The sequence below is a fragment of the Sus scrofa genome, chromosome 14, assembly GCF_054392235.1.
Source record: "Sus scrofa isolate SSC_HxYL_T2T_F1_AM1 chromosome 14, Sscrofa_HxYL_maternal_Yorkshire_Landrace_v2.0, whole genome shotgun sequence".
Classification (NCBI taxonomy): Eukaryota; Metazoa; Chordata; class Mammalia; order Artiodactyla; family Suidae; genus Sus; species Sus scrofa.
This window is the reverse complement of record NC_139396.1, coordinates 49,510,814-49,654,992: the sequence shown is the minus strand read 5'-3', so window position 1 is coordinate 49,654,992 and position 144,179 is coordinate 49,510,814. Positions and strand designations below refer to the sequence as shown.

At 49.0% G+C, this 144,179-nt stretch overlaps 1 protein-coding gene across 1 annotated transcript; it reads right to left on the bottom strand.

Annotated features, from left to right (window-relative positions):
• Positions 1 to 38,023: 38,023 nt before the first annotated feature.
• SCARB1 (scavenger receptor class B member 1) lies at positions 38,024 to 130,171 on the bottom strand (the record flags this gene model as incomplete). Its single annotated transcript, NM_213967.1, is given in 13 exon segments — positions 38,024 to 39,005; positions 43,253 to 43,381; positions 46,654 to 46,800; positions 47,685 to 47,736; positions 51,452 to 51,525; positions 58,462 to 58,580; positions 64,756 to 64,922; positions 66,738 to 66,853; positions 69,353 to 69,448; positions 72,571 to 72,774; positions 78,019 to 78,160; positions 80,714 to 80,871; positions 129,915 to 130,171. Coding segments are annotated over 12 exon segments (1,530 nt in total). The 3' UTR covers positions 38,024 to 39,005.
• Positions 130,172 to 144,179: the final 14,008 nt, after the last annotated feature.

Genomic DNA, 144,179 nt, shown 5'->3' with positions numbered 1-144,179 from the left:
ACTGATAAACACATGTATCCCCACAACACTCTAAATCAACTATACTTCAATAAATACATTTATACTTCAATAAATTTTTTACTTTAAAGAAATGAAAAAAAGAAATAATTATAAGATGAAATAGAGGTGCTAGCTAACCCTTCAGTGTAGTCATATTGCAATAAATGAATGTATCAGATCAATACATTATATACCTCAAACTTACACAAGATTATATGTCAATTATATCTCAATAAAAATGTTTAAAAAAGGAGTTCTCATTGTGGCTCCACCAGTTAAGAACCCGACACAGTGTCCATGAGGATGCAGGTTCAATCCCTGGCCTTGCTCAGTGGGTTAAGGATCCAGCATTGCTGCAAGCTGAGACATAGGTTGCAGATGCAACTCAGATCCCACATTGCTGTGGCTGTGGCGTAGGCCATAGCTCCCATTCTATCTCTAGCCTGGGAACTTCCATATGCCACAGGTACAGCCCTAAAGACAAAAAAAAAAATTTTTTTTAAAAACGTGTATCCCGGTGGATGCTCCACACACTCTTGGCAAATGAATGAAAGTATGTCTAGCGCCTGATACATGGTAGGTGTTCCACAAAGAGGTGTCGAATAAATGAATGAATCTTGATAGAAGTCAAGCTGCCTTGCTGTTCAAACATTTCCAGATCATTAACAAGATAGATGGAGATGGGGGATGGAGGAGGAGGGGATGGGTGAATGAATGAATGAATAGCAGAAGCCTTTTCTCGAGTCTGGAGTGCTCGAAGCAGAATCTATACTTCTTGTCCCAGACAGGGAGAATGTCAAGGTGACTTGGAGAGCAAACCTCCGTTTCAGAAAGGGGTGCTGGGTCTTTGTGAGCCAGGAGAGGGGGTGCAGGGGCTGGCAGGAGGAAGTCAGGTCAGCTGTGCCAGGGACAACCGGCTGTGCCAGGGACACTGTGCCCCAGGCAGGGCAGGCACCCCGCCCCACTGCCCCTGACCTTGCCTCATCCCGCAATAGAGCATCCATTGTCAGCGGGTAATTGGGTTCCGGCACATCCCCTCCCCCAGCTGCGGGTGGAAGCAAAGGGAAACACAATCTGTTTTCTATTTGTCACAGCTGCCAAGATGCCACTCCTTGCTCTGCTTCCCACCCCCTCCCCACTGAGCCACAGTCGCTATAACAGTCCTCGGCCGCCCCGGGCTGCGGGGATTAGAGCTGCTGCTCAGGCTGGCTAACCTGGGAGAATCATGACAAAAACCTAAAGGAGTTCCCTGGTGACTCAGCAGGTGAAGGATTCAGCATTGTTACTGCAGCTGCTCAGGTCGCTGCTGTGACTCAGGTTCAATCCCTGGCCCAGGGATCTTTCAAATGCCATGCGTGTGGCCCCCAAAAAAGACAAAACCGTAAAAACAGCCTAACAGGTCTCCTGGTTCATATCCTCATCTACAGGGAGCCTAAGATATTGCCCTTCCGTTGGAATCTCTCCACCCAAAGGAGAGGTTCACATCCTGGCTCCCTTTCTTTGTGGCCATGTGACCTTGGGCCAGTCACCTAACCTCTCTGGGCAAGGGTTTCTCGTTTGTAAAATAGGGATGATGCTAAGATTAGGAAAGGCTGTAGGCGGTCTTGAATGTTTTCATCCAGGCAGAGTGTTAGGCCTGCAATGTTTGGTAACTGCTACAGGTCATTGGGTTTATTGGAAGAGAGCTGGAGCTTGCATAGTTTAATGTTGTTTGCAGAGGTGACTGTCTTTGCCCCAGACCACTCTGAGATGGTCAGAGAGGGTCGTCTGTGTAAGCCCAGGATCGCCTGCTTGCTCTACCCACTTGCATCCAGAGGACCTACTGGGTGGGTGTTCCTTGGTGGCCTAGCTGTTAAAGGATCCAGCATTGTCCCTGCTGTGTCTTGGGTTCACTCCCCACCCCAAGAACTTTGTATGTTGCAGATGCAGCCAAAAAAAAAAAAAAAAAAAAAAAAAAAAAAGCAGAGGCCCTACTGAAGGTCCAGTGTGTGCCCATCTTGTGCTGATGGGAAGAAAGCAAGGCGGTACCAGGAGGGACATAAAAAGAACTGGAAGGTTTGGGGGAGTTCCCATCGTGGCTCAGTGGGTTAAGAACTCAACTAGTATCCATGAGGATGCCAGTTCGATCCCTGGCCTCGAACCCTCCATGGGTTAAGGATCTGGTGTTGCTATTGCCACAGTGGTGTTGTCACTGCAGTGGCTTCGGTTTGATCCCTGGCCCAGGAACTTCCACATGTGGAGAGCATGGCCAAAAATAAATGAAGCCAAAAGAAAGTTTTCTAAATAGAGAAGAATCAGGAAAGAAGAAAATTTGGGTAAATTAAAAAAAAGAGAAGAACTGAAAGGTTTGGGCTCTGCCCACGGAGGGCTGACAACCACCTGAGTTGGGCTAGAAGACAGCCAGGCTCTGGGGACACATCTCTGGCCCTCAAGTTCTATAGGAGTTGAAGAAACGCAGCAGGCATGGAGGGCTTCCCGGAGGAGGTGAGCCAGGTTTGAATCCTGCCTCTGCTGGGGATCTTCGGCAATGTCTTCACCTCCCTGGGCCTGGTGACCTCATCTTTTGGGAACGTCAAGAAAAACAACAGCTCAAGTCAGCCAGGCCTTTAATGGACAGGGTTAGGGCTGTTGATGTAGAAACAAAGACATCTTGAATTCAGCTTTCCGTTGGAGGAAATCCCAGCAGGGCCTTGGCCTTGATGTTCAGAGTGACTCTGCTCCTGCCCCTGGAGGTCCAGCCATAGACAGACCTGCACTGAGGTCTGGCTCTATTCCCATGTCTCTGAATACCTCAAGCAAATCACTTAAGCTTTGAGACTCAGTTTCTCCAACTGTAAAATGGGACACCATGCACCAGTATGACTGGGGGTGCTTAGCTAACAGATCTGGCACATAGAGATGTTGCTCAAAAGATCAAAGCAGGAGTTCCCGTTGTGGCGCAGTGGAAACGAATCCAACTAGGAACCATGAGGTTGCAGGTTCAATCCATGGCCTCGCTCAGTGGGTTAAGGATCCGGTGTTGCTGTGGCTGTGGCGTAGGCCGGCGGCTACAGCTCTGATTGGACCCCTAGCCTGGGAACCTCCATATGCCATGGGTGCGGCCATAGAAAAGACAAAAAGACCAAAAAAAAACAAACAAAAAAATCATCAAAGCAACTGCTCCTAATTTTTTTTATTTGTCCTTGACTGTGGCATGCAGAAGTTCCCAGGCCAGGGATCGAATCCTGGCGCCAACAGTGACAATGCCAGATCTTAACCCACTGAGCCGCCCAGGGAACACAGCAACTACTCCTAATTTCTAAGGCCAAGAAGAGGTGTCTGAAAAAGGAAAGTGACTAACAGACAGCAAAGGTCAGCTCTTGGTGGGCGTGTCAAGATCCCCCCTTCCCTTTTGGATGAATCAACTTGAACATGGCAATAATAGCCAGCCTTGGTTCTGAATGACCGCAGATGCACAAAATTGGGTTAACCATCGTCTCCTGACTCACTCCCTTTGTTGGTGGGTACCTGGCCGGGTTTTTTTGTTTTTGTTTTCTTTTTCACCGTCTAGGGATCTAATCCGAGCCATAACTATTGATCCACTGCGCCACAGCAGGAACTCCCACCTGGCATGTTTTTTATTTTATAGTTTTGTCTAGCTCTTCACCACTTTCTGTACCTTTGAACTTATTGTTCTGTAATACAATGGACACTCATGTGACACTGTTCCCAGGGCAGGGACAAGACTGTGCCTCATGCAGTTCCCCATGGGTCCCCTCTCCCCAGCCATGTAAGCACCTTTCCTTGATCTCATGAGCAACTATTTTGTCCTCACTTCAGGCCAGGCACAGCACCCAGAATTTACGTTTGTCATTTCCTTGCTTCTTCTTTTTTTGTTTTGTTTTGTTTCGGTTTTGGCTGCCCACCCCTCCCCCCACCCCCCAGTATACAAACGTTCCTGGGCTAGGGATCGACTCCATGCCCCAGCAGTGACAACACCAGGTCCTGAATTCCCATTCCCTTGCTTCTTTGCATGAAGATTACTGGGGGCATCTGTTTATGTGTGTGTCCACACTTGTGCTTCTCAGGCTTCAGTGGGCTCAGAATCACCAGGACAGCTGTGAAGATAGATTCCAGGCCCCAGCCCCAGAGTGTCTGATTCTGCAGGTCCGGAGCAAGGTCCAAGAATTGGCATTTCTAACACCTTTCGTGGGGACAGTGCCGCCACTGTTACTGGGGACCATACCTTAAGAAGCGGGGCACTGAAGATTATAGTATGGAGTTCGAGTTGTTTGCGAGCATCATAACAAGGGTGTCATGTTATGCGTAGTCTTCTGGGCTAGGTGTTTTCATTCAACCCCAGTGATTTCCTAAGCGTGAATTTGCCTCCGGCGGATGTCTGGAGACATTTCAGCTTGTCATGACTGGTTGGGTGTGGTACGTGACTGGCATCTAGTGGGTAGGCTCCAGGGACGCTGCTCACCATCTTGCGTGCCCAGGAAGCTCCCTGCAACAGAGTGACCCGTGTTCTCAACATCAACAGTCCCAGGAGAAATGGAAACATTTGTCCACGCAAACATCCACACAACGCAAACATCCACACATGCAAACATGTGTATATACTTTAGTTACGAAAAAAGAAAGAAAGAAACAGGAAGCTCCTGCTGTGGTGCAGTGGGTTAAGGATCCAGTGTTGCTGCAGCCATGGCACAGGTCACAGCTGCCGTCTGGATTCAATGCCTGGCCAGGGAACTTCCACATGCTTCGGGTAAGGCCAAAAAAACCAAATGGGAAACAACCCAAATGTCCATTGATGGATGAATAAACAGTATGTGGTCCTTTCAATGATGGAATAGGATTCAGCCATAAAGAGGAATGACATGATGCAACAGGCTACAGTGTGGATGAACCTTGAAAATCTAATGGTGAACAAGAGAACCCAGACATGAAAGGTCCCACGTTGTGTGATGCCATGGATGTGAAATGCCCAGAAAGGGCAAATCCATGGAGACAATAAGTAGATTGGTGGTTGCCAGAGGCAGGGGAGGAAGTAATGGGGTGACCGCTGATGGGTAGGGGATTGCCCTTCAGGGACGATGCAAATGTTCTAAAATTGATCAGGGTGATAAGGACACAGCTCTGTGAATAGACTAAGATCCATTGAATTGCATGATTTAAGAAGGTGAATTACATCGTATGTGAATTCTCAGCAAAACTGAGATTAAAAAAATTAAAATGAGGAGTTCCTGCCGCAGTGCAGGGGGTTAAGGATCTGGCATTGCCACAGCTGCAGTGTAAGTCATAGCTGCAGCTCAGATTCAATCCCTGGCCTGGGAACTCCATATGCCTTGGGGCAGCCAAAAAAAATTTGAAATTAAAATGAGAAAAAATTAAAATTAAAAAAGTGTCAGTTAAGAAATTCTGCCATTTACTGACACTATCTTTTACTGAGACTCAGCCCATGTGAGCCTAGAGCTGCTGCCTATTCATTTTCTCTACTGTGTAATATTCCACACCATAGTTATCCATCTTCCTGGCAAAGAGTATTTGGGTTGGTTCCACATTTTGCTGGAGCCCAGTGAATAGGGCTGCCAAGCACATTCTTGTACCCATAGTTCAGGGCACACAGGCAAGAGTTTCACTTTGGCACATACCTAAGAGAAAAATGACTAAATCACAAGGAAGAGGAATCAGCTTTACCAGCTGTCATATTAAGCACTTTCCACTCACTCCAGGCCCTGGGCTAATTATCTACCTTTTTTCTCACCCACTTTATTTATTTACTTTTTTAGGGCTGAATCCACAGCATGTGGAAATTCCCAGGCTAGGGGTCCAATCTGAGGTGTAGCTGCTGGCCTGCGCCACAGCTACAGCAACACCAGATCCGAGCCGTGTCTGCAAACTACAGCGCAGCTCACAGCAACTCCAGATCCTTAACCCACTGAGCAAGGCCAGGGATCGAACCCATGTCCTCATGGATACTAGTCAGGTTTGTTACCACTGAGCCACAATGGGAACTCGTTCTCACCCATTTTAGAGATGAGGACACTGAGGCTCAGAGAGCTGAATTAACTGGCTTGGCCCAGGACGAACAGACCAGACTGTAGCTCTCAGTTCACACATCCCACAGCTAACTCCCCCTCCAGCCTGAGTGACAGGCTTCCCCAAGCAGATACGCTGTGAGCAGCAAGGGCCAGGGTGGGGGGGGTGCTTGCCAGAAGCAGCTTTGAATAATTCACCAGCCACTTCCAGCCCAGCCTGGATATGGAGATGACAGCGGGTGACAACTTGTTTAGAAAACAGCCCATTGCTTCTGAGACATCCATATGGAAGAGCCTCAGAGGCTTCTCAGGGTGGGGCCTGCTGAACTTTCTAGAACGGCTGGCAAATCTACATCACACACCACAGTCCTCTCCTCCACCACCCTGAAGCCTCCCTCCTGCCTTGTGGCTAAAGTCCAAAAGGAGCTCACACACCGAGCAGAGCAAGATTGTGCAGCAGTGATGCCTGGGGCTGTCGGCTCATGGCAGTCCTCCCTCCAAATCCCACTTTTACCACGGGCTTGCTGTGTGACCAAGGGACAGTGACTTGACATCACTGAGCCCGACTTCTCACTTCAAAACATCAGTGCAGAAGGCATACAGCCTAGGCTCCAAATCCAGCTCTGCAAGATGTAACCGATTTTTATTTCTTTGCAATCCACATAAAGCCAAGATGAAGCCCTGACCCTCCCAAGATGACAGAAAATCTCGCCTCGATCTCATGATTGGGGCTCCTGCACACTGGTCAGATTTGGTCAGAGACCAAATCTGAGATGTCCCTCTGGCCACTGGTTCCCTCTAAGAACCCATAAGATGTTTGCAATCGAGGACCATGTGGACTTTTCTGGGGTGAAATTCTCCAGCATCCAAGTTGTGCAGGGCAGGGCATGGAGTTTGTCTGCACTAGGACCTCTTTGTTCAGGGAGCCCCTGTCCTGGAGCACGATTCAGCTTCGAGAGCCTGTCACCTGGCCTTGAGCGCTGCCATGGGGTGAGGTCACCAGGACTGCCTCCCTCCTGCCAACTCCATCATGTCTCTCTCCACTTCTTGCTCCCTCTTCAGAACCAAGTGCAATTTCTCAGCGGGTCCCGGGATGCCTCCTGTTCCGCAGGAAGAGAACTCTCACTGGGATGCGGTTGCTGGGTGACGCCCTCTCCCAGCCTCTCCTGCTTCCCTTGAGCAGGTGCCGGAATAGCTTGTACAGTTCCACACCACCTGCTTAACTTGCCTCCACTCTCTCTCCCTCCCCACTTCTGAGATCCTGGCTGTGGGTCTGGCTTGGACTCTGCTTCAACCATGCAATGAAGGACCATGTTCCAGAGGTGTGGGAACAAAAAGATGGGAAGGTCTGGTTCCCCAAACAGCTGCAGAACTTAGCCTCGGGGTATCCTTCCCTCCCTCAGACCTCCGACATCAGAGACACAAACTTCTCTCTTGTTTTAATCAATGTGGAAGGTTGTTTTGGGAGAAAAGGGGTCTTTGTTACAGCAGCTGAGCTTATACCCTGACTCATACGTACAGTTTTTATGAAAGGCTTATGATGGTTAATTTTATGTGTCAACTTGACTGGACCATGGGCTGCTCAGATATTTGGTTAAACGCTATTCTGGGTGTGTCCATGAGGATATCTGTGGATGAGATTGACATTTAAATCAGTAGACTGGGAAAAGCAGATGGCCCTCCCCAATGTGGGTGGGCCTCGTTCAATCAGTTGAAGGTTCAAATAGAACAAAAGAGTGACGAAGGGAAAATTCACTCTCTCTGCCTGATTGTCTTCAAGCTGGGATATGTGTCATCTGCATTGGTACTCAGACTTGAACTGGAGCTCACACCATCAGCTCTCCTGGGTGTCCAGCTTACAGACAGCAGATTGTGGAATTTCTCAGCTTCCATTACCACGTGAGCCAATTCCTGACAATAAATCTCTTTACGAATGGGTAGATAGAGATGATACAGAGATAGAGGTATGCAGTATCCTACTGGTCTGTCTCTAGAGCACTCAGATTATTATTTTTTATTTCATATAGCTTATTACATAAGCAAAGAGTTTTGCCTTGGAAATTGTCAGTTTTAGAGTCTGATAGAAAGTATGGAATTACTTTCTTCCATAATTTCTCCTCTTTCATGGATTTATTTATTCATTCTTATGTGTTCTTTTTCAATTTTTTTTTTTTTCTTTTTAGAGCCATACCCACAGAATATGGAGGTTCCGAGGAGAGGGGTCTAATCGAAGTTATAGCCGCCAGCCTAAACCATAGCCACAGCAACTCAGAAGCCATGTCTTCGACCTACACCACAGCTCATGGCAACGCCAGATCCTTAACCCACTGAGCGAGGCCAGGGATCGAACTGCAACCTCATGGTTCCTAGTCAGATTCGTTTCCACTGCGACGTGATGGGAACTCCTCAAAGTTGTTTATTATAGTTGATTTATAATATTCTGTCAATTGCTGCCGTACAGCAAAGTGACCCAGTTATACACACATATACAGTCTTTCTTACATTATCCTCCATCATGTTCCACCACAAGTGACTGGATAGAGTTCCCTGTGCTGTACAGCAGGATCTTATTGCTTATCTAATCCAAATGCAATAACCCTGCACTCCCAGTCCATCCCACTCCCTCCCCCTTTCCCCTTGGCAACCACAAGTCTGTTCTCCGTGTCCATGAGTTTGTTTCTTTTCTGTAGACAGGCTCATTTGTGCCACATATTAGATTCTGTATATTTGTCTTTCTGACTTACTTCACTTAGCATGAGAGTCTCTAGTTGCATCCAGGTTGCTGCAAATGGCATTGTTTTGTTCTTTTTTTATGGCTGAGCAGTATCCCATCATGTATATGTAACACATTTTCTTTATTTATCTATCAATGGACATTTAGTTGTTTCCATGTTTTGGCTACTGTGATAGTGCTGCAATAAACATACGGGTGCATATATTTTTTTTGATGAAAGTTTTGTCTGGATATATGCTCGGAAGTGGGATTCCTGGATCATATGGAAGTTCTATATTTAGTTTTCCAAGGCACTTCCATACTGTTTTCCATAGTGGTTGCACCAATTTACATTCCCACCAACAGTGTAGGAGGGTTCCTTTTTCTCCACACCTTCTCCAGCATTTGCTATTTGAAGACTTACTAATGATAGCCATTCTGACCAGTGTGAAGTGGTACCTCATTGTTAGAGAGCTCAGATTAATACAAGGCAAATAGACAGACAATCCTCCAAAAACTTCTACCCTCTTCCTGGAAAAAAAAAAAAAAAGCCGAGAAAATACAGGGAGCTCCCTGGTGGTCTAGTGGTTAAGATTCGGTGCTTTAAATCCCTGGTCTGGCACCTGAGATCCCACACCAAGCTGCTGCATGTGGCAGCCAAAAAAAAGAAAGAAAGAAAAGAAAAAAAAAATAGAGAGGGCTGGATACTGTCTTGAAATCTAGGGAAAGAAAATTATAGGGTGAATAAACATGAATGAATAGCTCCATAAAGAATCTTGCCTCTGGCTCACAATACTGTACCAGAGATGTGAAAGTTGCTACTAGAGTGGATCTTAAAAGTCCTCATCACAAGAAAGAAAATTTGTAACAGTGTGAGGTGATGGATTTTAGTGAAATTTATTGAGGTGAATATTTCACAATGTATACATATATCAAATGATCATGTTATGTTGTATACCTAAAATGAACACAATCTTTTATGTCAATGATACCTCAATAAAACTGAGGGAGGGGTATTACAATTTTAAAAAGAATCCTGGAGTTCCCGTCGTGGCTCAGCAGTAATGAACCCAACTAATATCCATGAGGAGGTGGGTTCCATCCCTGGCCTTGAGCAGTGGGTTAAGGATCCGGCATTGCAGTGAGCTGTGGTGTAGGTCGCAGACGCAGCTCGGATGTGGCGTTGCTGTGGCTGGGTCGTAGGCCGGCAGCTGTGACTCCCACCTGACCCCTAGCCTGGGAATCTCCATATGCCATGAGTGTATCCCTAAAATGACCCCCCCCCAAAAAAGAATCCTGCCCCAGCAATGCCTACCACAGAGGGATATTTGGAGGATTAAGGGGCAGCCAATGCATGCATGCAGGGCAGTTGGCTCATGAGGCCTGGCCTGCCATGAGTGCCCAGTTAAGTGGCAATGACCTGTGGGGCAGAGGCACCGAGCACGCAGGATCCTGCCTTTGAAGTTCTCTAGGGCACGTGATCTTGGGCACATCATTTCAAAATTGCAGCAGGTAATTATTGAGCACCTACTGTGTGCCAGGCACTGTTCTAGATTCTAGGGATGGTGGAGGTAAGAAATACATATTCCCAGCCCTCCCTGAGCTGGATTGGGGGTCCCTGAGAGGTGCCAGCAGAGGGGTTCTGAAATGCCAGGCTGGCTAGCTTTCATGTTGAGCAACAGACAGGGAAGTTCACAGAAGGTGGAGCAATGTGGCAAAGGTTGGGGGAGTGTGATGAAACTGGCCAGGAAATGCATAACGGATCAGAATCAGGTAATTAGCAGCTCCAGACAGGAGAAGAAAAGCCCTGACTTCTGGATGGCTCAGCAGAATGGCTCTCTCGAAGAAACACTAACCCTTCTGACTTTCTTGCCAACAGTTACATGGTGGGATTTTTCTTCCCTCCTCGTACTGCCCACCAGAAGTTAGGCATGGCTCCCTGAGTTGCCTGGTCCAACGCCATATAAGTGGAAGTGACGTAAGTTGCTTCTGAGAAGAAGTTTCAAGAACCAGTGCACAGGAGTTCCCTTGTGGCTCAGCGAGTTAAGGATCTAGGCTTTGTCACTGCAGTGGCTCAGGTTACTGCTATGGCACAGGGTTGATCCCTGGCCTGGGAACTTCCACGTGCCATGGGCATGGCCAAGTAAAAAAAGGAGAAAGAACCAGTGCCCAATTTGCCCCACGCCAAACGATGAACCACAGGGCAAATGGCATGTTCCATCAATCTGGGTCCCAGAATAAGGAGGTGTAGAGACAAGAGTCACCAGCCCACCCACCATAGCCACTGAGCATAAGTGAGAAATGTTCTTTGGTTGTTTTAAGCCATGAGATTGGGAGTTGCTGTTTGTTACCGCAGCATCCCTGAGCTGATGCTAATCCATACATCCCCATTACACAGATGAGGAAACAAAGTCTGGAAGAGGTCACATAACTTGCCCAGAGTCAAACACGCAAGTATACGACCCAGAGTCAAAGCCAGGCCTTGCTCATTGCTGGGACCCTACTGGGGGTGGGGTGTCTCCATGCTCAGCAGCAGATCCAGCCAAATCCTTCACTGCTAACCCCTTCAATTAAAGCCAATTTCAAGGTCTCCTGGTTTCTAAATGAACAGCCCTGATCATGTTCGTTAAAGGCCCTGTCTGCTCAGGATGCTCATTTTATCAGAAGCCGCCAAGAAGATAAATGGCTCTGTAACTTATTGTTCTGCAGCAAAGCACCTCACAGCCAGTGGCAGCACAGATGCCAGGAATAAATCACATCCGATCTTCCAAACATCAGGCCAAGCTCCCGAGATGGACGTCTGAGGCAGGGGGAGACCTGGTGCTGCCGTGGATCCTGGGGGGCTTCACTCAGGACCACGGAGATGCTGGGAGGTCTTCACCAGGACCCCAGAGGTCTGTGGTGAACATCACCGGTGTTTCAGCCACCCAGCATTCACTTCCCCTCCTAGGGGTTTAATAGCACCACTTTTTTTTAAGGAAAACCACCTCTCCTCCACTCTCAGCGCACAGGGGTCAGGTGGGGTCACTGCTCCTCCTCGGCTAGAGGGAGTGGACATGTGATCCAGCCCGGTTGCTTGTAGCTCCTCGTCCTATCACTGCCATTATTGGTTCAGGGTGGGCCTATACCCCAGGGAGATGGGACTCGATTCTCAGACTTCTACCGAAACTCTAAGAAAAAGAGGGAGTTCCTGTTGTGGCTCAGGAGGTGAAGAATCCAACTAGTATCCATGAGGATGAAGTTTGAGCCCTGGCCTTGCTCAATGGGTTAAGGATCCAGTGTTACTGTGGGCTGTGGTGTGGGTCACAGATGTAGCTTGGATCTGGTGTGGCTGTGGCTATGGCGTAGGCTGGTGGCTGCAGCTCAGATTTGACCCCAGCCTTAAACTTCAGTATGCTGCAAGTTCAGCCACAAAAAAGCAAAAAAAAAAAAAAAAAAAAAAAAAAAAAAGGAGAGAGAGAGAGAGACGTGCCCTTTAAACAGAAGCTGCTGAGTTCCTGTCGTGGCTCAGTGGAAATGAATCTAACTAATATCCATGAGGACTCAGGCTCAATCCCTGGCCTTGCACAGTGGGTTAAGGATCTGGCTTTGCCATGAGCTGTGGTGTAGGTTGCAAACGTGGCTCAGATCCCGAGTTGCTGTGGCTGCCGGGTAAGCCAGCAGCTACTGCTCAAATTCAACCCTAGGCTGGGAACCTTCATATGGCACAGGTGCAGCTCTAAAAAGACAAAAAATAAAAATAAACAGAAGTTGCTCGCAAAAGGAATGCCTTTTTCTTGTGCTGACTCTATTTTCTGGCACAATTATAGGCACATAGTCGGCACCCAATAAAAATGGGCTATATGATAAGTAAGCAGAGTGGAGTCAAGATAGCTGGGTTCTTGTTTGGACCCAGCCGCATCGACTCTGCAACATCAAGAAGTTCTCCTTGCCTATTTGGGCCTCAGTTTTCTTTCCTATGGAATGGAGTTAATAATAGCACTTACTGGGAGGGGGCAGGGAGTGGGATGGATGGGGAGTTTGGAGTTGGTAGGTGCAAACTATTCCATTTAGACTGAATAAGCAATGAGATCCTACTGTACAGCACAGGGAACTATGTCCAGTCTCTTGGGATAGACCATGATGGAAGGTAACATAAGAAAGAGAATGTGGGAGTTCCCGTCGTGGGGCAGTGGTTAACGAATCCAACTAGGAACCATGAGGTTGCAGGTTCGGTCCCTGCCCTTGCTCAGTGGGTTAACGATCCGGCGTTGCCGTGAGCTGTGGTGTAGGTTGCAGACGCGGCTCGGATCCCGCGTTGCTGTGGCTCTGGCGTAGGCTGGTGGCTACAGCTCCGATTGGACCCCTAGCCTGGGAACCTCCATATGCCGCAGGAGCGGCCCAAGAAATAGCAACAACAACAACAACAACAACAAAAAAAAAGACAAAAGACAAAAAAAAAAAAAAAAAAGAAAGGGAATGTGTATATATGGATGACTATACAGCAGAAATTGGCACAACACCATAAATTGACTATACTAAATAAGTAAATAAATCACCCTGAAAAAAAAGCAATAGCACCTACCAATAACTGGTTGTATTTGTTATCTATTGCCACCAATAGGCCGTGTAACAAAGAACCCTTAAACTCAGTGGCTTACCACAGCAATCGGGCATTATCATTCACATATCTGCCAGGTATGGAGGGGGTGGGTGGGGGGGGCATCACCTGATCCAGGCTGGGGTTTGGCTGGTTAGTTCCACTCTACCTGTGTCTCCACATCTTGGATCAGTGGGCTAATCCAGGAAGTGTTTGGCCCACCTGGTGGCAAAGATGCGGAAAATTACAAAGCCCACTAAGGGACAGAACTAGTCCGGCATCCTTTCCACTTCACTTTTTGGCCGAAACAAGCCACATGGCCACACCCAAAGTCAAGAGGTAGAGAAGTACAACCCACCCCTTCTGTGGGAACAAGGGTCCAGTCACACAGCAAAAAGCATAGATGGGGGAAGTGGGGAGCGGGGAACAGAGCTCAAGTGTGCACTCCCCACACAGATGTGACCAGCTTTGTTTGCCCATTTCCTGTTCATCATCTGCTTCTCCGCTAAAAGATAACCTCCCCCCACCCACGTGGCTCTTTATCTGCTCTGCTCCAGCGGAACAGGGCCTGGGACGGCGGCCCCGCTCAGTAAATACTTGTCAAAACCCAGAATCTGCCCCAGCCTCCTTCCACTCTCACAAAGACTAAACTGGGTCAAGAACACAGCAACACCCTCGCCTTGAATCTCTGTGGGGGACGAGGCTGAATGTCCCGCTTCAGTCCCCCGGATACATAGCAGAGCCAGGGGTCCAAGAGTGGGTGGAGGGCGTCACAGCCACAGACTGGATGGACCTGCTGACCTTGGTCAGTCTGTCTCTCAGTCTGGCCCCATGGGCCTGGGGAGGCCCAAACTCATTCCCCTCGGACCAGGAAGTTCAGGTTCACTTCTGCCCCGAGTTCACAGGGGTGAGGAGGAAGTGGCCCAAAAGGCCACAGGAGAGAGGGCTGCCTGCTGTGGCCACATGCTTGGCCAGGGCCTCCCTGAGGCCTCTGCGCTGGCCTGAACGGTTTCCCTCGAGCCCTCCCTCCCGTCTGCTGAGAAAAGCAAAGCCCCAGACCCCCAGCCCCCTCCCTGTCTGCCCTTCCCTGAGGGGAGTGCCCGCCCCTGGGGTGGACTGAACTGCCCCCAGCCCTGCACGCAGGAAACCTCCCCAGCCTGCCCCCATGCTGCACACTTCAACACAAAAACCTCCCCTCTCCATGCCCAGCCCGAAAGCACCAAATGTTCCTCAATTATGCAAGCTCATTTCTCTCTTCCTGCCGGGCCCAAATTGCAATCTGTGCCAGGGAAGAGAAGGCGACGGAGGAGGCCTCGGATTCGGGGAACAGAACAGCTGTGGCAGGAAACCTCCCCTCCTCACCCCCGCCCAAGCCTGCACCATCACCGGCCCCTTTCTGTCCCCAGGCCCGAGCTGGACACCCCAGCAGAGGGGCACTCTGTCTGCGCCTGTCACCAAGAACTAACCTAGCTGTCCCTCAGGTTTGCCTAGGGACGATAACTCCTGGGGATGTTCAGATAGAGCAGAAAAGCATCCCTCTTGGAGTTCCTGCTGTGGGAGAAGCGTCTTGGGAGTGCTAGGACGCAGGTTTGATTCCCAGCCCGGCACAGTGGGTTAAGGATCCTCGCTGCAGTTGTGGCTCAGATCTGACCCCTGGCCTGGGAACTCCATATGCCATGGGGCAGCCAAAAAAAGGGAAAAAGAAAAGACAAAGAAAAGCAAATCATCACTCTTGGCCATACATCAGGGGCATGAATTTTGCATAAAATAGCATATGGGTTTCATTCCCTCCGTGCCAGGCCCAACTCTAAACACCTTGCTCATTTAATCGTTGCCTGTCTGAATAGATGCTTCTAGGATCCCCATTTCACAGAGGAGGAAACTAAGGCTCAGAGTGGGTGACTCAGCTGAGAAAACACAATTAGGGAGCAGCAGAAGAGCTGGGATCCAAACCCAGCACTTGGGCCCCAGAGCTTATCCAACTAACGGCTGCTCTGTCAAACGTGGATTGGGGTTTATGTTCCAAAGGGTTTCCCTGCTAGGCTAAAAGCCACGGGAATTCTGATCCAGCAATCCCACTTCCAGGTATACAGCTGACCCTTGAACCACATGGGTTCGAACTGCATGGGTCCATTTGCATGTGGATTTTTTGTTTCTATAAATGCATAACTACAGTGCTACACAGTCTAAAGTGGTTGAATCTGCAGATGTAGAACCTTGTACACAAAGGGTTGGATTTTCAACTGGGGGCAGGGGATCCATACTCCAACCCCAGACTGTTCAAGAGTCAACTGTATACCCAAAAGGATTGAAAGCAGAGTCTCCAAGAGAGACTTGCACACCCACGTTGAGAGCAGCATTATTCACAGCCAAAAGGTGGCAGCAGCCCAAATTTCTATCAATGGATGAATGGATAAACCAAAGGTGGCTTATCCATACAGTGGAATATCATTCAGCCTTTGAAAAGGAAGGGAATCCTGGAGTTCCCACTATGGCTCAGTAGGTTAAGAACCTAACTAGTGTGAGTTACCATGGTGGCTCAACAATGACAAACCTGACTAGTATCCATGAGCATGTGTGTTCCATCCCTGGCCCTACTCAGTGGGTTAAGGATCTGGTGTTGCCTCGAGCTGCAGTATAGGTCACAGAGAAGGCTTGAATCTGGCATTGCTGTGGCTGTGGCCTAGGTGGCAGCTGCAGTTCCAATTTGACCCCTGGCCCGGGAACTTCCATATGCCACATCTGCAGCCATAAAAAGAAGAGAGGGGAAAAAAAAAAAAAAAGGAAGGGAACCTTGAGGACATTATCTTAAGTGAAATAAGCCATTCCCCAAAAGACAAATACTGCATGATTCCACTTACATGCGGTGCCTGGAGGAGTCAAATTCATAGAGACAGAAACTAGAAGGGTGGTTGCCAGGGGCCCAGGGAGGGATGGGGAGTTAGTGTTTAATGGGTGTAGAGGTCCAGTTTGGGAGGTTTTTTTGGCTGAGCCTGCCACATGCAGAAGTTCCTGGACCCAGGACTGAACCCTCAGCACAGCAGTAAGCAGAGGCACAGCAGGACAATGCCAGATCCTTAACCCGCTAGGCCACCAGGGACAGAGTTCAGTTTTGCAAGCTGACAGAGTTCTAGAGACTGGTTGCACCATGTGAATGTACTTCATATTACTGAACTAGAAATAGATACACATGATAAATGTTGTCTTACGTGCCTTTTGCAGTAAACGCACACACACAATCATCTTCATCGCCATCAGGAGAAGATGTACAGCAAAGAACTTGACAAACTCTCCGATGGACTGCACAAATGGTCCCAAGTTCATACTCGACCCTGTATCAGTGCCTGTTGTCACGTTGCCTTGCAATGCCTCTCACTAAGGAGGAAGAGTTTATTTCCCATTCCTTTCATCTGAACTCACCTTGTTACTGGCTTTAGCCAATCAAAGCACCAGTGTGCTGGTTCCTTGAGAGGCCTGGTGTGTTCCTCTCCGGGGTGCATTGCCCTCCTGTACCTCTGCCATCAGCGTGGATCACACCCAGGAGAGCCTGCTGAAGGAGACTCATGGAGCACAGCAGAGCTCTCCTAGCAACCCCAGCAGAGGCCACCTATAATCTGCCAATAGCCAGCCTTCCCCAGATGTGTGCACAAGCCCAGCTGGGTCAGAAGAACCCCCCAGCCAAGTCCAGCCTCAACCACTAACCTGCAGGCTCATAAGCCAAGTAAATGCTTATTGAATGAGGTTATTGATAGTTGGGGTGCTTTGTTATGCAGCATTATTCTGCCAATAGGTGACTGATACAAACTCACATAAAAGGCTTCCAAGGAGTTCCTGACGAGGCTCAGCAGATTCAGAACCCAACAGGGTGTCTGTGAAGATTCAGGCTCCATCCCCAAACTTGTTCAGTGGGTTAAGGATCTGGCATTATGACAAGCTGCAGTGTAGGTTGCAGATGTGGCTCAGATCCAGCATGGTTGCTGTGGCTGTGGTGTAGGCCAGAAGCTGCCGCTTTGATTTGACCCCTAGCCTGGGAACTTCCAAATGCTCAGGTGCAGCTGTAATAATTAATTAATTAAAGACCTCCAACCCTTCATTCATTTATCCAACTGCTCCAGCGCATATGTATTAAGCACCTACTCTGTATCCAGGGACAGAAGGGCTGGTAAGACCCCCAGTTGAGAGAGGGAGACATCTAAGCTCCAAATACTCATGACAAGTGTGACTAAGTGCTATGAGGGGCCCCTGTATAGGGGCTGAGGGAGAAGGCACCTGTCTAAGGCTTGGAAGGTCAGGGAAGCCTTCCTGGAAGAGGAGTTGTGGACACAGAAGCCAGAAGAAGCAGGAGACAGCCTGGCGAGGGTCACGGGAAGGCAGGAGCCAGGAAGTGTGTCCCAGGCCGAAAGAAGAAGGGTAAAGACCTTGGCTTGCCAGGGAGGGGGGGAGCATTTGCCTGGAAAAATGGCCAGGACATTGGGAAAGTTGTGCTGGAGTCACCTCTGAGCTGAGAGCTTACCCTGAGGGCCCCAGGGGTGGGGAAGCAGATTTCAGCTGCATGATCAGATGTGCACTTGAGAAAGATCATTCGGGCGGCAGTGCAGAAGGGATGTCAGCCAGGCACGCAATTAAGCCTGGCTGTGAAGGCCTCCTGGAGAGTGAGAGGTCCCCGTGACAAAGCTCAGTGCAGACGGGCCCAGATCACCAGGAGTCGCCAGTGTCCAATGTCTCCATCCCATGCCGGCTCCCTTCAGGGCATCAATGCAGAAACTGAGGTTGTCCCTGGGGACCGATGCTGAGGCAGAGAGGAGGCCTTCTGCCAAGTGTCCGCCCTCTCCCTGCCCAATCAGCAAGCCACCGCTAGCTGCAGAAGCCGGCCTGCCCAATCGGGAGCCAGGACTCCCCCACAGGCCACCTCCAGACCATCAGTGGAGAGTGAATTTGCGGATTCTGGGCAGTGACGGGGCACCAGGTCCCTCCCCCACCCCCTGCAGCCCCATCCAGACGCGGCAACCTGGCCCTGACACGGGTACGCCTGCCCCAACTGGCCTCCCCCTGTACTGCCAAGACCCCCACATCCATCAAACACGACCATCCGCTGGCATCCATCACTCCAGAGAAGAGAAATAAAGACATTGCCATATCGTTGTCCCAGGATTAATGTGCCTGCTGTGAAAACAAACGTCGCGTCTTCCCGCCAACATTTATTTTTGATAAATGCTGTGACTTTGCCTTGACATTTCGGAAGCAGCGGGAGACCATTACCCGGTGACAATGTTCTATTCCACTGACATTATCTCTTAATTATAATATGCAAGTAATGCTGGAAAAGAAAAAAAAAAAAAAAAACAGCCCATAAATAGCTCCTGTGCAGAGTTGCTGCATTCTGTCCTGTCGGAGAAATGCTGACCGGTTTCACTCAGCGCTTGCAAATGAGGGAAGACAAATGAATATCTGGGGGCCCTGTGTGTGTCCTGCCTCTTCAATGACAAAGCTCACAGGGTGGCAGGAGGTGGCAATTTCAGGGCATCAGCCGGGCTTGCACCACCCCCACCCCCAGCCCTCCCATCCATCCCCATCCCCCAAATCAGAGGGCACTTCACCCCATCACAATTAAAAGCCCTTTACCTCCAGCCCTGCAAAACCACTTGCTACATAGCATAGAACAGACAGGCAGTGCTTATCAGGCCACCCCCCTCCCCACCCCGACTCCCCACCCCACCCCCACCCCCGCCCGCCAAGGAAATTAATTCTGTTCAGAGCCAGGGAGACCAGGGGAAGGGCAGCTGGAGGAAGTCCTATTTTGCAACTCCTCTGGGTCCTTAAGAGGGGAAGAAACATCCACCAAAGTTCAGAGGGAACAGGAGGTCCCAGGAGGAGGTCGCCCAGGGACAGGGCAAACCGAGGCTTTGGGATGGCTCAGGAGGGGGCCCTGGACATGCATTTGGACCTGGTAGATCACAGAAAGAGCTTGGTGTGTCTCAAGGTTCAACCAGAAGTCAGACTCATGAGATGAACGTTGATGGGAACCTGACACTTGGGGAGAAAGAAGGGCCAAGAGCATTCACACTTTGAAAGGCTCCATGCTCCAAACACAAAGTAACACAAAGCAGTGACAACTCAAGCTGGAAACCGGCGGTTCTCAACCAGGGGAGACTTGTGCCCCCGGGGGACATTTGGCACAGTCTGGAGATGGTCTTTTTTGTCATGATCAAGGCTTGGGCATTAGTGGCATCTAGTGGGTAGAGGCCAAGGATGCCACTAAATGTCCTAGGATGCCCAGGACAGCCCTACCACCAAGAAAGATCCAGCCCAAAAGTCAACAGTGACGTTTGTGGCAGGGAGGGCATTGATGAGTGGTTGGAGAAGGTGGGGAGCCTTGATATGGTTGAGAAGACTAACTACTGTGTTCCTGCCAACTTTGTGAAGGAAATATACTAATATGTAGCTTAAACATTTATGGATAATTGAAGAAAGGATTGAAAACAACCTATAGTTTCTAGATGGTGAGAGAAGGGGCAGCACAGGACAGCCCATCTGATGAGTTTCAGGGCACGTTAGCAGTTAAGGAATCAGCATTCTCCAGAAACAGACTCACAAACATGGAGAACAGACTTGTGGTTGCCAAGAGGGAGAGGGAGGGAGTAGGATGGATGGGGAGCTTGGGGTTGGTAGATGCAAAGTTTTCTACTTAGAATGGAAAAGCAAGGAGGTCCTGCTGTACAGCACAGGGAACTTATCCAATGACTTGTGACAGAATGTGATAGAAGATAACATGAGAAAAAGAATGTATATATATGTATGAAGGGGTCACTTTGCCATACCACAGAAATCAACAGAACATTGTAAATCAACTATAATTTTAAAAAGTAAAAAAAAATATGTATATATATATTTGGTGTTCTCACAGCTGTGGGTTCAATTTCTGGCTCAGGAAATTCCACGTGCCGCAGGCGTGGCAAAAAAAAAAAAAAAGAAAAGAAAAAAAAGCTGATCCTGGAGTGTAAGTATATAAACCAACCCCAGGAGTCCCCATTACGGCTCAGCAGGCTAAGAACCCGGCATAGTGTTCATGAGGATGCAGGTCCAATCCCTAGCCTTGCTCAGTGGGTTAAGGATCTGGTGTTGCCACAAGCTGTGGCATAGGTTGAAGATGTGTCTTGGTTTCAGTGTTGCCATGGCTGTGGTGTAGGTCGAAGCTGCAGCTCCAATTTGACCCTAGCCTGGGAACTTCCATAGCCCCTAGGTGTGACCCTAAAAAGAAAAAACAACAACAACCCCAGAGCTCTCTCATGGCACAGCCGGTTAAAGATCTGGCATTGTCACTACAGAGGCTTGGGTCAATGCTGTGGTGCAAGTTTGATCCTTGACTGAGAACTTCTGCATGCCACGGGCACAGCCAAAAAAAAAAAAAAAAAAAACCAACAAATCAACCCTGTCTCAGTTGGATTTTCCCATCTGGCCTTTAAGGTTGTTATCATGTATTTTACAGATGAGGAAACTGAAATTCCTGGGATTGACATGCACAATCACAACAGCAGTTAAGGAGATGGAGGGATGTGGGGGACAGGGTGGCCTGGGTTTAGATCCCAGCCATGTCACTTGCCAGCTGGTCACTCTGGGTAAGCTACTCAACCTCTCTGATCCTTTGTTTCCTCATCTGTAAAATGGGCTCATACACCTGCCCCAAGAAGCTTCTCCAGGTATGAGCTGAAACAGCCCTTGTACATCAAGCAGGAAATTGAATCCAGGTCCAGAGTTTCAAGAGTTGTTTTGTTTGTTTGTTTGGTTTGGTTTGGTTTGGTTTTTGCTTTTTAGGGCCGTACCTGTGGCATGTGGAAGTTCCCAGGCTAGGAGTCAAATAGAAGCTGTAGCTACCGGCCTACACCACAGCCACAGCAACATAAGATCTGAGCCACGTCTGCGACCTACACCACAGCTCGTGGCAACGCCAGATCTTCAACCCACTGAGCGAGGCCAGGGACCAAACCAACATCCTCGTGGATACTAGTCAGATTCATTACCACTGAGCCAAAACGGGACTCCAAGAGACTTTAATCAGAACAGCTACAGACAGAAATATGGGCAATGCTGGGTGAGGGGAGTAAGGCACCCAGGGTCAGCATCAGTGGGGAGCTGTTGCCACCCACAGGTGGTAAGAGCCTGGGGAAGGGTTGCTATGCCTGGAGTCAGGGGAGCAGCCCAGCCAGGCAAGAGGGGTTCCCAACAGGAGCTGGGCTATAGGTAGAAGATAGAGCCAGCACCAGGCCACCAAGAGGCCAGAGGCCCAGCCACAGCCAACCCTGGAAGCAGGCAGGGCTGAGGAGGCTGTACCCCCCAGCCTCTCTCCTCCCACCTCTGCCAATGCCTCCCACTGGCTGAACCCAACCAGAAGCCTGATGGGGGGGAGTCCTCAGAGCCACCTTCCAGAACATGGGGCAAAGTGGAAGAGGAAGTGGGGTGGGACTGGAGGGACATGTCAGTGGTAACCAGAATAAGAGCGTGTGGAAAAAAGGGAACCCCGCTCTACTGTCGGTGGAAATGCAAAATGCAGTGACCATGGAAAATAGGATGGAGGTTCCTCAAAAACCAAAAATGGAGTTACCATATGATCCGGCAATCCCACTCCTTGGTATATATCCGGAAAAGACAAAAACTGTAATTCAAAAGGACACACGCACCCCTGTGTTCAGAGCAGCATGACTTATAACAGCCAAGACATGGAAGCAGCCTAAGTGTCCATCAACAGATGAATGGATAAAGAAGATGTGGTGGACAGGTATGATGGAATATTACTCAGCCATAAAGAAGAATGAAATCATGCCATTTGCAGCAACATACAGGACTTAGAGGTTATCATACTAAGTGAAGTAAGTCAGAAACAGAAAGACAAATATCAGATACTACTACTTACATGTGGAGTCTAAAAAATAATACAAATAGGAGTTCCCATCGTGGCTCAGTGGTTAACAAACCCAACTAGTAACCACGAGGTTGCGGGTTTGATCCCTGGCCTCCTTCAGTGGGTTAAGGATCCAGTGTTGCCGTGAGCTGTGGTGTAGGCCGACAGCTGTAGCTCCAATTCCTAGCCTGGGAAGCTCCATATGCCAAGGGTGCAGCCCTAAAAAGACAGAGACAAAAAAAAGAAAAAAATACAAATGAACTTCTTTATAAAACAGAAAAATTCACAGACACAGAAAACAAACTTACAGCTACCAAAGGGAAAAGAGTGAGGGAAGGGATAAATTAGGAGTTTGAGATTAATAGATGGTGGCTCAGCAGGTTAAGGATTTGGCATTGTCACTGCTGTGACTCAGGCACTTCTGTGGCACAGGTTCGATCCCTGGCCCAGGAACTTCTGCATGCCAAGAGTGGGGCAAAAAAACCAGACACACACTACTATACATAAAACAGAAAAACAAGACCTACTGTACAGCACAGGGAACTATTTTCGATATCTTGTAACAACCCATAATGGAAAAGAATCTTAAAAAGAATATATGTATGTATATGAATCACTTTGCTGTACAACATAAACTAACACAACATTGTAAATCAACTATACTTCAGTTTAAAAAAATGAACAAACCCACACAGACAGCAGAAACAGCACTGCACAGGAACAGAGAAAGTTAAGCACGTCTGACCTCTGGTTATAAGGAGCAGTGAGAGCAGACTCTGTGAAGACTAACAGCCCAGGTTTAAGTCCACGCAGAGTCCTGACTGACTCTGCGACCTGGGGCAAGTGACTCACCCTCTCTGTGCCTTGTTTTCTTGCCTGAAGTGTGGAGAGGATGACAACAACAATGCCTCCTTCAAAGTTTCCATTGTGGGGAGTTTCCACCCTGGCTCAGCAGTTTATGAACTCAACTAGCATCCATGAGGACACAAGTTCCATCCCTGGCCTCAGTCAGTGGGTTTAGGATCTGGCGTTGCCGTGAGCTCTGCTGTAGGTCGCAGACGCGGCTCAGACCCCGACTTGCTGTGGCTGTGGCATAGGCCAGTGGCTACAGCTTTGATTTGACCCCTAGCCTGGGAACTTCCATATGCCGTGGGTGTGGCCCTAAAAAGACACCCCCCCCAAAAAAAAGGCAAGTTTCCATTGTGGCTCAGCAGTAACAACCCAGTCAGTATCCACAAGGATGCAGGTTTTATTCCTGGCCTTGCTCAGTGGGTTAAGAATCCAGCATTGCTCTGAGCTGTGATGTATGTCACAGACTCAGCTTGGAACCTGTCTTGCTGTGGCTGTGGTGTAGGCTAGCAGCTACAGCTCCAATGTGAACCCCTAGCCTGGGAACTTCCATACGCTGCAGGTGCAGCCCTAAATAAGATAATAATAATAATAATAGTAATGCCTCCTTCATCAGATTATTGAGAGTAAATGCCTCCCTGGAGAGAGAGGCACATCTACGAGGTCAGGGCCTTGACGTAGCTGCATAGCTATGTGGCTTGGCTGTCAGCAGCACTGTCATCCCAGGGCCGCTGTAACCAATTACCGCCAATCTCTAGGTTTAAGGTAACACGTTTCTGCTCTTGCAGTTCTGAAGGTCAGAAGCAAAATCAAAGCGTGGGTAGGACTGCTTCCCCTAAGGAGGCAGAAACTGTTCCTTGTCTTTGCTGGCTTCTAGTGACCACATCCATTCCTCGGCTCGTGGTCCCTTCCTCTGTTTTCAAAGGACAAGGCTCCCTGACCTCTGCTGCCATCCTCATACCTTTTCTCTGACTCTGACTCTCCTTGTGATCACACCGGGCACCCCTCCCAGAAAATCCAGGAGACTGGCCCCTTAAGGGCATCACATCCGCAAGGCCCCTTCTGCCGGGTGAGGTCACGTGCTCTCAGGTTCCGGAAGTGGGCACCTTGGGGGGAGGGGGAGGGCCAGGCTCACCATGGCGACCACTATCTCTGTCTCCTCATCTCAGTCTGGTTTGCTCCCCGCACCCCACCCCACCCCCGCCCCGTTCAATGCTGCGTCTCCAGATAAAACATGGAGAGTTGAGCGGTGGCTTTCTGGGTGGCAGCAGAATGGAAATGAGGGGCTGCAGGCTGCAGGTCCAGGCACCCCTGATGCACTCCTCAGAATGTCTTCCCACATCCCAGACAGCCCTCTGTGAGCTTCTAGAAGTCCGTTCCCAGAGGCAAGTGACTCACCCTTTCTGTGCAAAGTTGTGGGCCCAGATGCCACCAAGGCACGTCAGCATTAATCGAGCATGGCTGGCCTGGGCCATGACACAGAGACTAGACATCTCTGTTTGGAGCAGCAAAGACCCCTGGGGACAGTGGGGGGTGGGGGGACAGCTGCCAGGCAAGCATGAGGGATCAGTGTGGCCAGATCCTTAGATTTTGCAAAAGTAGCTGTAACGCTGATTTTTCCAAGAAATCCTTTGATTTTTTTCAATATTGGCCACTAATTCAGGATTTTTTCCCCCTTTAACCACTGCATAAGCCAAAGTCAACATGTCTATGGGCCACTGGTGTACACCCTCTGGTCTGGTCCGCGGCCATTCCTCTCTCCTGGGAGATGAACTCACAGGGGCCTGGACTTACCCTAGAACTTACCCTGCCCGGGGTCACAGCCAGAGACACAGCCATGGCAGCTCCCTCCCAATGGGCCCCAGGGAACATGTGCCTGAACCTCATTGACCCTGTACCTGCCCCCAGTACCTCCTTTTGCCCCCAGGGCTCAATGCCAAGTTGGTTCCACAAAGACACCCGATGCTAGCTGGCCGTCTGGCTAAGTCAGTTCACCTCCCTGAGCCTTGATGGCTTCTTCTGTATAATGGGCCTCTGCGGGGCACTGTGATCATGGAATGAGAGTGTCCAGGTAGAGCGTTCAGCAGGTGACAGCTCTTCTCGGTCACCAGGGCAAAAATCATTTTTAAAAAAATAGCCTTGGCTGGATTGTCCAGGAGAGTAGATGGGGGCCCAGGACTGTTTTGCCTCTATTTTCCTCCTGTTCCCAAGAATATCATGAGAGATGAGCATAGGATTTGGGGGCAGAAGACCTGGGTTCGAATCCCAGCTGCCTCGCTGCCTAACTGTGCAACTTTTGCCAGCCCACTCAACCTCTCTGAGCCTTGGTTTCCTCATCTGTAATTTGGGGTGAATTCTTCCTTGTGGTAGGAATTTGTAGGGACTGAAAGGCCTAAGACAAGGCAGGCACTGAGCACACGAAATGTTATGCGAGGCACTGGAAATGTTGGCATCCTCTCAGAAATTCCCCACGTCCTCCTTTTACCAGGTTCCTGACTTAGGTATTGAAGGGGCTTGAATGGAAAGCTTTCCACCTTGAGGTTTTCTGAGCTGTGTGGGGCCTTCCTCCCCAACTTGGTGCCTATGTGTCTTGTATCAGCTCTGCAATACCCACTCCACAGGCAAAGCCAATACTGGCTTCTGCCCGAGGCCTGGCTGTTACTGACATCATTATGGGCAGCTTGGGGTGACCTGTCCTAAAATGTTCACGATTGCCACCATCGGCCTGCTGCCTCCTCCAAAGGGAGGGGCTCCCCCATCCCCGTGTGCCCCCCGCTGATGGTATCTGCCAACCTGCTTTCAATCCACCGTGGGCCCAGACAAAGCAAATAACTCCATTTTCCTCGTGCACCCAGCTGAGAGAGGAGACAGCCACCGGGTTGCTAGAATTGAAGCTCGGGGGGTCAGGGATTTTGGTCTCTTTTGTTTTGTTTTGTTCACGACTACATTCCACAGGGCCTGGCCAGGCATAGGCATTCAATAAATATTTGTTGAATCAACTATAAAGAATCTATTATTTATGGAGTCTTTGTTATGTGCCAGATACTGTGCTAAGTCCCCTTGATACTTTGATTCCTTGAATCCTTACTGCATTCCGCAGGATGGTCTAGGTTATGCTGCAGTAACAAACAGTCCCCCACATCTCAGTAGTTTAAAATAACAAAAGTTTATTTCTTGCTCACAGTACAGAAGACAACATGGGGTCATATTTTGTGTAGTCCTCATTCTGGGACCCAAACTGAAGGAATACCCAACATCTCAGGCGTTGCCTGTTACCAGGGCAGATAGATAGGAGTTTTGAAGGTTCTCACCCCAGCAATTGAATGCTGCAGCCCAACAAGTGATACTTTATTCTCATCTCATTGGCCAGAAGAAATCACATGATTCTACCCAACCACAAGGGGGCCAGGAAGTGCCTTCCTCCCATGTGCCCAGGAGGTGGAAGATTTGGCGTACAGACTACTAATGGCAACCACATTGGTATTTTTATTATGCTCATTTTTACAGATGAGGATGTTGTGGCCCAGAGAGGTTAAGTGACTTGCCCAAGATCACAGAGCTAGTAAATAGCAGAGCTGGGATTCAAACCCAGCTCTGTCTGACTCTAGAAACTAGTGTCTCAGCTGTTGCTATTTATAATCCCCAAAGTATGATCTGTTTAACTTTGTTTGTTCACAAGTTAAACACATTCAGTGAATTGGGCTGATGCAAGACACCCACCGAAACACCTCCAGAAAGGGGTGGATCGCCACAGTCACGTATTCTTAAATTACACAAGTCACAAGCAAAGGCAAATACTGCTCAGAAAACAAACAGACGAAGTCCTGTTCACGACATGTTTGGTTTGGCCCACAGAGTATTTTATTTAATTGGAACATGTTGCCAATAATTGAAAATCAGGAGATTTCACGTTTTAAAAAAACAGCTTCCCTTGAAACTTTTAAAAAGAAAAATGGAAAGACCTGGCAACAATAGCCTGCATTCCCATAAGGCAGTCAGTCAGCGTGACTGCAGACAAAGCCAGGTTCTCAGATGACAGAAAGGCAGCCTGCGTTGGAGTCTAGAGGGAGGGGTGTCATTAGCCCAGAGCCCAACACACAAAATGCCACTCTCTTGAACTACAGATGTAACAGCCTCACTTTCACACTTTAACATAATTTCATTGCAGTCTTTGCAATAACGAGTGTCAACTGTGTGCCTTTAAAAGTGTAGAAAAGATGCCGCTTTGGAGAGTGAAAGCATCACTGTCCCCAGCCACACCCACTAGGTCTCTAGCTAAGCTTTGGGCAGATAAAACCTTCCCCCACTAGCTACCCTACCACTCAAAGGAGAAATACCTGGCCTTCTGAGCAAATTTACATGCTGCTTAGCTCCAAGGGCATTTGAACTCACCTCCCCTGATATACACATAACCACTTAAAGCCGGTTTTAGGCACTAGGATATCTGCCAGTGATTCGCAGGGGAGAATGCCCATGCTGTATTTGACAGCGACACCTTCTGGTAGTGTCCGGTTTTACAGCTCAGCTCTACCAGACCTTGGAAATACTTCAATAAACCACGTCCTGAATGTTTGGGTTCCTTCCAGGAGTACTTTGTGACCCATTTGAAAGTCTTTTCAAACTATTTTTCATCTTGAGGTGCATAAAATGTCCTTTACAATCCTCATGAGAAACTGTGAAATCAATGGGGCAGGAATTAGAACTCCTGCTGGAGGTGTTCCCGCTGGGGCTCAGCAGGTTAAGAACCTGACATATCATATATGAGGATATGGGTTGGACCCTGGCCTCACTCAGTGGGTTAAGGATTTGGCATTGCCACAAGCTGTGGCATAGGTCACAGGTGTGGCTCAGATCCAGAGTTGCTGTGGCAGTCACAGTTCTGATTCAACCCATAGATTGGGAACTTCCATGTGCCACAGGTGCAGCCGTAAAAAAATAAATAAGTACATACATACATACATAAATACGTAAATAAATGAATTCATGGTTTAAAAAAAAAAAAACTCCTGTCGGACAGAGAGGGGTACATGCACAGAGAGGCACAAGTGACTTGCCTGAAGGATACAGCATGGCCAGGCCTCTTCCGCAAATGGCTCTAGGTTCCAAACCCTGCCGTCTACCTAATCTCTGAGCCTGATATCATGGGAGAAACCACGTCCTTCCCCCAAACAGATGCTGCTGCCTCAGCCAGAGCCCACAAGGCTGAGCATACCCTGAGCAGGGCCAGAGATCCGTGTCTCTTCTGGAAGTTCCCGTCCCCTAAAATGGAAGAAATTCCAGCAGCCCGGGGAAGAGCAGATGGGGCGGGCCACGGACCCAGACGGAAGAGCCCAGAGACCAGAAGAATGTTCCACAGTTCTGAGAGCCTGCCATGGTCCCAGCCACCACGCGAACGCCTTCCAGACCACACTGTTTCAACCCATCTGCTGAGATGTTTTCCCTGGGGGAGTGGAAGTTGCATTTCGTAATGGAAGTCGGGGAGGTGCATGAGATCTAGTTTGCAGAAAAGTGCATCGTGGCTAATATTGCTCAAACATCTGTCACTTGAAGTGAAAAACAAACATCTCCATCTCGAAGCTCCCCCCACCCCCACTTTCCTCTTCAACCCAGAAGTTTGCAGCAGCTCAGGCTTCATGACGAATGGACCCAGGAGATCTGGAAACACTTCTGAGTCCAGATTCCAAGACACTGCCATTTGGCCTTCGCCCTCAGGACAGACACGCCTGGAACCCTCAGGAGCTGGCACTTGAGCCCTCAGAGGGGAAAGTCAGAGAAAGGGCCCCCACCCTCACTGAAGCAGCAGACCTTAGCCATCCCTCTGGCAAACATCCAGGGAGGCTTCCTGGATCTCTCTTGCCCTCTCTTTGGGGTTTTGTTGTGGGTGGGAGGGAGCCAAGCACTATTTTTAGAAATGGTTATTCGGACTGCTCTTCTTCCCCTCCCATTCGCAACCTCTCTGGAATGAGCCTGGAGGGTCCCCTGCTGGGGGCTTATCTGGGAGACGCTGGGCACGTGCCTGGCATGCAGAGCCTCTTTGTGGATGGAGTTGGGCTTGCGCTGGGGGTTGGAATGAGTCTTTCAATCTCAGGTTCTCCAGAAGCAGCACCCATTTGTACCTGTGGTTGGAAATGATGTTCCTCGAAGCTGGTTTTCCTAGCTTGATTCCAGAAGGGATACTAGAGATGAGGTCTCTGGCGGCTAGTGACAGAAACCATTTCCCAGAATTCCCTGGTGATGCAGGGGGTTAAGGGTCTGGTGTTGTCACTGCTGTGACTTGGGTCACTGCTGTGGTGCAGGTTTGATCCCTGGCCCGGGAACTTCCACATGCTGAGGACATGGCCAAAAAAAACAAAAAAACAAAAAAAAAAACAGTGACAGGTCTTGGTTAACTGAACCACAAGAGATGTTCAGACAGTAGCTGAGAACACATGCCTTGGACCTGGCCATTGAGACTCAAATCCGGACTCTGACACCTGCCAGTCATTAAGTCCTTGGACTTTTACTCTACCTCGGAGCCTGTTTCCTCATGGGTAAAATGAGGACAGCGATGATAAGGCATTTACCTGGGTTATGAGGACAATGAGAGGAGCTCATATCAAGGGTTGAAAACAGGAGTTTCTGTCACGGCTCAGTGGGTTAAGAACCTGACATAGCGTCCAAGAGGATGCAGGTTTAATCCCCGGCCTCACTTAGTGGGTTAAGAATCTGGCGTTGCTGCCAGCTTCACCATAGGTCACAGATGTGGCTCAGATGTTGCTGTGGCTGTGGTGTAGGCTGGCGGCTGCAGCTCTAATTTGACCCCTAAGCTGGAAACTTCCATATGCCGCAGGTGCAGCCATAGAGAAAGAAAGAAAAAAGAAAGAAAGGAAAGAAAGAAAGAAAGACAGACAGACAGACTATACCCTGAGCAAGTAAGACAATATATTTTTAAAATATTTTTTTGAGGAGTTCCCGTCGTGGCACAGTGGTTAACGAATCCGACTAGGATCCATGAGGTTGCAGGTTCGATCCTTGGCCTTGCTCAGTGGGTTAACGATCCGGCGTTGCCGTGAGCTGTGGTGTAGGTTGCAGACGCGGCTCGGATTCCGCGTTGCTGTGGCTCTGGCGTAGGCCAGTGGCTACAGCTCTGATTTGACCCCTGGCCTGGGAACCTCCATATGCTGCGGGAGCGGCCCAAGAAATAGCAAAAAGACAAAAAAAAAAAAAAAAATATTTTTTTGAAAAGAAAGAAAACAGTGTAGAAATCACTCAATAAATGTCAGCAACAACCAGCTTTAGGAGAAGAACTGGTTCACCAGGGCCCAGAGTTTGTCTGAGCTTCTGAGATTTTTGCTGAGGATCAGGCCCGTCCCTGGGGGATCAGCCATGTGGCCACACAGACTCAGGAGCCATTCTCCAGCCAGGGTTGAATGTACTGTCCTTTGCCCGGCCGCCCAGACGGAACGAATCATTTCCCAGTCAGCCAATCCTGCCCTCTGCGGACATTGCTAATTAATAACTTTACAAACCCTGCAATTTCACACGGGAATGTCGTTGGGCGTCTTTATGTGTGGAAACTGTTAACATGGTCAGCGTAAACGTACAAGGGAGCACAGGTTATGCAGCCCTGATCCGTCAGGGTTTTTTTTTTTTTTTACTCTTAATGTATCCAGAGCCTCAAAAATACAGACGTGGCTCAGGCAGGCCCACAGGTCTTTGTACCCTGGACCAGGGCCACCCTGCGGAGGGCGAGTCCACAGCGCCCCCTGGTGGCCAAAGCCTGCACTCCCGTCAACGAACAAGGCCCTAAGCGGGCCCTGGGGCCTGAATACGGAAGAGGAGGAGGGGAGAAGTGGGGGTGGGGGATGCGGTGGGGATGCGGGCCCCGCACTCTCTCCTCCTCCACTCACACCCCCAACACTGCCACTCACCCACAGTTCGTTTATTTATTCCACGCACACCTACCAGCCAGACACCGTGCCAGGCTCTGGGGATGCCGCTGGGAAGTCTACAGACAGAGCATCTGCCCTCATGCGCTTCGGGAGTCTAAGGAGGAAGACAGAGCCAGAGGGTGACCAAATGCTTACACATAAATAAAGATCAAACTGCAAAGGGCAGGTACGGGGGCAGGGGCTTAAGAGTGAAAAGCAAAAGGTTGCAGCCTCTCCTAAAGGGCTCACTTAGGAAGCAGGAAGGAAGGAGAAATAGGGAATATGCTCGGCCGTGCTCGGCTGGCTTCTCTCCCTTGTAATGCTCCCTCAGTTTCCTCCCTTGTAAAACTGGCCTGATTCTCCTACCCCCCCGCCCCCCAACTTCCCCGCCATCTCAGGGGTGCTCTGAGGGTTCCCATGGCAAAAGCAGGAAGCAAGAGAGGTTTTATAAACTATAGAGTGTCTCCTGCTAGAAGCCTCTTCATCCACCCCTGTCCCCACCTCAGTTCCCCACACAGCCAATCAGCGACACGTTGCTGCCCAACCTAAGACCTTCCAGTGGCTCCCACTGTGCTTAAAATCCAGAGCCTGATTCAGCCCCTGCAGAGCTCTCCAACCTCATCACCAGGCTTGGCTTACTACACTCCAGCTACACCCCACCCACTTCTAGTCTGCATGTAGCTACCTCAGGGCCTTTGTACATGCAGTTCTAGGTTCCCAAAGGGCTCTTTGCCTGACCCCTTCAAATCCTTCAGGAATCAGCAGAAACAGCACTTCTTAGAAGCCCTTCTGGAGCCACTGTTTCATCTAAGTAGCACCTGTTCCCCCAAACACCTCCTCTCATCATGTCACTTGTTTTAGTTCTTTCCTGGCACCCGTCACACTCTGGAGTTACCTTACTTATTCATTTACTCCGCCACTGTCGCCTCCGCTAGAATGTAAACCCACTAGGGCAGGGACCTCTCCTGCTCTGTCCACCACTGTACTTCTGAGACAGATGACATTGCTGCTCTAACAGATCCAAATAGAGCCGTTTTGACTGTTTCTTTGTCCCCTTTGCTTCAGTGTACTTTTTTTTTTTTTTGGTCTTTTTGTCTTTTCTGGGGCCACACACCCGTGGCATATGGAGGTTCCCAGGTTAGGGGTCTAATCAGAGCTGTAGCCCCTGGCGTACGCCAGAGCCACAACAACACCAGATCTGAGCCACATCTGTGACTACACCACAGCTCACAGCAACGCCGGATCCTTAACCCACTGAGCAAGGCCAGGGATTGAACCCACAAGCTCATGGTTCCTAGTCGGATTCATTAACCACTGAGCCATAATGGGAACTCCCACTTTGGTGTACTTTTACATGCAAAACCCAATACCTGCTGGTATTGTCAGCATTTCCAACTGGGGGACCCAACCCAAGACAATTCCTAATATGTACACGAATGTCCGACACAGAGTGGGCACCCAGAAAACATTTATTGAGTGAATGAATGAATGAGTCTACACAGCCCTCTCAGTGCCCAGTCAGCACTGCACACAGTAGCTATCTAATAAATGCTTGCTGGAGGCTTGGCATCCGAGATCTTTCATAATAGCCCTGGACTCCATAGAGAATGCTCATACATCCATTTCTACTCCAGCCTCACAGGGATTCCTAGAACATTCACAGAACAGTGATCTTCACTCCCATGGGCTGAGGCTCAGAGAAGTCAGATTCCTCCAAGGCGGCCCAGCGACTGGCGCAGAGCAGGGATTAAGCATACAGGTAGCCCGCCTCCAAGACCCTTTCCTTTACATGCTAAGGAGGAGCGAACATCACAGGACCCTGGTTTTTATTTTAGGAGTGTCACTCTTGCCCACAGGACCCTTGAAGAGGGTCAAGACCCCTTCGAAAATCTGAGTATTGTGGAATGCTACCTTTAAAAAAATGCTCATATATATGTGTAAAATGAAATTTCTGGAGGTTGCAAGTTCCTGAAGCCAGACTGTGACCCCATGTAACACCCCTCCAATTTAAGGTGATCTCAGCACCTCTGAGAACACGGATGTCTGAACAACCTGTGTGCAGAGCTCGCCCCCCAGTGGCCAATCCCGGAATTGCCCAGAGGCCTAGCATCGCAGCTGGAAAAGGAAGATTTTCCCAACAGTCTGAGAGAAGGGGCTTGAATCAACAGGTAGGGAAAAGCTGTGCAACAGGGATGAACCTGGTGATACTTTACATTTCTTTTTTTCTTTTTTCTTTTGTATTTTCTAGGGCCACACACACAGCATATGGAGATTGCCAGGCTAGAGGTCTAATCGGAGCTGCAGCTGCCGGCCTTCACCAGAGCCGCAGCAACGCGGGATCCAAGGCACGTCTGTGACCTACACCACAGCTCACGGCAACGCCAGATCCTTAACCCACTGAGCAAGGCCAGGGATTGAACCCACAGTCTCATGGATCCTAGTCGGATTCGTTAACCACTGAGCCATGACAGGAACTCCACATTTCTGTAAGACCTCTCAGGCCACTGCCTGGAGAACGGACTGCACAGGGCACATGTGACAGCAGGTGGGCTAGGCTGGCAGAGCTTCCTCCATGTGACCCCAGGGGCATCCATCAGGACAGCTGTGGAAGTGGGCTTGAATGCAAGATTTCCAGCCCTGAACCCATAACATGGGGCCACCAACCCTTTCCAGCTCCACAGGGACCCTGCCAGGCAGATATGAGATTATTCTCTCTCTCTTTTTTTTTTTTTTTTTTTTTTTTTTTTTTTAGGCAAGGAATCCACCCTAGTAATTTTATTCACAGTGCATAGCAAGCACTCAATACACACTGGTTGAAAAAGTGACCAAGTGAAGGAATGCAGAGAGTAACCATCCTGGTTAAGCGTATTCCAGTTTCGCGTTGGTAGATACCAAAAGTTACCTTACAGGCCCTTGGGGTTTTGGAGGCTCCAGCAACTGGAGTTAGGACTTCTAGTATTCTAGAACATTCTAGTATCATCTGGGGTACAGACATACCAACCCAGGGATTCCAAGAGGAGAGGAAAACTGAGTGAGCAGAAGTGACCAGGAAGGCTTCCTGGAGGAGGCACCATAGCTGGAGTTGAGTCTTTTTCTTTTTTCTTTCTTTTTTTTTTTCTTTTTTTTTTTTTTTTGGTCTTTTTTCTTTCTTTCTTTCTTTCTTTCTTTTGTCGTGGCATGCAGCAGCTTGATGTTGGATCTCAGTTCCCAGGTCAGGGATTGAACCTGCGCTACAGTGGTGAATAGGCTGAATCCTAACCATGAGACTGCTAGGGAATTCCCCGTTTAACTCTTGCGTGTATGTGTGGAATTGAGTCCTTGATGACCAGGACTGAGCCAGGCAGAGGAGGGAAAACTTCCATAAGCTTATTCCACACTGTGCTGGGTTCTTGAATAGAGCAGGTCTGGTGGTACCTAGATGAACATTTCTTTTTTATTAAGATATAGTTGACGTACAATATTATATAATTTTCAAGTTTACAACATAGTGGTTCACAGGTGGGTGTTTTTGGCTTTTTAGGGCCGTACCCGCGGCATATGGAGGTTCCCAGGCTAGGGGTCGAATTGGAGCCTCAGCTGCTGGCCTACACCACAGCCACAGCAACACTAGATCCTTAACCCAGTGAGCAAGGCCAGGGAACCTGTGTCCTCATGGATGCTAGTCAGATTCATTTCTGCTGAGCCACGATGAGAACTCCAGTGGTTCACAATTTTTAAAGATTATATTCCATTTACAGTTATCATAAAATGTTGGCTAGATTCCCTGTGCTGTGCAATATATCTTGGTGGCTTACTTATTTTATACATAGTAGTTTGTACCCCTTACTCCCCAACCCCTATCCCCGCATTTGTGGCATATGGAAGTTCCCAGGCTAGGGGTTGAATCTGAGCTGCAGCTGCCGGCCTATGCCACAGCCACAGCAATGCCAGATCTGAGAGGCATCTGTGACCTATGGCAACGCCAGATCCTTAACCCACTGAGCAAGGCCGGGGATTGAATCTGCATCCTCATGGATACTAGCCAGGTTCTTAACCCACTGAGCCACATTAGGAACTCCTGGTTTTATATTTTTGGATTCCACATAGTTAAGTATTTGTTTTAAACATGCTAGAAAAATATGACTTGCCCCTTGGGCCCACAAGTTCAGATACCACTGTTTTGCCTTTAAAAGAAAATTCTTTAAGTGGAAAAAAAAAAAAAGTGAGTCAAATTGAAGAAAACTATTGTTATCAGAGTCACGTAGGAGATGGAGTTGGGGTGTGAGGTGAGAAAGTAGGAAGAAGGTTTCAGAGTCAAAGCTATCCTGAGAATTCCTGAGACCTGTGCCTGAGGCCGTGTCTCCAAAAGTGCCCCTGTGGGAGTTCCTGGTGGCTCAGCTTGTTAAAGACCCGGCATTGTCACTGCTGTGGCTCGGGTCACTGCTGGGGCATGGGTTCAGTAACTGGCCTGGGAACTTCCACATACTGAAGACATGGCCAAAAAAAAAGTTACAAGTGTCTGTGATGAGGCTGGGGCACAGGGACGTTAACAGTCTTCTCAGGGGTCACCCAACTCAAGTTGGGGACCATCTTCACAGACGGGTCTCCCCTTCCAGGCCCCTTCCCGCACCCCTCACCTGCTGCGTGGGGGGCAGACAGGCCCAGCCCCCTCCAGCCTTCCAGCCCCCACCAGAGGGACACTCCCAAGCACTGGTTTCGAGAACTGATCTAAAGATTGAGTAATCCTTTTACAATCATTTTGCATATCTGTGGTTTCCACTTTGTTGCTTTCTACAAAATGTGAAGAAAGGTCACATGGGCTTGCCGGCAGATGCATCAGTAAAAGTACTTCTAGATGACAGATTTTTGCCCATCCTCAGCAGGGTAAGAACTGAGTGACGCTCTACCACCAAGCGAGTCATTCCACTGCCAGTGATTTATTTATGTAAACGAGGCTTCTCTGCACTTAGATCTACAAAATAAGAATAGAATTGAGGAATTTGGTGTCATAGTGGGTTAAGTATCTGGCATTGCCACTACTGTGCCTCCAGTCACTGCTGTGGTAAGGGTGCAATCCCGGGCCCGGGAACTTCCGCATGCCATGCGCGCTGCCAAAGAAAAAGAAGAGAGTTGATGACAAAATTGTTCTCATTCTGGCAGTAACAGTCATTCATGCATACATGGATTACTTGGGGATAAAGAAGAAATGGCCACCTCAGTAGGAGTTGTATTTCCTTGCAAATCAAAACCCACAATGTCATGCCACTACAAATGCTTACAATTTTTTAAAAACTGTAAGTACCAATGTACCAGCTTTATGCAGAGCAGGTGAATCTATCGTACTTTGCTGGAGGGGAGGCAGAATGGTACAACTACTATGAAAATTGTTAAACACAGATTTATGTCATGTGTTACCATACGACCTAGCGCTTGTATTCCTGGGTTTTGTTTTGTTTTTTTCTTTTTAGGGCCACACCTGTGGCATAGCGACATTCCCAGGCTAGGGGTCGAATCTGAGCTGCAGCTGCTGGCCTACACCATAGCTTCAGCAACAGCAAATTCTTAACCCACGGAGCAAGGCCAGGGATCAAACCTGCATCCTCACACACACTATGTTGGGTTCTTAACCTGCTGAGCCACAATGGGAACTCCCTGAAACACACTGATATTGTTGATCAATTGTGTGCCTAGAGTTGAATGGCAATCCAGACCAAAAAGAGTTTTTGAAAGTTTCCGATCTCAAGAAAAAAACTTAAATGTCCTTTTCAACTTATATAGATACTTATATTGCACAGAAGTACAACAGAATGAAGAATAAAACTTAAAGGGGATGTTCTCTGGTAGCAGAGCAGGTTAAGGATCTGGCATCACAGCTGTGTCTCTGGTGACTACTGCGGCACGTCTTCGGTCCTTGGCCTGGGAACTTTTGCATGGCATGGGCACAGCCAAAAAACAAAAGAACAAGAGAGAATGAGATGGCTCAGTATGTAGCAACAAGGAGCAATGTCTAAGACATTGGGACAGCTGAATGGTGGCCAGCTGGGTGGGAAAAGATCAACTATGATAAATCATAATAGATAAGAAGAGTGACGGCAAATTTATACAGCCCTTCCTGTGCCCGCTATGTTTTTAAATCCCCACAATGCCAATCTAAGAAGGAAGTACTATCATCCCCATTTTACAGGTAGAGAAACTGAGGCACAGGGCCATCAAGTGACTTGTAAACTAGTAAGAGGCAGAGCTTAGATTCAAACCCAGACCACCTGGCTCAAAATCATCCTTTTTTTTTTTTAAGATGTTGAATAACTTTATTCTCACACTGTTGAAACTCACCTCTTTGGAGGAGTCAAATTCATTCTTTTAAACACTTCTATTTTCTAGCATATATGTAACTAGAGAAAGCAAAGATCCAGAACAGTATTGCGCACTTTGATTTGTATATACATAGGGGAAGATGCCTAGCAAGTTCCATGCCCTTGGGGGTTGGAGCTGTGGTCCAAACAGCCTCGGATCCTACTCTTTCTAAACAAGAACTGAATTCAGGAGTAGTTATATAAAATGGTAAACATCCACAAGCTTGAAAAAAAAAATTTTTTTTTTTTTGGCTTTTTAGGGCCGCACCCACAGCCCATGGAGGTTCCCAGGCTAGGGGTCCAATCGAAGCTACAGCTGCCAACCTATGCCACAGCCACAGCAACTCAGGATCCAAGCTGTGTCTGCAACCGACACCACAGCTCACGACAACGCCAGATCCTTAACCCACCTAGCAAGGCCAGGGATCGAACCCACAACCTCATGGTTACTGGTTGGATTAATTTCCCCTGCACCACAACGGGAACTCCTGAAAAAAAAATTGGGGGGGGCCGTGCCTGAGGCCTGAGCCACAGCAGTGACAAGGCCAAATCCTTCACCCACTGAGCCACCAGGAAACCCAAGTTTGAAATTTTAAAACAACGGAAAGGCAAGTCAGCAGCCCAGACCCTGAGAGACCCAGAAAGGTGCTGAAAAGAGCCCAGAACTTCCAAGGGAGGCCCCCCTCCCCTGCCCCCAGGAAATAGACTGTCGCAGACTCAATCATTCACTTTTTTTTAAAGGTTTATTACTTCAATTGTATATTATTTTTTAAAGATGATAAATTCATTTCTCTTCCAGTAGAAAAGAGACAGAGGCTTGCCCCAAGACCAGAAGCCCGGGGGGGTGGGGCAGACAGGTCTCCCACCTGACCAGACACCCAGGCTGGTGGCCTGGGGCCTCTCCACCTCTACCTGGGCACCAAGGGTCCTGGTTGTGGAGGTGTGGCGACCTGGGATACAGCCTCCCACCACCCCCACCAGGGAGTGGCCGGCTCAGAACACAGGATGCTGTCAGTTTAGGCTGGAGGGAGGAGCCCCGGACACCCAAACCCAGCCCCTGTAGAGATTTCAGAGAGACCCTGCAGGGGTGAAGACACGGTCAAGTGCATCTCAGTTTCTGAGGCCCAGTTTTCCAGCAGGCAAAGCTCTGGGTTTAGGTCTGGCATGGAGCCACAGCCCCCTACCCAGCTGGCTGCGGCACAAGAAGTCTGTGCTCCCAGGCTGGGTTTCAGGACTATGGCTGGCCCCTTGGAGTAAAGGCCCCGTCCTGCCTGGAAGAACCCCCAGGCAGGGGCTGCAGTGGTTCAAGACTGATGGAGGCAGCTGGGGAGAGGCAGTCAGAGTTGTCAAGCGCCCCGGCTCGCTCACCCAAAGGAGGGGGTCCCGTGCCCATAGCACTTGTGGGCAGGCATGTGGATCACTCCAAGAGAAGGTTCCAGAACACTCTTTGTTGTCAAGACTCTCCCCAGGTCCCCTCAGCAGCAGCTCCATCCCTGAGTGTGTCTGCATACATGTGCACACGTGAGAACATGTACTGGGGGGTGTGCAGTGTGTGACACGCATGTGGCAACGGGAGGTGGGAGGGCTCAGATTTGGGGACTGGTGGGCTGTCCGCTGAGAGAGTCCTGAAGAAGTGGGGTGTAGGGGCTGGGAAGCTGGTCTGACTGAGGGGCCAGGCTGGGCTGGCTCTCGGCATCCTTGGGACCCTGTGGAGACAAGGAGGGGTGCTGGATCACCAAGCCCCGCCCACACCCAAGCCCCACCCCTGCACATTTCCCACCAGCACGGATACCCCATTGAAGTCCCCATTGGCCACCCCCACCTATCAAGCTGGAGATGAGAAAAGACTGGAGTGACCTACAGACTCCTGGGATGCAGCTACAAAGGGGTTCCTCGTCTCCCGAAACACAGTCCTGCCCTGCCCTCACCCCATTTTCAAGATGGGGAAACTGAGGCCCGAAAGGACTTGCCTAACATGGAGAAAAGGACAGAGCAAGGGGTCCAGGGCTGATATAAACAATACTGTCAATACAGGAAAACTGGAAACCACCTACACTTACATCAGTATCAGAATGCATTTTTAAAATATAGTCACAAGATGGCATTCAACCCACAGAGCTGTCACACACAGAAAACTGAGGAGGGGAAAACCGACCGGGGGGTGATTCATATAGTTTGACAGTAAGTAGATAATCTTTTTAAAAAGTATCTATTGCTCATGGATCCAGATACACAAAATCAGAGAGAAGACACACACACCCAAATTCCTAGCAATGGTTGTCTCCAGGGAGATGGGGAGGGCCAGTGGGACTTGCAAGGAGGCAAAAGTCACACAGGAAAAAGGTGAAATAGGACAAAATCTTAACAACCAACATTGTTGAGTCTGGGTGAGAGGAAAGTGTAATTTATCTAGTTTGACATTGTTTAAAAATTCCTCAGTTTAAAAAAAAAAAATTAAAGGCAGCACAATGATGCTAAGAACTGGGAGCAACTTTTCATTCCCCCAAGAGCTCTGCCTTCCTCCCCTGGAAGAGCGCAGTGGCTGGAAAACCCCAAATGCCCCCCCACACCCCCCCACCCTCCCCACCCCCGGCTTGGGCCTCGCTCACAAACCCCAAAGGCCCGCTTCTCCTCTGGGACAAATCTAAGGCTTCCTGGATTGAGCCACATTCAAGCCAGCGGGGAAAGGAGGGGAGGCCAGGGTGAGACCAGCGCCCCCTGCCGACACATACCACACACAGCACTGCATAGAAGCAGCATGGGACAGGCAGGGTGGGAGTGGGAAAGGGATGCACAGATTCTCAGCGATGTGGCCCAGAGAGCCACAACTTGAGAAAGCCTTGCTCAAAAAGTGAAAAGAAGAAACAGCTTTCCCAAGAAAGACAAGGACCCAGAACCTGAGGCAGATTCCTCCTCCTCCTCCTCCTCCTCCTCCTGTTCGCCAGCCCTGTCATTTAACTGAGGAATTAGGACTTGGAATTAATGAGAGAATGATTAATGAGAAAGTGAGAAAGATCCAGGAACATTTCCCCGAAGGGCTGCCCAGTACAGTTGTCCAGGCTGTTCATTGCACAAGGGCACCCAGCCAAGGGAACTACGAAACAGCTGTACTCTGTTTGCCAAATCCTCAGCCTTAAAGCAGGCCATGTCTGCACAGAGGGGCTGGCTTTTGCTTCTTCACATAAAAGCACCCTTTGGGGCTAGTGGAGGCCCCGTTGCCTGCCTTTCCTGGAGCAAAGCAGCCCTTCAAGGCCACCTCCATGCCCAGGTGCAGGGCAAGGTGTGGGGCCTCTCCCAGGGACTCAGCGCAGGCTGGAGCCCGCCCTTCAGGGGTACCAAGTCTCCAGGACCACTGGCCCCTTCCCAGGTCCTGATCGCCAGAGTCTACAGGACCCTTCAGAACCGTGCATTCCCCAAGTACCCGTGACCAGGAGGAGGGGGAGGGGTCGCATCTGGGCTGAAGTAAGTTGCCTTCTAGGAGGCAGGGCAGCAGAATCTCTTGAATCAAAAATGTCCCCAATAACTTGAAATTTGGATTCTGTTGTAAAATCAAGACGAGGCAACAGTTTTGTTTTTGTTTTATTTGAAGGAGGGGACAGAGTGAAGGTGACAGGACATCCTGGCTGTGTCCATGAGGCTCAGACCTGACAACCACCAGCTCTATCTGTGCTAAAAGTGAAAAACCCCTTCTCTGTGCCTGAGGACCCCAGCCCTGCACCCCAGAACACCAAGCAAGTTTCTGCAGAAGGGAATCGTGGCTGAAAGGGGGCAGAGATACAGATGGAGCCAAACTGTACACAAGAGAGGAAGGAAAGTGGGAGAGGGGGGCTCTTCTCCAGCTAGGATACCCCACCCCCAAACTAAGGAAGACATGGTCAGGCCTTCCCGTCCCCAAACGGGCAGGAGAAGACCTCCCCCCAACTAAGGTCCTGGCTGGGGACACAGCTGCCCCCCCCCCAGCTCCTGGCAGGGCTGGCAGCGCCTGCCAAGTCAAATGCACCCACACCCAGCACTTGGCAGGTTCTATTTTATCTCCTCCTCCAGCCCTGTCAAATGAAGCAAAACGGAAGCAGCCAAGTGGCCCCCAAGAGCAGGCCTGTCACCTCAGCCTCAGCCTGTGCCTCTCAAGAAAGCTATTTTAACCCCGGCTGGCCCCGCCCCAGAAGCTGGCCAGGACGGCACATTTCCCAGAATCCAAAATAACAGCTATGATCAGAGGCACAACCCAAGAGCGACTCAACCCTGCCCAGCCCCCAACCCCGTAGGGCCTGCAGTTCTGCCTGTCACCTCCCCCCGGCGGCACTGGCTCTCCTGAGACCTCAGACCTAAAGGAACGCAGCGAGCCTGGAGTTCCCATGGTGGCTCAGCCATAACGAATCCAACTAGTATCCATGAAGATGTGGGTTCAATCCCTGGCCTTGCTCAGTGGGTTAAGGATCCGCCATTGAGCTGTGGCGTAGGCTGGCAGCTGCAACTCTGATTCAACCCCTCGCCTGGGAACTTCCATATGCCACAAGAGCAGCCCAGAAAAGCAAAGCATAAAAAAATAAAGGAACATGGCCCCAAAGACACACTTGCCAACTTCTCCCGTAGGTAGGCTTCCAGATCAAAGGAGGCGCCCGGTTAAATGTGAATTTCTGGTAAACTGCAGAGGAGTTTTCAGTATACGCACATCCTGATCTTTGCATGGGACAAAAATCATCAGGCTAAAAATCACGCTCTGTTTACCTGAAATTCACATTTTTAAATATTTTTTTATTTTTTTACAGCCGCACCTTGGCATACAGTAGTTCCCAGGCAAGGGGTCAAATCAGAGCTGCAGCTGCTGGCCTACACCACAGCCACTGCCAGATCTGAGCCCCATCTGCAACCCAGACCCAGCTTGGGCAATATCAGATCCTTAACCCACTGAGAGGGGCCAGGGATCAAACCCACATCCTCAGGGACACTATGTCGGGTTCTTAACCCACTGAGCCACAGTGGGAATTCCTGAAACTCACATTTAACTGGGCATTCTTTTGCTGTTGTTTCTTGGGGATTTTTGTTTAGTTGTTTTTCCCCAATCTGGCAACCTACCCTGTATATCCTAGATATACGGCTGGTGCTTAGTTGATGTCTAAATTTTTTTTTTTTGGCTGTGCCCACAGCATGCAGAAGTTTTGGGGCCAGGGACTGAACCTGCACCACAGCAGCAACCGGAGTCATGGCAGTGGCACCAGATTCTTAACCCACTGAACCACAAGGGGAACTCCTGACACCTAAATTCTTTTTTCTTCGTCAGTCATCCTGGATTTATTTAAGCCAACCTACATTAGAATCCTCTTGGGCACCTATTAAAGTATAGATTTCCAGGCCCTATCCATGATTCTATTCCAGGAGGTGTAGAAGGATGTCTTCGGATCTGCATTTTTAGCAGACTTCCCCAGAAGAGTCTACTGCACCAGAGGTTGGAGAAGCAGCTGACCTAAACCCTTTGGTTTTTCAGGGCCACACCTGAGACACACGAAAGTTCCCAGGCTAGGGGTCGAATGGGAGCTGCAGCTGCCAGCCTACACCACAGCCCCAGCAACACCAGATCTGAGCTGCATCTGTGAACTTCACTGCAGCTTGCAGCAACACTGGATCCTTAACCCACTGAGCGAGGCCAGGGATCGAACCTGCATCCTCATGGACACTGTCAGGTCCTTAAGCTGACCTAAACCTTGACCCCGCCTTTCTAAGACCTCCTTGCAAATAAGACACCAGCCCACCGAACACTAGTCGCCCTCCGCCTTCTACCACACTCGGAACATAAGAATACAGCTACAATATACAAATGCCTATTTCCAGTCTGTAGACACTCCAGGTGAAGTTCAGGCTAAAGAAATGGGTAAGATCCAAAGCGCTTCAAAGGTGCCAGAGTTCTACTTGCTACAGGAGGGGGCGGGGGCGCGAGGCGTTACCTGGTACCCACCTACAGTCTTGCTTCTTGCAGTACAGTTCCCTTGGGAGCTGGTGTCATCAGGGATTCAGAATAGGCCTGAATGGCCTCCTTATCCTTTGAGCCCTTTTTACTACTACTCCAAAATAAATAGCATTTCTCCTAGAAGATAACCAAGCTAATTTATAGTTGACATCGTAGTCAAATGCATGACGGTCTTACACGGTTCTTTGATTTTTCAAAAAGCAGAGAGTGGAGCACAGAATTTTAGAGTCCAACCACCATCAATGATTCGGGTTGGCTGAGATTCGGGGGGTGATGCTGCCCTTCGTGGGACGCAAAAAGACCAATATCTTCAGGAATCTCGCTTGGTTGGATGGACAAGCCAAGCTGAAAAGGGTTTGTCCGCCTGAAAATGCAGGCTGACTGGAGGTGGGGAAATGAGCCTTGTTGGACAAGGTGGACTGGCCTTGATCAAAGTGCTCAGCAGGTAGCATTTTAAGAGACTCGCGTTGTACTCATTAAGTTAACTGGTGGCATTTTAAATTGGCCAGAAAAAGAAATGTTTCTGCTTAAAAAAAATTTTTTTTGAGTTTTTTTCTTTAAAGAATGATTTGCGAAGAAAAACACTTTTTTTTTTTTTTTTTTTTAGGGCCAAACCTGCGGCATATGGAAGGTCCCAGGCTAGGGGTTGAATTGGAGCTGCAGCTGCTGCTGGCCTACACCACAGTCACAGCAACGCAGGATTCAAGCCGCGTCTGCAACCTACACCGAGCTTGCAGCAATGCTAAATCCCTAACCCATTGAGCTGGGCCAGAGATGGAACCAAATCCTCATGGATACTAGTCAGGTTCATTACTGCGGAGCCACAATGGAAACTCCAAGAAGAAAAATGTTTTTGAAGAGAAATTAAAATACATTGAATTCAATGACATGTCTTTTTTTTTTCCCCCTCTACAAATGGGGACAAATACATAAAAACATCTGAGGCCTAACCCCTACTAAACCAAAAAATATATACCGGGATAAATTTCAACGATTTAGCCTCCAGCGAAACCAGCAGGAAGGACGCCTCAACGATGGTCAACAGAAACAATGATATTATCGGATTCCGGGGACAGGGATGGGGGGTGAAGCAGGGAAGCTTTCACATTTCCGGTCCTCACTCCCCTCCCCATCCCCCTTCTGATGGACTGTTAGGAGAGGGGATGAAAAGAGTGGGGGGGTGTCTGGCCCCGCCCCTCGCCCTAGGCCCCGCCCTATGTCCGGGTGTGTCCTCATTACCGGAAACCCAGGTTGATGCTGGGCACCGGGAGGCATCCACCGCTGCTAGCTACGGCCTCTGGTCCCTTTGTTCTCCCAGCATCATTCAGTCCAAAAAACGTTGGGAGTTCCCTTCTCGGGCTAAGTCAGGGACAGAGGACAGGGCACCCACCGTTCATGGGGGGATCAAAACACCAGAAGACCTGGCACCCTCACACCCAAGCCAACATTTGCCCCCAAAGGATGGGAAATTTGCAAGGGAAACCGCATTAAGGGTCTGAAGGCCCAGGGTAGGAGCCTGGAAAGGTTTATTATAAGCAAGCAAGCAAGTGTGCAGGCTGCCTCCGAGAAAGAGGAGAAAGAAAATGCTGTTTCGCCAAAGCTGAAGCAAGAAAGCAGCCATTGCAGGTGGCCCAAGGGGCAGCAAGGGAGCTGGCAGCCCCCTGCCGAGGCCGAGGCCTATGGCCCCAGGACAACTCTGGATGGGGAGGCCACCAGGGGGACTTTCTGGTTCATGGATTCAAAATGGTCTTTCAAGACTCCCTGCCAACTGAGAAGTGTCCCCTGTCCACCAAGTGGCTGGTCCCCCATCCCCACTGTCCTGGGGGCCCTGCACTTACAGGTTTCGTCACGGTGATGGCAGGAACTTGCCCCCTGGCTTCCAGACCTTGTGTTCTATTTGTGTCTGTATCCCCCAGACTGTGCACAGTGCACCCCCCACCCAAATTAAATCCTGAAGGTGTCAGTGAGTGCCGTGAATGAATAAATGAGTGAATGACACCAACTCAAGAAGGGGTATTTGTTGTCACCCCCCCCTTTCTTTCTGCCTCTAAGTAAATGCACCTGGCTGGCTCCTCAGGGCTCTTCTCCATCAATGCTCCCTTCCTGAAATACCTGCTTCCATCCTGGTCCAAATTACCAGCCTCACTTACCTGGGCCTCCTCACTGGTGCCATGTCCCCCCCACACCCCGCTTCCTTCTGCTCTCCCAAATGAAGACCTAGTGGCCACACATTAACAAACACATTCACTCTTCTCCTTGAGAGCCTCCAGTAACTTCCTGTCACTCCCAGAAACAGTTCCAAGCTGTTCACCCTGCATGACAGGGCTGGGCATGACCTCCCACTGCCTCTCAGGGACCACCTCTTACCCCACTGCCCCCATGCCCACTCCCCTCCAGCCACCCTGGCCCTGAAGCATCCTCCTCACCCATCGCTGCCTCAGGGCCTTTGCACTGGCCACTCCTCTGCCTGGAGCACCCTTTCCGTGACTCTGTGCTAAGAACTGACATCTGAGCTTAAGTTCAACATCTTCAGCAGAGAAACCTGTTCTGACATGATCTCTACAGTTGTTCCCAACTCCCTCTAATGCTGCCAGCCCAGCAGCCACACATGGCTATGGAGCTTTGAAACAGGTCAAGGCCCAGACAAGACCTGCTGCAAGTGTAAAACACATACTGGATTTCAAAGACTTAACCCCCCAAAATAATGCAGAAATATTTATATTTTTTAATATTGATGACATGTTGAAATGGTCATATTTTGGATACACTCAGGTGAAATAAATATGATTAAAATTAAGTTCTTTTTACTTAATGTGGCTATTAGAAAATTTAAGTTTAAAATCACACAGGTGGCTCATGCTGAATTTCTATTGGACAGCACTGCCCTAAACCCCTCACATTTCCTACCATCTTTATCATCAGTGAAATCATCTCGTTTATTTTACTTGGCTTCCATCTGTCTTGCCAACCTGAATGCCAACCCCTACACATCCCCCTAACCCTGGGATCAGGGACTATCTTGTTCCCTGCCATCTGCCCAGTACCTGCCAGAGCCTGGCAGCCAGCAGCTACCAACTTGATGAACAAACCAATCAAGGACCAGGTCTCATTATCCAAAACCACCCGCAGCCCTTCCAAGGGAGGGTTCCCAGGCCTCCCAAAATAGGCAGAGAAGTGGTAACAGAAGATGCAAGAGAGGCAAGGATGCAGTGACTGCTCCCCGGCCTAGGCAGAGACCTAGGGCTGCAGCCTGAGGTGGGCTGCAAGCTGAGGGCATCTGTGGGCACAGCAGGCAAGGATGGCTAGAGGATCCAGTCAGAGCCCCTCCTTTCCCCAAGCAGGCAAGCAAGCGGCCGCTCGGCCAGGGCCATGCTCTGGCCACCACCTACTTGGCTCCGGATCTGGTAGACGATGGGGATGAACAGCAGGACGCAGCCCAGAGCAAGGAGCACGTACTGGGCATAGTGCAGCACCTTGGGCATCAACACCAGCTGAGTGTAGAATGTCTGAAGGGTCTCCCCCTCCATTGCCCCGCTCTGGGGAAGGAGAAGGACAAACAAATGGACTGGGGCCACATGCTGTGGGCAAGGGTACAGATGCCACCCCATGCACTTCCCTCTATCCCCTACCCCTTCCCCATCTCAAGCCCACTAGCCAAGATGGAGCCTGCAGGTGTCTTTATTTCCTCCAGGGCCACACAACAAGACTACATTTCCCAGACCCCCTTGCAGCTAGGCAGACCCATGTGATATCCTGGCCAATAGGATGTGGGCACAATGACTTTACAGCTTCCATGCCTGGCCCCCTGTGATTCTCTCCATCTTTTTCCCTGGGTACCTAAGAGAGACAGATTCTGAGGATCTCCAAGAGGGTAGGGCCAAAAGATGAAAGGGGCCTGGATGTCCCTGAATGACTGCGTGGAGCAGAGCGCCACCTCACCCCCGACCCCCATCAGACTATGATGTGATCGAGAAGTGAACTTGACTTTTGGAGGCTGTCTGTTCTGGCTGTTAGCCCACCCTCATTTAAAAAAATCCAGGTCAGAAGGAACCCTGAAAAGCTGGGAGAAAAGAAAGTTCAAGTGAAAAGCTGACACCCTGAAAACCAACTTGCTTTCATCTCAGGAGAAGTGGTCCCACGCATTGGCAACATTATTGTACACCCCGGCCAGGGATCTTACAATTTCATGCAGCCTCTGTCTTCCTCATCTCAAGTGATCCTTTCAACCCAGTGGGATAGCTGACATAAAGGCATGGAGAGGGTGAAGTTTCTAACAGACTGTTCTATGTCACAGAGTCCAGCTACAGGCTCCCCACCTCACACAGCCTCCTGCCTCAAAGGCCCACATCAACTCTTTACTGAGGCATCAGACACCAGGCGCACAGCAACCCCGCACCCAGGGGGAGGGAGGCGGCCTTACCTCTGCAAACCACAGCAGCGGCAGGACCACCGGTTCAATCTTCCCGGTTTGTCTGGAAATAAGTGAGACCAATCAAGTGAGAAGTTTTGACCCGGTGTCCTAGGTCAGACAGCTCTCGGCCTGTGATCCTAAGCCACAGGGTGAGGAGGGATTCGATTCTGCAACGACTAGATCAGCAGGAACCTGAGAAATGGGTGTCTTCTTACAGGGAGGAACCTGACAATTTGACAATATATATATATATATTTTTTTAATTTTCTGGCCACCCCTGCGTCATGCAGAAGTTCTGGGGCCAGGGATCAAACCTGAGCCATACCAGTGACAACACCAGATCCCTAACCTGCTGAGCCACCAAGGAACTCCTGACAATATCTTTTTTTTTTTTTTTTTTTCTTTTTAGGGCCGCACCCACAGGATATGGAAGTACCCAGGCCAGGGGTCGAATAGGAGTTGCAGCTGGAACCTACACCACAGCCACAGCAACGCTGGATCCAAGCTGCATCTGCAACCTCTGCCACAGCTGGATCCTTAACCCACTGGTCAAGGCCAGGGATCAAACCCACATCCTCACAGACACTATGTCCTGTTCTTAACCAGTTGAGCCACAACGGGAACTCCTAACAATAGCTTCTTAAATGAAAAATTCACAGATATGTGGTGGAGGCCGCCAGGGACAGAGCTCCTATCCATTTGTTCCTTTAGAAACAGAACCTCAATTTTATTCCGGATGGCAAGGCACTCGGCTAACAACACGATTTATGCTGACCATCTGCTTGCTTTAGAGAATCTGGAATCTTGGTCCATGCCAGACAGAGGGTGCCTACGTGATCAGCTCCCCGTAAACACCCTGGGCTCTGGGTCTCTACTGGGCGTTCTGCTAAAGGAAAATCACTCATGTTGTCACAGCTCATCTGCGGGGGAATGAAGCATGTCCTGCGTGACATGCTTCTAGAAGCCTGTGCTGGGGTTTCCCCCCAACTTCACCCCGTGAGCCTTTTCCCTTTGCTAATTATGCTTTGAATCCTTTCTCTGTAATAATTCACAGCCGTGACTACAACTACATGCTGGGTCCTCCGAGTCCTCCTGGTGAATCATTGAAGCTGAGAATGGTCTTGGGGGCCCCTGACACAGTCACTTTACTGGCTAGCTGTGTGACCTTGGGCATGCTACTTACCCTCTCTGTGACCTCTCTGTAAAATGGGGATTATATTGGAGTTCCTATTGTGGCTCAGCAGATTAAGAATCTGGCTAGCATCCATGATGTGGGTTCAATCTCTGACCTCACTCAGTGGGTTAAGGATCCAGCGTTGCCGTGAGCTGTGGTGTAGGTTGCAGACGAGGCTTGGATCTTGTGTTGCTTCGGCTGTGGTGTAGGCTGGTAGCTGCAGCTCTGATTCAACCCTTAGCCTGGGAACCTCCATGTGCCACGGGGGTGGCCCTTAAAAAAAAGCAAAAAATAAAATAAAATAAAATGGGGATTATAATGGAGCTCCTCACAAGGCTCTAGTGAGGATAGAATGTGATAACATGAAAAATACTCAGCATATAAAAAGTACTCGATGCACAGATGATTGGATTCGGAAGATGTGGTATATATACACAATGGAATACTACTCAGCCATAAAAAAGAATGACATAATGCCATTTGCAGCAACATGGATGGAACTAGAGAATCTCATCCTGAGTGAAATGAGCCAGAAAGACAAAGACAAATACCATATGACATCACTTATAACTGGAATCTAATATCCAGCACAAATGAACATCTCCACAGAAAAGAAAATCATGGACTTGGAGAAGAGACTTGTGGCTGCCTGATGGGAGGGGGAGGGAGTGGGAGGGATCGGGAGCTTGGGCTTATCAGACACAACTTAGAATAGATTTACAAGGAGATCCTGCTGAATAGCATTGAGAACTTTGTCTAGATACTCATGTTGCAACAGAACAAAGGCTGGGGGAAAAAATGTAATTGTAATGTATACATGTAAGGATAACTTGATCCCTTTGCTGTACAGTGGGAAAATAAAAAAAAATTTTTAAAAAAAAGTACTCAATGCTATTACTGTTGGCTTGTTAAATGCCAGCAAATAACTGGACAAATATTCTGTAACGTCACTATTCTTGGGTCTGCTAGAAGGCACAGCTGGAGAAAGGGATGCCCTCCCTCGGGGTACAGGCGCCAGAGTCAGCACAAAAGGCCCAAATCCTCTATCACCATTCTCAAAATTCACTTATTAAGGAAGCTATTGTGCAGTGAAATGAATTTACACAGCATCCCCTACAGAAGAGACAGACACAGAGAACATTCTAGAAAGACAACAGGGGGGGTCCCCTCCACTGTGGCCTCTTATATCTGAGCTTGGGAGAATTGATATAAATTAAATGCACAGAGCCCGTGACTGCTGTCTGCATCTAGTGAGCAAACAGCACAGAAGTTCCTCAGACAAGTCACAGGTAGACGGCTCTGCTTCCGGGGCAGCTGAGTCTCCAGACTGTTCCCACACTGGTTCCTCCACAGCCCTCGGGGATGGTGATAAGCATTGCTGTGAGGCCACCTCCCTTAGGACCACGGATCCAGCCCACGCAGCCGCATGGCCCAGGTTCTGAATAGAGACACAGAGCCCCAAAAGATCAGAGCAGCGATGTTATCACAGGAGTTGGTAAGGACAAGGAGAGCCTGGCACCCTGGTGGGAATGGAAAATGGTGTAGCTGCTCTGGAATACCCATCTGACTGTTTCTCAAACAATTCAACAGAGTCACCACGTGACCCAGCAATTCTGCTCCAAGGTATCTACCCGAGAGCAATGAAAGCATACGTTCACACAGAAACATACATGATTATTCATGGCAGCATTATTCTTAATGGCCCCAAAGTGGAAACAACCCAACGTCCATCACCTAATGAATGAAAACATGGTCTTTCCACACAACGGAACATGATTCAGCCATAAAACAGAGGGACACACTGACACAGGCTACGACATGGATGAACCTTGAAAACATGTTACATGAAAGAAGCCGCTCACATCTTATGTAATTCTATTTACACGAGATGGCCAGAATAGGTAAATCCACAGACACAGAAAGTAAATTAATAGTTGCCTGAGGCTGAGAGAAATGGGGAGTGACTGCTAACAGGTATGGGGTTTCTTTGTGGGGCTGATGGAAATGTTTCAAAATTGATTGTGGCAGGACTTCCCTGGTGGCTCAGTGGGCTAAGGATCCAGTGTGGTCACCACTGTGGCTGAGGTTACAGCTGTGGCCCCGCAGCTTCCAAATGCTGTAGACACAGCTGGGGGAAAAAAATTGATTGTGGTGATGTTGCACAGCCCTGTGAACATGCTACAAATCACTGAGCTGTACATTTTTAAAAGGTGAGTTTTATACTATGTGAATTAAAAATTCCTCCCGTCAAATGAATTGTCACACTTCAGGGTGCTGTTTGCTAAGTTTCCATTTTCAAACTCTTGGTTTGGGCAGGATTTAATTTTTGTTACTCTCTTGAGTAGGAAACATCACAGATGGAAGATTCTGGCTCATTCGGGGGGACAAATGCCAAGAGAGAAAAAGGGGGGGTCCAGGCAGGGATGTGAAGATGCAGTTCAGGCCTCGGCTCAAAGCTAAGACTCCCCTCAGGGGGACGATGGGCAGGGACCAGATTCCACATCCCGGAGAAACACCCCTCCCCCAGATGCTGGGTCCCCAAGGACGTTGCATCCCTGGTCTCTACACAGCAAGGCAGGCCCGCTTCCCAGCCCCCACTCACCCAATGCCTTTCACAGACTTAATGTAGAGACTCAGCTGAAGCTTCACAGAGCAGTTCATAGGGATCCCGGTGACCTGCAGCAACAAAGACAGTGAGGGGCCTGGCCTCCCTGGAGCCCCCGGGACACCTTCAAACAGCCCTCTCCCTGGTCAAGCTCGAGACGGCCCATCTGCTGGGGTCTCCGCTACCCACTCTAAGCACTGATGGGGAAACATGCTTCCCCAGTGGCTCTTATGCCCACGACCTTGCGGGATCCCCTCTAGAGAGCCAGCCTCTAGCTGGATGGAAAGAAACGTATCCTTTCCATCTGTCCGCTTACAACAATGCTTCCTCAAGGGCAGAATGATATTTTCTTGTCATCGCCCCCTCTCCATCCTCCAAATGAAATAAAATAGATGTGCATGTTGATGAAGTCGCCGTCTTCTCCATTCACCCCGTCATCATCTCAAAGAGAAAGTCTGCATCAGGGACCTTCCCCCTTTCTTAAAAAATGTTTTAGGGTTGTTCCCATTGTGGCGCCGTAGGTTAAGAACCCAATGAGTATCCATAGTATCCATGAGGATGCGGGTTCGATCTCGGACCTCGCTCAGTGGACTAAGGATCTGGCATTGCCACAAGCTGCAGCATAAGTCATGAATGCAGCTCAGATCTGGTGTTGCTGTGGCTGTGGTGCAGGCTGGCAGCTGCAGCTCTGATTCGACCCCTATCCTGGGAACTTCCATAGGCTGCAGGTGAAGCTGTTAAAAACAAACAAACAAAAAAAATTGGCCATGCCTTCGGCATGCAGATGTTCCCAGGCCAGGGATAGAACCTGGACCACAGCAAGGACCTGATCCACTACAGTGACAATGCCAGATTCCTTAACCCACTGAGCCACATGGAAACTCCCTTTCATTCTTCTTATTTTTTCTTTATTTATTTTGTCTTTTTAGGGCCACACCTGCGGCATATGGAGGCTCCCAAGCTAGGGGTCCGATCAGTGCTGTAGCTGCCGGCCTACGCCACAGCTACCGCAATGCCAGATCCAAGCCACGTCTGCAACCTATAGCACAGTTCATGGCAATGCCGGATCCCTGACCCACTGAGTGAGGCCAGGGACAGAACCTGTGTCCTCATGGATACCAGTCAGGTTCATTAACCGCGGAGCCACGACAGGAACTCCTAATTCTTATTTTATACTGGAGTATAGTTGATTTACAATGTTGTGTTAGTTTGAGGTGTACAGCACAGTAATTTGGTTAGCCGTATACATATATCTATTCTTTTTCAGATTCTTTGGTGGGAATGTAAACTGGCGTAGCCACTATGGAGAACAGTATGAAGGTTCTTTCAAAAACCACAAACAGAGCTACCATATGATCCAGCAATCCCACTCCTGGGCATCTATCTGGAGAAAACCATAATTCAAAAAGATACACGCACGCCAATGTTCACTGCAGCACTCTTTACTAGCTGAGACAAGGAAGCAATCTAAATGTCCATCCAGAGAGGAATGGATAAAGATGCGGTACATGTACAAGGGAGCTTGCCTCTTTAACACACCTCCACCAAATCTCCCTTTCCACAGAGCTGGCCTCAGGCTCACATAAGGGCAGGCAACGGCATTTTACAGAGGGCCTAGAGAAATTTTTTCATGTTTATTTTTATGGTTGCCTTCTTTATTCGAGAAATTTTCAATTTCCAGTTCAAGGTAGTGATAGAAGGCTTCCTTTGTGCAGGTATCCTTTTTTTTTTTTTTTTTTTTTTTTTAATGAGCTCTTTTTTTAAAATTTTGGCCTACGCCCGAGGCATATGGAAGTTCTCAGGCCAGGGACTGAACCCATGCCACAGCAGTGACAATGCCAGATCCTAAACTCCCTGAGCCACCAGGGAACCCCCGAGATCTTTTTTTAGGGGGGTGGGGGTAGTAAGTTGATAACAGCAAGTGACATGTACATGATGCAAGAGTTCCCACTGTGGCACAATGGAATTGGCGGCATCTGTGGAGCTCTGACTGAGATGCAGGTCCAATCCCCATGCTGGCACAGCAGGTTAAGGATCCAGCATGGCTGGCCAAGGTCCAAACTGCAGCTTGGCTCTGATGCCTGGCCTGGGAACTCCATACTTTTTTCCTTTTTTGGCCAACAAAACATATATGACCCAAACCAGGGAAATGGTTGCAGAATGACACCAGGAAATTATAGTGGAAAGGAAGTGAGGGTTGAGGACAGACTCTGCTTCTTTGCTGAGACCCTTCAGCTCATCTGGAAAATGGAGACAATTGTGCCCACCTCACAGGGTGCTACAAGGGCAAAACAAGGGACACAAGAGAGCCACACTGAGGCCATAAAGGCTTGCATCAGTGTCACACACACCAATTGGAAAGGGTATTATCTTCCAACATTCCATGGCACCCTGAGGTCTTTTAGGGCCCCAGGAACACAGAAGAACTGGCAAAAGGCCATGCTCCCATGACCCAGGAGCATTTGAACTTGAGAACTGGGCAGACGGGAATGCAGAAGAATGCCTGTGCAGAAGAACGCTGAGTCAGCACGCCTCAGAAAGGCCTGCGGGTGAGGCGGCCCCTAGATGGTGTCTGAGATGCCGGATTTCAGGAGGGCTCCTCCCACTTCCCAACAGATAAGAGGGGCTCCCTGCGCCTGCACGGTCTGTACAAACAGCTCGGATTATGCAGACATCTGCTTTCCTCCCAGGAGTCTGGAATTTGGGTCCGTGCCAGCAGAGGGTGCTCACGCGACCAGCCCCTATCTGAAACCCTGGGCGCTGAGTCTCTAGTGGGAGTTCCTAGTAAAGGACACTCTCAAGGGGAATGAAGAGTGTCCCGTGACTCCCCTGGGGAGGGCTCTGGGAGCCTGTGCCTGCTTCCCCCAGATGTCACCCACACGCCTTTCCCTTTGCTGACAGTGCTTTGTCCCTCACTATCACGCATCACAGTCATGAGTCCAACCAGAGGCTGCCCCCTGCGAGTCCGCCGAGCAAACCATCCAATCGGAGGTGTGGTCCTGGAGACCCTGACAGCCTCTCCAGATGCCACATTCTGAGGTCTCCACTAGGAGACCACTTCCTTCCCCCAGGACATGTGTTTCTCTTTCTCCTTGGCTGTTCCCCCAGCTCTGTCCCATTACCTCTTCTTTTTTCTTTTTTCTTTTTTTATTAAAGTATAGTTATTTATTAAAGTAGAGTTCCTGCCACGCCATAGCTCAGTGGTGATGAACCCGACTAGTATCCATGAGGATTCAGGTTCCATCCCTGGCCTCACTCAGTGGGTTGAGGATCCGGTGTTGCCGTGGGTGTGGTGTTGGCCAGCAGCTGAGGCTCCAATTCGACCCCTAGCTTGGGAACTTCCATATGCCGCCCTAAAAAGACAAATAAATAAATAAATACCGATGATTTACAGTGTTGAGCCAATTTCTGCTGTACAGCACAGTGACTCAGTCATACACATTCTTTTTCTTATACTATCTTCCATCATGTTCTGTCCCAAGAGATTGGATATAGTTCCCTGTGCTGTACAGTAGCCCACTCCTGGGCATTTATCCAGACAAAACTACAGTTCAAAAGGATACATGCCACCTATACTTTACAAAAAAATTTCTTTAAATCTTACTATATAGCACAGGGAACTATATCCAATCTCTTGTGATACAAGGTGATAGAAGATAATAAGCAAAGAGTTTCCACTGTGGCTCAGCAGGTTAAGAACATGCCTAGTATCCATGAGGACCAGGTTCAATCTCTGGCCTCACTCAGTGGGTTAAGGATCTGGCCTTGCTGTGAGCTGTGGTATAGGTTGAAGATACAGCTCGGATCCGGCATTGCCGTGGCTGTGGCCTAGGCTGGCAGCTGCAGCTCTGATTCAACCCCTAGCCTGGGAACTTCCATACGCTGCAAGTGCAGACCTAAAAAAAAAAAAAAAAAAAAAAAAAAAGATAACAAATGAAAAAGAATGTGGGAGTTCCCGTCGTGGCACAGTGGTTAACGAATCCGACTAGGAACCATGAGGTTGAGGGTTCGGTCCCTGCCCTTGCTCAGTGGGTTAACGATCCGGCGTTGCCATGAGCTGTGGTGTAGGTTGCAGACGCGGCTCGGATCCAGCGTTGCTGTGGCTCTGGCATAGGCTGGTGGCTGCAGCTCCAATTCGACCCCTAGCCTGGGAACCTCCATATGCCGCAGGAGCGGCCCAAGAAATAGCAAAAAGACCAAAAAAAAAAGAAAAATAATGTGTATATATGTATGACTGGGTCACTTTGTTGTACAGCAGAAATTGACACGACGTTGTAAATCAACTACATTTTAATTTTAAAAAGTTTATTAAAAGATACATGCACCCCAATGTTCATAGCAGCACCATCCACGATAGCCAAGACATAGAAACAACCTAAAAGAAGATGCGGTACGTACAGACAATGGAATCCTACTCAGCCACCACCTCTTCTTAGGCAAAGAAAGCCCTGCCCATTCCCCACCCCCACCCCCACACCTCAGAGAAGAGAAACTTGGACCCATGAGCCCATGCCAGTCACCACACCCTCCCTGGGTCTCAGGAGCAGAAAAGTAGGCACCAGAGAAGCTTCCAGCAGGCATGAGATCAGAAATCAACAAATAGATCCCAGGATCATCCTCCCGGATCAACAACAATGATATCAAAAGCCACTTCCCCTCCCTCTCTGCCTCACGTGGACCTGAAATGAAAAGCAGGAGAAGCCTATTTCTGCATCAGCTGACAGGCTGCTGCAAAACAGCTATTTGCCTCTCTCCAGACTCCCCAACTTAACTGCTTGTTTTTCAGTGTGGGGAAGAGGGAAGAAAATCCATACTCTAAAATGAAAGTCACTCATGAGAACAAAGAAAAAATCGTGTTCTAGCTGGAATTCCCAGAAGCCAGTAGAGAAAATGAGAGAGAGAGAGAGACAGAGACAGAGACACAGAGAGAAGCAGTGAAATGAATGAAGAGAAAGTGGGAAAACCATCTGTTTACTTTATAATAAAAGCCTTTTTTTTTTTTCTTTTTAGGGCTGCACTTGTAGCATATGCAAGTTCCCTGGGCTAGGGGTCAAATCGTAGCTACAGCTGAGGGCTATGCCACAGCCACAGCAACACTGGATCTGAGCCACATCTGTGACCTAAGCTGAAGCTTGCGGTAACACCAGATCTTTAACCCACTTAGGGAGGCCAGGGATTGAACCTGCATCCTCACAGACATTATGCTGGGTTCTTAAACCACGAGCCACAACGGGAACTCCTAAAAGCCTTTTAAAAATGCTTTAAAGGCTTAAGACGATATGGTAAAGGCTTAACTGTGTCTAACTGTAAAGAATGAATTCAAGGAGTTCCCGTCATGGCTCAGTGGTTAACGAGCCTGACTGGCATCCACGAGGATGAAGGTTCCACCTACACAGTCTCCTGGGATAGACCATGATGAGCAAGAATATAAAAAAGAATACATAGGAGTTCCTGTTGTGACTCAGCAGTAACAAACCCAACTAGTATCCATAAGGATGTGGGTTTGATCCCTGGCCTTGCTCAGTGGCTTAAGAATCCGGCTTCACTGTGAGCTGTGGTGTATGGTACAAACAAGGCTTGGATCCCAAGTTGCTATGGCTGTGGAGTAAGCCAGCAGCTGCAACTCCAATTCGACTCCTAGCCTGGGAACTTCCATATGCCACACCTGTAACTCTAAAAAAAAATACACACACACACACACACACACACTACACAAATATATATAAAAGAATATATATGAATATTAATATATAAGAATGTATATATAATATATAAGAAGAATAATATGTGTAAGAATGTGTGTATATATATATACATCTGAGGCACTTAGCCATACAGGAGAAATTGGCACCACACTGCAAAAATTTAAAAAAAAAAAAAAGGAAGTCTGAGGAGCACAAAAGAAAACAGCCTAGAATAGCATCAGGCAGGAGAACTTCCAAAAAGGCTTGTGGGGAGTCCATGAGTTTCCACTCAGGAAGCAGAAACCCAGAGAATTCTTTGATCCATGATAAAAAGCCACTGAGTCATGGGCAAATATGCACTGAATGGAAGCACTAAGAGAAGAAGCAGCTGGCTAAAGACAGGCCCGGGGGAGGACCACAAGGACAGGTCTGACACCCATCTGGCCCCTGTTTGTAGACAGAACATCACATGGGACAAATTCCCCAGAACCCAGTTTATCTGCAAGATGTTCCAGGCTCTCAGTGGTATCTAAAGATCTTATGGTGTGTTGGCACAGCCAGAGGGCTGCCTCTGGCTAATCTGCAGACTGATAACTCCTAATTAATTCACTGTCTTATGATCCTTTTATAGAGACAATTCCCTTATAAAAAGATAATAAAATCCTTGAACTATGGAGTCAGGAAAAACTTTGATGGCTTGATAGCCTAGAAGCTGTTGATGCCAAAGAAATCCAGGCTTCCCACCATCCCTGCCCTGGAAAAGCTTGGTGCCTGGTGGTGAGAGGAGGGGGCCAAGAGTTTGGAGTTCCTGCTATGGCACAAGGGTTAAGAAGCCCACTGCAGCAGCTCAGGTCCCTGGAGAGGAGTGGGTTGGATCCCTGGCTTGGCATGGTAGATTAAAGGATCTGGCATTGCTGCAGCTGTGGCTAGGATTCAATCTCTGGCCCAGGAACTTCCATATGCCATGAGTTTGGCCATTAAAAAAAAATGTCAAGAAAAATAAAAGGAGTTTGTGTTGTGACTCAGCGGGTTAAGAACTCAACATAGGGTCCATGAGGATTCAGGTTCAATCTCTGGCCTCATTCAGTGGGTTAAGGATCCGGTGTTGCTGCAAGTTGCAGCATAAGTCACAGATGCAGCTTGGGTCTACTGTTGCTGTGGCTGTGGCATAGGCCAGCAGCTGCAACGTGATTTGGCCTGGGGACCTCCACATGCCACAGGCAGCAGCCTAAAGAGGAAAAAACAAAACAAAACGAAAAGCAAGAGTACATCAAACAGATATTCCCCCCCCCCCCCGCAATAGGCTGGCAAGGAGGGGCTTACCGGATGAATGTCCAGGAACAAGGAATGCTCTTCTGTGTTAGGGTGGAGGCCAGACACTGCCTCTGCCAGAACTGGGTCAGCATTGTAGAAGTGAGGATGGGAGAGAAACAAGGGTGCATCTAGAAGGCAGAAGGGCAGAGAGGGGGTGTCAGACAAGGAGAGCATGTCGGCACATCCAGAAGCCTGCTCCTGTCAGGCCCTGAGCTGGGCACAGGGATGCACAGATGATGAAACACAGCGACAGCCTGGAGTGCACCCCGCCCCCATGATGATGACAAGATGCAAACAACAATACCTAGACAGAGAGAATTCATCCATTCTGTAAATATTTACTTTAAGCACCCAAGAGGCACCAGGCACTGAAATCCAGCAAGGGACAAGCTCAGGGCCAGATGGATGGTAAACTGGGGTCTGCTGCTTCTAGCAGGAAAGATCAAAGGAGGGAAAAGAAGGTGGCTCAAAGATGCCAGGCAGAGACGGTCAGGGGATGGCATTCCAAGTCGAAGGGACTGCAGAAGCAAATGCAGGGAGGTGGGAGAATGCATGGTACCTATGGAGCAGACAGTGTGGAGGGGAATTATGGGAGTTGAGGATAGAAAGACTTGAACTTGGGTGAGAGGAAGGGCATCTGGATCGCCAAGCCAAGCAGCCTGGATTGTCTTCTGCAGGCCACGCAGCAATGGTCAGAGATGCTTGGGTGCACACACCTCTGGCCAGGTGTCCCCAACATCCATGGGGCGGGGGGAGAAGACACACCTGCTTTGCTCCTTCTCTCCCAGCATCTGGTCTGCAGGCTGGACGCCAACATGTGGGAACAAGGACTGACTCGGGTCCCAATGAGTGAGAAATTCACACCCAGATACCTGAGGCTGAACCTTTCCATCAATGGACCCAGCAAGGCAAACACCAAGGCATCCTCATGTGCTCAGGACAACAGACAACAGGCCTGATGGACAACGAGTTAATGAGGAAAAGAATAAGCCTCTCTCAAACATTCACAAGGAGGGGAGTTCCTGTTGTGGCTCATTAGTATCCATGAGGATGCAGGTTCGATCCCTGGTCTTGCGCAGTGGGTTACGGATCGGGCATTGCCGTGAGCTTGGTGTAGGTCGCAGATGTGGCTTGGATCTGGTGTGGCTGTGGCTGTGGCGTAGGCTGGCGGTGACAGCTCTGATATGACCCCTAGCCTGGGACCCTTCATATCCTGTGGGTGTGGCCCTAAAAAGACTAAACAAACAAACAAACAAAAAAAACCTCACAAGGATCCAGAACAGGCAAGTCACAGAGACAGAACACAGACTGGTGGTGGCGGGGGCTGGGGGAGGAGAGATGGGGAGGAAGTGCTAATGGGTACAGAGTCTCCTTTTGGGTGGATGAGAATGTTCTGGAACTAGACTGTGGTGGTGGTGGCACATTTTGAATGTACTAAATGCCACTGAATTGTGTTACATGAGCTTCACCTAGATACAAAAAAAGAAAGAAAAACTTACAAGGTTGCATTCCCTAAAACCAGCAGCCCATCTGCTCCCAGCCAGGTGACCTGAATTCCTATTTATGTGTGTCTGGCAACCTCACATGTCTAGATTTTTTCTTTTCTTAGCAAAGCCAAGCACTGGTTTGAAAGAAAAGCTGGGATTTTTACTGCTGTCTGACTTCATTTTTCCCAGAGTCCTTTTACACTCGTTGTTGTAATGTTTCTCCACAATAATTTACTCCTGCTAGTACCTCTTGGATGTGGCCATATCCAGATACCCCTGCCTGCACTGTCACATCATGTGCTTCCTTGAAGCAACTGCCACTGCTTTACTTAAACAGCTCTATTTTAAAAGGAGGAGTTTTTTGTTTTTTGTGGGTTTTTTGCTTTTTACGGCCGCACCTGTGGCATATGGAAGTTCCCAGGCTAGGAGGCTAGGGGTCCAGTCAGAGCTGCAGCTGCCAGCCTACACCACAGTTCACAGCATCACCAGATCCTTAACCCACTGAGCAAGGCCAGGAATTGAACCTGAATTCTCATGGATCCTAGTTGGGTTTGCTACCACTGAGCCACGATGGGAACTCCTCACTTGTTTTCTCACTAGCATCCATGCAGGTGTTTCTATTTTATTTCCAAACAGACTTAGAGAGACAACACCCAGGTAATAAGCGGTAATCAATTTATAGCTTTATGGCACACCTAAACAGACCTAATTGCCCAGAATCACCACAGATTATGATTAAGAGGTTCTACTGAGCAAGTATGAGGGCCTTACCCAGTACAGAGATTGGAGGAGAGAGAGTTCTCTGGGTCCAAGACATTTTCAAGGCCCAGAAAGAGAAATGTATTGGTATTTCTTATCTTCAGATAAAATGCCACAGAAATACAGATGCAGGTGCACCCAAAGACATGTATGAGAATGTTCTAGGAGCAGAAAGGTAGAAGAGATAAGGAAACAGAGGCGTGGTCCCACTATGGAATACTATGCAGCAATGAAGAGGATGCCCTCAACAACAAAGATGGACCTCACCAATGCAAAAATAAGTGAAAGAGGTCAAGAAAAAGAGAAGAAAGGAGCAGATGCTTTATGAGCCCCTTCACATAAAGACCAAAGGCAGGAGTTCCCCTTGTGGCTTGGTGAGTTAGGAACTAAAATAGTGTCTGTGAGAAGTTGGGTTTGATCCCTGGCCTCACTCAGTGGGTTAAGGATCCAGCATTGCCGCAAGCTGTGGACATAGGTCACAGACCCAGCTTGGATCCAGCATTGCTATGGCTTTGGTGAAAACCTCAGCTGCAGCTCTGATTTGACCCCTAGCTTGGGAACTTCCATAGACAACAGATGCGGCCATATTAACAACCACAAAAAAAAAAAAAAAAAAAAAAAAAAAGGTAAGGAAAAAAGAAAAAACAGACCAAAGGCAAGCAAAGCCTTGGTGTTGGAAGGCCAGTGACTGGGAGGGGCCATGGGGAGGGGGTGCCTGGGCCACTTCTGTTCCCCTTCTCTATCACTTTGTGGAATTTCAAACTGCACGCGCCATTTGGACATCTCTCTGCATAAATGTCCACTTCAATGTAAAAGAAAAATCTTTACTTATGTAATACATAATACAAATAATTCTCTTGCACTTTTGAAGTTCTTTCGGCACATATGCTAAGAGGGTGCAATTTTCATCCCTAGCCCTCAGTAGTGGATGAATATACTGTTTCTGCCTGTTGGTTTCTTCTGGAACCTACACCCTGATTAAGCCCCTCCCCTATTCTCAGCCTCCTGCTATGTGGGTGCTGGCCCCACCCTCTAGAGCCAGGAGCTAAGCATGTGACAGACTGGCCAATCAGCATAGCCCACGCTTGGCCACTGATTGGTTCACGCAAGCCCCCGGAATCAGAGAAAACTCTGGGACTTTTGCTGAGATGAAAAGGACCCAGTTGCCCCTTTTCTGTAAGGATGCAGAACTGGGAGGAGGTGAGCCTAGAGCCACAGGGGGAGAACCTGCCTGGCAGCAAAGCCAGTCCAGAGGAAAACTGAGCTGGCACATAGCAAAAGGCAGTTCCAGACAAGCTCTGAGCACTGGATCCATGCCTAACACAAAGATCTGCTCTGGAATTTTAGTTACACAAACCAAAAAGTACCCTTTTAGGCCTAATGAGGTTGGGTAGTATCTGCCACTTGTCACAGCAACTATACTGTACAGTCTATCGGGTCTCCGCACTGTCAGCTCACCTACAAGCAGAACTTCCTGTAGACACCAATGAAGAAAGAATTAAACAGGGGACTGGGGCAGGTGGGCCAGAAAAAGGCTATGACAGAGGTGGGCATTGCCAGGTCGCAGCTCCAAATAACTTCTCCCCTGGAGCACCCCATTCTGCCTGAACTTGGGAAACCATTCCAACCTGCTGACAGTCCTTCCTCCAAACTGTGCTGCAAACCACCCTTCTCAAATCCCCATCTGCGGCTAGAAATATGGCTCCAACCAAAGAGGCCCCCAAAGGCAAGACCCAGAAAGATGAGGAGTGGCTCTCTGTCCTGTCAGTTGTATGAGCTTAGTCCTGCCCCAGCCTGGAACCTCAGTTACCTAAGTGCAGGATATACCCACACACTCATACGCTCCCATATTGTGTGAGTACCCACTGGGGCACAATTCTAGAAGCTGAAGACAGAGCCCTGCCTACAGTGTTTATAATCCAATGGAGGAGACAGACAATAAAATAAATACACGCTCAGTGATTTTCAGGAGCAATGAGCGCCAGGAAGATAATAAAAGGTGAAATGACGGAGTGTAGCTGAGAGATGAGGGAAGGGCAACTTTAGAATGGGAAATCAGAGCAGGCTTCTTGGAAGAGGTGGCGTTTGAACAGACCAAGAGGGGGCGAGGGAATGATCCACATAAATCCACATGGATGCCTGGGGAACAGCTGATACAAAGACCCTGAGGTGGGACCAAACTAGATATAGTCCAGAAAAGGGAGAAGGCAGTGGGGCTGAAGCATATTGGTGGGGAAAGCATGGGGAGAAAAGATATTAGAGAGGCCAGCAGAGGCCAGATCCTGACAGCACTGAGGCCTTGGTAAGGGCTTTGCTCTACCCACACAGGGAGCTGGTAGGTATTTGAAGCAAAGGGTTGGGTGGCAGCCCAAGTTTCTGAAAGGTCCCCTGGGCTGCTCTCGGGAACTGTGTCACATAGAACTTTCTACCACAATGAAAATGTTCTCCATCTCCGCTGTCCGTCCCATAGGACGGTAACTAGGCATGGGTACGTGGGATCATTGGAAATGTGGCCAATGGGACTAAGGCACTACCTTTTTAATCTGATTTTATTCAAATCAAGTTCAATTTAAATAGCCACACAAGGCCAGTGGTGACCGCACTGGACAGTCTGGGAAACAGATCACACGTAGGGCAGCAACAATGTGAGAGGAAGGCCAACTAGAAGGGCCTGGACCATGAGGTGGCTGGAGAATGGGAGAGGGGATGAGCTCAGGACTTAATCTGGAAGCTCCCAGTGGCCTGTTGGGTTAAGGATCCAGCATTGTCACTGCTGTGGCGAGTGTTCGATCCCTGGCCCGGGAATTTCTGCATACCATGGGCATGGCCAAAAAACAAAAAAATAAAGGGCTTGGGAGTTCCCGACATGGCTCAGCAGTGATGAACTCGACTGGTATCCATGGGGGTTTGATCCCTGGCCCCACTCAGTGGGTTAAGGATCCGGTGTTGCTGTGAGCTGTGGTGTAGGCCAAGGGCTACAGCTCTGATTCGACCCCTAGCTTGGGGACCTCCATATGACGCAGGTGCAGCCCTAAAAAAAAAAAAAGATAAGAAAGAAGAAAGAGAGAGAGAGAAGGAGGGAGGGAGGATGGACTTAATTTGGAGGCAGGCCCTCCGGGTGAGAGGAGGGGAATGGAGCTGACATCCAAGTATCAAAATTGAGCCTGTGGGGTGAGGGTGTCTCAGCGCCTGGCACACAACTGAGAAATCTGGCTACACCTGAGGACAGTGTGCCAGTGACTACACTCAACCCCACAGCTGCACACCCCTGAACAAGACTTCATGGAACCATAGGGCTGTTGCCACCTTCTCTCTCTCCCCTGATGGGGTGAAAGGTCCTCCCCAAAAAGCCTCGTTCCCAAGCTGCATATCATGGTGTGGGGGGCAGAGGGATGTCCTTCCGAAAAATGTCCGCATCCTAGCCCCCCGGGACACAAGAATAAATCAGGTTATACGCCAAAGGGGATTAGGCTGCAGGAAGAATTAAGACTGCTAATCGGCTGAAAATAGGGAGCATGGCCTAAATTATCCAGGCGGCCCCATAGAGTCTCCGGGGAGGTTAAAACTGGAAAAGGGAAGCAGAAGAGAGCAAGGAAAAGAGATGTGACCTCAGGCATGGGGTCAGATAGCAGTGATGTGGCTGGTCTTGAAGATGGAGGAAGGGAACCCCGAGCAAGGAATTCTAGGGGCCTCTGGAAGCTGCCAAATGTAAGAAAATTATGCTCCCTTCCAGCCTCCAGAAAGGTACTCGGTCTGAGGACACCTGGCTCTTAGTCCAGAGTGACCCGTGACTTCTGAACTATAGGACTGCTTACGATAAGACATGGGTGCTGTTCTGAGCCACCAAGTTGGTGGGAATTTATTACAACAGCAACTGATATACACAGCATATTTTTTTTAAGTTATCTTTCTGCTGCCCTCATTATCTCCAGCTTAATGGGATTATCAAGAGTACAGAGGCCAGGAATTAACCAGACAGTATGGGGGGGGGCAGATAAGGCCCTCATCACACCACACCCTCTCACCCTCCCACTCTTCCACCAAGGATGACACGTACTGAACCTGCAGGTGCTAACATTCTGAATTCCAGACTCCATGCACGGGCAAAAGCCCTCATTGGGTGGGTAGACAGAGCCATTGGCGAATAAGGTGTTGGGAGCCACGAAACGAAAGGTGGGGATGCCTTCAAACACCCCCTGCTCCTTGTAGATGAGCTTCATGGACCTGAGGAAACAGATGATAGAGGGTGACAACCAGAACATGGTGGCTGGGGAGTTCCCATAGTGGCTCAGCAGGTTAAGGACCCGACAGAGCCTCCGTGAGGATGTGGGTTCGACCCCTGACCTCGCTCAGTGGGTTAAGGATCCAGAGTTGCCATGAGCTGTGGTGTAGGTCGAAGACTCGGCTCAGATCCTACGTTGCTGTGGCTGTGGTGTAGGCTGGCACTGCAGCTCTGATTAGACCCCTAGCCTGGGAACCTCCATATGCCGTGGGTATAGCCAGAAAGAAAAAAAGAAAAAAAAAGTAAGATGGTCAATATTTGGCTTCCTAACCCCTTTGACTCTGTGTTTTATAAAATTATAAATAACAGTATGTGCTTGACTAATTTAAAAATGTAGAAATAAATCATAAGTTAGAAAAAATTAAATTAAAATTAATTTCACCTATCTCTCATTACCTTTTCTTTTTTTTTTTTTTGTCGGGATGTGTGGGATCTGAGCCACATCTACGACCTACATACACTGCAGCTTGTGGCAATGCCGGATCCACTGAGTGAGCCCAGGAATCGAACCCACATCCTCACAAAGACTATGTTGGGTTCTTAACCTGCTGAGCCATTATGGGAATTCCCTTGTTACATTTTTTTTTTTTTTAACTTGGCCACTAGAAAGTTTAAAGTTGCAAGTGGGACTTGCATTATATTTTTATTGGCAAGCACTGGCCTAGACAATAGTATTATATCAAGGCCGAATTTCCTCGTTTTGATAATGTACTCTAAAGGGTTCAGGAAAAATAGAGAGAGAGAGAAGTGTGGGATGCAAGTGAGCCAAAGAGCGACAGCTGGGAAAGGGTGCACTTTTTTTTTTTTTTTTTTTTTTTTTTTTCCAGCATCTGCGGCATGTGGAAGTTCTGGGGCCAAGGGCTGAACCCACGCCACAGCTGCAGCCCGAGCCACAGCACTGACAAGGCTGGATCCCTAACCTAGTGCTCCACCTGAGAACTCCAAGAAAGGTGTGCTTTCTCACAACTTTTCCCCAGGTTGACATTTCTAGTTTGAAGAAGTGAACACAAGCAGAGCAAAGCACCACCACTCCCTAACACTCTGCCCTGGGTGTGTGGCCCTGAGTCCCACCCCCCTCCCCCACCACAACCGGGCCAGGACAGAACTCCCAGGGAACAGATGCCCACCTCATCTCTGCCGTGGCCCCCACGCCTGGTGCAATTGGGACTCCATAAAAGTTTGCTGGGGAGGCAGGTGTGTTGGTGTTTCCATTAGTGAGTTCCCAAGCAAAGGATTTGTCCAGAGTGGCCTGAGCAGAGCTGAGGACAGTGCAGCACCCAAAGAGGGGCTCTACGATGCAGGGTCTCTTCGTACCCATTAGCCAGGGCCATTGGAATTGTTTAGCCCCAAGCTGACCTCCTAGGCTGCCTCTCTGGAGTGAAGGGGCAGCAGAGAGGGATCCAGACATCTCAACATCCAGAGAGAAATTAGGGCAGCCGGACAGTCCCCATGGGGAGCCCACAGCTTGCCTTATTCCACGGTTCCTTGCGATCTTGCTCATTTTCTGCCTGTCCCCACCAACCAAGCCCCAACACCTGCCAACAGCCTCTCTCTGGGCTTTGCAAAAGCACCAGCAGCTGAGGCCTGGCTCTTCATGGTGCAACCAAAGAGAATTCAAGATGGCAACCAGGGCCAGTGGACGCATAGGGAGCCAAGCACTTCCCAAGTGCACACCAAAAGCCACCTGATTCAGCTCTGAGAATCCACAAAGCAGAATTTCCAAGGAGGCCCAGAATGTCCCACATCAGGGCAGTTACCGGCAGGCCTCGGGGCTGTAGAACTCCAGAGAGGATTCAGGAGTCATAAATGGTGCCCACATCTGCCCGGAAGTTCCATTAATCATGTTGCACTGATCGGAATGCCAGAAGTTGACCTGTAGGAAAGCATTCAGACATGGTCATGAAGTAGAGCAAGGCCTCTTAAAGAAATACTCTTGGGCACTGCCCACCTGAGCTGGGGGATGTCACCAGGCCCTGGGCCCTGTCATCCAATCGACAGAGACAGCCTGGCATAGCAGTAGAGGAGCAGACTGTATAGACAGATTGTTAACTGCAGCACCCCAACCCCTAACTGTGCATCCCTGAATGTGCAACTTTGCTGGGGACTCAGTAAATTCGTCTATAAAATGGGCCTGTCACCCACATCTCTAAGGAGCACAGTGACATCCTCACCTCTCAGGAAGTCACCAGACACCTCCTAAAAACAGATCAAGTTTGAAAATAGCACAGTAAGTAAAATATTTAAAATCATAACCGTGGCCACCAGGTGCTCTCAAAATGGCAGTTTCCAGAGTTCCCTGGTGGTGCAGCAGATTAAAGATCTGGCGTTGTCACTGCAGCAATATTGCTGTGGCTCAGGTTCGATTCCTGGCCCAGGAACTTCCGCATGCCTCAGGCACGGCCAAAAACAAAGCGAAAACAAATTTAAAAACAAAAACAAAAGCAGGAGTTGCCATCAACAATTAACGAACCTGACTAGCATCCATGAGGATGCAGGTTCAATCCCTGACCTCGGCTCAGTGGGTTAAGGATCCGGCGTTGCCATGAGCTGTGGTGTAGGCTGCAGGCGCAGCTGGGATCTGGCGTTGCTGTGGCTGTGGTGTAGGAGGGCAGCTACAGCTCCATTTAGCCCCTAGTCCGAGAACCTCCATATGCCAAAAATGTGGCCCTGAAAAAAAAAAAAAAAAATATATATATATATATATATATATATATATAGCATTTGCCTCTGGTTAGTGAGACTTGAACAGAAAAAAACAGACTTCTCACTTTCTACCCCTATCAAAAGGTTTTTAATCATGTGTACATTTTTTATACTGAAAAAGCAAGCCAAAGTGAATTTCCAGTGCCCATGCAGAATGGTTCTTACTGGCTGCAAAGGGTAATCCTGCCATCTGGGCACTGATGGAATATAATCTGTTTCCAGCCCTCAGGTCTTTGCAACCATCACCTTGTGAGCATTTGGAAGGTGTGGGCACCACCACTGCACAGTCACTTTCATGCATAATGAGGTAAGGCCACTAAGCTGAAAAAAGCGAGTTGCAAAACAATGCGCACAGTATAATTTCATTCTGTTCCAAGAGGAAAACACCCCACATGTGCAAATGTTCCCCATCGTGGCTCAGTGGTAATGAACCCAACTAGTATCCATGAGGACAGAACTCCGCCTCACTCAGTGGGTTAAATGAACTGTGGTGTAGGTGGCAGACACAGCTTGGATCTGGTGTTGCCATGGCTGTGGCGTAGGCCGGCAGCTGTAGCTCCGACTGGACCCCTACCCTCAGAACTTCCATAGGCTGTGGGTGTGGCCCTTAAAAAAAAAAAAAATAGGCAGTAAGATTATACCCCAAACTGATAATTGTGGGTTTCCTCTGTAGTTTGGGTGGGAGTGGGGCTGGGCCTGTGAAGTAATGCAAAGTGCACTTTATACCTATCTCTATTACTTTATTTTATTCTATTTTACTTTTTCTGCTGAAACTCAGGATCTAGTATTTTATTTATTTATTTATTTATTTATTTATTTTTGGCTGTGCCCAAAGCATGTAAAAATTCCTAGGCCAAGGATTGAACCCCCCCATAGCAGCGACCAGAGCTGTTGTGGTGACAACACCGGATCCTTAACTTGCTAGGCTACCAGGGAACTCCATTAATTTTTTTATTGTTTGCAGGGGGACACAAACATTCAGTCTATTGAAGAAATAGACACAAGTCGTTGCAGTGACAACACCAGATTCTTAACCCTTAGCACTATTATTTTATTTTATTTTATTTTATTTTTGCTTTTCAGGGCCACACACGCAGCAGATGGAGGTTCCCAGGCTAGGGGTCCAATCAGAGCTGTAGCTGCCAGCATACGCCATAGCCACAGCAATGCGGGATCAGAGCCACATCTGTGACCTATAGCACAGCTCAGGGCAATGCCAGATCTTTCACACACTGAGCGAGGCCAGGGATGGAACCCACATCCTCATGAATACTAGTCTGCGCGGCCATGACGGGAACTCCCTATTTTATTTTTTAATGTGGATATCTTCCTGTGTTTCTGGCATAATTTTCCCTTTCTTAATAATCTTTTAACGCAATGGATGGTTATATCATCAATGTAATGTTTTTGAAGCATTCTTATAAATGAAGCACCCAAGGAAAGAAATAATTCAGCTCCTAGCACACACTAGGTGCTAAATAAGTAGTTCCTATGCCCCACCCATCCATCAGGAACCAAGAGCTAGGTGAGCCTTAAGCACAGGTAGAACCCCCTACTCTGAGAGCATTCTCCTTGACAGATGCAACCACCCTGGGAGGCCGGCCCTGGCAGTCCCCACCATCCCCACCTGGCCCCTGTGCGCAGGCCGGCCTCGGCCTCTTGTCCTTACCTTGCTGAGCCCATTCCACTTGTCTACAAGGTGGATCCTGCTGAAGTCTTTGACCCCTGTGAACACGGTGAAGAGCCCGGAATCGGAGTTGTTGAGCTGCAGACAACAGCAGAGGATGACATCTTTAAGCCCCAGGATGGAGGCGAAGGCCCCCAAGGGCCAGTACTCAAGCCCACCTGCTTAGTTACAGGCTGTCCCCACTTCCCCCAGCAGATGGGACCTCATCATCTTGTTCATTGCTGGATCCCCTGCAGGGGACCAAGAGGACGAGGACTTAGAGGGTTTCTAGGAAGGACACTCCCCTGATGACAGTATCCCCTCCTGGAAAATGCCACCCCTGCCCTTTCCAACTCCAGGAAAGTCTGATTCTCCTCCCAGGTGAATGGTAGAGTCACCCCAGCCCCCGCCCCCCCAATAAAGCATGGCCATGTGACTTCTTCAATCAATGAACATGATCAATGAAAAAGGAGAGGAGTTCCCATTGTGGCCCAGCAGGTGAAGAACCCGAGTACTATCCATGAGGATTTGGGTTCCATCCCTGGCCCCGCTCAGTGGGTTAAGGATCCAGCGTTGCTACAAGCTGCAGCACAGGCCACGGAGGCAACTTGGATCTGGAGTTGCTGTGATGTAGGCCGGCAGCTGCAGCTCCGATTTGACCCCTAGCCTGGGAACTTCCATGTGCTGCAAGTGCAACCATAAAAAACAACAGAAAGAAAGAAAAGAAAAAGGAAAAGAGAAGTGGTATGTCACTGCCAGTACATGTGAATCTCGCCGTGCCTTCTGTTATTGCTATAGTGATCAGGGAAGGGCCTATCAGGCTGGAGCCTCTCTCAGCCTGGGTCCCTGAGTGACTGCAAGGAGCAGAAGCCCCCTGGCCACCCACACTGGACATGGCATACCGGCAAGAAATAAATCTTTGTTGTTTTAAGCCCCTGAGAACTGAGGGCTGCTTATGCTGGCTCAGCCTGAGAGATACAGGACCCAAGGTATCAAATACTTTCTAGACAGGAAGCACAGGCTTTGGCACTCAGAGAGTTATTTCTTAGAAACAGATTTCTTTTTTTCTTTACTTTTTTTTTTTTTTTTGGCCATGCCAAAATTCCTGGGCCAGGCATTGAACCCATGCCATAGCCGTGACCCAAGCGTCAGCAGTGACAATGCTGGATCTTTAACTGCTAAGGCCACCAGGGAACTCCTCTTAGAAACAGATTTCTAATTTAGAGCAAAGACATGCACAATGTACAAAGAAATGAGTGGGAATTCCCGTCATGGCGCAGTGGTTAACGAATCCGACTAGGAACCATGAGGTTGCGGGTTCGGTCCCTGCCCTTGCTCAGTGGGTTAACGATCCGGCGTTGCCGTGAGCTGTGGTGTAGGTCGCAGACGCGGCTCGGATCCTGCGTTGCTGTGGCTCTGGCGTAGGCCGGTGGCTACAGCTCCGATTCAACCCCTAGCCTGGGAACCTCCATATGCCGCGGGAGCGGCCCAAGAAATAGCAACAACAACAACAACAACAAAGACAAAAAAAGACAAAAGACAAAAAAAAAAAAAAAAAAAAAAAAAAAAAAAGAAATGAGTGACTGCTGGGTAAAATCTAGAAAGCACCCTTTTACCTCAGAGGACATCATACAACGAAAGGTGCAGCACCTGTTTGGAACTCAGTAAGGGTTATTTATTGGTCAAATGGCTACATCGATTACCAACTGGTTAAACAAACAGGCTCAAGAGCAGGGCCCAAGTTCAAAGCCTGCTCTGGCACCCTAATATCTGTGTGCCCTGTCACCTGTCCATTCAAGAGTTTCACAAACCCAAACTTCAGCCAATATAAGTGGTCAGTAACAGGAGCCATTCCAAAGAGGCACTGGGAGTATTAAAAGAGCTAATGTGTGAAAGCTGCTGAGCACAGTGCCTGAGAAATAATAGGAATTCAAAATGCTTTATTGTTATTATTATTAATATGTGCTCACCCAAAAGAATACCAGCATAATAAATTATAACAGACAAAGTGTATCAGAGACTGCTAGTTACCACCCAAAGTCCATTCTCCCCTTTCACCCTCATAACAAAACCCCAACCTTACTCAAGGGATCAACACACTAGATTAAAGACAACCTTTTCCAGCTTCCCTTGCAGCTAAGTGTGGTCACATGACTAAGTTCTGGCCAATGGAAAACAAGAGGAAATTGGGTTTTTTCGCTCCCAAAGAGGGATACAGCTGGGACGTGCAGTTTTGTCCTTGACTCCCCTGCCTGCCCCTCGATACCCCACTACTTCTTCCCTCCATCTGTGCTGTCTGGAATGTGAATGTGACAGCTGATGCTCCAGCAGCCACCTTGGACCATATGGTAACCTCGAGTATGGAAACCACAGCCTAAGGAGGGCAGAGCAGAGCAGGAGAATTCCAGGTCACTGACGAGTATGAAGCCACCACACCAACACTGAACAGTCACTACAGGAGACTGGGATTTCCACTATATATTGTCAAACATAGGTTATAGGTATGCTACTCAATTTGTAATCATTTTCATTCGTTTATAGGTTTGCAATATCCTTTGATAAGAATCATGCCACTTACCCCAAACTCGCCAACTTACCCACACACCCAGAACCTGTCATCCTGCCCAAAAATGTACTGAGCAGCTATCATATATCCAGACCAGAATTACAGTTTCTCCCTCCCACTACCCCAACACCAGATCAGCAGAGCCCAGAAAGGTTTAGGCTGGAGCAACACGGAGGGATCATCAAAGTCTGTGGTTGAGGGAGTCAAGGTCAGAAATCAGAGGCCAGGGATCCAATTCTACATCAGACCATGACTCAGACTCCTAATCACTACTCCTAATCACTCCTAATCACTACTCCTACTAGATTACCAGGAGTCAAGATAAAGAAAAAGCAGACAATTTGCGGCAGAGCTATAGCTGACATTTGTGACTTGCCTCCTAGGCAGCCATTCCCCTTTCTTCCAGCACCACCTCCAGTCATCTAAGTTCAACCTGAATCAAACTGCACCTGAATCCATCCCTAGAGTTTTCAAGTACATAAGCCAATAAATTCTCTATTTTGCTTAAGCCAATTTGAGTTAGGTTTTCTGTCATTCACAATCTACAGCCCCTGGACCCTAAGCCAGCTCCAAAAGCAAGGTGGTAGTGAGTTTCCAAGCTCTGTCGGTGGAGGACAAGACACAGGGTTTACACTTCTCATGGGGCAGCACTTACCTCAGCAAATAACCCGAACTTGCCCTTGAAGGGGAACATGTTGGGGAAGTACTTATTGATGAGATGTATGAGGGGGTCCTCGTAGCCCCACATAATCTCACCAACAGTGCGGTTCACGAAGGCGCGCTCGCCAAGGGCACTGAATGCAAAGGTCATGATCAGCTTCAGGCTCATGGGCCTATCCTCCATCATCACTGACGCGCTCTGCAAAGCCAAGGGACAGGGGTTAGAGGCTAAACAGCTGGACTTCAAGCCAGGCTTCAAGTCACAGTCCATTTAGGGACATGTTCGGGCCTACAGGGGTCCCCAGAGTGGACATGTGGGGTATTCTGTTTTAACGATAAAGGATATATATATGTGACTCCTTTATCCTTATATATACATAAAACCGAATCACTTTGTTGTGCAGCAGAAATCATCACAACATGTAAATCAACTATACTTTAATTAAACTTTAAAACACAGGAGAAAAAATGGATAAAGAGTACATAGCAAGGGGCTTTTTTCTCTTTCTTTTTTAAACAGATGAAATTCCTATTCCTATGAATATAATGAAAAAGCAGTATTTCATCTAACAGCTATTGCCATATTCTAGGAATAGCCTATGAAATGTGTTTTAATAACCAGGCTATAAATATTCTCTAACTGTGAATAACTGCATAAAATAGCTGCTTTTTCCTGATTCCAACAAAAAAAAAAAAAAAAAAAAATAGGGCATCCAGACCCATTCCCTGATGCTTCAATAACAGAACCACCTGTGCTCTTGGGTTCAGGCCAGTTAACTGCACCCCCAGGCCCAGAGGCAGGCATGTGGCTTAGTCCTGGCCAATCAGAAACAGAAACCTTCCTCCCTCTGGCTGCAGCAATTGGTTTGGGAATGTACATGTGGCCCAATCAGAGCCAACAAGCCACAAGGAGATGGTCCACTGGGGATGTGAGGTAGAGAGGGGAGGGGCTTGTTGCTGTCCTTAAGTGTGGCGTATGCCAGGTTTTAACCATCCTGAAGGGCAGATCTGCCCGAGCATAGAACCAACACAGATCCTGGCAACCTTTGTTTGCACCCTGTATCAAGCTGCACCTAAAACCATACCAACTCCAGCCCTTTCAGTAACATGAGCCCATAAATGCTCTTTTTATTTATGTTAAGTTGGAGCACCTTTTATTCTCACCTTGTAACCAAAAGAGTTCTAATGGAGACTCTACTCCTTTTCCTTAGCATCTCCCAAACTCCAAGAGCCCCAAGTGGCTGTTCTACCCAATATCTGGGTGCTTAGAATAGGGGTGAATTTATACTCTATTCTTTTCTTTCCATTGGAAATACTCTCTTGGCAATGGGTTTATTTATTTATTTATTTATTTATTTATTTATTGTCTTTTTTTTAGGGCTACACCCACAGCATATGGGGGTTGCCAGGCTAGGGGTCGAATTGGAGCTGTAGCTGCAGGCCTACACCACAGCCACAGCAACACAAGATCCGAGCCGCATCTGTGACCTAACACCAGAGCTCACGGCAACACCAGATCCTTAACCCACTGAGCAGGGCTAGGGATCGAACCTGCATCCTCATGGCTACTAGTCAGATTTATTTCCACTGAGCCATGATGGGAATTCCTATTTATTTGTTTAAAGCACTTTTTCCAAAAGCTAATCTCCACTTGTAGAAAAGGAAACATTTTAGCAATTCCTAAAACATAGGGTATAGAGGTCTGGTTTCATAGAAACTCACGAGGCTCTCCTTAACATTAAAATTTTTTAATTCTTAAAAAATTTCTTAAAAATCATAAAAGGACAGAAATAGCAAAAAAAAATTGTAAAAGAAAAAAAGTCCCTCTCCAACCCATGACCCTCCTCTTCCTGTTCCTCTCCCCCAAGGCAGCCCACTGCTAAGAGTTCTTGGGTACTCCTGCATAGACAGTCTACACCAGAAGTCAGACAACTGTGGCCCGTAGGCCAAAGCCAGCCCACCACCTGCTTTTGTACAGTCCAGTAGCTAAGAGTGGTTTTTTTTTTAACACTTTCAAATGGTTGAAAGAAAAGCAAAAGGAGAATATTCTGAAAAACATGAAAATTATAGGAAACTGGAGTTCCCATTGCAGCTCAATGGGCTAAGAACCAACATAGTATCTAAGAAGATTTGGGCTGGATCCCAGGCCTCGTTCAGTGGGTTAAGGATCCAGCAGTGCCACAAGCTGAGGCATAGGTCACAGATGTGGATCTGAGCCTGTGTTGCCATAGTCAGCACCTGTAGCTCTAATTTGATCCCTAGCCTGGGAACTTCCACATGCCATGGGTACAAAAAAAAAAAAAAGGAAAGAAAATTATAGGAGCAGTTCCTGTTGTGGCTCAATGGTAACAAACCTGACTAGGATCCATGAGGACGCAGGTTCAATCCCTGGCCTCAATCAGTGGGTTAAGAATCCGGTGTTGTCATGAGCTGTGGTGTAGGTCGCAGACATGGCTCAGATCTTACATTGCTGTGGCTGTGGTGTAGGCCTGCAGCTACAGATCCGATTTGACCCCTAGCCTGGGAACTTCCATATGCCGCACCTATGGCCCTAAAAAGCCAAAAAAAAAAAAAAAAAAAAAAAAAAAAAGAAAGAAAGAAAGAAAGAAAATTATCAGAAACTCACATTTTAGTATCCATAAAATTGTTCTATTGAAATATAGCCATGCCCACTCATTTATGTTATGGTCTTGGACTGATTTTTTTTTTTTTTTTTTTTTTTTTTTTTTGGCCACACTCATGGCATGAGGAAGTTCTGGGACCAGGGATCAAACTCACACCACAGCAGCCACAGGAGTGATAATGCTGGACCCTTAACTGGCCGCCAGGGAACTCCTTGGGCTGCTCTTGTGTTGTAATGTAGAGCTGAATAGCTGCAACAGAGAACACCTAGCCCTCAAAGCCTAAAATATTTACTATCCGGCCCTTTGCAGAAAAAGCCCACTCTTAGAGTTCCTGCCGAGGCATAGGGGGTTATGGGTCTGGTGTTACTGCTGCTGTCGTCATAGCTGTGGCTTGGATGCAACTCCTGGCCCAGGAACTTCCATACACTGAGGGTGGGCAGCAAAAAAAAAAAAAAAAAAAGCCCACTCTGATCTAGGCACATAAAAGCACATGTGCGTAAGTGGGTATGTGCATGTGTTTCTCCTGTGGAGAAAATGAGTGGTAGCATCGTGCATGTAGCCCCATGACAGCCCCTGCAGCCCTGCCTCCTTTTGCCCACTCCATACCAGTCCACTGCCTGCGCACAATAGACAATGTAACAATGCACATTTACACTGTTTCTAGCCTGTGCTCTGAAAACATTGCTGAAATAAATATCCTTAACTGAACAAACATCTTGGCCCACGTTGTTACTCTATCCATGGGACAAATTCCTACCTATGAAACTTCTGAGGTCAAAGGCATGTGCAATTCATACTGAAAGTCTCTACCCTTGCGCAGCTCACACCAGTTCTCTTCCTTTCGGCAACGTCTGTTTCCACAAATGCTCATAAGCCCTAGGCATCATCACACAGTCTTTACCAACCTGATTGGGGTGGGGGGGAGTGACTTCACTGCCAAAACATGCATATCTAACTCTGAGGGAGGCAGCTGCAGGGCTTCCGGCTGCATTTATTTGAGCTTCTCTCCTGTCCATCCAATGGACTCACTAGGTGAGTTCACATCTAATTCAGAACCTAGCCTGGGGATCAGGCCCAGAGCAAGTGCCTGATGACCCTCAACTATGTGGAAAGAGGATTAAATAGAGGCCTGAGTGCCCCAGACTTTGCTGGAGTTTCCTGGTGGCTCAGTGGGTTAAAGATCCAGCATTCCTGAGGGGATGTGCCTGGGCTGTGGGATGGAAATCCTGTGAAATCAGATTGTTATGATCATTATACAACTACAGATGTGATAAATTCATTTGAGTAATAAAAAAAAAGGAAAAAAAAAAATCCAGCATTCTCACTGCTGTGGTGCAGGTTCCATCCCTGGCCCAGGAACCTTGCATGATGTAGGCAAGGCCAAATTTTTTTTTCAAGATTATGTGCATGTATAACTGAATCACCTTATTGTACAGCAGAAATTATCACAACGTTGTAAATCAACTATACTTCAAAAAACTTTTAAAAAATGAAAAAAAAAATTGTTAAATCCTAATTTGCTACTCACTAGCTGAGTGACCCTAGATAAATCACTAAACCTCTCTGTTCTTTAGTCTTCCTCCTCTACAAACAAAGAAAATAATAGTACCCAACGACCACAGGATCACTGACAAATAAACAAGGTATTGTGTGTAAAGCCTTAAACACAGGTTCTAACACGTGGTGTTAGCAAGACCCTCACCCAGCAGGCCTGCTGGCAAGGTCGCCCCCGTTTGGCATCTGAGATCCTGGTTTCAGGGGGGCTCCCACATTCCCCAACGGATAAGAGAGGCTCCCCTCGCCTGGACTGTAAGGACGTGGCTCAAGCTGATCACCTGCTTTCCTTCCAGGAGTCTGGAATTTGGATCCGTGCCAGGCAGAGAAGCCTGGGAGACCAGCCCCCAATAAACACCCTGGGTGCTGAGTCTCTCCTGGGTGTTCAGGTAGAGGACAATCACACAGGTTGTCACCACTCATCGCTGGGGGATTAAGCGTGTCCGCTGGAGGCCTGTGCTTGGTCTCCACACCTCCTGTCCCCTCTCTCTGCTGATTTTGTTCCACCTCCTTCCACGGGACCAAACCAGAGCCAAAAGCAGAACCGTATAGCCTGGGTCCTGTGGGCCCTCCTCCTGAATCAGCAAACCTGGGGGCGGTCCTCAGGACCCTGACACACCAACACACCGGGGAGGCAGGCAGTAAATCCAGCTCCTGCCAGGACTCTCACCTGCAGAGAATCGAGACCCCGCCCACATCCTCCCTGCAAACACTTTGTACAAAGACTTGGCCTGGGGGGTGCCTCATTCAGCCCCCCACTGATTTTATCCTATGTTATCTTATCTTTTTAATTTTTTAGTTGGCAGGGCCTGCTGCGGCTTCCTGCAAGATCTCAGTTCCCCCACTGAGATCTCAGTTCCCAGACCAGGGGGTGAAACTGGGTCACAGCGGTGAAAGCACAGAGTCCTCACCACCAGACCACAAGGCACCTCCCATCTTTTGGGATTTTTTTTTTTTTTTTTTGGCCACAGCATCTGGACGTTCCTGAGCCAGGGATGGAACCACACCACAGCAGCAACCTGAGCCACAGCAGTGACAATGCCAGATCCTTAGCCCACTGGGCCACAAGAGTACCCCGGGAGATTTTAGCTTTGCAGGTCGAAAAGGGAAAGACCACGACTTTGGCCAAGACCCCCAAACCACGCACCCTGGAAGCCCGCCAAGCTGAGAGTTGCCCCGGGAGCCCCAGGCTGCACACTCAAGGGACTGCCTGGTGCAGGGGGCAGGCAGGCAGTGAGAGGGGCTGCAGCCTCGGGGCACCTCACCAGGACCAGGATGTTGGGTATGACGATGTAGTCACTCTCCAGGCCGCGGGACTTGTGAGGCTGGAACTGGTAACTGCGGTACTCGAGGAAGGACACTGTGTCGTTGTCGTTGAAGGTGATGTTGCTCTTGTGCCTGAACTCCCTGCGGGCGAGGAAGCCGGAGGGTCAGAGGCCGGGAGCGAGAGGGCCCTGGGATGTCTGTGCAGTCTGTGCACTGAGCTTGGCACCCCCCCACCCCACCCCCCAGTGTCTGTCATCCTGCCACCTGCCCCCCCAGAGCCTCTGTAACTGAATCCCAACACGCCCTCTCCACCTGGCCAGGCCGCTGCCTCCCGCTCCATCGCTTACCACCTGAGCCTCAGTTTTCCCACCTATTCGATGGGAGTAATAACAAGATCTACCTCCCTACCATGAGGGTTCAGGGAGCAAATGCCTGACAAGCAATTAAAACGGTTGCCTGATGCATAGAAAACATGATGCATCCATTGCAATTTTGACTATTGTTATGCTGTCATTATTATCTCTTGCTCGGCAATCCATTCTCCACAGAGCACCAGAAGACTCTGATTTTGGTTGTCTTACTTTTGCTGTTTTTCCTCTCTTTGGCCGTCCCTCATCGTACAGCATTCCCAGGCCAGGGATCAGATCCAAGCCCTGCTAGCGACCTAAGCCGAAGCCTGGGCAACACTGGATCCTTAACCCACTGTGCCAGGCCGGGGGATCGAACCTGCATCCCAGTCCTCCAAAGATGCCACCAATCACATTGCCCCACAACGGGAACTCCCCAGAAGACCCTTCGAAAGGAGGAAATCACATCACATTACTGTCTAGCCCACAACCTTCCTTTGCACACAGGATAAAATCAAGCTCCTGCTATGGGCTCTGAGGTCCTTACCCTCCAGCCCTGTCCAATTCTCAGGCCTCCTCTCTCCTACTCTTCCCCTCATTCCTAACACACCAGCCACACAGGCCTTCTCCCTTCCTGGGGTACCAGGGTGTTCTACCTCAGGGCCTTTGCACTTGCTGCTCCCTCTGTCCAGGATCCACTTCCCCCTAGACCCTCACACTGTGGTGCCTCTTCCCAGCACCCAGGTCAAGGTAAGTGTCCCCTTTGCAGAGGTCCTCCCTGACCCTCCAGTTAGACAAACACTGGCCAAGCCCTGCCTCCAGCATGCTCCATCATTTCACCTGTTTTGTTTGCATCACACTTACGCTGTCTGGCTTTACTTTATTTATCCACCCGTTAATTCTCTCTCCACTGGAATATCAGCTTTGCGAGGCAGGGGCTTCTGTCTGCCTTTTATAGTGAACTGGCACAGTGCCTGGCACACAGGAAGCGCCATAAATGCTTATAGAATGAAGGGGTAAATAGAAACTTTGGCAAACCAGGCTCAGCTCTGACATAGAAGCCTTTCAAGGGTAGGCTCAGCCAGGATGACAGTTTCCTTAGGGCAGGATGGGCAGAAATCAGACCTGTGTTCCAACAGCCCTCCCTCATCTCTTGGAAAACTGCTCCAGCCAATCCAACAAGCCCAGGAGCCCCTGGAGAGCTGCACCCTCCCACCAAAAAGCCACCAAACGAAGACACGGTGGCAGCGATGGTCATAATGAAACAGAGGAGGGCCCTCTGGGGTACAATCCTTTTCCGTGTCCCCTGTTTTCTGTTTATAGGCTGCCTCCTCGACCTTCCCTGAGTTCCAAAGGACAGATTCAAACAGTTGCTTATCAGGGAAGGGAGAGGATGCAGAATCAAACGAGGAGGAGTGGTCAAGAGAGGTCAAGGGACAATAGCACAGGGATGGGGCAGGGGCCGGGTTCCTCCTCCAAGGATCTGCAGAACAATACCTTTGAGTTCTTCTGCCAGAACTGAGGCCCCCGCCCAGGTGGAGGATGGTAACTTCCTGCAGAGCCCAGGATTCCGGGAGCTCCACCCTGTTACCTCCCACCAACCAATCAGAAGACAGTCTGCACACAGTGCAAGCTGATGAAGACCCTGACCCCCTCCCCAAATGATTCTCCCTTTAAAAACTTTCATGGCCAGAGTTCCTGTGGTGCTACAGCAGAAACGAATCTGACTAATAACCATGAGGTTGCGGGTTCAATCCTTGGCCTCACTCAGTGGGTTAAGGATCCGGTGTCGCCATGAGCTGGGGTGTAGGTCTCTGGCAGCTGTAACTCTGATTCGACCCCTAGCCGGGGAACTTCCATATGCTTCAGGTGCTGCCCTAAAAAGAAAAAAAAAAAAAAAAAAAAAGACTTTCATGGCCAAGCAGTATCTTCAGATTCGGTTTTTGGACATGAATCCATCATCTCCCAGGTTGCCTGCCTTTCCTTTGCACCCAAGGGCAAACAGCCAAACCTGAGTTTGGTAATGTTAACAGCTAATGATTATTGAGCTCTTACTGCATGCCAGGCACTGTGCTGGGCTTCTCATCCCATCCTCATAACCACTCCCCAGTGGGTGCTAGCATCCCCATTTGACTGAAGGGGAAACTGAGGCATGGGGAAGTAAAGGCTCTTGTCCAGAGTTCAGCAAAGCCAGGCTCTTACTCCAAGTCTCAAGTGCCAGAGCAGATAGCAGATAGGTTAGGAGAAGCAGACTGACCTTGGACAGGCCTCTCTATTGCAAAGGGCCTCAGTTTCCTTGTCTTTAAAATGGGGTGATGAGTCCCAGCCCAGCCCCCTCCGTCCTCACCTGTACACGTAGGGCCCGCGCTCCCGCACCTGTGGCTTCTGGCCCTGGAGGATCTCGTTGGGGTTGATGACATCAAAGAAGTAGACGGAGAGGTAGAAAGGGACAGGGATCTCCTTCCACATGTTGAAGGACAGGCTGCTGGGGTCGATGCGCACATTCTGGGGGACGAGACAAACACGCCCGTGAGGAGGAGGGCCAGGGCCCCCACCCACTGGCCTACCCTACCACTCAGCTCCAGAATAGCTGCCTGATGCCGGCCTGCACTGTGGACTCCCAGAGGCACATCAGAAAAGGGGCTCCCTGTCTGGGAGGGGGGATGCTCTGGGGACCAAAGGTGATGGGAAAGCTGTTCACACATGCCGCTCCGGAGTTGACATAACTAATGTTAATAGGTAATTTTTTTCTTTCTTTTTTTTCTTTTTGGCTGCCCCACAGCATATGGAGTTCCCAGGCCAGGGATCAGATGCAAGCCATAGTTGCCACCTATGCCACAGCTGTGGTTACACCAGATCCTTTAACCCAGTGTGCCAGGCCAGGGATCAAACCTGGGTCCTGGCACTGCAGAGAGGCCACCAATCCCATTGCACCGCAGCGTGAATTCCATAGGTAACACTATTTTTATGTGTTAACTTTTGAAATATGTTTTATTAACAGGAGCCTGACCTTGGGATCAGGAGATGGCCACTGCTGGACCACAGCACATGGCACCTGGTAGGAAGTAGGCTCATTCATGCAACACACATGTACTGAGCACCTACTACATACCATGGACTCTTCTAAGAGCCGGGATAAGAGAGCATACAAGACAGATCCAGATCCCCAACTTCATGGGGCTTTTATTCTAGAAGAGGAGAGGCAGGTCTTGCCATTTCAAACAGAGGGGTCAGATAAGTGAGATGTAAGCAAAAACAAAAGACAGAAGCACCAAACCAAAATTAAAAACTAAAGGCAATGTGGAGAACACGTGGATTTGGTGGTGGTGGGTAATTCTGTGTAGAAGTCACAGCCTGTGTAAAGGCCCTGAGGCAGGGAGATGCTGAGACAGAGTTTGAGAACAGCAAGGAGGCAGGTGTGGCTAGACCAGATGAGAACCAGAGAAATCTCCCATGAAAATGCAGCAATGTGGAAATTCATATGAAATCACCAGATTATTATAAAGCTTGGCAAAAATTTGCTTTCCTTAAAAGGCCGAAGGAAATGGGTCTGAAGCCCACTGGCCTCTAATTCCTGAGGTCCCTGCCCCAGTGACACAGGAGATCCCCCCAGTGCCACCCAATCCCAATTTGACCCAGCACCTCAGACAGACTCAGTGTTGCAAAGCTAGGTGGCTGAGCAGCTTGTGTCACTCTCACTCTTTCTCTGAACGTGGGCTTCCTGGACAAGGACAGCCACCCCCACTGTCCCAGAACCAATGGGCTGAGCTCCAGAGGAGGCAGAAGGCTGGAGCTGGCCAGTTAGACCCAACCCCGTGTCCCCAACAGGGAGACCCTGGGAGGGATTGGATTTAGACGGAATCAGACCCAGGGGCCACTCGAGCAAGTTGGTCAGCCCTGAACCTCAGCTTTCCCATTTGTACAGTGTGGCTAGTGACTCTGTGCCCATGGCTGTGTCTTGTTTGACCTAAGTAGCATTTAAATGAAGTTGAATTCATTGCCAAGAACAAAAAACTGGGGATGTAATATAAAATCTGGATGTCAGGGTTCTCTTGACGATATCAGATCAGAGACTTCTCTTCTGTAAAAATTCTTTACAGATAAACACATCCTCCTACAAGCTATGGGAGTCACAAAGGTCTTTTTTTTTTTTTTTTTTTCTTTTTTTTTTGGCTGCACCCATGGCATCCAGAAGTTCCCAAGCAGGGGATGGAAGCCACACCACAGCAGTGACCGGAGCTGCAACAGTGACAACACTGGATCCTTAACCAGCTGCGCCACAAAAGAACTCAAGGGTCTTCTTTTTTTTTTCTTTTTAGGGCTGCATCTGTGGCATATGGAAGTTCCCGGGCTAGGGGTAGAATCAGAGCTGCAGCCGCCAGCCACAGCCACAGCCACAGCAACACTAGATCCAAACTACATCTGCCACCTACACTGCAGCTCATGGCAACACCAGATCCTTAACCCACTGAGCAAGGCCAGGGATCAAACCTGCATTCTCATGGATACTAGTCTGGTTCTTAATCCACTGAGCCACAATGGGAACTCCCTGATGGTCATTTTTGTAACCTGAGCACCAAGTAGGTGCAAATAAAAGTGATTAGTAAACATGGCACATAAAATGCAAAAACAGGACCATTTCCCAGGTGTGCTACACAGACACACACTGCAAGGCACTGTCACCTCCCTGACCAGCACTAGGACCTTCAAGGCAGCTGCCAACTGCTCTGCCCTTTATTTTTTCACTTATTTATCTTTGGCTTTAATGTGGGATCTCAGTACCCAGACCAGGGATTGAACCAGGGCAGCAGCAGTGAAAACGCCAAGTCCTAACCCCAAGCCACCAGGGAACTCCCTCCTCTGCCCATTTTAATGAAGACATAAGTGAGGGCACAGCCTCCACAGGCTGTAGTCCCAGGGATCCACCCACCCTGACCTTTGGCCAAGTAGCTCCTGATTCCTGGGGCAGGAGCGTGCAGGGGTGAGCCCAGTTCCACAGTGGCAGGTTACAGCTGACCTCTTCCGTGGGAGAAAAAAAGCCACAAGACCTGGTAGGGCCAGCCCTGAGCTCTCCAACTCCAAGTTTAAGGCAGGGAAGCAGGGAGTTCCTGTTCTGGCTCAGTGGGTTAAGATCCTGACATAGTGTCCATGAGGATGCAGATTCAATCCCTGGCCTCGCTCAGTGGGTTAAGGATCCGGCATTGCCATGAGCTGCAGTGTAGGTCACAGATGCATCTTGAATCAGGCGTTGTTGTGGCTGTGGTGTGGGCTGGCAGCTATAGCTCCGATTCAACCCCTACCCTGGGAGTTTCCATATGCCAAAGTGGGGCCCTAAAAAGGAAAAAAAAAAAAAAAAAGGCAGGGAGTGTGCAGCAAGCATCCGGTCCTCCCAGCCCTCAGCTCTGAAGAGGCAGAGGCCAGGGAGGCCTAGTCCAGGGCTGGGAGAAGTGGGGGAGGAACAGGATGACAGCCCCCGTGCACAGCTGTGGGGAGGCAGGGCCTGTCCCCCAGCTCACTTCTAACATGTACAACCAAGAGGGCAATTCGGGTGAGTGTGGAGGTGGGGGGGCCACGGTGAACAGATGGGGTCACCACCCCCCAACTAAAGGCAGCAGCTGCTACTCCTCTCTGGGCCTCTGATTTCCCCAGGGCTTGGCTGTTCCAGCAAAGCCATGTTTTGTGAGCTGCCAGAAATCCAGATGGCTCTATGGCAGCTTCCCATCGTTTCAGTATCAACAACTTATTTTTCAAAATCGGACAAACCCGGGAGCCACATCCCACATCTTCAGGCCACAGCTGCAACCCCCAACCCCCACCCCGCCAGGCTGCCCCTATGCCACACCTGCCAGAGCACCTCACCACCTTCCTTTCCCGGAGGGGGTGACCTCTCCATGTAACTGGTGGGGAAACTGAGGCCTGGTGAGGTTGGGAGGCTCTCCCCACACGCACAGCAGGTCCGACCCCAGAGCCAATCCCCCCAGCCTGCCCCCTGGGCACTGGAATTCAGACCTCAGCCTGGAGGCTGCTGGTGGGGTTGGGGGGGTGTCACATTTTTTTTCTTTTGGCCGTGCTCGTAGCATACAAAAGTTCTGAGGCCAGGGATCGAATCTGCCCCACAGCAGTAACCAGAGTCACAGTAGTGACATTGCCGGATGCTTAACCTCCTGAGCCACCAGGGGACTCTGGAAATCCTCAAATTGTAACCCCAAGCAACAAAGACAGGCCCATAGGGAGAAGCAACAGACGCAGGTGGTCCCTGACGTCCTCTCTGCCATTCGCTCATCCATAGAACAGATACATACGGGACTGGTAGGTACGGGGGCCCATCAGCGTCCCCCCCAGAAGAAATCATGACATTAATCCAGTTTCCTTCCTTTTACATGTTTGTGATTAAACACATAAGATTTACTCTCCTAGATTTCCCCCCTCTCGCCCCCATGGCACAACGGGGCCTCTCTGCAATGCTGGGACTGAGGTTCCATCCCCGGCCAGGCACAGTGGGTTATGGCTCTGGCATTGCCGCAGCTGCAGCATAGGTGACAACTTTGGTTTGGATCCCATCCCTGGCCTTGGAACTCCATATGCTGCAGAGGGGCCAAAAAATATTTTTAAATTTAAAAAAAATCTATTCTTTTAGCAAATATTTAAATATGCAATGCAGCATTGCACCCTCTAGCAAATATTTAAATATGCAATGCACCCTCTAGCCTAGGGTGTACAGATCTCTTCCTCATCATGCATAAATAATAACAATAATAATAACAATCATAAATAAAGAGGATGGGAGGAAACTTTCAGAGACTGACGGACACGTTTACCGTGCAGATTGTGGTGATGATTTCACAGGTGTGTACTTACTCCAAACTCATCAAGTCGTACAATTATATACATAGAGCTTTTTTAATGTTGATCATATCTCAGTAAAGTGGTTTAAAAAAAAACAATTTCAGGGTTCCCACTGTTGTATAGCAGGTTAAGGATCTGGTGTTGTCTCAGGTCGCTGCTGAGGTGCAGGTTGGATCCCTGGTCAGGGAACTTCCATACCATTTTCAGCAGGTGCAGCCAAAAAATTTTATTTATTTATTTTTAATTTTTTTTTTCTTTTTGCCATTTCTAGGGCTGCTCCCATGGCATATGGAGGTTCCCAGGCTAGGGGTCTAATCGGAGCTGTAGACACCGGCCTACACCAGAGCCACAGCAACGTGGGATCCGAGCCGCGTCTGCGACCTACACCACAGCTCACGGCAACGCCAGATCCTTAACCCACTGAGCAAGGCCAGGGATTGAACCTGCAACCTCATGGTTCCTAGTCAGATTCGTTAACCACTGTGCCACGACGGGAACTCCAAAATTTAAAAAAATAGTTTCCAGTTCCTGCTTCCCTCCCCCAGCCCTGGCAAAGGTACCTGGACCCATCAAAGCCTTTGGAATTCCGGAATCCCACTGCGCTTTCCTAATCCCCTAGCCTATCCACTCAGCTCAGGAAAAATCAGGGACAAACCAGTGAATCATTAGATGAAGTCATGTGTGTCTCTCTCCAGCAGAAGGGGGTTTGGGGCTCTGGAGTTCCACTCCATTCATCGGGTACTCACTCACAGGGAATCCCGCAGGACCCAGATCTAGGTAAGTCACTGATTCTCTCTGCCTCTCAGTTTCCTCATGCATAAAATGGGTACAATTATAGCATCCATCTCCTAGGACCAGTGTGAGGTTAAAGGGGGTTTGTGGAGGTAAAGTGCTTAGAACGGGGCCTAGTAGAAGTCAAGGACCCAGACAGCCAACCAGTCACCTGGCCAGGAGTGACCAAACTTCCTCCTCCCCCTGTCACTGCCCCACCTTCGGAGGGGGTCTGGACTTTGCACTGCTTATAATCCACTTTCTTTTGGTTGGTCACACAAGACCAGAGGTCTCAGGACCAGGCAGCTGATTAGATAACAGGCCGCTAGCCAAGCTCAGGGCTTTTTGCCTAACGTAGCTGATTCTATCCCTGCCCCCTCCCCCTGGGGTCAAAGAGCACAGCCCGAACACAAAGACTGACAGAGAGAAGGCCAAGGTGATCCCTCTTCGGATGCCACTCCCTCTTATCCAACCAGATCCTCTGAGTTCATCCTGGACAGTCAGGAGGGCTGCCTGGAAGAGGGGGCATGTGGGCCGAGGATTTCACAGGTGAGATGGGCTCTGCCAGGAAAAAAAGATGCAGAGGGTGTTCCTGGCTATGGGCACAGCCTGTACAAAGGCTACAAAGCCTGTGAGAGCATGACTTACCTAAATGTCCATCAATAATAAACACATTTTTAAAATAACTCCAATGTCCACAAAGGATAAACCAATGGCTATGTATCTATACAATGGAAGAAACAGTAATAAAAAGGAACTGGAGTTTCTGTTGTGGCTCAGCAGGTTAAGAACCCAACTAGTATCCATGAGGATGCAGGTTTGATCTCTGGCTTCATTCAGTGGGTTAAGTATTTAGGGTTGCTGCAAGCTATGGGGCATAGGTCACAGATGCGGCTCAGATCCAGCGTGGCTGGGCATAGGCTGGCAGCTGCAGCTCTGATTTGACCCCTAGCCTTGGATCTTTCATATGCCAAGGGTGTGGCCATCAAAAGAAAAAACAATTTTTAATTAAAAAATAAAAAGGAACCAACTGCTGATCAATAACCCAAGGATAGACCGTAAAAAGCCTATGTTAGGGAGTTCCTGTCATAGTGCAACAGAAATGAATCCGACTAGGAACCATGAGGTTGCGGGTTCGATCCCTGGCCTCACTCAGTGGGTTAAGGATCTGGCGTTGCTGTGAGCTGTGGTGTAGGTTGCAGACTTGCCTCGGATCTGGCACGGCTGTGGCTCTGGCGTAGGGCAGCAGTTACAGCTCCGATTAACCCCCTAGCCTAGGCACCTCCATATGCCGCGGGTGTGGCCCCAAAAAGATAAAAAAAAAAAAAGCCCATGTTAAATTTTATACACCAGATAAAAAAGCTACATACTATATGATTTTACTTATATGACACTGTGGAAAAGAGAAAACTCTAGGGACAGAAATCAGGGGTTGCCAGGGGCTGAGAGCAGAGGAAGGGAACTAACTGCAAAAGGGCATTGGGAGGAGATTCCTGCTGGCTCAGTGGGTTAAGGATCTGGCATTGTCACTACTGTGGCTCTGGTCACTGCAGTGGCTTGGGTTCGATCCTTGGCTTGGGAACTCCTGCATGTAGTGCATGAGGCCAAAAAAAGGCATCGGCAAACTATTTGAGGTGGTAAAAATGTCCCATCTCTCGATTTTGGCTGCCATATAGATGAGATGTATACATTTGATAAAATCCATCAAACTACACTTAAAAAGGATGAATGCTATGGGTGAACCTTGAAAACATGACACTAACATTTTCTGAGAATTGTATTGAGACATGACTCTTATACTGTACCATCCATCTGTTAAAGTGTACAATTCAATGGTTTTTAGTATATTCACAGAGTTCTGTACCATCACTGCTATCAAATTCAGTGAGAGTTTTCAGCATCCAAAACAGAACCTCGTTAGCAATCAATCCCCTCCCACAGCCCCTAGCAACCACTCATTTACTTCCTGTCCCTCTGGATTTGCCTTTTCTCAAATAAAGAGAATCCTACCATTCCTGTCTTCAAATGCATCCGTAATTCTCTATTTCTTAAACACAAGTAGAGATACAAAAGGCCACATATGTATGTCTTCTTCCATTTAGCAAAATATTACCACGGTCCTGATCAATCATCCTTTTTGGGTGTAGTTTGTTGAGCTTCAGTGAATGTATACACCTCAACCTAGATGGCAAACAAAATCAAGAAATGGGACTTTTTCATCACTTTTTCTCTTTTTTTGGCTGCTCCAGTGACATGGGGAAGTTTCCAGGCCAGGGATTGAGCCTGAGCCCCAGCTGTGACAACGCCGCATCCTTAACCCACTGAGCCATCAGGGAACTCCTTAACCACACCTTTTACAAAAGGATGTATATGGGCATATCTATATCCATGGCAGCATTATCCACAATGGTCAAAAGGTGGAAGCAACCCCAGTGTCCATCGACAGATGAATGGATGAATGCCATGTGGTCTATCCAATGTTGTTCAGCCTTAAAAATGGTGGCCCAGAGGTTAAGGATTCAGCAGTTGCTACTGCCATGGCACGGTTCAATCCCTAGCCTGGGAACTTCTGCATGTCTCAGCACGGCCAGAAAAAGGAAGGAAATTCTGACACGTGCTACAACAGAGGTGAATCTTGAAAACATTACTAAGTGAGGAGTTCCCGTCGTGGCGCAGTGGTTAACGAATCCGACTAGGAACCATGAGGTTGAGGGTTCAGTCCCTGCCCTTGCTCAGTGGGTTAATGATCCGGTGTTGCCGTGAGCTGTGGTGTAGGTTGCAGACATGGCTCGGATCCCACGTTGCTGTGGCTCTGGTGAAGGCCAGTGGCTACAGCTCCGATCAACCCCTAGCCTGGGAACCTCCATATGCCGCTGGAGCGGCCCAAAGAAATAGCAAAAAGACAAAAAAAAAAAAAAAAAAGAAAACATTACTAAGTGAAATAAGCCAGTTGCAAAAGGACACATATTGTATGACTCCTTTATGTGAAGTGTCTAGAACAAACAAATCCACAGCGACAGAAAGCAGATGGGTACTTGCCAGGAGAGTATGGGGAACAACTCCTTAATGGGTACAGGATTTCCTTTTGGGGTGAAAGAGGCGTTCTGGACCTAGACAGTGCTAATGGTTGCACATTACAACATTGTGAATGTACTAAATGCCACTCAATTGTACTCTTATTTTATTTATTTATTTACTTAGTATTTTAGAGCTGCACTCGCAACAAATGGAAGTTCCCAGGGCTAGGGGTTGAATCTGAGCTGCAGCTGCCGGCCTACACCACAGCCACAGCAACACAGGATCCGAGCCGCATCTTCGACCTACACCACAGCTCACAGCAATGCTGGATCCTTAACCCACTGAGCAAGGCCAGGGATGGAACCCTCAACCTCATGGTTCCTAGTCGGGTTCGTTAACCACTGAGCCACAATGGGAACTCTAATTATATTTTTAAAATGCTGGTCCCGGAGTTCCCGTCGTGGCACAGTGGTTAACAAATCTGACTAGGAACCATGAGGTTGAGGGTTCCATCCCTGGCCTTGCTCAGTGGGTTGGAGATCCCACGTTGCTGTGGCTCTGGCGTAGGCTGGTGGCTACAGCTCTGATTGGACCCCTAGCCTGGGAACTCCATATGTCGCGAGAGCGGCCCAGTAAATGGCAAAAAAGACAAAAAAAAAATGCTGGTCCCTACTCACCTCAATCATCTTGCATCCCACTGTCAGATCACAGCCCACATTTGAACAACTCTGCCCACAGAGATTCCTACATGTGTGCAAGAAGGTCACAAAAGAATTGTTAGGGAACTCCTGCTATGGCTCAGTGGATTAAGAATCCAGCTTGTATCCATGAGGATGAGGGTTCAATCCCTGGCCCTGTTCAGTGGATTATGGATCCAGCACTACCATGAGCTGCAGTGTAGATTGCAGATGTGGCTTGCACCCCACATTGCTGTGGCTGTAGTGTAGGCTGGCAGCTGCAACCCTGATTCAACCCCCAGCCTAGGAACCTCCATATGCCGTGGGTGCAGCCCTAAAAAAGAAACAAAAAAAAAAAAAAAAAAAAAAAAGAATTGTCAAATCTCGAACAAGAACAGACAGTTCAGCAGATCCTCAGCCAGAGATAAACCTGGCTTCCCACCAAACTATATAAGGCAAAACGAAAGGACCAGGGCCTACTTGGATAAGACTCAAAGACAGTTGGAGTTCCCCAGGCTCAGCAGGTTAAGGATCTGGCACTGCCACTGCTGTGGTGAAGGTTTAACTCCTAACCCCAGAACTTCTTTTTCTTTTTCTTTTTTGCTTTTTAGGGCCACACCCACAGCACATGGAAGTTCCCAGGCTAGGGGTCCAATCGGAGCTGTAGCTGATGGCCTACGCCACGTAGCTGATGGCTACGGCGGATCCTTAACCCACCGAGCGAGATCAGGGATCAAACCAGCATCCTAATGGATATCAGCTGGGTTTGTTTCAGCTGAGCCACAATGGGATCTCTTGGCTCCAGAGCTTCTGCAGGCTGGTGTCATGGCCAAAAAGAGAAAAAAAGAAAAGAAAAAAAAAAGACTCAAAGACAGACTCTTGAGTGAATAGGGACAAGCTACAAGAAAGATGCAGTCACTATTGGCTCTGAACATGAATTTTTCAAACACACAAAGTAATGAGGAATGTTTTATTTACTGGAAGTAAAATAAACATAAAAGCTGCCATCTCAATGTCAGCCTGCAAGCCCCTCCATCTGGTCTGGCCCCTGTAGCCTCTCCAGGCCCCATGGCCTGCGATGTCCCTGTCACTCAGCCTCCTTGCTGTCCCTTGTATACACAGGCTCACTCCTGCCCCAGGGCCTTTGCACCAGCAGTTCTCCCTGCCCTCAATGTCTTTCCTGCAGCATGGCCAAATCTCTCATCTTTCCTCACATGTCCCTTTCTCAGGAGGACCCACCCTACCTGCCTCCAAATTCCTGAATCCCCCTAACCTGCTCTGTTTTTCCCATGGTCCTTGTCACCTTCCAGCAAAAGTATAATTAACGATGTCTCTTGTTCTTCATCCGTCTCCCTTGCCAGATCAAAAACCCACAGATCCTCATCTGCTTTGTTCACTGATGTGTCCCCGGGGGCTGGCACAATGCTTGGCACCCTGCAGGCACTCAGCAACATGAGCTCTGGAACGAAGAGAATCAGAGTAGCAATGTCTAGGGACGCTACCAGAAAACTTCAAATCACACGTGAGACTAGCATTTGCAGTTTACTCTGTACAGGTAGCACTGGTGTGGACAGATCTGATCGGACCCCCCTTCCATCCATGGCTTCCTAGACATCTGGCCTCAAGCAAGAGGCATCTCTCTCCATGCCTCAGTTTCCTCATCTGTAAAATGGGAGCCATAGCAGCCCCTATTTGGCAGGGCCATCAAGGAGACTTAGAAGGCATGCACAGCAAGAGCACACAGCAGGTGCTTAACAGAAGACAGCTGTAATTATCACTGGGGTCCCAGCGGCTTTGAGAATGAACTTCTGACCTTGGCATTTAAGGTCTGGGCTCAGTTCTCCAAGCAGAATACCTCATGTTCTCCAATAGGAATCCACCCGGCGGGGTGGCAGAGGCAGATCAGGCAGATCCGCTCACTGCCTCCCACAGCCCCCTCCCCTGTTCCCAGGATGGCCTTGACCGCCAAAGCCAAAATCCCATTCTCCGGGTGTCACCTCCTCCATGAAGCCTTCCGGGAACTATCTAAAGTGAGGATCCGGTTCATTCTGTGGACATCACCCACCCAGTATGTGATGACACAAAGATGAACACGATGGGGTTCATGGCCCTGAGAAGCCGGGGGTCAGCAGGGGAGTCAGAGAGTCTGACCAACCATCAGTATAGCAGCATTGGAGCAACAAAACACTTCTGCCTATTGCACCTCATCAAATCCTCAAAGGCCCAGTTCACAGACTCAGACACTGAGGTTTGAAGGCCAACTACCTCCCCGAGGTCACAGGTGCCCAAAGAGACCAAGCCTCCGGTTCTGTATCAATGCACCAGCCTGTGTCCTCACATTTCTCCCCCACTGGGAGTTTCGCAAATTAATCATTAATTTGACCTAGCCATTGAATTGCAAAACCCTGATTCCTCCCCCGCTGATAACAGGAAATACACCTCTAACTGCATGAACCAAGAGGCTGATTCACCTGTATGGGGCTCCGTTTTGGGACAGGACCAGATCCTGCCCACTCCAGATTGGACAGCCTGTCATTTCCTACCCCCTGAATCCCAGGGCTCCAGGGATGTCCCCAGCCCCCTGGGGCCCAGGAACACAGGGGAGACTGCAACGTGGGCTGATTCAGCCTGGAACTTTGAGACACCACGCCCTTGGCTGACATGCCAACTTCTTTTGAATTTAAAGGTAAGAAGAATAGAAGAAAAGCTTTTGGTAAGGAACCCAAGCATGTTGCTAAGACAATGAGGTGAGGTTGCTTAAGCTAGGAAGCTGAGTCATGCTTCACTCCTCCACTTCTCTCCCACCCAAGACCCATGCATCAGGAAGTCTTGGCTGTTCTTGATCTAAGAAGTACCTGAAATCCATCCATTTCTCTCCAACATCACCTCAGCCCCCGTCACTGCCTGCTGGGACCTAGTCTATTCCCCACACAGAATCGGAACACAGTACCTTTTAAAAAGTACATCCAATCATGTCACTCCCGTGCTCAAACACCTCCCATGGCTCCCAATTTGTTTCTGAATTAAATCCAAGTTCCTGACAGTGACCTACAAAGTCTTGCATCATCTGGCAGCTACACCAATAGTACATCCTTCTACTGTCCACCTTGCTCACTTTGATCAGCCACACTGGCCTTGCTGTTCTGGAGCCCACTGGCCAAGATTCTGCCACAGGGTCTTTGCACTGACTGTTTGCTCCTCCAAGAGCAATCTTCCTTCAGACGCCCACATGGGTGACCCCCCTCATTTCTCAAGTCTAAAGTCACCTTCTCGACAGATAGGTGACCAGCAGGCACACAGAAAGATGCTCATCATTGCTAATTATTAGAGAAATGTAAATCAAAACTACAGTGAGGTACCATGCTCAGAACAACCATCGTTACAAAGTCTGCAAATAATAAATGCTGGAGAAGGTGTGGAGAAAAAGGAACCCTCCTACACTGTTGGCAGGAATGCGAATGTAAATTGGTGCAGCCACCGTTGAAAAACAGAACAGAGATTAACTAAAAGTTACCATATGATCCAGCAACCTCACTCCTGAGCAGACACCAGACAAAACTATAATTTGTCATAGGTAATATGAAAAGATATATAGCAACACAATTTACAGTAGCCAAGACGTGGAAGCAACCTAAGTGTCTATCAACAGAAGAGTGGATAAAGAACATGTGGTACATATACACAATGGAATATTACTCAACCATTAAAAGGAAAGAAAACTGGAGTTCCCATCATGGTGCAGAGGAAGCAAATCTGACTAGGAACCATGAGGTTGTGGGTTCCATCCCTGGTCTCGCTCAGTGGGTTAGGGATCCGGCATTGCCGCGAGCTGTGGTGTAGGTCAAAGACGTGGCTCAGATCTGGTGTTGCTGTGGCTCTGGCGTAGGCCGGTGGCTACAGCTCCAATTGGACCCCTAGCTTGGGAACCTCCACATGCCGAGGGTGCGGCCCTAAAAGGACAAAAGACCAAGAAAAGAAAGAAAGAAAGAAGGAAGGAAGGAAGGAAGGAAGGAAGGAAGGAAGGAAGGAAGGAAGGAAGAAAGAAAGAAAGAAAGAAAGAAAGAAAGAAAGAAAGAAAGAAAGAAAGAAAGAAAGAAAGAAAGAAAGAATGAAAGAAAGAAAGCAAGCAAGCCATTTGCAGCAACATGGATGGACCCAGAGATTAACATACTAAGTGAATTCTGAAAGAGAAAGCCAAATACTATGTGCTATCACTCATATGTGGAATCTAAAACATGACACAAATGAACTTCTCTACAAAAGAGACTCACGGACACAGAAAACAGACTTGTGGTTGCCAAGGGGGATGCCAGATGGGGGAGGGATGGATTGAGAGTTTGGAATTAGCAGAGGCAAACTATTGTATAGAGAATAGATAAACAACAAGGTCCTACTATAGAGCACAGGGAATTATATTCAATATCCCGTGGTAAACCATAATGAAAACGCATTTGAAAAAGAATTTTTTTAAATAAAAATAAAGTCACCTTCTCTATAAGACCTTTCTTGAACACTCCTCATTCCCTCAACAGTATTTCCTGAGTTTCTTACCACATATCATGCTCTGTTCTAGGTCTGGGGTCTACAGCAGTGAACCAAATGGACAAAGAGACCATCCTTTCTAAAGCAGCCCTTCCCCAATCACCTTCTATCCATCACCCTGTTTTTTATTCCTGGCATTACCAACATCAGCAATTCCATCCCTATGTATTTGTTAACAAGACCCCTTCCTGCTGCATGGACTGCAGTCACGATGGGTGGAGCTATAGCAGCTATCTTGGATCATGAGGCAGCCTTGAGAATGAAAGCCAAACACAAGGGATGGTAGAAGAGAAAGAAAAGAAATTAGATCCCTGTGATTTCATGGAACCACCCCAAAAGCCCTGGGCAGTGCAGTCATCAGAGAAACTTCTGAGGAGACTTACAGTGAGATCCTATACCACATACCAAAAGGGCTAACATGAAAAAAACTGACAGGAGTTCCCTGGTGGCTCAGCAGGTTAAGGATCCGGCATTGTCATTACTGTGGCTTGGGTCACTACTACGGCAAGGTTTCCATCCCTGGCCCAGGAACTTTCACGTGCTGCGGGTGCCGTCAAAATAAGACTGACAATAATATATGTTGGCAAGGATATGGAGCCACCAGAATGCTCACACACTTCTGGTGGAAGTATAATTTGGTACAATCACTACAGAAGACACAGTGGCATTATATCCTAAAACTAAATAACAAATGAAGGGATGGCAAATGGGGACACATTCATACCATAGGACATCACTCAGCAAAGAAAGGGAGTGGACACAGATGAAATGGACACAGATGAACAGTATGAGCACAATGCTGACCAACAGAAGCTCAACACCCAGGAGAACTCGCTGTATGGATCCCTTTGTGTGGTGTTCCAGGGAACAGCAAAGCTAATCTCTGGTGACAGAGGTGGGGGCTGCAGTACCTCAGGGTGGGTGGGAGGGGGAGGGGTGCAAGAGAGTCTTCTACCTGTGATCCAGATGAGCATGGCAAGCATGCACACCTACATATAAACCCTGGGGGAGTTCCCGTCGTGGCTCAGTGGTTAACGAACCCAGCTAGTATCCATGAGGACACATGTTCGATCCCTGGTCTCACTCAGTGGGTTAAGGATCCGGCGTTGCCATGAGCTGTGGTGTTTGCAGACATGGCTCAGATTCCGGGTTGCTGTGGCTGTGGAGTAGGCTGGTGGATACAGCTCCGATTAGACCCCTAGTCTGAGAACCTCCATATGCCAGGAGTGCAGCCCTAAAAAGACCAAAAAACAAAAAAACCCTGGGTGTCTCAGGGAGCTTCTTAGATGGGCAGGGACCAACTGACCACTGAGTCACACTCCCTCAGCCCCCAAAGGGATCCAACTACAAGGAGTGGAGGTCCAGGGAATTTCTAAACAGCTGAGCAGTTCATTATTTTCAAAACTCATCATTATACCTCAGAATTCGTTTTTTGTTTTTCTTTCCTTTCCTTTTCTTTTCTTTTTAGGCTGCGCCTGTGGTACATGGAAGTTCCCAGGTTAGGAGTCAAATTGGAGCTGTAGCTGCTGCCGCAGCTATGAAAACATCAAATCCTAACCACTAGACCACCAGGAAGCTACTCCCCTCAGAATTAGTTTTGAAGGGATAATAGCATCACAGCCACGGGGTGGAGGGAGGCAGTCTTTTACTTTATGTCATTACTTACCTGTTCCAGCAGTGGTTCTCAGTGTGGTCCCCAGACCAGCAGCATTAGCATCACCCGGGAACTTGATAGAAATATTGGTTCTCGGGCCCCAGCTCAGATCTGCCAACTCAGCAACTCTGAGGGAGGGACCCAGGCATTTGTGCCTTTTGTTGTTGTTTTTGTTCTTCCTCTTTCTACAGCCACACTTGCTGCATATGGAAGTTCCCAGGCTAGGGGTCAAATCAGAGCTGCAGCTACTGGCCTATGCCACAGCCACAGCAATGCCGGATCTGAGCTGCATCCATGACCTACGTCACAGCTCACAGCTATGCCAGATCCTTAACCCAATGAGTGAGGCCAGGGATCAAACCCCCATCCTCATAGATACTGGTTTTAACCCACTGAGCCACTGTGGGAACTCCAGACATCTGTGTTGTTTTGTTTTGTTTTGTCTTTTTGCCATTTCTAGGGCCGAACTTGTGGCATATGGGGATTCCCAGGCTAGGGGTCTAATCGGAGCTGTAGCCGCCGGCCTACACCACAGCCACAGCAACGCCAGATCCAAGCCATGTCTGCAACCTACACCACAGCTCATGGCAATGCCGGATCCTTAACCCGCTGAGCGAGGCCAGGGATGGAACCCACAACCTCATGGATCCTAGTCAGATTCGTTAACCACTGAGCCAAGACGGGAACTCCCAGACATCTGTGTTTTAACAAGTCCTTTAGGGTCTTCTGCTGCTTGATGGTTAGAGAACCATTGTGTAGGGACTCAGATGAACTGACGTCAGATATGTACTTCAGAATAACTCAGGAAAGGGGAAACGAAAGCCCGTGGTGGTACAGCGAAACCAGAGGGCATGTGATACCATGTCTGTTAAAGCAGATGAGGGGCACATGGCAATCATACTGTTCTCTCTTTCTTTTTTTTTTGGCTTTTTAGGTCCATACCCGACCTAATCGGAGATGTAGCTGCCATCCTACGCCACAGCCACAGCAACGCCAGATCCAAGCTGCATCTGCGACCGACACCGCAGCTCATGGCAATGCCCGATTCTTAACCCACTGAGCGAGGCCAGATTTTGAACCCGCAACCTCATGGTTCCTAGTCAGGTTCATTAACCACTGCACCATGACAGGAACTCCCAGTTAAAGATTTTTAATGCTTCCCCACCTGCCCAAAGAAACAGATGGGTCTTCTGTCTTCCCAAAGGCAACTCCACAAACTGTCAGATTTGGCCAGTGGATAAGTTTTGGATCACGAGGTATTTCCAAATATTTGAATCTGTTGACCACAACTCACAAATGGCAGATAAATTCTGGATTTCTGCCTTCTGAAAAAACAGGAGATGTCCCAGCACTGGGCCTGCATCCCCACCTGGCCACAGCCTGCTGAACTGAGCAGCATCTGCTCCTGGCATGGGGTTTGTACTCCAGCTCGCCACAGGCCCCACTGCTCCCTATCGCATCACACCAGGCTGTACCTGACTTTGCAATCCCTATAGTAACACAAGGATGCAAACATGGTACTCATCCACATTCATTCCCATTCCAACCCTGCCGGTGCATCTAATATGCTCAAAGCTGGTGCTCAATGCTATGGAGGGCAAAGTTCATCAAACAGGAGCTGAGCAGGAAGTGAGAAAAATGACACGTTATTCACAAATGACTCAGACACACAACATGAAGAACTCAGCTCATCAAGCATATTTATTGGCATGTGCTGGTGAGCCACGAACACCATTTAACATTGGCAGGAGCATCCATAGGTAAAACCACTTTGGAATATCGTTGGACACTAGCCACAAAAGCAAATACTCATGGCCTACACCCCAGCAATTGCCTTCCTGGGGATTACCTAAGAGAAATAAAAACACATGTCCAGGAGTTCCCGTCGTGGCGCAGTGGTTAATGAATCCGACTAGGAACCATGAGGTTTCGGGTTCCATCTTTGGCCTTGCTCAGTGGGTTAAGGATCTGGCATTGCCGTGAGCTGTGGTGTAGGTTGCAGACGCAGCTTGGATCCCGCATTGCTGTGGCTGTGGTGTAGGCCAGCGGCTACAGCTCCGATTCAACCCCTAGCCTGGGAACCTCCATATGCCTCGGGAGCGGCCCAAGAAATGGCAAAAAGACAAAAAAAAAAAAAAGTCCACACAAAGACTTGTATAGAAAGGCTCCCAGGAGCTTTACTCCTGGTCGCCGCAAACGAGAAACAACCCAAACATTAGCCAGGACATCACTGCATTCACACACCAATGAGAAAGAACAGCTGCGCGCAATGTGGGTGGATCTAACATTGAGCAAAGAAGCCAGACCGCAAGCGTAACTCCTGTGTGATTCCATTTTGATAAAGTACCAAACCACATAAAACGAAGCTACACTGGAAGAAGTCAGGGTGGCAGCCACCCTTGGGGCTGGGTAGCAACTGGAGGGAATGCAAAGGGATTCTGGGGTGCTGCTGTTTCGTGATCAGGGTGCTGGTTACTTGAGGATGTTCAGCTGTGAAAATTCTGCCTGCCCGAACTAAGTTAATGTTGACAATGATGCCAGCATTGACTGGGTGCCAGGCCATGTGCTAAATAAGCATCTGATGTGGCAGACAATGTTGCCTCCCACCCAAAAGCCACCTTTCTCCCCTCCTTCCATGAAGTGAAACCCGACTTGCTTCCAGTATTATGTAGAAAGCCCTACATCTCAGGAAAGGTGGGCCCAGACTCAACTCCATGCCCATGAGTCTGTCTAGACAATATGAAGGAAAGAAAAGCCTGCTGGACGCTCCTAAGGGAAAAAATATCCTCTTCCAATAAGAAGAAAAACTGAACAGAGCCCTCCATTGCACCATCTTTCCTTCCTGCTTTGAATGGTGTGTGTAACAGTGTGATGTCCAGCTCTGTGGCAGCCATCATGAGACCATGAGGGTAAGGCTAAGAGTCACACAGACACTGACCAGGGCCCTGACATCCCTGAACTGCTGAATAAATCTGGAAACTTCCACCACCTCCAGTCTCTCATGAAGCACAAAATAAATGTCCATATTATACCAGCCACTAGGAAGCAGGTTTTCTGGTGCTTTGCAGCCCAAAGGATCCCATCTGAAGCAATGCTTTCTTTCGTTTAAAATCTGTCAATTAGGAGTTCCCGTCATGGCGCAGCAGAAATGAATCCGACTAGGAACCATGATCCCTAGCCTCGCTCAGTGGGTTAAGAATCCAGTGTTGCTGTGGCTGTGGTGTAGGCTGGCAGCTGTAGCTCTAATTCGACCCCTAGCCTGGGAACTTCCTTATGCCACGGGTTCGGCGGTAAAAAGCAAAAAAAAAGCAAACAAACAAAAAAAATCCGTCAATTAGTCTGTGAGGTGGGTATCACTATTTGATTTGTTTCATAGATGAGGGAACTGAGGCACAGGGAGATCAAACCACTTCCTAGCCCAAGGGCACAAATGCAGTAGTGGCAGAGGGTCCAAAACTCCAGCCTGCCCCCAAAGCCTGTGCTCTAACATTCTACTGCCTCGGCAAAGGCTCACCTCATCACCTCAGGTGTGGCTGGGTAAGGATCACAGGTAAGGGATAAGACTGATGGAAGGGGAGTTCCCATCGTGGCGCAGTGGTTAACGAATCCGACTAGGAACCATGAGGTTGCGGGTTCCATCCCTGGCCTTGCTCAGTGGGTTAAGGATCCGGCGTTGCTGAGAGCTGTGGTGTAGGTTGCAGACGCGGCTCGGATCCCACGTTGCTGTGGCTGTGATGTAGGCCGGCGGCTACAGCTCTGATTAGACCCCTAGCCTGGGAACCTCCATATGCCGCAAGTGCAGCCCAAGAAAATAGCAAAAAGACAAAAAAAAAAAAAAAAAAAAAAAAAAAGACTGATGGAAGGCAATGCACAGTTCTGATCCCAGCCCCCCCAACCCCGCCCCCCGCCCCGCCAATCAAACACAATCTCCCTTTCCACTCCCTAAGTCGGTGCCTCATCTGGACCCACCAACTACACTGCCGTGATGGGAACACCAGGCAGTCCACTTGTCCACGCTCTTTAGGACAAGCACAGTCTCCACCTGATTTCAGGCCCACCTTCTCTGCCTAAATCAGGCAGAGGACAGCCCTTCCTTCAAACACCATAACTTCACCCCAGTAATACAACTGGCAGTTGTCAAGCATGAACAGGCTCAGCAACCCGTGGGCCAAACTAGCCTGGTGTGTTTCTGTTCATCCCAGGAGCTAACAATAGGTTTACTTTTTTTTTTTTTTTTCTTTTTTCCTTTTGGTTTCCCCACCACAAACGGCAACCTGCAGCTGTGGCAATGCCAGATCCTTTAATCCCCTGTGCCAGACTGGGGAATCCAATCTGTGTCCTGCCACTACAGAGAGGCTGCTGATCCCATTGCACCACAGCAGGAACTCCTACATTTTAAGGGTTTGAAAAAACAGAATATGGAGTTCCTTGGTGGCTCAGCGGGCTAAGCAGTGGCGTTGTCACTGCTGTGGTTCAGGTTCAGTCCTTGGCCTCAGAACTTCCACATGCCCCAGGCACAGCCAAAAAAATAGAATACTAGTTCATGACACCTGAAAGTTATATAAAAATCACACTGGTGTCCACAAAGCTGTCACGGAACTCAGCCAGCCCACTCACGGAGGTACTTTCCACACAGCTTCTGCATCATCGCCACGGAGGTGAGCTGCTGAGACAGAACCTGTTTGGCCTGCAAAGCCAAAAATACCTACTATTTGTCTTTTACAGAGAGCCAACCCCAGTCCTCTCCCCCTCGGTCCCCTGACCGGCCACCTGGAGACATGAGTACCCCTCCTTCTTCCCCAGTGGCAGTGCAGAGAACTGAGTGACCAAGGGCATACACTGCTATGAAGAAGGCACCCAGGTGTAAACAGGCCACCACACGATTGCCACAGGAGGCTTCCTCCACTCACCTTGGCCCCGGTTCAAGAACACGTGCGGAAGCTTGCCAAGGTCTTACAAGATGGTGCAACGGCGGTTTGAGCCTGTAGGAATCAGAGGCTCCGGCTGCCTCTCTCAAACGCCTGATCTTTTGCAAGAGGCTCAGCGTGTGGTAATCACTGTGGCTAGGAGCTGGGCAACCCAGTCTAATCTACAGACCCAATCCATCCACCAGGGTTAAAGCTCACCACGACCATTTTAAAATTGTGGTAAAATATGGACTTCCCGTCGTGGTTCAGTGGTAACGAACCCGACTAGGATCGATGAGGATGTGGGTTCGATCCCTGGCCTCGCTCGGTGGGTTAAGGATCCGGTGTTGCCGTGAGCTCTGGTGTAGGTAGCAGGTGCAGCTCGGATCCCAAGTTGCTATGGCTGTGGTGTAGGGTGGCAGCTGCAGCTCCAATTTGACCTCTAGCCTGGAAACTTTCACATGCCAAGGGCATGGCCCTAAAAAGACAAAATAATAATAATAAATTGTGGTAAAATATACATAACATCAAATTTACCATCTTTACCGGGTTTTTTTTTGTTTGTTTGTTTTGTTTTTTTTGTTTTCTTTTTAGGGCCACACCTGTGGCATATGGAAGTTCCCGGGCTAGGAATCGAATAGGAGCTACAGCTGCCAGCCTATGCCACAGTCATGGCAACACCAGATCTGAGCCACATTTGGGACCTACGTCACAGCCTGTGGCAATGCAACTCCTTAACCCACTGATCAAGGCCAGGAATCAAACCCGCATCTTCACGGACACTGTGTCAGGTTCTTAAGCCAATGTGCCACAATGAGAATTCCCATCTTTACCATTTTTAAGTGTAGAACTCAGCGGCATTAAGTACATTCATGGTCGTGTAACCATCCCCACCACCCAGCTCCAGAACTTGGTCACCTTCCCAAAGGAAACTCTGTTCCTGGTAAACACTAACTCCTCATCCCCTCCCCCAGGCCCTGGCACCCACCCTTCTACTTTCTATCTCTATGAATTTGCCTCCCCTCAGGACCACACATAAGCAGAATCATACCATATGTGTCTTTTTGTGACTGGCTTATTTCACTTAGCACAGTGTCCTCAAACTCCATCCATACTGTAGCCTGTGTGGGAATTTCCTTCCTTTTTAAGGCTGAATCAGATCGAGCGTATGGCTGAACCACAGGCTGTGTATCCATCCATCGACTGGTGGACACCTGGGTTGTTTCCACTCCTTGGCTATTGTGGATGATGCTGCTACGGACATAGGTGTGCAAATCTCCCTTCAAGCCCCTGCCTTCAATTCTTTGGGACACATATGCAGAAGCAGCGTTGCTGAGTCAGATGGTGATTCTACATTTTACCTTTTTGGGGAACTGCCAGACTTCCCCACAGCAGCCGCCCTACTACACCTCTCCAACAGTGTGCAAGGGCTCCAATTTCTCCACGCCTGGCCAACCGCCGTGACAGCAGCCATGCTGACGCACATGAGGTGATCGCTCGCTGTGGTTCTGATTTGCATTTCCCTAATAATGAGTGATAAGGAGCATTTCTTCATGTGCTTGTTTGGCCATTGCATATCTTCTTCAGAGAAATCTCTATGAAGTCCTTGGCCCATTTTCTAATCAGGTTGCTTTAAGCTGTTGTTGAGTTGTCCTACCAAGAACTTAACACCAGATGTCAGGCCCATGCATGTCACCTGCCCTTCATTGCCCTCCTGGATTCGTCCATCCATCAAGTCCCTCAAAGAGAAGTTGAAGAGTCCTGGGGTTCCCCGGTGGCTTAGTGGTTAAGGATTCAGCTTTGTCACTGCTGTGGCATGGGTTCAGTGCCTGGCCCTGGAACTTCCACATGGCACAGGTGTGGCCAAAAAAGAGAACCTTATTTCTCTCCATCCCTCACACCCCAAGTCTAGCCCATCAGTACATCTGCTTTTGTTTTTTTCTTTTTTTTAACCGCCCCACAGCATATGGGGTTCCCGGGCCAGGGATCAGATCCAAGCCACAGTTTTGACCTACACCACAGCTGTGGCAGCACCAGATCCTTTACCCCACTGTGCTGGGCCGGGGATCAAACCCCTGTTCTGGCACTGCAGAGACGCCACCAATCCCGTTGCACCACAGCGGGAACTCTCATTGGCACATCTAGGTCACTCTCCCTGAAAAAGGAATTGACTCTGTTCCCTCCTTCCAATTACACAGCCTTCCCCGACGCCTGCCAGACGTTCTCCCTGACTCTTCACCCCAACCCCCACCATTTCCTTTCTCCCTACGGCAGCCAAAGGGCTCCATTAGATGTGACTCAGAACAGGCTTCTCCCCTGCTCAGAACCCTCCACTGGTATCTCAAGGAACTGAAAACCAAATCTAAACTCATGGGGTCCTACAATCCCAGCCTGCCTCTCCCCTCTCTCCATCCTCGCCTGTTTCTTCTTCCTCCCCTGGAGCAACCAACTTCCTGCCTCCGGGCCTCTGCACTTGCTGTGCCCTCTGCTCAGCATGGGGTTCCCAGGCCTGACTCTTCCTCAGGGAGGCACCCCCTGACCACCACCCAAAGGAGGCCCTCCACACCCATCACTTGATGTCAACCCACCTGCCTCATTCCCTCCAGAGCGCTTCCTGCATGTGAACCAAACTCTCCAGGGACATCTGTGCTTGTTCGTAGGCCATCCTCCACCCCTGCTGCAAGGTTAGCTGCAGGAGGAGGACCTGGTCTGGGGTGTCCATGCCTGCAGCCCCCATGCCTGGCACAATACCCAGCTCACTATCCGTGCTCAGAAAACGCGTGCTGAAAGCTACTTGTTATCAAGTCTAAAGCCATGAAGAGGATTCGAAGAACTCTCCCTCCCCAGACCTTGCCCATCCACAGGGCTGAAGGACATATCAAAGTTCAGCTGGACTTTGTCCCAGCCCTTGTCCTTTCTCCCTCCCCCACCAAGGACACATGTGGCCCTGACTGCTGACAGCTCTACCGCACATATCTGGGTTGCTCAGCCACACATCACGGCTGCCCCAGCCTAAGGAGCACAGGGTCAGCAACATCAGTTCTCTTGCAGGAGAAGGAGGGCCGGGCTCCCCCCAAGGACAGTCTCCTGCCCCAGCCCACGGCCAGAGCCACCTCCACTCTTACCTCCCCAAGCCATGCTGCTCCAGGCACCCTGACACCCTTTATCGCCACCCCATCATCACCACCTCCATCATTCCAACATCCCCACCATCCCCACCACCTCTCTATCCACCATCACCACTGCCACCACCCCCAACCTCACCATCCCTACCCCCGCCACCCCCACTATCCCCACTCCCACCATCCCTAACCCCACCATCCCACCACCATCCCACCCCCGTTACCACCATCCCCACCACCATCATCCCCACAACTCTCACCAGGCACAAGCAAAGCTTGACGCACTTTGCTCACAGAGCCCTCATGACAGCTTCATGCAGTGGACACTCCTATCAGCTCACCTTACAGATGGGGAAACTGAGGCCCAGCAAGATTTGGCCGCTGCCCAAGAATAGGTAGAATTTGGAGCCGTTTTCTGAATCCTCGACCCTATATATACTGCCACGTATATTAAGATAATAGCCATAAATATTATTTTTCATTTTTTTTCTTTTTAGGGCCACACCTGCAGCATATGGAAGTTCCCAGGATAGGGGTCGAATCAGAGTTGCAGCTGCCGGCCTACACCACAGCTACAGCAACCTGGGATCCTTAACCCACTGAGCAAAGTCAGGGATGGAACCTGTATCTTCATGAATACTAGTTGGGTTCTGAACCCACAGAGCCACAACAGGAACTCCATAAGTGTTATTTTTTTATTTATTTCTTTTTTTGTCTTTTTTTTTAGGGCAGCACCCGTGGCATGTGGCAGTTCCCAGGCTAGGGGTTGAATCGGAGCTGTAGCTGCCGGCCTACGCCACAGCCACAGCAACTCAGGATCCCAGCCGCATCTGTGACCTACACCACAGCTCAAGGCAACGCCAGATCCTTAACCCACAGAGCAAGGCCAGGGATCAAACCCACGTCCTCATGGATGCTAGTCGGGTTCGTTCACCACTGAGCCATGAAGAGAACTCCCATGTTATTTTTTGGTTCTTTTCATTATTCCTTCACTTCATCAGGTAGAAAGGACAGATCCTGTCATAGATGAACTGTGGCAGGAAGTTTACAATGGGCCTAAGGTCTTAAGCAGCGTCAAAAACCCTAAGGGGTTCCTGATGGTCCAGTTTTCCTTTGAAACAAATGCTTCCATCACTCTGGGCCCTGGAAGGCCGCCAACAACAGAGTCTGCATTTATTCCAAAAGAAGATTGGTAATGAACAGCCACAAGGCCAGCCTGAGGCAGCCGCCTCACGGCTCACTCACGGCCCCAGGCAGCTGCATCCCGGCAGGGAGCACTGACTCACTTCCGATTTATCACGCACATCCCTCGAAGCAACAGGCCAGGGTGGTTATTAATCCCTGTTTTACAGATGAGGAAATCAAGGCCTGGAGGGGTCAAGTCACCTGCCCAAGGCCAAGGAAGCTTTCTCCTGGTGAGAACAAGGCCTGAAGGGGACCAGACTTCATCTCACAGAGGCGGGTCCCTGGCTGACAGCTGCCATGGAGACCTTCCAAACTGTCAGGAGTGCCCCCAAATCTAGATTTGGATGGAAATCTGCCCACTTTAAATGCTGGCAACCAATTCAATTTTTTCAATTGCATTGTGGACCACACAAAACACCTCTCCAGGAGTTCCTGTTGTGCCTCAGTGGGTTAAGAGCCCAACATAGTGTCCACGAGGATGCGGGTTTGATCCCTGGCTTTGCTCACCGGGTTAAGGATATGGCATTGCTGCAACCTGGGGTATAGGTCACAGACATGGCTCAGATCCGGTGTTGCCATGGCTGTGGTATAGACTGCAGCTGCAGCTCCAATCTGACCCCTAGCCCAGGAACTTCCATATGCCAAAGGTGTGGCTATAAAAAGAAAAAAAAAAAAAAAAAAAACCTCTCTGGCTAGGTCTGGGAGAGGCTGGGCTGCAACCTCGGGACACAAGTAAGAAGCCCCAGCACTGGTTCAAATTCATTTCTGCCGCCAGTTCTGTGACCTCAGGTGGGTGCCTTGACCTCTCTGGGCCTCCATGGCTCCAACAAGAAAACAAGTATGACCACACCTCAAAGGGAGTTATGAGGATTTGGTGAGCCTGCAGACTTGCAGCCTGGTGCCTGGCACACAGTAAGCTCTGCTCTGGAACCTGTGACTACGACCTTATTTGGAAAAGGTGTCCTCGAAGGCATAATTAAAGATCCCAAAACGAGATTATCCTGGATTATGAGAGTGGGCCTTAAATCCAATGATGAATATCCTTGGAAAGACACAGAGGCTGAGATGGGAGGGATGTGGTCACAAGCCAAAGAACACCTAGGGCCACCAGAAGCAAAAGAGACTAGGCAGGACCCTCCCCTCGTGCCCTCAGAGAGAGTGCGGCTCACCCCTCGACTTCAGACTTCTGGCCTCCAGAACTGAGAGAGAAGACAGTTCTGTTCTCAACCACGCATCGGTTAACCACCCACTACAGCAGCCCCAGGAAACAGACGCACCCTGAGAAAGTTCCAGGAGACACAAAGGTGTTTCCAGCAGGATGTCAACACAGATCCCAACCTGTGCCTTCCTTTCTCAAGGAAGGGCCATGCCCAGCTCAGGAACCTGTTCCAGGGAACGAGGCCCTTCACCATCACCGCTCCAGCAGTAAACAGGGAAACAGCCCTGTCCTCTGCAGCGCTCCGTTTACAAAGCCCATGGGGCAGAGAAACAGGCCCCCAGCCCGGCCACAGGAAGAGGAGCTCTGGGCCAGAACAAAGATCTCCAAGATCCACCTCTCAGTGCCAAGCGCCAAGCCCCAGGGGCAGAAAGACATGCGGAGCCCTCGTGGTCCCCGTGGACACAAGCATTGTTTTTCAGGAAGGAACTATTAACCCAAGTCGCCTTTGGAGCCAGGACCCTTAGTGTGGGAAGGGAGTGGTGACTTTTCACCTTGTGCCTTTTTTTTTTTTTTTTTTTTTGAGGTTAAAACTCTTTTCTGGGAGTCCCCATTGTGGCCCAGAGGGTTAAGAATCCGACTAGTCTCCATGAGGATGCGTGTTCGATCCCTGACCTTGCTCAGTGGGTCAAGGATTTGGCGTTGCGGTGAGCTGTGGTGTAAATTGCAGACATGGCTCGGATCCCGTGTTGCTGTGGCTGTGGTGTAGGCCGGCAGCTGTAGCTCTAATTCGACCCCTAAGCTGGGAACTTCCACGTGCGGCTCTAAAAAAATAAATTTTAAAAAACCCCCTTTTCTGTACTCTCACAATTGTCTTTCACTGTGTCCCTATTTTTACCTTCCTTATGTTTTTTTTTTATTTTTTTTGGCCGCGCCCTCAGCATATGGAAGTTCCCAGGCAAGGTATCAAACCCCATGTCACAGCAGCGACCCAAGCTGGACTGGATGACGATGCTGAACCCTAAACCTGCTGCACCACCAAGGAACTCCGCCTTATCTTATTTTTTACGCCAGCTGGAGCTGCCAGGGCAAGAGCGCATCCTGCCCAGCTGTCGTAAGTGACATGACCATCCGAGGTTGCTCTACCTGAATTTTAGTTTGCGGAAACTAAGAAAAGTGGCCCCCAATTGCAGAAGACACCAGCTTTCAGAAGAAAATCAGGTTCCCTGAGAACCCGAGAACTAGGTTCTTGAACTCAGAGTTCTGCGGGTCTGAAGGTCAGGCAAACACTTGGTAGTGGGTTGAACAGTGTCGCCCAGAATTCATGTCCAGCTGGAACTTCTGAATGTGACCTTACTTGGAAATAGCATCTTTGGGAGTTCCCTTTGTAGTGCAGCAAAAACAAATCTGATGAGGAACCATGAGGTTGTGGGTTCAATTCCTGGCCTCGCTCAGTGGGTTAAGGATCTGGGGTTGGTGTTGCTGTGGCTGTGGTGTAGGCTGGCAGAAACAGCTCCAATTGGACCCCTAGCCTGGGAACCTCCATATGCTGTGGGTACAGCCCTAAAAAGACAAAAGACAAAAAAAAAAAAGAAAGAAAAAGAAAGAAAGAGCATCTTTGGAGATGTGAACAAGCTACAGATCTCGAGATGACCTTATCCTAAGGATGGGTCCTAAATCCAATGACAGGCGTCCTCATGAGGTAAGGACACAGAGGCACACAGAGGGGACAGCCATGGGAGGACAAAGCCCTCAGAAATTAATACACACACACACATACACACCAAGGTGGCTAAAAGCAGTAGAGGAACCCTAAGCTGGCTACGAATAGCAGGGGGAGGTGGGGTCAGCACACTCTCTCCCCATCCTGGACAAGCGCTGACCTCTCGCTCTTGCTCTGAGCCTTTTCAGCTGCGAAGGGGCCCTTCGTGTTTTCTGTCCTCTCCCTGAAGCTGACCTTGGTCACTGGGGCCAGAGATTTTTTTTTCCTCTCTCTCTCTCTCTTTCTATTTAGGGCCGCATCTGCGGCATATGGATGATCCTGGGCTAAGGGCTGAATTGGACCAGCAGCCGCCGGCCTATGTCACAGCCACAGCAACACTAGATCCAAGCCACATCTGCAACCTATGCTGTGGCTGTGGCATAGGTCGGAAGCTGCAGCTCCAATTAGACCCCCAGTCCGGGAACTTCCATGTGGTGTAGGTGCAGCCCTAAAAAAAATTTTTTAATAAAAAGTTTAGAAAGAAATGCAGGAGTTCCCGTCATGGCTCAGTGGTTAACAAATCCAACTAAGAACCATGGGGTTGCGGGTTCGATCCCTGGCCTTGCTCAGCGGGTTGAGAATCTGGCGTTGCTGTGAGCTGTAGTGTAGGTCACAGACGTGACTCAGATATAGCGTTGCGAGGCTCTAGCGTAGGCCGGTGGCTACAGCTCCGATTTGACCCCTAGCCTGGGAACCTCCATATGCCGCGGGAGCGGCCCAAGAAAGGGCAAAACGACCAAAAAAAAAAAAAAAAAAAAGAAAAGAAATGCAAATCAAAACAACATCCATCACCACCGCAGACATTCTAGAAGGCCAGAGGGTAGCAGAGGCTGGAACAGATGTGGGAGATAACAACAACAGCCCTTTTGGAAGGCACATTTGATGACACTGGCTCTCCCCTCCACGCCCCACCGTGCCCTACGACCTGGCAACTCCACTCCCAGGATATCCCGAAGAAATTCTTGAGAACTTTCCGATGGACGGTTCCAGGATGTTTGCTATTTAGGGAGGCAGGAGTGGACGAAACCAGGTACTGGTCACAAAAGGAATAAACAAAGTGTGAAGAATGTAAACCTGGAGATCCAGACAAGCATACAGCACTGCAGATAGAGTCCCAAGAGCGCAATGGGCGGAAAAGCAGGGCTCAGAGCAGGTGTCACGGATGGAGAACAAAGTTCGCTGCCTGCTCCCCAGATCATGGCAGCCCCTGTGCCATGGGTGGGGCCTGCCCGGCCATCCCAGCTCAGAGCATTTGCAATCTATCAGCCTGTTCCATCTTCCCCTCAACCCAAAGGCAAGGTGTGGTTAGTTCTGTCCCATTTTACAGGAGCCTAACCAAGCTCAGTAGACCTGAGGAACCTGCCCCAGGTCACCCCCAGGCCAGAGGCAGAGCCAGGATCATCCCCACACCCCCTTTGCTCCCAAATCAAGTTCCAGCCCACTGTTCTGGGAGCAGACTCCTGGCACTCTCTGTGGTACCAAGACATTCATGTCCTATTTCAGGACATACCACCCAGGGGATGGGTGCCAGGGCATAGTGGGTTGAGACCTAAGAGGGAAAGGAGAAGAAGAAATAGAAGGAGATAAGAGAAAATAGATGCTCAAGCAGGTATGTGTACACACATATCCACACTATTCACCAAATGACCAAAATGGGGAAATAGCACAGATATCCCTCCATTGACAGATGAAAAAACAGCATGTGCGCCATCCACACAGTGGAATGTGACTCAGCCAGAAAAAGGAGTGAGGAGTTCCCAGGTGGCTCAGCAGGTTAAGGATCTGGTGTGGGTTCAATCCCTGGCCCAGGAACTTTTTTATGCTGTGGGCACGGCCAGGAAAAAAAAAAGGAATGAAGCACTGACACAGATTACAACATGATGAACCTTGAAACCATGATCCTGAGTGAGAGAAGCCAGACACAAAGGACCACATTTATAGGACTCCATTTATAGGAAATGTCTAGAACAGAAAATCCATAAAACCAGAAAGCAGACTAGTGATTGCCAGGGAACAGGGAAGGAAGAAAGAATGGGGAGTGGGATTTCACTTTGGGGTGATGAAAAGAATCTGGAAGCAAAGCAATGGTTATACACAGCACCTTGAATGCGCTAAATGCCACTAAATGGATCGCTTTCAAATGATTAATTTTATGTTATGTGAATTTCACCTCTATAAATGATTAAATTAAAAGTTCATAATGGGACTGAACACCAATGCAATCACTTTGGAAAAGAGTCTGGCACTTCCGGGGTCCAGCAGTCCTGGCTCTTCTTTTTTTGGCCACACCCACAGCATGCAGAAGTTCCTGGGCCAGGGATGAACCTGCACTACAGCAGTGACAATATTGGATCCTGAACCCACTAGGCCACCAGGGAACTTGCAGGCCTACCTCTTCTTAAGAACCTTTCTTATGGACAAGTCAGGCTTGTGCAAAAAGGGCCAAGAGTGTTCATAACCCACAGCTGGAGATATTCATGGCCAATAGCAACAGCCCTGTGGAATATTACATAGCCATGAAGATGGGGTGTGGTTTATTGCACTAGCATGGACAGATCTCACACACATAACAGGAAGCAAGAACAAGACCCATACATTACATAGTATCTCTCTTGTTCGTCAGGGTTGAGCTGCTATAGCAAAATATCAGGCTAGGTGGCTTATAAGCAACAGACTTTATTTCTCCTGGTTGGGAGGCTGGAAGTCTGAGATCAGAATGCTGATGTGATCGGATGAAGGCCCTCTTCTGGTGTGTAGACTTCTTGTTGTGTCCTCATATGGTGGAAGGGGTGAGGGAGCTCTCTTTTATTTTTTTCTTTTTAGGGCCACACCTGCAGCATATGGAAGTTCCCGGGCTAGGGGTCGAATCAGAGCTGCAGCTGTCGGCCTACACCACAGCCATGGCAACACCAGATCCAAGCTGCATCTGTGACCTACTCCACAGCTCATGGCAACACTGGATCCTTAACCCACTGACCAAGGCCAGGGATCAAACCCTCATCCTCATGAACACTATGTCAGGTTCTTAACCCACTGAACCACAGTAGGAACTCCCTCTGGGGTCTCTTTTATAAGGGCACTAATCCTATTCATGCGGGCTCCACCCTCATGACCTAATCCCTTCCCAAAGGCCCCACCTCCTAACACCATCGCTTTGGGAATTGGGATTTCAACATCTGAATTCTGAGGGGACACAGGCATGCCAATCATAGCAGTAAGATTCCAGGCAAGTCAAGGGTACAATCAGATGAAACCAAACCCAGTGTTAGGGAAGCTGACAGGAGTAACACAATAAAAAGACAAGCAGACTGGGAATAAGCATAGTTTCCTCCACAGGGGCTTGTGGAGGGCAAACGAGGTTCTGTTTTTTCATCTTCCCAGGGTGTTCGTTTTTGTTATTTATTTAACTGCGTGTGTCTTCAGCCCTTTCCTTAAAGTGTGTAATATGTCACAAGAAAGGGGAATCAAAGTCGAATACTCGAAGCAGGAGGCTGCAGCGGGTAGAACCTGGGGAGCCTGAGAACAGGCAGTGGAAGGAAGTCCCTGAGCCTAGAGAGTCTTTCAAAGCTGCCAAGGGATTCCAGTGGCTGCGGGCTCACGGCCGAGTAAGGCCAGAGTGACCTCCATCTGCCAGCCAAGAGGCCACATGGGGTCAGGGGGATCTGGCACAAGAATTTCTGCAAGGCTCAGAGGGACAGGCAGTGGGATGAGAAGTACCCCCATCCATCGCCCCATCTACACCAGACAGGCCCTGGCACCCCCACCCTGGGCTGCAGTGCCTTCCCAGCCCAGAGTGGGAGGAGGCACCCAACCCAGCCCACAGCCCATCATGGTTCCATGATGGAGCGGTGACAAGGGAGGGCAGGAGGGGATGGGACAGGCTGGCAGGGGGCCGCTGGCAGGATTCACACGCCTGGGCAAGAGGGGAAGGAAGCAGAGCTAAGAAAATCAGGGAGCAGATGGAGGAATGGCTGAGAGAGGCAAAGCCAGAGGGAATCAAGGGCTTCTTCCAGTCCAAGGGGAGGTTCAAACTTGCCCTGGGGGGTGGGAGGGGAAAGGCCACGGGGGCGGGGGAGGGGGTGCAGAAATGGGGCAGCCAAGCTGGAGGGAGGCCAGACACCCACCCCAGCTCAGCCAGGCAAGCTCTACTCTCATGTGACTCACACAAGGAGACCTTTGTGGACGAATCTGTCAGAAGAAAACGTGTGCTCACGAGGAAACAATTAGACCAATCCAAGTCGAAGGACTTTGTGCCCAAAAAACTGGCCCCTTCACCACCGCCAGTGTTGTGAAGGACCCAGTAAAAAGAAAGGGGCTCGGAGTTCCCGTTGTGGCGCAGTGGTTAACGAATCTGACTACGAACCATGAGGTTGCAGGTTCAATCCCTGGCCTTGCTCAGTGGGTTAAGGATCTGGCATTGCCGTGAGCTGTGGTGTAGGTTGCAGACTCAGCACGGATCTGGCGTTGCTGTGGCTGTGGTGTAGGCCAGCAGCTACAGCTCCAATTAGACCCCTAACCTGGGAACCTCCATATGCCACGGGATCGGCCCTAGAAAAGGTAAAAAGACAAAAAAAAAAAAAAAAAAAAAAAAAAAAAAAGAAGAAAGAAAGGGGCTGGAGGCCCGGTCTGGATTAAAGGAAGAGAGAGGAACAAGGTGATCAGACACAGGACGTGATGTAAACAATTAAAAAAAAAAAAAAAAACGCTGTAAAGGGTGATGTGGGGACAACAGGGGCATGTGAATGTAGACTGAACATGAGATCAAAGAAGGGGGTTGTTACGAGCTTTCCTGAGTGTGACTGTGGTCTGCAGTTACAGAAAACAATACCCTTGACCTTGAGACACGCACGCTTCAGTCCCCTGGGACAAAATGGCATGATGTCTGCAAGCAACTCTCAAATGGTTTGGCAACGACAGACAGACTGACAGACAGAGACCGAGAACGTAAATGCAGCAAGGCATAAACATCGGTAGAACGTGGGAGACGACCTACAAGAATCCACTGCACTGTTCTTACAATTTTTCCAGAAGAAAAATTTTCACATTGAAAGATCAGGTGAGAAAAGGAACGTTCAGCGGTTTTACGGATTTTTTTTTCACAAGTCTGAAAGCTCCCTCCTGGGAATGGCTGGTACATGTCATCCACGGGATGCTCACGATCATCAAGATACCCAGTCAGAGCTACCAGGGTGACCGGGGGAAGATTTAGAGAAAAGCAAGATGCAGGGGAGTGGGTGTAGTATGGTCCCATTTCAGAAAAATGATGGCAGACTAATCCTACTGTACATACATATATAAGGTTAAGATGATGGCAATAGCAATCGCTTACATGACACTGTTATTCTAAGAGTTTTACGTGTGCCAATGCCTCTATTTTCATAAGAGCCCCATACAGGAGATACTTTTATGAATTCCATTTTACAGAGGGAGAAATAAGGCACAAAGAGGTTAAGTCACCAGCCTAAAGACACACGGCTGGCAAGTAGCAGAGTTGGGATTTGAACCCAGGCTCCAGAGTCTATCTCTTGGGTCCACCTAAGCTTCTAGATGCCAAAACTGCAGCCAAGGGCTGGAGAGGATCCTGAGGGTTTGAGAGCTCATGCCCAGCCTTGACAGTGACCTGCCAGAGCCACCTCTTCTGGCACTGCCTTCCAGCTCCCCACATTCCATTCTGCCCAATGCCTCTCTTCCAGGTGGATGGTTCTTGGGCAGGCACACAGGGCACTCAGTGCACAGAAGGATGCTCCCAGAGACCCTGGGGGCCTTGCTGTCCAGGTGGTCCCTCTCACTCCCACACCTCCACAATGCCCTAGGTGTGCCCTGGAGTCTGTGGCAAGGGTCCGCAGTGCTGGCAGCTGTTCACCCAAGGGTCTGTTGATGATGGGTTCACATGGCAGAATACACCTGCTGGCAATTCTTGATCAACTCCTCTGCATCCATATCTGGGCAGATTCTGATAAAGGTTCATCCTTCCTCCACTCCATCCCCTCTAGTGTACTTGCCAGGCACCTCTCATCCAGGGCAGACAAAGCCTGAACTTTGGCACACCCCTGCCCTGACACCTCTCCCAGTTTATAACAAAACCACCTCCCAATCCTGCCGCCAGGAGGTAGGCGGGCAGGGTTGCAGACAGGGGACCCTGGGGACTCTCTGCCTGACAGACGCTAGCAAATGACTTGCTTTGACAACTACTTGGCTTCTTCCAAGCCCCACTTCCCCCATCCACCTGAGACAGTCTTCACTGCCAGTACTCACTGTCCTGTGACCTTACTTAAATCCTTGCTCCTTTTGGGTTTTGGTTTTCCCAAAGGAAATATAAAAGATGGGACTGAATAAAACCCAAGTTCCAGATCCAACAATTTGAGTTCACGAAATCATCCCTGATAAAAACAATTAGCTAACAAGCCACCACTCCCTCAAGAGGTCTTAGGTGGAGCCAAAAAAAAAATCTCTAATACTATAATAGCAAGAGACAATGAGGTGAAGTAAGAAAACAACTCTGGGGCAAAGGGCTGATCAATCATGTTCACTGCCTGTCACCCTTTCCTCCTTCTGCTAACAGTCCCCCTCTTTTCCCTAGGGGACCACCCAACCCTACCCAAGTCCCTTTGCTTTGGGGAGGGGAAAGACTTCCTTCTCCAGCTCCCAGGATGAGCATGTAATCCACGCCTGACCAATCAGAGCAGTAGTCCATTTCTCAAGCTACAGGGATGGGCTCAGGGATAAGCATGTGAGACAAGCCCAGCCAATCAGAGCCCATGAGCAATCACACCACAAATTTTCCCAGCCCCACTGGGAAATTCTCTAATTACCCTTGAATGTCCCTCCATCAGGTTCCCTTCGGAGACCTCTGGGGAAATTCAAAGCAATCCATTTCTTCCCCCCATGTGGTGCAGATGGCCATCTGAACCCCAGATAAATCTGCTGGTGAGTGATATGAAAGCACATATACAAAAAAGTGAATTTTAAACTCTCAGATTGCATTCCAACTGGATCTATGAGGGGACCCACAGGAAGAAGAGCAGGGCCGCAAGAAACTCCCTCCACACTCTCTCTGCACCGTCCAGGCCAACACTAACCGCGTCAACTGGCGGTTTACTGAGTGCAGGTCAATGATTTTGCACGGTTGAGATGATGTGTGATCTTGTACATATGGGATAAGTACGTATCCCCAGCAAAAGGGACCTGGGTCTCCCAACTCCGCCTCACGAAGTTTCTGCCCTCAAGGACAAGAAAAGCAAGTGGTTCCACTTTGATGCTGAACTTGGGCTTAAACGCAGTGGGCGGGGAATACCACCCTACCCCCAATCCAAGCCACTGCCCAGCTGAGAACAATTTGCCAGCAAGAGGACCCCTTCTCCCTCCAGGAGGCAGAGCAAGGTGGCCCCAACCAGCCTTCACTTCCCCCTTTGATAAGACAGGTGCTGTTTCCTTACCCACCACCCACAGATGGCCCCAATAACATCCTGTGTCCCTTCCTCCTGGCCACTCTGCCTTTGCGTTGGGACAGAGAAGGGGGTCAGTCAGAAGATACAAATCTTCAGCCAGGAGAAACACCCAGTCACAAGAGTCAGAGAGAGGTCTCTGGAATCCAGGCAGGGCTTGTCAAGACTCAGGCCCTGGGAGTTCCCATTGTGGTTCAGTGGGTTAAGAACCTAACTAGTATCTATGAGGATGCAGGTTCCATCCCTGGCCTCCCTCAGTGGGTTAAGGATCTGGTGCTGCTGCAAGCTGAGGCATAGGGAGCAGATGGGGCTCGGATCTGGTGTTGCTGTGGCTGTGGTATAGGCTGGCAGCTGCAGCTTCGATTCAACCCCTAGCCTGGGCATTTCCATATGCCATGGGTGAGGCCCTAAAAAGACAAAAAAAATAAATAAATAAGTCTCAGGCCCTGAATCCATGGACGCATCATGGGGACCAGGCTCCTGGATGCTCCCCAGTGCCAGGCACACAGACAGGGGTGGAAGAGCCAGTCCTGGAAGTCAAGGAGTCTGGCCCCCAAATCCATGCTTTCAAGGACCCCCAACTGGAATCCTCTCACTTCTTCCACCACAGACAGGTCTCAGTCCTGGACCAGGGCCCTGACCACTGGATACAATCATGAAAGAGAAAGAAAAGGCCCCTGCCTCATGGAACCTCAAGCAAGTAAACAATATAATTCCAGAGAATGGTGATGGTTTAGAAGGTAATAACATGGATTTATAATGGTGATGACGGCTTAGAAGGTTTATAACACAGATGGGGCAGGCAGTGGGGGTGGGATTCATGAGGGGTGGGAAGAGGGGGTATCTTCTTCAAGAGGTTACATTTGAGCTGAAACATAAGAGCAACTAAGCATAAGAGCAGGAGGAAAAAGCATTCCAGGGAGAAGGAAAAGTCCACACAAAGGCCCTGAGGCAGGAAAGAACATGGTACAGTGGACGAAAAGAAAGGCCAGGAGGCTGTTCCCAGACTGTGCTGGGAACAGAGGCAGGTCAGGGGCTTATGGGGGCAGATGGGTTTCACACCACACACAAGAAGGTTTTAATCAGGGTTGTGAAATGATCCAGTTTGCACTGTTTATTTTATATTGCTTTCTTTTTTATTTTTTGCTTTTTAGGGCTGCACCTGCGGCCTATGGAAGTTCTCAGGCTAGGGGCTGAATTGGAACTGCATCTGCCACCTACGCCACAGCTCACAGCAATGCCAGATCCTTAACCCACTGAGCAAGGCCAGGGATGGAACCTGCATCCTCACGGACACTAGTCAGGTTTTTAACCCACTGAGCCACACAGGAACTCCCAGTTTGCCTTATTTTTTTTTTTTTTTTTTTTTTTTTTTTTGTCTTTTTGCTATTTCTTTGGGCCGCTCCCGCGGCATATGGAGGTTCCCAGGCTAGGGGTCTAATCAGAGCTGTAGCCACTGGCCTACGCCAGAGCCACAGCAACGCAGGATCCGAGCCACGTCTGCAACCTACATCACAGCTCACGGCAACGCCGGATCGTTAACCCACTGAGCAAGGGCAGGGACTGAACCCTCAACCTCATGGTTCCTAGTCGGATTCGTTAACCACTGCGCCACGACGGGAACTCCCCCAGTTTGCCTTATTTTAAAGAGCATTCTGTCTGCAGTGGGCGGGGGGATGGGGGTGGGGGGGGACACTGACCACAGAGCAGCACAAGTTAGGGCAGACAGCCAGGGAGCTGGTCCCCGTGATGTATCCATGGATTCAGGGCCCGAGTCTTTTTTTTTGTCTTTTTACGGCCACACCTGTGGCATATGGAAATTCCCAGGCTAGGGGTCAAATCGGAACTGCAGATGCCAGCCTACACCACAGCCAGCAAGTGAAAGATGAGATGGAATGGCTCGATGTGGAGTGGGGGCCATTCAGGGGAGGGAAGCAGTCCCCATGTCCCTGCACGGGGTGACAAGCTGCCACTCGTCAAGCACCTCCTCATGAAACCACCCTCATCTTCTTCTTCTTCTTTTTTTTTTTTTTTTTTTTTTTTTTGTCTTTTTGCCTTTTCTAGGGCCACAACCGCGGCATAAGGAGGTTCCCAGGCTAGAGGAACAATCGGAGCTGTAGCCACCGGCCCTACACCACAGCCACAGCAATTCGGGATCCCAGCTGCGTCTGCAACCTACATCACAGCTCAAGGCAATGCCAGATCCTTAACCCACTGAGCAAGGCCAGGGATGGAACCCGCAACCTCATGGTTCCTAGTCGGATTCATTAACCACTGAGCCACGACAGGAACTCCACCACCCTCATCTTCTAAACATCCATTCAATAAATATTTGAGAACCTAGGGTTATGTGCCAGGCAGCATTCCAAGGATTTGGGACACAGCAATAAACAAAAACCACAGCCCCTGCCTCCAAGGGCCCAACATCCTCACAGGGAGAAACAGACAATGCACAGGGTGCACAGGTGAATTCCGAGGTATGGCAGAGCTACAGAAAAAGAAGAAGGGTGAGGAGCTTCGGAACACTGGGGGATGGGGAGGGAACTTGCAATATTAAAAAAGGGAGATCTGTTTTAAAAGACACATGCACCCCAAATGTTCATAGCAGCACTATTCACAATGGTCAAGACATGGAAACAACCTAAATGTCCATCAACAGATGAACGGATTAAGAATATGTGGTACTGGCATTCGCATCGTAGCACAGTGGAAAGGAATCCGACTATGAACCATGAGGTTGCGGGTTCGACCCCTGGCCTCACTCAGTGGGTTAAGGATCTGGTGTTGCTGTGAGCTGTGGTATAGGTTGCAGATGCGGCTCGGATATGGCACTGCTGTGGCTGTGGTGTAGGCCAGCAGCTGTAGCTCCAATTCAACCCCTAGCCTGGAAACCTCCATATGCCATGGGTGCGACCGTAAAAAGACAAAAAGACAAAAAAGAAGACGTGATATATATTCACAATGGAATGCTACTCAAGCCTTAAAAAAGAACAAAATAATGCCACTGGTAACAACCTGGACGCAACTAGAGATTCTTATACTAAGTGAAGTAAGTCAGAAAGAGAAAGACAAATATCATATGATATCACTTATATGTGGGATCTAAAATAGGGCACAGATGAACCTATCTATAGAACAGAAACAGACTCACAGACATGGAGAACAGACATGTGGTTGCCGGGGGCGGGGGGGGGATGGAGGGGGAGTATGGGGTTAGTAGATGCAAACTATTCCATTTAGACTGGATAAGCAAGGAGGTCCTGCTGTACAGCACAGGGAACTATATCCAGTTCCTCGGGATAGACTACGATGGAAGCTAATATAAGAAAAGGAATGTATATATATGAATGACTGGGTCACTTTGCTGTATAGCAGAAATTGGCACAACATTGTAAATCAATCGTACTTTAATTTTAAAAATCAAATAAAAGAACAGGGAGAAAAAAAGGGAGATCTGTGAGCAAGTGAGATCTGAGCAAAGGCCTGAAGGAGACGGGGGGTGGGGGGGACGAGTCACACACACATCACATCAGGGAAAGAGCTGTGGGCAGAGGGAAGGACTCAGTCAGGTGGATGTGCCAGTAAGTCTGAGGAATGGCCTGAAGGGCTGGGTGCAAGGTGAAGGGGAGGGCGGGAAGGGGTCAGATGGCACAGGCTTTGAGGGCTGATGGAAGGGCTCACCTTGACTCAGAGGGAAGGGGGTGAGCCCACTGCAGGGCTTTAAGCAGAGCACAGGATGGTGCTCTGATGGCAGTTTCTTTTTTTTTTTTTTTGTCTTTTCTAGGGCTGAACCCACGGCATATGGGGGTTCCCAGGCTAGGGGTCTAATCGGAGCTGTAGCCATTGGCCTACACCACAGCCACAGCAACACAGGATCTGAGCCATGTCTGCAACCTACACCAGAGCTCACAGCAATGCCGGATCCTTAACCCACTAAGCGAGGCCAGGGATCGAACCCGTGTCCTCATGGTTCCTAGTCGGATTCATTAACCACTGAGCCAGACGGGAACTCCTCTGACGGCAGTTTTAATAGGATCCCACCACCTGCTGTGCTGAAAAACCTGCTGGGAGCAAAGGGGGAGGCAGGGAGGCCTGGAGGAATCCAGGTGAGAGCTGATGGCAGCCATGGTTGTGGAGAAAAGCTGGAGATATACATATATACATTTGTTTTTCCACACCTGCAGCACGTGAACGTTCTGGAGCCAGGGATCGAACCTGCACCACAGCAGCAACCGGAGCCACTGCAGTGACAACACAGGATCCCTGAGCCACTGAGCCACCAGGAAACTCCTAGATTTTGGATATATTTTGAAGATGAAGCCCTAAAACAACCAGATGATTCGATATGGGAAATGAGAGAAACAGCCCAGACTGACTGCCAGGCTTTGGGCCTCAGCAGCTGGAGGATGGAGGACGGCTTGAGATGGGGATAGAGCCAGAAGAATGGGGTTTCTGGGGGAGTGACAGGAAGTCGGGTGCAGACCAGGGTACATGTCAGCTGCCTTTGGCCACTCAGGTTGAGATGCTGAGTTGGCCTCTGGATGGCTGCTCAAGGATGGAGTTCAGGGGAAAGGTCTGGGCCTGGGGTAGCAAGTTGGGAGGGGCCAGGAGAGAGATGGGCTTTGATGCAGGAGACTGGATGCGGGGGCGGCCAGGGAGATAAGGAGAAAACAGCATCTGAGTCCAAGAGCAGCCAGCCAGCAAAGTTGGAGGAAGACCAAGAGAATAGACATTAAAGTGTCTCAAAAGGTCCTTCTAGAAGCTTCCAGAAAAGGTGGAAGGAACTTCACCCCAAATGCCAGGAAGCAAGCACGGGTGAGGCCACTCCTGTTCCTTCCCCTTCCCCAGCATGAAGCATTGGGGGAGCAGAAGGAAACAGTGGGTTAGAGGTGGGGGAAGGAAGCAGGACAATGAAGCCAGCTGTGCCCCAGGCCACCAGTGGCCTTGACCTCTGGGTTCGGTTCTTAGTGGAACTTCAAATCAGAATCCTGACCACCCCTGGACAACTTGTTACTTGCCAGCTCCCGGGCCCTGAAGACTCCAGAGCCAGGAATGAACTTTTTTTGTGTTATTTTTGTTTCTCTTTGCTTTTCAGCTCCAGTGGCCATTCCCAGGACCAACAGAGGCCAAGGTCACATTTGAACAAAGGAGAGGGAGATGAGGGACATAAAAGGACTTCTTTTGTTTGGTTTTTTGTTTTTATTTCTGGCTGACCCCTACAATTGAACTTTCTGCACCATAAATGTGTTTATGGGGACGAAGCTGCTACCTCTTTGTGACGTAAGATGGTGCGGTCGGGGTGGGGGGTAGCGGGGGGCGGGGGTTGGACTCTCCATAACCAAATGCTCTAGTTCGAAGACTGTGAGCCAAAAAAGTCTGTCTGTGTCAGCCCTGTGGCTGAAACCAGGTGGCTTGGGGGTAGCTTACGACCCCAAGGGCCTCTCTGCCGCTAACCAAGGACACAGGCTCACCCATCTGGGCCCTGTGACCCTCAGGAGGACCCACGGTCATGGACGGAGCAGACATGCCTGTGCCCGGGCTCTGGTGGGACTGGACGTGTCCAAGGGAAACTCTTCCATGAGGAGTTCCTGTTGCGGCTCAGCAGTAATGAACTGACTAGTATCCATGAGGACATGGGTTCGATCTCTGGCCTCATTCAGTAGGTCGGGCATCAGGTGTTGCAGTGCGCTGTGGTTGGTCGCAGACACGGCTCGGACCCTGTGTTGCTGCGGCTGTGGTGTAGGCCGAGAGCTGCAGCTCCAATTCAACCCCTAGCCTGGAAACCTCCATATCCCGTGGGTGCGGGCCTAAAAAGAAAAAAAAAAAAAAAAAAACACTCTTCCATGAGCAAGTCCTTGGCCCCTACTCACTTACATGCTGTTTGCTAGAATATGAAGGCCAGAACAGGATGATTCCATATAGCTGAGCTTGAGCAAATTCTAGCTAATCACATGAATCACGAAGTGGAGGCTTGGCAAGTATGAGTCATTCCAGGAAGGGAAGGGGAAGATCAGGGTCCACAGAAAAAAAGCCCTGTGCACGGTCTGGGGAAAGTTGGACCGTTCACATGTGTCCACACGTGTAACCATACACCCCAACATGTGTTGACACACATTTGCGAGCCCACATATGTACCCATGCAAAACAACACACATGAACCCATGTGTTCCAGGCGACCACATGTGGGCACATATCAACCCCTATGGACACGTGTGTGCACGCAAACATATATGCCACCACAAGACACTGGGTTCCAGGTCAACACACGCTGACACACAACACGTGTGTGTGTGCTTCAGCACATGGTCGTGTCTGTGCACCAGCCAACACGTGTGCCTGTGTCACTGGTCATAGATGTACAACCAGCACACGTGCACCCACTTCAACACACACGTGCACACACACAATCATGGAGTCAGAGAAGCAAATCCATTAGGAGCAAAGAGGGAAGCAAAAATAACCACACTTGGGGGAAACTAAAAATAGCCCTGTTTTTCAGCTGTCGACCCAAGTTAAGTGGAAGCTGCCCTCTCGAGCACCAGAGGAATAGGAAGCTTCAGGCAGGGAGAGGAAGAAAAACACAACAGAACCGGAGCACACCTGCAACCCCACTGCCCCCCCCAGAGAGGAGAGCACACACCCCCCGCCAGCCGCAGCCACAGGTCAAGTCTACAGCCTTGTCCTCCGGTGGCCAGATGTGGCCAGATGCGGTCAGCCCTCCAAGACGACCCCAGGGCTTTCCAGGGGTAAGGGCAGGGTACAGAGCGGGACACGAGGGTAGGCAGGGCCACCCTGAGGGTCACCAGGACCACGGCCAGGGAGAAACCATCCTACCAGCTTCTCTTGGCATCTGTGATGCTAAAGCGTGCCCTGGAAGGAAGATGTCGGGAGGCGATCCGTACTTGTGGTTTGGGGGAGGTAATTAAAAGGAGAAAGAAGTTCCCATTCTGGCCCAGCAGAAACGAATCCAACTAGTATTCATGAGGATGTGGGTTCGATCCCTGGCCTCACTCAGTGGGTTAAGGATCCCGCATTGCTGTGGCTGTGGTGTAGGCCGGCAGCTATAGTTCCGATTAGACCCCTAGCCTAGGAACCTCCATATGCCGTGGGTGTGACCCTAAAAAGAAAAAAAAGACAAAAAAAAAAAAAAAACAAGAAAAGAAATAGGGAGTGTGGACAGGGCAGGGTCTGGGGCAGCAGGCTCGCTGGGCTGGAATCCTGGTCTTGCCACTTCAGCTGTGTGACCTGAGGCTAGTAACTTGACAGTTCTGTGCTTCTGTTTCCCTCAGTAAAAGAGAGGCAGTGGGAGCTCTTAAGTACTCAGTGAAGTGAGAGAATACTCAAAACACACCTAGAACAGTGTCTGGTGCAAAGTCAATGTCCACTGACTGTTTTCTGTCCTCACCATACCCCCCAAACCCTTAAATGATGGGCAGAGGGGATTTGCCAGAAGGTGCAAACCAATTTTGGCAGGGGTGGGCATGGTGGTCCTGAAGGCTCTCTGGGTGGCCCTTGCTGAGGGAGGAGAAGACAAAATAGAGTGTGGGCAGTGAATGACAAATACCATATGATATCATCTATATGTGGAATCTTAAAAAAAAAGGACACAATTGAACTTATTTGCAGAACAGAAACAGGATCACAGACTTTGAAAAACCAATGGTTACCAAAGAGGACAGGTAGGCGGGTAGGAGGGATGGACTGGGAGTTTGGATTGGCACATGCATACTGAGTTATATGGAATGAGTGGTCAACGGGGACCTGCTATATAGCACAGGGAACTCTACCCAGTGTTCTGTGATAATCTGCGTGGGAAAAGAATCTGAGAGAGAATGGAGGCATATATGTATGACTGGGTCGCTTTGCTGTACAGCAGAAATTATCACAATCTTGTAAATTAACTATAATTCAATAAAACTTTTTTAAAAATTGAAAACAAGCAGTAAAACAAAACAAAACAAAAAAACAGAGTCTGGGGCTGGGGCCAGGGGTGGGGAGAGGCTAAGGAAACAACTCGACCTCCAAGTGCTCACTGTCTGCCCATCCCACCACCCTACCATGCTCTGGTCTTCAGGGACACTGTGGGGACAGCCACCGGACCTGCCCCTGCTCATGAGACAGAAAGAGAATACACAAATAAACATATAACATAAGAGGGTGCCTTTTAGGGACACGAGGGATGAGCTATGCAGAGATCTGGGAGATAAGGCTTCCAGGCAGTGTGAAAAGCAAACAAGATTTTGGTGGGACCGGGCTTAAAGAGTTCAAGGGCTTTGATGAGATGAGCGTGGCAGGGGAGCAGGGAAGCCAAGAGAGGGAAGGAAGGCCAGATCTTGGGGTCAGGGGCAATGTTCAGGCCCCTGAAATGACCTTGGTGTTCACTCAGAGTGAGGGGGGAACCTGGAAGGATTGTGAGCACAGGGGGCACATGATCTGACTGTGGAGACCAGAGATGGAGACTACTGCACCAGTCCAAGCAGTGGATGGAGGAGGCTGTAGCGGTGCTGCCACGAAGGGATCAGGGCACAGACAGGTTTTGAAGGTAAAGCTGATGGGATTTACTGATGATCCAGAAACAAGGGTATCAGAAAAAAAGTGTGCAGCCAAGGATGACCCAAGGTTTTTGCCTCTCCTCTGGAAGGGAACAAATGGAAGGTCATTTACCGAGAGGAAGACACAGGTGGGGGAAGACTCCGGCAGCTGCAACAATTAGTGGATAAAGCACACAAGGCTGATTCCAAGCAGAAAACTTAGACAGCAGAGGGGGGTTCAGCTTCCCCCACTGGACATGGAGAAGGCCACCAGGTGTGTCATCACTCATGGTGGCCCAGCAGACAAGCCCTTTTCCCTTGTGACCCAGCAGTGAAGGGCCCCTCCCACCATCCACCAGCTGGGCCTTTCCTGGTGGACCAGAGACACCCAATAACTTGGAAACAGACGCCCAGGAACCTGGACTGTGCTTCCTAATCCATTCAAACACCTGGGGCCACACATGCCACACTCCATGCCAGCCCTCCTGGGGTTTGCCCCAGGATATTTTCACACACACACACACACACACACCAGCAAGGTCCCTTGAGCAAATCACTCTTATAAGCCTCTGTTTCCCTAATTGCTGATAATGACAGTCAGACGTGTGTCACAGAATTCTCTGAAGACTAAAAGAGATGACTGACATTCCCAGAGATGCCTGACACACAGCCGTCCCTGACTGAGCTCCCTAGCACATCAGGTGTGAACACCTCTGGATCAACCCTGCCCACTGGGGGAAAAGAGAAGAAACGAGTCTCATTCTCACCCAAGGCCTCTCCCAAGGACCCCTATCTGCAAGGCCCCACTGCTGAGTGCCTCCTGCATTCTGCTTCTAACTCATTTGACCATTCTTTGGGGAAAGCTGTGGATTCATTACTAATTCTTTTTTTTTTTTTTCCGGCCTTTTTAGGGGTCAAATAGGAGCTGCAGCTGCCGGCCTGCGCCACAGCCACAGCAACACGGGATCTGAGCGGCGTCTCAACCTACACCACAGCTCATCACAACGCCGGATACTTAACCCACTGAGAGAGGCCAGGGATCACACCTGCATCCTCATGGATACTATGTCAGGTTCTTAACCCGCTGAGCCACAGCAGGAACCTGAGTTTGCTTTTTGTTAGACACAAATAGCCCCAGAGCTTTTTTCAATTAGTAATGTGTTTTTTCTACTTTTCTCTGCCCATGTATCTATATAAATACCTAGTTGTTTCTCTCTGACTTTTGCCTAGAAATCTTGTTTAACATCCTATGCCCCTATTGTGGTGTAGACCCAGATTTGGGAGTCAGGATTCCTGCCCTTAACGACCACAAGCTGTGGAAACCCTGGCAAGTGGCTGAGCTTTGTATGCCTCGGTTTCCTTACCTGCAGGAAAGAAAATTACCACAATATTTCACAAGGATATGGTAACACTGAAATGAGAAACCAGGTACATCTAGGGCAGTTTCACATACATGCAATTGCCTTTGTACTTTATAATCTTGCTGGAGCCAAACTAGATCTGACCTCTGCCTTTGAGCTGAAGACACACACCCTGGCTCAGAGGTAAGGTAACTGGCCTGAGGTCCCCAGCTAGCAAATGGCCATGTCTGAAAGCCCTGAGCTCCGGAAACAGACATGGGTTTCAAAACGTGTCACGTCCCTATTCAACGCCATTAGCAACCTGAGAAATGTAAATCATATGCATCAAACCAACCCCCCGGAATTATATTAATAAATCAGTATTGCCAATAATGGCAGAGATGTAGGGGAGGGGGCACTTTCACACTCTGTAGATGGATCTATAAATACTAAAGAACCTCTTTTTGAAATTTTATTTTATTTTTCTCTGGCCATGCCCTTGGCATGTGGAAATTCCAGGGCCAGATATCAAATCTAAGCCACAGCAGTGACTGAGCCACAACAGCGACAATGCCGGATCCTTAACTTGCTGAGCCACTGGGGAACTCCTCTTCTTTTTCTTCTTTCTTTCTTTTTTTTTTTTAATGACCACACAGGTGGCATATAGAAGTTCCCTGGCTGGGGATCGAACTCTCAGCTCTGCAGAGACCCAAACCACTGCAATCAGATTCTTAACCTATTACACCACAGCAGAAACTCCTCTTCTTTATCATTTTCATTTACTTTTTTATTTTTTTATTTTTATTTATTTGTTTTGTTTTGTTTTTTGAGCCGCACCCACGGCACATGGAAGTTTCCAGACTAGGTAGAATCGGAGCTACAGCTGCCAGCCACAGCCACAGCAACTCGGGATCCAAGCCACGTCTGCAACCTACACCACAGCTCACAGAAATGACTGATCCTTAACCCAATGAGCGAAGCAATGGATCGAACCCTCATGGATCCTAATCGGGTTCGTTAAACACTGAGCCATGAAGGGAACTCCCTTCTTTTTAAAAAAAAAAAAAAAATGAAAGTTTCACTGGAGAAAAACAGAAGCAACACATACAGGGGGAAAGAGCACAAACAATTCAACTGATACAGAACTGAAAGTCACAATGATCCAATGGTGTTTGCAATTTCTTAAAGAGCTCCCCTCAAGTTGTTTTTTAACAGTCTCACCAATTTTTTCAGCTTAAATAGTATCAAATTTTCAAAAAATTAAGGACCTCAGGGAAGGGACCAACTTTCAAGATAGTGAAGTTGACACTAAATATACTAGTGATCTTCTGAAAGGCTATTAGGCTGTATCAACATTCAAACCGGACATACCTTCTAGTCTAGAGGCTTCTCATAAGAAATGTACCCAGTGGAAGTGTTCATACATGAACACAGAGAGGTATGTATCAGGATAGTCCCTGATCGGTTGTTTGTGACAGAGAAAATTACAGGTCAGTAGAGAAACAGGTAGGTCATTAAGTGGACAGCCATTCAAAGGAATCCCACACAGCAGTGGAAAAAGTGACAGATTTACACATTCTGACACAGAAAATTTTCCAAGCAATATCTCTGAGTTGAAAAGCAAACTGCAGGAGTTCCCCCTGTGGTGCAATAGAATCTTTGGCATCTCTAATGCACCAGGATTCAGGTTCAATCCCCGGCCCAGCGCAGTTAAAAGATCCAGCACTGCCACAGCTGAGGTCTAGGTCACAACTGCAGCTCTGATCTGATCTCTGGCCCGGAACCTCCATATGCTGCAGGGATGCCAGGAAAAAGAAAAAGAAAAGAAAACTGTAGGCTATTTATACATAGTTTAGTTCAATATATGTAAAAATACATATTAATGTGTCTAAATACATGCTTGTGATGTATATCTCGACAAAAGTCTAGAAAGATACTCTCAGATGATGGTGGTACTGTTTGAGGAAGGAAAGAAAATGGAAGGAATCTTTTTTTCCCCTCCACTTGAATTTTTTTTCACAAATGAGAATTCACGTCCTTTACACATGGACTTTTTTTTTCCCCAATGTATGGGGGGGTTTTGGGGGGGGAACATACATGGACTTTTTTTTTCTTTTTCTTTTTAGGGATGCACATGCAGCATGTGGAAGTTTGCAGGGAAGGGGTTGAATTGGAGCTGCAGCTGCCAGCCTACACCATAGCCACAGCAATGTGGGTTCCGAGCAGCATCTGATACCTACACCACAGCTTGTGGCAACACCAGATCGTCAATTCACTGAACGAGGCCAGGGATCAAACCTACATCCTCATGGACACTAGTCAGGTTTAACCCACTGAACCACAATGGGAACTCCAGATTTGTGTAATTAACCAAAGTTCCTTGAAGGAATGAAGGAAGGAAGGAAGGGGAAAAAAGAAAAGAACAGAAAAGAAAAGAGAGAAAGAGAAAGAAAGCGAAAGAAAGAGAGAGAGAGAGAGCGAGAAAGAAAGAAAGAAAGAAAGAAAGAAAGAAAGAAAGAAAGAAAGAAAGAAAGGAACGAAGGAAGAAAGGAAGAAAGAAAAAAGAAATCCAGGCACAAGCCTTCCCATTCAAGTTGTACTGGACGTGTGCAGCCAAAGAAAATACCGGGGGAGCCCCTCCCTCTCCTCACGTCCCACCAGCCTGGTGCCCTGAACATAGGCATTCTTCTTCCAAGGGAAAGCTCTTGGCCGGGGCTCAGCCTGAGCTGTCCAAGAAGGAGCTGTCATGGGCTGGGCTGGCCTTCGTGTCTTCACGCCACTCAGCCCCAAACCAATCGCCTTGGGGATATTCACGTAGGATGCTGGGTGGCTCTCAGTCAAGTTTAAGCCCGGAAATCTTAGCTCTGAGACAACAGAGGACAGTGGCACTTTACTCTTCGGAAGAGTGGGAAGTTAGATGGTGCATGTGTGTATGCATGTACACACACACACACACACACACACACACACAGAGAAACATCCTTCATCTGATTGAGAGTCATAAAAAGAAAGCACTGAATTAAATCCAAGAGGGACTGGGCTGACAAGATTCTTCATCAGCTATAAATCCCACCCACCCCCACACCTCCAAAGCAAGAAGCTCTTTGCTCGGACTCACCACACCACACTTATACCACAATCTCTCCAGGGTGCATGGGGTTCAGAAACCACAAATTCGGCGGGCATTTACAGCGATGTTCACTGTGATAAAATTCTCACAGCTACTTTGAAAAGCAAAAGATACACGTGTTGGCTGCCATGAGAGAGAAAGAAGCAGTTCTGCCTCTCTGAGGTTTCCCCAGGAAACTTCTTCCCGCCATCCCCAAAGGCAGGAAACACACACAAACCCACCAAGAGGAACTCAGAGCTCATTGTCATCACGGGCCAGAAACACCATGCAATCAGATTACAGGACTTGGTGACTCAAACAACTGCTTACCCAGAGACCTTGGGAAAAACCTAAAGTGGCTCCACCTTTAAAGGTCAAAAAATGGCTGCCTTCATTCATTCACTCATTCATTCATCTCCCAAGCATTCCAGGCTGGGCTTGGGGGACAGACATGAAATGTGGCCAGGTCCCCATTCTCAAGAAACTTGCCTAAAGAAGTAAGCTAAGGGAAAAGCCATTGCTGATACCCACATCTTTAGCCCAGCTCTGCCTCTGGCTGGATCTTGGGCTAAAGTAAGCCTGGGTTTTCTCTCCCAGCCCTTGCAGGGGTTGGCCTTGGCTTTAAAACTCTGAATGCTTTAAGCTCAAGTGTGATGCTCTACATCTTCCTGTCCCTCAGCAACTCCAGGCTCATTCAAACAACCCACCAAGAGACCCAGGGCAGAGTCGGGGGTCTGAAGGCCGGCTGACCGCCTCAATGTGTCTCCTGGTTAAAAGGGCAGGGGTGATAGAAGGTTAGGATCGGAGGAAAGCTCTCAGGCTGTGGGCTCCCCCAAAGACCCTGCTCATGCAGCCTCGGGCTTATGCCTGCCTCTGTGTGAATCTGGGGAGAAAAGCGGCTTATCATTTCCAATCTGCATCAGGAAGGCAGTGGGGGAGGGGGAGGATAGAGCAGCCCACTCGGCCTCTGAGAATGGGTTTGTAAGGGGAGATTCTGGAAAGCCAAGAGCACAAGGCTGAGCGCCCACCATGTGCAGCTCTAGTTTTACCAGACTCTGTCACAGACTACTGTAAAAGAGGCAGGAGACATTCAGGCAGGCTCCTGGGCTCCTCCCGACAGCACCGAAAGGCGACCACACTCCAGGCCGCCCTAGGCCGGAGACCCTTAAGGTGAGGTCAGGTCCCAAGCCATTCCAGGCTTCCCCAACCCTGGCCCATGCCTCCAGCCAAGGCCTTGCGTGACCTCCTTGGGCCCCAAACTCAGCCTGCGTCCTGGGTCGGGTGGTCCCTAGGAAGGTGGCCAGCTGCCCTTCCTCGTGCCCACTGGTCCCCCTTCCCCCGTGCTCAGGGGCGGGGGCCCCAGGTAAGGATCCCGGCTTCGGATTGACAGCCGGCCGGCTGCGCGCCCGACCCTCCTCGGTGCCCAGCGCCCTCCAGCCCGGACCGGACCCGGCACAGACCCCTAGTCAGGCCCCTCACCCACCTTGAGGACCTGCTGCTTGATGATCGAGGGCACCATCACGATCATAACAGCGCCCAGTGCAGCTAAGAGCAGCCCAACGAAGCCCAGCGCCGCGGCCACCTGGCGCGCTCTGGAGCGGCTGCCCATGTCTGCGCGCCCTGGCGCCCGCGCGGAGGTCGCTGGGCTCCGCGCCTGTGGAGGGAACGAGACGGGGGCGGAGGCGACAGTGACTGTGACTCCGGGGACGGGGACGGCAGCGGCACGGCGGGTTCCGGACGGCAGAGCACGGAGGAGCGACCCGGCAGGTGGCCAGCGGTTTTATGCGCCATCAAAGCGGACCGCCCCCGGGACGCCCTGGGCACCGGGATTCGGGCGGGCGCCGGCGGGTGGGGGCGGCGGGGCGGGGCCTAAGTTCCAGGGGGCGTGTCTGAGGCGGGGCGCGGATCAGAAGGTCTGTGGGGCGGGGCCACAGCCGCGGGCCCGGCGCCCTAGCTTCCGTTTCCAGCGGGGGGAGCTGTGGAGGTCTCACGGCCACGTGCAACGTTGAACCTGGCTTCCCTCCACCTCGTAACTTTTTTCCCCTTCCTCACTCCCTCTTTCTCCCCGTCCATCCATTTCCCTGATTCTTCCTCCTCCCCACCTTCTCCCCTCTCCTCAGCTGTCTCCCCTCCTCACCTGCTTTCTACACACTCCTCCGCCCCCCTTCTTTGCTCCTTCTCCCCTCCCACTTGCTCTGTCAGGACCATCATCATTGTTCATATTTAATAGGAATTTCCCAACTCTGGCAGGAACTCCAGAGCCCCTGCCCCCTCATCTCCCCTCATTCCCTTCCCCCACCCGTCTGCCAAGACACACACACACACCCCTCTGCCTCTAAGACACACACACACACACACACACACACAAGCATGCACGCACGCGCCCTATGTATGTATACATCTAGAAGGCTCCTGCCTCAAGACTTGGTACACCCACGACTTGGAATTCTGTCTTCCCCAGATATCTGCCCTGCTCCTTCCTTCACGACTGCTCGGCCATCTTATCAGAAAGGCCTGCCCCGCCACCCTGTGTAAAATAAAATAGCGCCAGCTCTTCGGGCTCACCCCTCACCCTTATCACCGGGCACCACCTGGCGTGTTCCACTTTATTCTTGCATTCTGACCATGGCCTGGGACTAGATTGCTACAGCAGAAGCTTTGTCTCTCTGGCCCTCTGCCCCGTCCCCAAAAGTAGTTTGACAGCGGCCTGGCTGGGAATGCTGGCTCACAAGGAACATGTTAGAGTGAACCACAAGGAGCCTTCTAGGAACTTGGCCCTGTGCTGAGTGCCTTGCCCATGATGGCTCCATTTTACAGATAAGGAAACAGGCACAGAGGGTTAGGTTAACATATCTAAGCTGCTTTCCAGTGAACAAGAAGACAGGTGATGGGCAAGTGAGCAAATAAATGATGGGTGATTTCAGAGAAAAGTGCCAAGAAAATAGAACAGGTGGGCACGTGCTCCCCTGCAATACCCTCCACAGTCCCCATGTAGCCTGCTCCTAAAGCCTGCAGCAAACTCCTCCACTGAATTCTAGACTCTGTATGTAGGCCAATCCCCCTTCATCTTTTTTTTTTTTTTTTTTTTCTTTTTGGCAGCGCCAGCAGCATGCAGAAATTCCTGGGCCAGGGAGAGAACCCTTGCCACAACAGGGACCCAACCACTGCAGTGACAATGCCGGATTCTTAGCCCACTGAGCCACCCCTCATTCTCTAGATGGGGTCACTCAGGGATGGGAGAGCAGTGTCCCCAACACCTGGGTGAGGCAGACCAGTTCCTGAGGGGCTCAGAATGAGAACTTCTGAAACTCTTATTCAACCCTGGGAGTAAGAGCCTTCTCCCAGGTCCATCCTTAAGCAGCATTGCCAGGACTGAGGGTTTTTTGTGTGTGTGTGTTTGTTTTGTCTTTTTAGGGCCACACCCACGGCATCTGGAAGTTCCCAGGCTAGGAGTCAAATCAGAGCTGAGCTGCTAGCCTAGGTCACAGCCATAGCAGTACTGGATCCGAGCCACATCTGCCACCCACACCACAGCTCGAGGCAACACTAGATCCTTAACACACTGAGCGAGACCAGGGACCCAACCTACATCCTCATGGTTACTAGTCAGGTTTGTTTCTGCTAAGCCACAACTTGAACTCCCTGAGCTAGTATTTATCAAGCACCTACTGTGGACCAGCCAGAGAGGAGTTTTGCCTCTGGAAACTCAACCTTGTCCAGGGCACCAGGAGCAGGGACCCAACCCCTGACCTAGATCAGGATGGCTAGGGCAAAAGTAGCTGTAGTGGCGGATGGGAACAGGTTCCAAGAAGTCCATACTCCAGGGTTTGCTACCCGGGAGTCCTAGGGAAAGTGGCTTGGCCTTCTCCATGCTTCAGTTTCTTCTGCTATCGAATGGGGACAATAAGAGCCTTTCTCCAGGTCCTAATGACCTAGCAGTTAAGGATCTGGCATTGTCACTGCTGTGGTTCTGGCTAGAGCTGTGGTACAGGTCTGATACCTGACGTAGCAACTTCCACAGGCCATGGGCAAAGCCAAAAAAAAACAAAACAAAACAAAAAAAAAACAACTCTCTCCAAGGGCTGCTAAGAGGATTAAGAGTTGGGAAGATGTGACAGTGCTTAGAGCAGTGCCCCAAGGTAAGAGCACCACTAAACCACTAAACTAACCATTCTTGTTACTGCTGCCTGAGGTTCTAAGTGACCTGGTTTCAACCCACTTTTCTTCTCGCATCTCTAACCTCTCTTCCTTATTCTCTCTACCCTAGTCTCCTGGGCTCTTCCTTGAACAACCACAGCATTTTCCAGCCACAGGGGCTTTGCACTTGCTGTTCCCGCTGCCTGGAATACCTTTCCAGAGCTGACTCCTTCTCCTCTGGGTCTCAGCTCAAATCCTGCTCCTTAGAGAGACCGTCTCTAGTTTTGCTTTTTAATTTTTTTTTTATTTCGTGTGTGTGTGTGTGTGTGCGCGCACGCTTTGGCCATGCCCATGGAATGCAGAAGTTCCCAGGCCAGGGATCATTCCTCATGCCACAGGAATGTCCTGAACCAGAGCAGTGACAATGCCAGATCCTTCACCCACTGGGCCACCAGTGAATTCCAAGAGACCTTCCCTGTTTAAGCTGCCCAAAATGGAAATCCCAACCCACCAGCCACTCTCTATCAAATCACCCCTTTTTATCTAAAATTGTCTCATTCATTTACCTGCTTACTTCTTTCTAGGCCCACCTCCTGAGAGAGAAGTTGATCTCTTTTTATTAATGGATGTATCCTCAGCACCTGAAACAATGCCTGGCACCTAATACACACTCAGTAAGAGCTTGAGGAGTTCCTGTTGTGGTCCAGTGGAAATGAATCCGACTAGGAACCATGAGGACACGGGTTCGATCCCTGGCCTCGCTCAGTGGGTTAAGGATCCAGCATTGCTGTGAGCTGTGGTGTAGGTCACAGACTCACCTCAGATCCCTAGTTGATGTGGCTGTGGCCAAGGCCAGCAGCTACAGCTCCGATTCAACCCCTAGCCTGGGAACCTCCATATGCTGCAGATGTGGCCATAAAAAGACATAAAAAAAATAAAATTTAAAAAAATAAAGACTTGAAAGAGTTAATTCTTTAATCAAGTAACTCATTAATTAATTCATGTAATTTCACTGTATTCCTTAGGGACTTCAGTGCACCAGCTATAGGCATCGTTTTATGTTTGATTGACTTTTGTAGTTGTTGGGAATTAAGCCATTTGCTAAACTCTGGGGTCTGTATTGGCCCTGACGCCACCCCCCCCTTCCTTGATACCCAGCCTCCCTCAGCGAGCAAGGTCTGGTTTGCCTTGACCGTCTCACCCAATCTAACTTTCAAGTCTTCAAGGACAAAATGTACGTGGTGCTTACCCAAGAGGGCCCCCAAGGTCATGGCAGGAGTGTCCTCATGTCACGCCACACTGTCACTTGACAAGAGAGAAAGGCAGGAAAGGAAGAATGTCCAAGACACGTGACCATCTGTGACCTCGCTGGGGGGAGTCACATCCGATGCGGGGGTGGGGGGATGCGGGGGTGGTGGGGAGGGTTACTTCATCACATTTTAGAGAAAGGCTTTGCCAGGATGAATACAAAGATGCAGAAGGAAAGGAAAGATTCATGATAGTAAAATATTATCAAAGTGGATGTCAGAGAGATCCTGTAAAAGCTAAGTCAGATAACCTTCCTCCTCAGCTCCAAACCCTCCCATGATCAAAAGACTGTTATCAGGCGTATTGGTGGGAATTCCCGTCGTGGCACAGTGGTTAACGAATCCGACTGGGAACCATGAGGTTGCGGGTTGGGTCTCTGGCCTCACTCAGTGGGTTAAAGATCTGGCGTTGCCGAGAGTTTCAGTGTAGGTCAAAGACGTGGCTCGGATCCCTACCCTGGGAATCTCCATATGCTGCAGGAGCAGCCTTAGAAAAGGCAAAAAGACAAAAAAAAAAAAAAAGTGTTGGCGAAGATGTGGTACCCCCGATACACTGCCAGTGGGATTGTAAAATAGCACAGCCACTGTGGAGAACAGTCTGGAAACAGCTCCTCAAAAGGGTTACCAAACTCCCAGCAGTTCCCCTCCTAGATAAATACAAGAGAAATGAAAACAGTGTCCACACAGAATTTGCACGTGACAGCAATATTCACAAGAGCCAGAACATGGAAACAACCCAAATGTCCCCCAGCTGATGAACAGATAAATAAAATATGAAATAGCCCACAATGGAATATTATTATTCAGCATTTTAAAAAATGAAGTATTGCTACATTCCACAATATGGATAACTGTGAAAACATTACCTGAAATGAAAGATGCACGGGGAGTTCCCTGGTGGGGTTATGATTCGGCATCTTAATCGCTGTGGCTGGGGTTCAGTCTCTAGTCTGGGAACCGAGATCCCACATCAAGCCTATGCACAGGGAAGCCGAAAAACAAAAAAAAAATACAAAAAAAAATACAAAAAAAAAACAAAAACAAAAAAAACACACACACAAAAAAACAAGGCAGTTACAAAAGGCCATGTACTATTCTGTAAACAAGTTCCCCTGCATCATTCTATATTAGATTCCACACTTTAGTGATCTCCTCCGATGTTTGTTTTCCCTGTCTAATTTATTTCACTTAGTATGATAATTTCTTTGTTCATCCATGTGGCTGCATATGGCATTATTTTGTCCTTTTTTTGTGGCTGAGGAATATTCCATTGCATACATACACCACATCTTCTTTTTCCATTCCTCGAAACAGACTCAAACATTTCGAAGCCAAACTTGTGGTTACTAAAGGGGAAACATGGGTAGAGGGATAAATTCGGTAGTTGGGATCGACATATGCCCACTGCTCTATAAGGAATGGATGGGTAACTGTATAGCACATGGAAATCCATTCAAAGCTCTGTAGTGACCTAGATGGGAAAGGAATCTGAAAAGGAATGGATATATATATACAGACACATACATATATATACTTATATTTATATCTCTATGTGTGTATATATATATTTATATATGTATGTATATATATATATGGAATGGATATATGTGTGTGTATGTACATATGTGTGTATATGTGTGTACGTATAACTGACTCACTTTGCTCTACACCTAAAGCTAACACAGCACTGTAAGTCAACTATACGCCAATAAAATTTTTTTAAAACCGTGCACTAAGGAGTTCCTGTTGTGGCTCAGTGATTAAGAATCTGACTAGTATCCATGAGGATGTAGGTTCGATCCCGCCCCTGTTCAGTGGGTTAAGAATCTGGCATTGCTCTGGCTGTGGTGTAGGCCGGCAGCTGCAGCACTGATTTGACCTCTAGCCTGGGAACGTCCATATGCCATGCGTGCAGCCCTAAAAAGTCAAAAAGATTTTTAAAAATGTACTATATGACTCCATTTCTATGAAATGTCCAGAAAGAGGCAAATCCATACAAAAAGCAGATTCGTGTTTGCTTAGGCTGGGGGTGGGGGAGTGGGGAGCAGAGAGAAATGGGAGTGATTACTAAGGATTCCTTTGGGAGTGAGAATGTTTTCTAAAACTGATTGTGCTTATGCTTGTTTAGCTCTGTGAATATACTCAAATCCGTTGAATTTTACACTTTTAATGATCAGATCGTATGCTTTGTGAATTATACGTCAATTAAGCTGTTATAAAGAAAGCAATAACAAAGCTTTCTTATGGCTCCCGCCTCACTCATAGTAAAAGTCAAAGTCCTCAGCACAGTCCCCCTCATCTCCCTGACCTCAAGTTCTCCTGACCCCCAGCTCACTCCGCTCCACCTCCTGGGAGTTCTTCCAACTAGCTGCTTAGCCCCAGCCACAAGGCCTTTGCACTGACTTGTCCCTCTGCTGGACCACCCTGTTCTCAGACCTCCATGTGGCTCACCTTCCCTTCCTTCAAGTCCTTGCTCCAACATCATCTTCCCAGCTAGAACTTCCTTCCTCTCCATCCTTCTCAAATTACAACCACACCCACAAAACCCCTACCTCCCTGCCCTGCTTTATTTTTCTCCAGAATACTCACCACCATCCAACACACTACATTATACCAGTATTTGCTTGTTTTATTGGTTCTCTTCCCCCTCTAGAATGAAAAATCTCCTTCGCCACCCAAGCCACAACAGTGACAATCCCAGATCCTTAACCCGCCAGGCCACCAGAGAACTCCCATTACTGTATCCCCAACTCCCAGAGCAGTGCCTGGCACACAGTTAATCAATAAGCACTGATGAACATCAGCTTTGAGAGTCTAATGGTTAAGAACCTACGTCTGCAGGCAGGCTGCGTAGCTGCGTGGCCCTGAGCAAGTTGCCTAACCTCTCTGAGCTCAGGCTTCTTCCTTATCTCTGCAGTACAGATCATCACAGCAGTGCCCACCTCCTGGGGTAATCATGGGATTAAATGAGTTAATCCACTCAACAGAAAAGAGCCAACCACACAATGGAAAAATGGGCAAAAGACCTGAATAGACAGTTCTCCAAGAAAGATATACAGATGGCCAACAAGCACATGGAAAAATGCTCAACATCCCTGCTTATTAGAGAAATGCAAATCAAAACTACCATGAGATACCACCTCACACCAGGAAGAATGGCCATCATTTATAAGTCCACAAATAACAAGTGCTGGAGGGGGTGTGGAGAAAAGGGAACCCTCCTGCACTGTTGGTGGGAATGTAAACTGGTACAGCCACTATGGAGAACAGTATGGAGACACCTTAGAAATCTATACATAGAACTACCATATGACTTAGCAGTCCCACTCTTGGGCATCTATCCGGACAAAACTCTACTTAAAAGAGACACGTGCACCCGCATGTTCATTGCAGCACTATTCACAAGAGCCAGGACATGGAAACAACCCAAATGTCCATTGACAGATGATTGGATTAGAAAGATGTGGTATATACACACAGTGGAATACTACTCAACCATAAAAAAGAATGACATAATGCCATTTGTAGCAACATGGATGGAACTAGAGACTCTCATACTGAGTGAAGTAAGTCAGAAAGAGAAAGATAAATACCATATGATATCACTTATAACTGGAATCTAATATACAGCACAAATGAACCTTTCAACAGAAAAGAAAATCATGGACTTGAAGAATAGACTTGTGGCTGCCTTGGAGGGAGAGGGAGGGAGTGGGAGGGATCAGGAGCTTGGGGTGAACGGATGCAAACTATTGCTCTCGGAATGGATTTACAATGAGATCCTGCGGTGTAGCATTTGGAACTATGTCTAGATACTTACACTGCAACACAACAATGGGAGGAAAAAGTATGTACACATGTATGTGTAACTTGGTCCCCATGCTGTACAGTGGAAAAAAAATTTTTTTAAATTTAAAAATAATAAATAAATAAATGAGTTAATCCTGCTTACACTCTTAGCAAAGTGCCAACTCTAAATGGGCTCATCACTCCATGCAGGCTGCCACATGCTGTCCGCCCTGCCCAGGCCCAGGAAGAATTATTATTACCCCCTGGGGGCAATGCATGAAATGTATTCCATGGAAAGCTGAATGGCTTGATTCAAAAGAGTCAGAGCTGGTTAGTGGCAGACCCGGGATGGAAACAAGCCGCTTGGCTCCAGAGGCCAGATGTGAATCACTGTTTTCTGCTGAAGAAAATGAAAACATGAAGAAAAAGAAAATTGGAACGGAGTTCCCGTCATGGCTCAGTGGAAATGAATCCAACCAGGAATTGATGGGTGTGGCCCTAAAAAGAAAAAAAAAAAAAAAAAAAAAGGAAATTGGAAGAAGTTTGTGTGGTGGCAGGAGGGGGAGAGAGAGAAAACACAGGAAAAAAAAGAAAAAGAAAAAGCTGGAGTTCCCCTTGTGGCTCAGTGAGTTAAGAACCCAACTACTATCTGTGAGGATGCGGGTTCCATCCCTGGCCTTGCTCAGTGGGTTAAGGATCCCGTGTCGCCACAAGGTATGGCGTAGTTTGCAGATGCGGCTCGGATCTGGTGTTGCTGTTGCTGTGGCTGTGGCGTAGGCTGGCGGCTGCAGTTCTGATTCTACCCCTAGCCCAGGGAACTTCTTTTTTTTTTTTTTTTTTTTTTTTTTTTTAATTTAGGGCCACCTCTGAGGCCTATGGAGGTTCCCAGGCTAGGGGTCAAATCAGGGCTACAGCTTCCAGCCTACACCACAGCCACAGCAATGCAGGATCCGAAGCCAAGGCTACGACCCACACCACAGCTAACGGCAACGCCAGATCCTTAACCCACTGAGTGAGGCCAGGGATCAAACCTGCATCCTCATGGACGCTAGTCAGATTCATGTCCACTGAGCCACAACGGGAACTCCCCTAGCCTGGGAACTTGTATATGCTGCAGTGTGCCATAAAAAGGCAAAAGAAGAAGAGAAGAAATAGCCATTGAGGAAAAGGAAACACACACATTGGGTCACATCTGCCACCTAGGTCACCACTGGGTGAAGGCAGACCTAGAGCTCATGTTCACTGGTTTTATTCATTCAGCCAGTATTGGCAAAACACCTGCTATATTCCAGGCATGCTGCCTCATGCAGGGGACCCGCCTGTGAACATGACAAAATTCTCTGGCCTCTGCAGGTCTTATTTCATAATATACCAAGGACTGAGCCCATTTCTAATAAGTTTTCTAGGATCGTAAGAAAAAAAAATTGCAGTGTTCATTTGGACTTCATGAAGAAAACCAGCTTTTTTTGTTTTTCTTGAAAATGAAAGAAAAGTACTAAGTACTAAGTCATTTGCATCAATTCAAGAAATTAGGGAGTTCCAGTTGTGGCTCAGTGGGTTAAGAACCCAACATAGTGTCTGTGAGGATGTGGGTTCGATCCCTGGCCTTGCTCAGTGGGTTAAGGATCCTGTGTTGCCATGAGCAGCGGGCATAGGTTGCAGACATGGCTCGGATCCCGCATTGCTGTGGCTCTGGCGTAGGCCGGCGGCTACAGCTCCGATTCGACCCCTAGCCTGGGAACCTCTACATGCCGAGGGGGCTGCCCTTAAAAAGAAAAAAGAAAGAAAGAAAGAGAGAAATGAATATCTTAACTCAAATCTATCCTCCCAACTTTTGCACTGGCTGTTGCCTGGCCCTGAAAAGCCCTTCCCCAGAAAGCTCCACGTCTCCTTCCTGCACTTCCCTTGGGTCTTCACTCCAGTGTGCCCGTACTTTTGGAACTCCTGCTCTCTGTGGTCCACCCCTGCCTGCCATGTCTGGAGCCAGCAGACGATGCACTGGAAGTGTTGACAGATTCCCCGGGTGCTCTTCAGAAATAGCAGATGCCTGGTTAGTTTGACATTCTATGCGAAGATCCATAACGTGTTCGCTGCAGATGGCACAGTTACCACCCACACTATCCCAGGCTCAGAGAGGTGCTGCTTTCCACTTTTTCACTGCAAAGGGCTTCTCTCTCTCTCTTTTTTTTTCGGCCCCGCCCACAGCATGCAGAAGCTCCCAGGCTAGAGATCTAACCTGAGTTACTGCAGCACAGCAGTAACCCCAGTCACCGGGAGTTGTGACAGTGCCGGATCCTTAACCCACTGAGCCACCAGGGAACTCCTCAAAGTGCTTCTTACCTAAGCTGATACTGGTGCGACCTGGGGTACCTACATCCATTGGCACCCCCATTTTGGAAACACATGGACCCTTGGAATTTTGTGAATATTGATATTAGTGGAGGTCTCCAGAGCCCCCCAGATATCACCTAGGAGACTCAGCCAGGTCCCTACAAATCCCAACTTCCTTCAAAGTCATCCCCCACCTTAGGAGTCTCTAGCTGCCTTCCTTCCCTAAGAGCTGGCAGCTGGACTTCACTTTTGCCCCCGCCTCTCAGGACCTGAGACATCGTCTGTCTGGCAAGAGCTAAGCCTCCAACACAAAACCACTTTCTAGGTCAAAGGTGTAAGTGTGTGGGAGGGCTCAGCCAGTTGCCAGGAGCTAATAATTCTGCTCTGTTTCGGCCAGATCACAAGAGAAAAGACTCTGTCTGCTCCCACAGCCCACGATAGCTGCAGACACGAGGGTGGTGCCAATACCAGGAGCCAGAAGACTCCTCTGAGGTCACTTGGCCCCACCTGACCTGGCCAGAGAAGGGATATACATCCATCCCTTCATTCACTCATGTAGCCAATATCCGCCAAGCACACACTCTGCGCCAGGCCTACTGTGTGCTAGGGGCTGCAGATAGAATAGTGAACAGACAGGTCCCCTCTGACCTGGCCTTATTTTCTAGTGTGGGAAAGAGTTGTTGTTTTGTTTTGTTTTTTAATATTTCTAGGGCCATACCAGCAGCATATTATGGAAGCATATGTGGCTTCCTGCTAAGCCACAACAGGAACTCCTAGAAAGAGATTTAAAAACAAAAAAGCAGGGAGTTCCCATTCATTTCCACTAGTACCCCTCATGGATACTAGTGGAAATGAATCCCACTAGTATCTATGAGGTTGCCAGTTCGATCCCTGGCCTCACTCAGTGGGTTAAGGATCCGGCGCTGCCGAGAGTTGTGGTGTAGTTCGCAGATCCCACGTTCCTGTGGCTGTGGTGTAGACTGGCAGCCGTAGCTCCGATTTCAGCCCCTAGCCTGGGAACTTCCATATGCTGCAGGTGCAGCCCTAAAAGCAAAAAAACAAAACAAAGCAAAACAAAAAAACAATCAACAAAAAAACCCCACACACCTAAGCAAATAGACAGGATTTTATATGGTGCTAAGTGCTAATGCAAGAAACAAATGTGATAACACCACAGAAAAATGAGGGGGTGGAGGGGTGAGACCAGCAAGGTGAGACTGGGCAAGGACATTCTGGCAAAATGACCAGTAAGTGCAATGGCCCTGTGGCAAGGAAGTTCCGGCTGTTTGAGGAATACATGAACAGAGACGGCGCCATGAAGGGGCGGCCCCTCAGATAGCATAAACACCCAGTTTATATCTCTTGTCCCAGAATTCATATTGATAGCACCCCCCTTTCACTCTCAAAGTTTGTGCAATAAATTAAATCATCATGTTTTTCTTAGGCCATGGTAAGATTTCCAATTTTAGCCATGGCGGTCCTGCAGCAGAAGAGTAACCTGATCTGACACAGGTTTTAAAATATATCTCCCAATGATTTCTAATTTTGAAGGGGTGAAAACATCGTCATGGGTTTTTGGGGGTTTTCTCTGTCTTTTTAGAGCTGTACCCACAGCATATGGAAGTTCCCAGGCTAGGGGTCAAATCAGAGCTATAGCCACCGGCCTACATACACCACAACCACCACAGCCACAGCAATGTGGGATCTGAGCCATGTCTGCACTCCACACCACAGCTCACAGCAACACCAGATCTTTAATCCACTGAGTGAGGCCAGGGATCGAACCTGCGTCTTCATGGACGCTAGTCAGATTTGTTTCTGCTGAGCATGACGGAAATGCCAAAAAAAACAGCTTATGGTTATAATGAGGCAATAGCCATACTTTTTAGAGGATGCAGGGGAGAAAGACCATCATGATTGGGATGAGTTTCAAAATAATCCACTAAAAAGGACAGATGAAGTCAATTTAACAAAAAAAAAAAAAAAACCTTGATAATTTTTGAATCTGAAAATGGGTATTCGTGGTACAGTTTTCTCTACTTTTGTGTCTGTTTCTGCTACAGACTGAATATTTGTGTCCCCCTCCAAAAAAAAAAAAAAAAAATTCATGGAGTTCCCTGGTGGCCTAGCAGGATCCAGCATTGTCACTGCAACAGCTCCAATTGCTACTGTGGCAAGGGTTCAATCCCTGGCCCAGGAACTTCTGTATGCCATGGGAACAGCCAAAAAAAAAATTCATATGTTAAATCCTAATATCCAGTGGAATTGTATTTGGAGATGGGACCTCTGGAAGGTGAGGTAGGAGCCCTTTGGAGTGAAATTAGTACTCTTATAAAGGAGACCCCAGGAGTTCCTGCTGTGGCGCAATGGGATAGTTGGCATCTCTGCAGCGCCAGGACACAGGTTTGATCCCTGGCCAGGCACAGTGGGTTAAAAGATCCTGTGTTTCCACAGCTGTGGCATAGATTTCGACTGTGGCTCAGAACTGATCCCTGGCCCAGGAACTCTGTATACCATGAGGAGGCCAAAAAAAAAAAAAAAAAAAAAAGAGAGAGAGAGAGACCCCAGAGAGCTCTCTTGCCCCTAAATCACTTGAGCACACAGGGACCCCAGAACCATCTATGAACCAGGAAGTCAGCCCCTCACCAGACACAGAATCTACCATCACCTTGATCTTGGACTTCCAGCCTCCAGAACTATAAGAAAAAATATCTGTTGTTTATAAGCCACCCAGCCTGTGGTATTCTGTTACAGGATCCTGAACAAACTAACAATTTCCTTTTTCTTTTTTTTTCTGTTGAGAAAAAAATACATTTCCTGGGAGTTCCCTGGTGGCTCAGCAGGTTAAAGATCTGGTATTGTCACAGCTGTGGCTCTGACACAGTCACAGTCCCTGGCCACAGGTGTGGTCAAAAACAAAAACAACAAATCAGCAACAACCAAAAATATATCTCCCTGACTGCTGCTTGAGGGTCAAGGGTAAAAAGCGTGGCTCAGTTATGATGAAACGAGGTTGTCCTGAGTGGCCTGGGTTGTACTGATCCAGGGATCCTCTGTCTTGGGTTGGGAGGTCCAGGAAGAGGTAGACAGATTCAAGGTGTATTTGGGACACAGAACCCACAGCCCTAGATGGATGGGGCGGTGAGGGGTAACGGGGGAAAATCAGCGTCATATCAGGAAGGGCTCAGTCATTCAACAAATATCTATTGAGCACATACCCTGTGCCAAGCCCAGTGCCGAGCCTGGGGATCCAACGGTGGGCGAAGCAGTCGTGGTCCCGGGTCCTAGAGCTTGCGGTCTTGAAGGAGAAACTGACCATAAATAGTCACAGAGGTCTAAAATTACAAATTGCACAACAAAGGAAACACGGAGAGTTCTAGAAGAGCTTGGGAGTGGGGGGATACCCTCTGCCAGGATATGCCCCTCTCCGTCAAGAGCTACCTTCTGCTTCTCCACACTGATGTCTTCCCTAAGAAGGTGACCCTCAGGAACCAAGACAGCTGCCTCCCTTGTCCTCTGGTTTCTGGCTGGCTCTGCCCCGTGGAGGTAGGAGATCTGAAGAAGGTGAGCAAGGGAAAAGCTCTTCAGCTTTCTCCAGTGGGATTTCCTTAAATTAAACCACTGGAGTTCCCATCATGGTGTAGCAGAAACAAATCTGGCTAGGAACCACGAGGTTTTGGGTTCAATCCCTGGCCTCACTCAGTGGGTTAAGGATCCAGTGTTGCCCTGAGCTGTGGTGTAGGTTGCAGATGCAGTTTGGATCTGGCATTGCTGTGGCTGTGGTATAGGCTGGCAGCTACAACTCTGATTCAGCCCCTACCCTGGGAACTTCCATATGCCACAGGTGTGGCCCTAAAAAGCAAAAAAAAGACTCTGCCAATCCTTCTTTGCTACTCCTCTTATCCAGAATCTATCTTTCCTCCACCAGAATCAGGGCTAACAGTGTGACCTGTTGAATGTGGCAGAAGGGACCCTGTGTTGCCTCCAAGAGTGGACCTTAAGTCATCAGCAGCTTCTGCCTTGGGCTCCTGAAACACACTTCCTTGAACTCAGCCATCAGGTTATGAGGAAGCCCAAGCCACTTGAGGGAGGACCAAGCCCTCAGCCAATAGCCCCACTGAGCTCCGGGCTGGCAAACAGCATTTGTCGACCTGCCAGGCATCCCAGCATTCCAGAACTGCCAG